The sequence below is a fragment of the Erythrolamprus reginae genome, chromosome 1 (assembly GCF_031021105.1).
Source record: "Erythrolamprus reginae isolate rEryReg1 chromosome 1, rEryReg1.hap1, whole genome shotgun sequence".
NCBI lineage: Eukaryota > Metazoa > Chordata > Lepidosauria > Squamata > Dipsadidae > Erythrolamprus > Erythrolamprus reginae.
Genome location: NC_091950.1, coordinates 103,470,517 through 103,614,695, shown reverse-complemented (window position 1 = coordinate 103,614,695; position 144,179 = coordinate 103,470,517). Strand labels below are relative to the sequence as shown.

Genomic DNA, 144,179 nt, shown 5'->3' with positions numbered 1-144,179 from the left:
ACTAGATAAGATATATCCAACAAAGATTTAACCTGTGTCCTTCTCCCAGCTACTAGCTATCTGGTTCTGGGAAGGGCACAAGCAGGCAAAGAACCAAGAAGATGACTCCGGAGAAATTATGCAACAGCAATTACAAAAAATGATTTAAATCCAGAGCAAGAACACTACATTAGAAACCAGCTTAAATTTAACTCTCTTGGGTATAAAGAGGGAAGGATATAAAATACTAATCCGATTTTCAAGACTCCCTTACTATAATCTATATTAATAAAGTTCCAATAATTCTCGAGGAATCTTTTTTCATGAAAAGGCTGACAAAGCAGAACATGAAAAAAATTAAGCTTTCTGTCATATTCTCACCCTCCCTCACATCAATAGCTGTATAGCTTTGTGGGAATACTTTCACACAGAAAAACACTTCTCCCAACTCCCATATAATCACATAGTGGCTGCTATTGATTTTTTTCAAAGAAAAAAGGATTGCCTTTCCTTATGGATTCTCTACATCTAGTTTCAGTCTTGGCCTTTTTTCTTCCTTTCTGAATCCTCTTCTCTGATTGACCAATGGCAAAACTCATTGCCTTTTTAAGATAGTGATAAAACTTTTCATTTTGGAAAATGGGAAGCGGCAATATGCTGATATCTGCCCTATGCTGAAACTACCTTTCAGGATAAATTATTTTATTTTTATTTATTGAATTTGTTTATTGTCCATCTCACTGCAAGGCAACTCTTTCTGTCTTTTCTAAAAACAGTATACCTGCACATCTTTTGCTTGCATCCTGATAAAGGACTTGAGTGCAAATCACAACAATTGGGAGTATTTTATAGAAACATCGTCTTGTTATTGTTCTGCACTCAGACCTCTGTAAATGGGACTGATATTCAGGAAAGAGGGAGCATTGTGTCATTCATTTTCTCAATTCCAGCATAACCACTACTTGTTCTAGGTCAGGGATAGGCAAAGTTGACTCTTCTATCACTTGTGGACTTCAACTCCCAGAATTCCTGAGCCAATCATGCTAGCTCAGGAATTCTGGGAATTGAAGTCCACAAGTCATAGAAGAGCCAACTTTACCTACCCCTGTTCTAGGTCAATGCTCTGAAGGGAGGACAACCTTTTCATAAGGGCAGCTTCAGACTATAATTATCTTGAATCTAGGAATAAGCAGAATTTTGATGTCACACAATATGCTCCGGTACTGATATTTTTCCTTAACATTTTTTTTAAAAAGATGATGGTTTTGAGAAAAAAAAAAGATAGATAGATAGATAGATAGATAGATAGATAGATAGCCAAAGGATTAATAAACATGTTTGCTAGCCTGATAGCATTCCACCCAAGACAATAGCCTCTTATAACTGATATCATAATATACAGCTTTGTATATCATAATATACAGCTTTGTATATCATAATATACAGCTTTGTATATCATAATATACAGCTTTTTCATGAAAAGGCTGACAAAGCAGAACATGAAAAAAATTAAGCTTTCTGTCATATTCTCACCCTCCCTCACATCAATAGCTGTATAGCTGTATAATGTATAGGTCAAAAGCTAACATGGGCATGTGAGGGGGATAAATTTTGCAGAGCTAGAGAATGTATTCTTTTACTTTTTTGACCTTAAAAATACCAGTTGAGTATTAATCCTTTTAAAATACCAATGTCCTATTAAAACAGGGATAGACAAAGTATGGCCCTCCAAAAGTGACTGCACTCCAATTCTTCTGCTGTCATCAACAAATCTAAAGTGAGGGATGATGGCAGCTATAACCCAGGAATCTCAGGAGGCCCATGTTGTCCACTTCTGTATTAGAAGACATATTCCCACATCCTGCAGGGGCATTTCTTGAAAGAAAAGACCATCATTCACGTCTGAATGAGCATTTCTGGAGTCAGGCCAATGCAGAGGTCATCCGAGGCAATGTTTCTCAACCTTGGCAACTTTACATTGCGTGGACTTCAACTCCCAGAATTCCCCAGCTGGCATGCTAGCTGGGGAATTCTGGGAGTTGCAGTCCTCACATCTTAAACTTCTCAAGCTTGAGAAACACTGCTCCAAGGGTTCACAGTGAGAGGTTTCTTGATTTTCCACCTGATTCACTGGAATAGAACTTCAGAGAAATCAAGTTAGCTTCCCCATTTGTATAGTTGGCTTAATAGTAGTTGAATAGATGCCATATAAACACCACATATTAGCATCATTAACCAACACTAAATTTGCCTCAAGATACAGAGAGCATATAAAGCAGCCACACGGCTTGGGGAGGAGTGGAATTTACCAGTCTGGTGGTCAGAATCTGCAACGTGGTGCTGGAAAGCTTCAAGCCGATTGGCAGCTGAATTATTAAACCTTAATCAAGTTACATTGAGTGGGAGACGGTTATTCAATAAAGCTTGAGCAATTCCAGCCTCAGAAGGCCTTGCAGAAAATAAATCAGCCAACCATTTTATATACAAAACTGCCCTCAACGAGAGAAGGATGCAGGAAAATTAGGGTAATTAATAGCATAGGATTAATGTCCTGAATGCCAATGGGAAGGATTTCAGCTGAAGGCAGCAAAATGTATGAATAATTTTTTAAAAAGCATCTCAGGCAAACGTATACTTGCTTTCCAACACTTAAGACTTAGCAACTCTGGCTTCCTATGAAGAAGTATACGGCTGAGTAAACATCAAAGAACAGGATCAGATCACTCTATTGGCTCATTTCTAGCAGAACAAATATCACACCAGTCAAGGCTATGCCCTGCAAGAAAACACTTGCACTTAGCCTCAACATCTTGAGAACTATTGCAGAGATGACTGAATTGGAAGGGCCCACGATTTAATGTTATATAAAACAGTTCACTATGGAGTATAAAATGATTTTTCTGCTAGACCCAACAAGATAAATCAAGAGCTGGGAACACATGCAAAAAAGAGAGAAAAGGTTCAGGTTTCAGATCTGCCACATAATTGTCCTCAGACATTATTTCTCAACACCGTCACTTATACAACAGTTATAAATATTTGAGAAGTATATATGTGATGTATTAGGAGGCTAGTGGAAAGTTATTACTAAATAATAAAATATTAGGATGATATCATGGTGTAAGGCAGTGTTTCTCAGTTATTTAATTATTTCTCAATATTAGATTTGTTTCATTGTAATATTGTTTTATTATTGTTGTGAACCACCCCGAGTCTTCGGAGAGGGGCAGCATACAAATCTAATAAATACAAATCTAATAAATTATTATTATTATTATTATTATTATTATTATTATTATTATGTCAGTACAACACAGCAAACGAGATCATTATGCTGGATTTCATATTTCATCACCAGTCGGGCGCTTCCCAAGCACCTAGGACTGCGTGATGTAGCGACGAATTATGTTTGCCGATCCCAGTAAAATGGCCTTTTGCAATTGACAGATGGAGATTTTGTCAATTCCAATGGTTTTCAAATGTTCGCTGAGATCCTTTGGTACTGCGCCCAGCGTGCCAAGTACCACTGGGACCACTTATTATTATTATTATTTTATTATTATTATTATTATTATTATTATTATTATGCTCCCCCCTAGGAAGAAGCAAACATTTCACACGGCTCCAATTCTCCACCGGGACCAATTGTTTGCAATATTAGGCACGTTTTCACTGAAAAAAATCAAGCGGCTTATCAGCTTGATTGGGGTATAATGTGTTTAAGTGACGCCTTAATCTATTTGGCTTCAATCTGTCCGCTGTCAACATTTTTAGACACAGTAAACATACCAGTCTTTCCTTGTCTCCCACTGTAGTCATGGTGAAACCAAGCGCTCCATACACTTCGTCATATTTCCTCATCTTAGCTTTTGGGAGACTTATGTTTGTCTCATTATCCCCGTCTCTCTCCCACTTTCTTTTCATCCCTGTTAAATATTTTTCCATAGTGTCTCTTAAGGGTTTGTTATCTGCACTTCATATCTCCTACTCTGTGCTGTCTGCTATTGTTCGGTGGAAATTCACTGCTCCATGCAGCAAAAAAAGCATGTTCTCCAGGGTCATGCGTCCGTCATGACATCGCTCCACGTCCCCCCAGGCATTACTGGTGTAATGCAAGGAGACATCTCATTCACGTTTAACTTCAGGATATCAGTTCACTATCTCTGGTTATGTTTACACTTTTTTTTTTCACTTTTCTATATTTAACAAAAATATAAATACCCTTTAAAAGCCAGGATTAATTAGTCATTAAAAATGAGAGACTAGTACACAACCCAGGAGAAAAAGAAGGAAATGCAAACAAAAAACCTTCCTGCTTTTTTTTTTTGGTAACATCTGATATGAACAGATAAGCGAGACATTATTTTTGTTTTGGGATGAGAGGTATGATGATCACTATGGTAACTGGACAGGGAGCAATTGCCTTTCCAGGTCTGAAAGAAATATTTTAGCATTTCAACAATGCCAGCTTAAGTGCTAGAAATCAGGGGATTCAGGATTATGTGATCAAAATGCACAAAACAGATATTTTTAGGGCTCAGTGGAAGTCAAGACAATGGACAATGTTACGGGCATTCTGATGGTTAAAAACAAAGGAGGAAACACATGGGAGACTATCCCAGTCAAGGTCACCCACCCCACAACAGCTGGGCAGCTGTGGTAATCAACGGTAAAGGAAGGTAAGTTCTACCTTACCTAATTCACTGCAAGGGAAGGATAATATTGGACAATGATTAATATCAATTGAGCTAAAAATGACTTTTATAGAACATAGTGCGAACAATGACTTTGGACAGGGATTGACATCCAACAGAGAAGGGGAAAAAAGCTACTGTTAGGATACAGTCTTTGTATCCTTTGTGGCCGGTTGTCCACTGACCCCTACAGCATCCGAAATAGAGGAGGAGGTATGGGAGTCAGGATCAGAATCAAGGCAATCTGAGAGCTCTGACAGGGAAGAGGGAATGGAGCTGGCAGAGAAAAGAGAGGTGGAGCCTGGGTCATCCATCAGCCCTCAGATGAAGAATCAACAGCTCCCAGGTCTAGAGGTGGTTGAAGAAGAGGAGGAACAGCTGGGTCCAGTGGCTGACTTGCAGCTACACAGAAGGCAGAGGAGAGCAGTGGAAAGCTGTGAGCCGATCCTGGGGAAGAACCACCTACACCAGCGAAGTCCCACCCTATCTCTGGGGATAAAAGGCAGGGGTGGAGATGAATAGATGTGGCAGGCAACTATTCATCTTCCAGCCAGAGGGACTTATTAGCCTGCGAGACAAACTTTTTGCAGGGGCTGTCAGCACTCCTAATAAAAGAATATTTTAAGTTCACTTCACAGGTTTTGTCGTGTTTGGGGAGCTGGGTCAGAACACTTTGATCAAATACCACTAACCAGAGATAGACATTTGTCTATACAGTAAATCCTCCCATAAACTCCTGGGAGACAACCTTAATTGTGTTTAATTGGGAGGATTTACTGTATGCTGCAATGACTGTCAATGTTCCAAGTAATAGCCCCATAGAAAGCAGAATTCTAAGACAGACAGGTTCCTCATAGAATAGTTTTATCAGAGAAGTCATATTGATTGGCCCATGCTGATGAAAACCCACTCTGAAAATTCCAATGGTTTTTACCTGATTAAAAATGAAAGTTTTCCCCTTTCCCCAAACTATCTGTAACATTGTCCAATCAAGGTGCTTGCCAGTTGCCTGGTTACTTCACCCCTTTCTTCTATCCACCTGTTGGAATGTCCTTGGTTCCCACAGGAAACTGTTTTGTTTTGGCTACAACCCCCCTCCCCAATCTAACTATGCTTCCACTCCTTGTCCTCTCTTCACATTGTGGCAACTCTGAAGCCTCAAAAATGGCCCCATTTGGGTCATTTTAGAGCTGACAATGACACTACAGTAGTCCCTCACCTATCGCTGGTGTTACGTTCAAGACCTGGCCGCGATAGGTGAAATCCGAGATGGGGAATTTATCGACTGATAGTACTTATTTAAGTATTTATATTGTAATTGTTTGGTAAGTTTTCATTGTTTTAAGTGTTTATAAACCCTTCCCACACGGTATTTATTTTAGATACAGTATTTAAATACAGTATTTACAATTTTAGATATACAGTGATCCCTCTATTATCGCGAGGGTTCCGTTCCAAGACCCCTCGCGATAATCGATTTTTCGCAATGTAGGGTTGCGGAAGTAAAAACACCATCTGTGCATGTGCGCCCTTTTTTCTATGGCCGCGCATGCGTAGATGGTGGAGTTTGCGTTCCCCGCCGCCCACGCAAAGGGGAAACCCCGATTCGGCTCCTCGCTGCTGCTGCGCTACCGAGCAGATCAGCTGCTGGGCGGCTGAAGGAACCTTCCCTGGGTCTTCCCCCTCTTGCTGGCGGGCGGGCGAGCGGCAGGCATCAGCGAGGAGCCGGGGTTTCCCCTTTGCGTGGGCGGCCGGGAAGACCCAGGTTGGGGGTTTGGGGGGGTGCTGGGAAGCCCCCCAGGCCGGCTGCGACCTTTTAAAACAGCCGCGCCACTTCCGAGCTGAGTCCTGAAGCCAAACGCCAAAGGCGAACTTCCGCATTTGGCTTCAGGACTCAGCTGGGAAGCGGCGCGGCTGTTTTAAAAGGTCGCAGCCGGCCTGGGGGGCTTCCCAGCACCCCCCCAAACCCCCAACCCAGGTTTGGGGGGGTGCTGGGAAGCCCCCCAGGCCGGCTGCGACCTTTTAAAACAGCCGCGCCGCTTCCCAGCTGAGTCCTGAAGCCAAACGCGGAAGTGGTTTTTTAAAAAATTAATATTGTTTTAAAAATCGCGATATAGCATTTCGCGAAGATCGAGATCGCGAAACTCGAGGGATCACTGTATATATATATTTTTTTAAACCTGCCGATCGAGTTCGGCGGGCTGTTTAAATCTGCCGATCGACTTCCTCAGAAACCCGCGATGAAGTGAAGCCGCAGTAGGTGAAGCGCGGTATAGCGAGGGACTACTGTATTGCTACAGGAACCTAGAATTGCTATTAGTAATCTTATTTAGTATAGCTAAATTGCAGTGACTCTTGTTTCCTATCAAAAGTCAGTATGAAGTGACACTTTTCTTTTCCTCCCTCCCTCCCTCCTGCTATTACAAAGTCTGGAGTTATTTGGCATAAAACAGCCTTATTGAAAAATGACATTCTACAATGACAAAAGGCACTGTGCCACAATTGTCCTATGTCAAAAATGATGCATCAGTGAAGATAAAATGTCTCTGGTGACATGCTCTCCAGCACAGCCTTTTCAAAAGTATGTGTGAATTGGAAGCTGGTCTATTAGCTGCATTTGTGTTTCTAGTGTTACAATTTTAGTCCAGGGAAATAATGTGCTTCACTGGATGGTCCTTTTTCTTGTTAAAATTTTCCTATTACCGCAGTATGAACTTCTGTAGCAATAGATGCAAAAAAGAAGGCTCGAGTGACATTATAAGCTTATCTTAGGCAGTACACCCAAAACACAATCTCCTTTGAGAATATCTAGATTATTAAAACTGTGTTTAGCCCTTGAGGGTGTGAAACAAAATAGAATAGCTAAATGAATTCTTATGAAATATCATATTCGAGTTAGAAAGAAAATACTGTTATGCATACAAATGGCTGTGGCAGGGTTTGTTTGTTTTTTACTTAAGACTATTATTTATTTGCAATTGTAGAAAGCTGATCCCGAATCCTCCCTAGACCATCCAACATAGTGTCCAATGTTTGTTTGTTCAGCTCTACTGTTAATGCAGAGGTTGCAAAGTCATCCCCACACAAACCAGCATCTTCTTGAATCTGAAAGAAAACCAGAGGTTTTTTAAAATCATCCTACGGGAAATATAAAAGGAATCTAACCTCAAAGCACATATCCCTTTCTATCTATTTATATTGTATTTTTTATTATTGTTTAAGGCCGCCCTGAGTCCTTTGGGATGGGGCGGCATAGAAGTCAAACAAACAAACAAACAAACAAACAAACAAACAAACAAACAAGACTTCCTCATTATTGCACATTCTTCAAAAACAGATAGGATACATACAGTAGTTCTAGGTTGTAGGCCAGCAAGCTCAAAGATTCCTTCTCTTTATTTATTTATTTATTTATTTATTTATTGGATTTGTATGCCGCCCCTCTCCAGAGACTCGGGGCGGCTAACAGCGACAATAATACAGTGTACAATAATAATTTGGTATTGATGATTAAAAATCAATTAATATAAAAACCAAACATACATACATACATACCATGCATAGAATTGTAAAGGCCTAGGGGGAAAGAGGATCTCAATTCCCCCATGCCTGGCGGCAGAGGTGGGTTTTAAGTTGTTTACGAAAGGCAAGGAGGGTGGGGGCAGTTCTAATCTCTGGGGGGAGTTGGTTCCAGAGGGCCGGGGCCGCCACAGAGAAGGCTCTTCCCCTGGGTCCCGCCAGGCGACATTGCTTAGTTGACGGGACCCGGAGAAGATCCACTCTGTGGGACCTAACTGGTCGCTGGGATTCGTGCAGCAGAAGGCGGTCCCTGAGGTAATCTGGTCCGGTGCCATGAAGGGCTTTATAGGTCATAACCAACACTTTGAATTGTGACCAGAAACTGATCGGCAACCAATGCAGATTGCGGAGTGTTGGTGTAACATGGGCATATTTGGGAAAGCCCATGATTGCTCTCGCAGCTGCATTCTGCACGATCTGAAGTTTCCGAACATTTTTCAAAGGTAGCCCCATGTAGAGAGCGTTACAGTAGTCAAGCCTCGAGGTGATGAGGGCATGAGTGACCGTGAGCAGTGACTCCCGGTCCAAGTAGGGTCGCAACTGGTGCACCAGGCGAACCTGGGCAAACGTCCCCCTCGCCACAGCTGAAAGATGTTTCTCTAATGTGAGCTGTGGATCGAGGAGGACGCCCAAGTTGCGAACCTTCTCTGAGGGGGCCAGTGATTCTCCCCCCAGGGTAATGGACGGACAGATGGAGTTGTCCTTGGGAGGTAAGATCCACAGCCACTCCATCTTGTCTGGGTTGAGTTTGAGCTTGTTGACACTCATCCAGGCCCTAACATCCTCCAGGCACCGGCCCATCACTTCCACTGCTTCGTTGGCTGGACATGGGGTGGAGATGTATAACTGGGTATCATCGGCGTATTGATGATACCTCACCCCATGCCCTTGGATGATCTCACCTAGCGGTTTCATGTAGATATTAAATAGCAGGGGGGAGAGGACCGACCCCTGAGGCACCCCACAAGGGAGAGACCTAGAGGTCGACCTCTGATCCCCTACTAACACCGACTGCGACCGACCAGAGTGGTATGAGGAGAACCACTGAAGAACAGTGCCTCCCACTCCCAACCCCTCTAGTCGGTGCAGAAGGATACCATGGTCGATGGTATCAAAAGCCGCTGAGAGGTCAAGAAGCACCAGGACAGAGGACAAGCCCCTTTCCTGGGCCCGCCAGAGATCATCCATCAACGCGACCAAAGCAGTTTCCGTGCTGTAGCCGGGCCTGAATCCAGACTGTTGAGGACCTAGATAATCGGCTTCTTCCAAGGACCGCTGGAGCTGAAGTGCCACCACTTTCTCAACAACCTTCCCCATAAAGGGAAGGTTGGAGACTGGACGGTAGTTATTGAGTATGGCTGGGTCCAGGGAAGGCTTCTTGAGGAAGCTTACTGCTCATTCTCCCTTCATATTATTATTATTATTATTATTATTATTATTATTATTATTAATTAATTAGATTTGTCGTCCTAATCTCCGGGGGGGGGGGAGGTTGATTCCAGAGGGTCGGGGCCACCACAGAGAAGGCTCTTCCCCTGGGTCCCATCAGACAACACTGTTTCATCGACGGGACCCGGAGAAGGCCAACTCTGTGGGACCTAACCAGTCGCTGGGATTTTGGTTTAATGTAATCCTGCTTCAAAAAAAACTAGACTTGAAAAAGCTAAAATTTATCAGGAAGGACTTAACAAATTCAAGCTATATAGTCTGGAGGACAGAAGGGAAAGGGGGGACATGATTGAAACATTTAAATATGTTAAAGGGTTAAAAAAGGTTCAGGAGGGAAGTGTTTTTAATAGGAAACTGAATAAAAGAAAAGGTGGCACAATGTAAGGTTAGTTGGGGGGAAAGATCAGTAGCAACGTGAGAAAATATTATTTTACTGAAAGAGTAGTAGATGCTTGGAACAAACTTCCAGCAGACGTGGTTGGTAAATCCACAGTGACTGAATTTAAACATGCCTGGGATAAATATATATCCATCCTAAGATAAAATACAGGAAATAGTGTAAGGGCAGACTAGATGGACGATGAGGTCTTTTTCTGCAGTCAATCTTCTATGCTTCTATGTTTCTAGACAAATTTCTTAGAAGAAGCCAAACTGCTGGTTTTTCTTTCCTTGTCAGGCTGCCATATATATCATATTCTGATTTTGTCTGAATGTGGTTTCATTATAATGCAAAACAGTGTGTGTATGTATGTATGTATGTATGTATGTATGTATGTGTGTATGTATGTATGTATGGATGGATGGATGCATGCATGCATGCATGCATGCATTTATTTATTTATTAGATTTGTATGCCGCCCCTCTCTGTAGACTCGGAGCCTTTGCAGTAGATGTTAATCATTGAGTAAGTGCTTCTTCGTATGCCATAGTCATAGAGATGATAATATGTAAACAGTATGATTGATCCTGCCTTGGTAAACATATTCCACGGAAATCAATGTGAAAAGTCCCATTCCTACCTAAAATCCTATTGATTTAAGCTAATAGTTAGGGCAATTAACTTAAACTTTGTTAAGACCTGAGTGATATAGTAACCACATTCAGAGATTTGCTGAGTATGCTTACAGTATTTTCAATTACCACAGTAAATAAGATCAGATGAAATCTGGCATGAATACAATTGCCCTTGAGAACTTCCAGATAAACAGGAAAGTTGGAGATAAAGCTAGAATATGGACTTTTTTTTTTACATTGTTACCATTTAGGAAACCTGAATGTAGCTTTTTGGTAGATCCATTTAAGTTTTAGAAACATAGAAACATAGAAGTCTGACGGCAGAAAAAGACCTCCTGGTCCCTCTAGCCTGCCCTTATACTATTTTCTGTATTTTATCTTAGGATGGATATATGTTTATCCCAGACATGTTTAAATTCAGTTACTGTGGATTTATCTACCACGTCTGCTGGAAGTTTGTTCCAAGGATCTACTACTCTTTCAGTAAAATAATATTTTCTCATGTTGCTTTTGATCTTTCCCCCAACTAACTTCAGATTGTGTCCCCTTGTTCTTGTGTTCACTTTCCTATTAAAAACACTTCCCTCCTGGACCTTATTTAACCCTTTAATATATTTGTTTTGATCATGTCCCCCCTTTTCCTTCTGTCCTCCAGACTATACAGATTGAGTTCATTAAGTCTTTCCTGATACGTTTTATGCTTAAGACCTTCCACCATTCTTGTAGCCCGTCTTTGGACCCGTTCAATTTTGTCAATATATTTTTGTAGGTGAGGTCTCCAGAACTGAACACAGTATTCCAAATGTGGTCTCACCAGCACTCTATATAAGGGGATCACAATCTCCCTCTTCCTGCTTGTTATACCTCTAGCTATGCAGCCAAGCATCCTACTTGCTTTCCCTACTGCCTGACTGCACTGTTCACCCATTTTGAGACTGTCAGAAATCACTACCCCTAAATCCTTTTCTTCTGAAGTATTGGATTTTCTGAAGATACTACAGGTAGTTCTTGTTTAACAAAGCAATCTTGCTTTGATTATTCAAAGTTATGATGGTACTTGAAAAAAGCAACTAATTATATGATTGTGATTTGGTGCCCTGATGACACAGTGGTTAGAATGTAGTATTGCATGCTAATTCTGCCCATGGCCTGGAATTTGATCCTGACAGGGTTCAAGATTAACTTAGCCTTCCATCCTTCTGAGGTTGTAATATGAGGAGCTAGACTGTTGGGGACAATATGACTTTATAAGCCTCTTAGAGAGGGCTGTAAAACATTATGGAATGGTATACAGTCCTCGGAGAGGGGCGGCATATAAATACAAACAAACAAATGCCTAAGTGCTGTTGCTATTACTTAGCATTTGTTGCTATGGTTACAGCATCCTGTGGTCATATGGCTGACATTTGTGATTTTCTCAGCCATTTTCCAACAAGCAAAGTCAGTGGGTAAGCCAGCTCATAAATCAAGATCACATGATGTCTCACTGAGTAACCACAGTGGATCACTTAATAACCATGGCAAAAAAAGGAAAATCATGTGTGGTTGAGTGCCTCACTTAATGACACATTTTCCAGTTCATATGTAGGGTTGCGAAGTCCAGGGACTACTTGTATGACAAAATCAGACGTGCTATTTTTTCACTTTTTGCCCCTTCCTCTGGTCTTGCATTTTTTTAAAGTGCCAACTGGAAACTAACCAGAGGAAATCAGCCCTGGGGAATTGTTATCACTGTCCTACACAGAATACAACTACCCAGAAAAACAGTTTTCCCATTAATGTACTATAGCTTGGCAGAGGCTTCACATTTCCACCCTCAGACCAGTTTTAGGACTTAGTCAGTTATTAAGGCATTTATGATTTAATAGGGGCCTGTATATATAATAGGTTCCTTTATAGCAGTGTTTCCCAACCTTGGCAACTTGAAGATATCTGGACTTCAACTCCCAGAAGTCCCCAGCCAGCATTCGCTGGCTGGGGAATTCTGGGAGTTGAAGTCCAAATATCTTCAAGTTGCCAAGGTTGGGAAACACTGCTTTATAGGACCTAACTTCACTTACAAACCTCTAGAAATGTTTATGCAATTTGCGCCTTCATGCGGCTTATGAAATCTCTCCATGCAACCTGCCTAAGAGGCCACCACTATCATATTTTCCCTGTTTGCTTAAGGAAGAATTTCAATGGGAAGAGCAGCATACAAATGCAGATTTGGCCTCATAAATATTCCACAAAATTTAAATTCCAGGCACTAGTTGACTGTCATTAGAACAGATTTTACTTATAGCAATCAACCAGTGGTTTAATGTCGGAATAATGAGATAAGGCGGTGGCAAGGCTGTTGATTGTGACACATCTTCAAGTTATGCAAGTCCTGATTTATATACACAGAATGTATGCACTGGCTGTAAAACTGATAGCCACATTTTGTAGATGCTTGTGGTGTGAGAATTGACACACAGGAAAATCAACTTACACAAGCAAGTCCACCTGCCTCACCCAGTACATCTTCTCCTTTCCTCCCTATTTTTTACTATAATTCTATTTTTGATTGTAGTTTCCATTTTTGTTTTATTATAAATATTTACCGGTTATGATTTTAATGCTTCTAATGCTGTAAGCCATCCAGAGTTATGATGAAATAAAATGGGCAGCAAATAAATTAAAGAAAGAAAGAAAAATTAAATAAATTCATATATACATAAAAACGTAACTTGGGGACCTCTTTATACACTGGATGCGAGGCACACAGTTATGGGCAGTACTCTGACGCTGGTTTAACTTGCGCTGTGTTATTTATTCATAAAATACTGTGATCTGAAATATACTGTGTGTCTATATGTGTGTGTGTGTGTACAGTGTATGTATGTATGTATGTATGTATGTATGTATGTATGTATTTATTCAACTTTTGTGCCGCCCAAACCCAAAGGACTCGTGTGTGTGTGTGTGTGTGTGTGTGTGTATGTATGTATATGTGCGTGTGTATATATATGTGTGTGTTTGTGTATGTATATGTATATATGTTTGCATAGAAAGGGAAAAACTGTCTCTCTTGTGAAAAACTAATAAATGCACGAAAATCCATCTGACAATACCTTAAGTTGTAGCAGGCAAGTTGGAATAGCCATTTTGCTGATATTGTCTGAAGATGTCTTGATGTCCACTCTCCAATCCATATCTACTAGTCTTGGGAGGGAAACTGAAATTGAAAGGACATGGAATGGAATCAGTGAACCAATACACTTAAGTCTGAACGGTACCTCTGTTCTTGGAAATCACCATCAAGTTTGTTAAACAATTCCAGAATTCTTTAAGTTAAGTTTACCCAGATAAAAACTGAAGTTCATCAACTTTCTTGTCGAAAAGTTGCATTAATATGCTTCCTGAAACTAAGCATATTAATCAATTTTTGCATAGAAGCATTTGCATTAATATGCTTCATGAAAATAAGCATATTTTCAGATTAGCTTGTTCAGATCAATAGCAGAACACAACTTTTCTCAATTTATCACTTATAAATATATTCATCTACAAAACCTATAATCTTTAGCCATACTGGAAGTCCAAAACAAGAAGAGGATACCATGTTTGGTAAGGTTGATCCCATTGATTTCTTGGTAGGCATAATTTTTCTACACATACAAGGTCAAGGTTTAATTGATACCTCCAGTTAAAATTATTACCAATGTGATTTGAAAAACATTTGCATTAAACCCTAGAAAAAAGTTTGTAAGTGGATAAAATTTCACCAATCAAACAATTTATTGGTAGCCATACGTATGGAGTTTCATATTCATTATTCCCTAAGTGGATTTTCAGTTAAAGATTTAGAAAAGATCCTTGCCAGAAATCTTGAAAGCTGCTAGATGTGACAGTGTATATTACAAAATAAAGAATGGCAGATCAATAGCTTTGTTCAATATAAGACAGATTCATTGTGCAATCATACTGCTCCAGATGTTTTTCTGCTATCGTATGTAGAGTGGCATACATTATTATGCATGGATGCAATCACTATATTTTAATGTCAGATATATGGAGAATTGTTATTTACAAAGTAGCACTTTGTAGGTTTTGTATTCTACTACTTGTAATAAGATATATTACTTTACAAGATCCTAGGCACTAAGATGCCTATTTGGGTTCCCATTAACCAATGACAAAAAACTGGGGAATGTATAGTCCAACAAAATTTAGAGTACACCAGGCTGCCCACTCATATTATTGACTATGTTCCAGGGGCAGATGAAAACTTGTTAAAACGGGGGGAGGGGGGTCCTTATGGCTCTGGAAAACAAATATAAGAGGGGAAATCTAGAATGAAGAAATGTAATTGCTATTTTTTTCTTTCGATTTCTGGAAAGTTATATTCTTCTTTTATGGCTCTGTATCTTATATATTGTGACTCTTTTGCCCTTTGTTCAACCCAGCCAAGCATTTTCTGAATGCATGTAAGAGAAAGAGAGGGGGGGGGGAAAGGGAGGGAGGGAGGGAGGGAGGGAGGGAGGAAGGAAGGAAGGAAGGAAGGAAGGAAGGAAGGAAGTTCTATGAAAACTATATTGGCTCAGTAATAATGGAATTCTGAATTTTTACTGTGAATAGGTCAAGGAATGGACTTTATATTGCAGATCCCATTTATGTTTATTTATTTTATTGAATCTAATTACATAATTCTTTCATAATTTGGATGGAAAATCTATATTCAGCCCTGAAACAATTTAACATTTTTATTTAGATTCTCAATATTATTTTTTAAAAAAATATTTATTTATTTATTTACTTACTTACTTACTCATTCATTCATTCATTCATTCATTCATTCATTTATGCCACCCCTCTCCAAGGACTCGGGGAGGCTTACAACATATAAAAATACAATGGAAACATCTTAAATCCAATTTTACTTTGAAATTACCTACTCTAAAACCTACGTTTATTACAAATCAATCAATCCCATTCACACAGCAAACATAGATTTCCTTTATCAGCCAAGGGGCAAGTAATTAATAACCCCAAGCCAAGGGGCAAGTAATTAATAACCCCAAGCCTGAAGACAAATGAGTCTTCAGACTTGGAAAAAAAGAGGATATATATTTGTATAGAGCTGATTTTTAAATATTTGTTATTGGTTTCAAAAACTTAAAACTGATTTTTTGTATACTGATCACTATACAGTATACCGGCTTGTTGCCTCAGAAATGATACCGCCTCATAATTCTGACAAGTTATTAAAAAAGGCTGAACTAAGGACAGTTCAATTTGTCACAAAAGGCTCAAATTTTAGATAAACCTTCCCTTTTGACATCTTTTTTTTAAAAAAACACCACCAAGAATTCAACTCATTACAGTTTGTCCCCAGAGGAATGGCAGAACCCAGATCGAGTCATCCATTTTGATTGGATCTTTACACGTCAGGAAAAAAATAATGGATTATAGTATGACCAGAAGCAAAGCATTTCAGATGCACAATAGAAGGCAGCTGTGGTCTAACTCCTAAGAAATAACGGTTAGATTGTGATAAACATTCTGTTTGTTAATTTCCTGTAAAGCCTTACCCTGATTTGTTTTAATTCAATTAAGATTCATTTAAGTCTAATTAGAAACCTAGCTTTCTAATAAGATAATTGCCATTCCAAATTCCGCAAGGATTACAAAACTCGGCACCTGCGCAGAACCTAGAAATAATCCTGATGGTAACATTTCTGACTGTTAGGAATGGCACATCAGAGAATCTTTATAAATAGACTATAAATACACAAGAGGATTGCATTCTTCATCCATCCATCTTCCTCCACCCACTCATCCATTTTCCTCCGCTCAAGTCTGGCTTAATTAACCTGTAATCTAGTTCACACATAGAAATTGCTTCTAGTTCTACTGATCTATAGCCTCAAGCTTCCTGAAAGAGGCAGCAACCATCAGCTCACTTGGCAGTCAAAGATCAAGACTGTTCCAAAAACCAATTAATGGTTTAGTTTTGGTGCCTGCAAACCAAAACCTGCTGATACATGGCATGTGTATAGGATAGCAACCTTCAGATGCCTCATCTATTTGTTGGAGCCCCAGAGACAATTCTATTTGATGGATGACTCTGGAAGATGCTCCTGACCTTATTTGTAGCAGACTAAAACTAATGAAGTCAAGATGGGGAGGGGGAAAAAAACCCCCAACAACCCAGCAATAGCATAGATGCTTACAGTGCAAGAAATTCCATATATTTCTTCAGAATAACACCCAATACTTACTTGCTGAATTCAATTCACCTCAATGTGAATTGCTTCCAAACAACTACACTTAAAATGACAGGTGTTTAAAGCAGTTCAAAATCAAAATGTTTCAGGCTCAAAATGTCCCAATTTAAGTTCAAAACAATTTCCTAACCATTTCAGAAGTATTCAGACCTTGCAATGACCTCATTTCAAGCTCAGAACTGAGGTGTTTTCGTGTGTCAAACACTTCCGTTCAGGTGAAAAGAGGCAAATCAAACAAATGTCATCTCCATCTCAAAGAATTTAGACTCTGAAACATTTTGCACAACTATATTTAAAACTGAATCTTCTAAAAATGGGGCTGGATCAATGTATATAGTATACAATGTTCATTTGCGAAATTGTTATTTACTACCATTAAAAAAAATCTAATCTCCATTTAAGGCTAATGACCATTGCCTAGTGCAGTGATTTTCAACCTTTTTTGAGCCGCGGCACATTTTTTACATTTGCGAAACCCTGGGGCACATTGAGTGGGGTGGGGGTGGGGGGCTAAAAAAAGTTTGGACAAAAAAATTCTCTCTCTCTCTCTTCCTCCCCTTCACTTTCTTTCTTTCTCCCTCCCTCTTTCTTTCCCTTCCTTCCTCTTTCTTTCTGTCTCTCTCCATTCCTCTTTCTTTCTCTTCCTTCCTCTCTTTTTTGCTCTCTCTCTCTCCCTCCCTCTATGTCTTTCTCTCTCTCTCCTTCCCTCCCCCTCTTTCTCTCTCTCTCTGGCTTTCTCTCTCTCTTGCTCTCTCTCTTTCTCTTGTTTTCTCTCTCTCCCTTGCTTTCTTTCTCTCTCTCTTGTTCTCCTCTCTCTCTCGCTCTTTCTCTCTCTTGCTTTCTTTCTCTCTCTCTCTCTTGCTTTCTCTCTCTCTTGCTTTCTTTCTCTCTGAGCTTCGCGGCACACCTGACCATGTCTCGCGGCACACTAGTGTGCCACGGCACACTGGTTGAAAAACACTGGCCTAGTGTAATCTTGTCATAAATATCTCATGCAATGGCTGGAGAAGCTATCAATTGTGCGCAAGATCTATATTTTCCTCAACACACGTAGAAAATGAATAGAAACCTTTCTCTTATCCATTAAGAATTCTCAAGGGGTAGGGTAAGGAGGAGAGGGGAGGAAAAATATTTTTTTCCTCCTTCATTCAAGTCTTTGCTTCTTGCTCACATTTAATACACACATACAGCTTTACATTAGAAAACCAGCTCAAAATAATTAATTCATCCTAGTGGTCACTTTGTCTTGTCTGCCCTCAGAACATTTTTTATTGTTTTGCACTAGTTATAATCATATTCCATTTATGTATTAATAAAAGTGAAGCATCTGAATTGTTGGTGTTTTTTTTTTACTAAAGAATGACTTCTCCTTTTTCTGTGAGAGTCCATTCGTCTGTTTGTTCATCTTAGTTTGGCAAATATTCATTGGGCAAATATTGTCTGAGTATTCTCAACGTATGTTCATGTAATGTGTATGTTTGTGTGCTTGCTAATAAAAATTGCAATCACATACATAAAAATAAAAGAATAAAAATAAAAAATAAAATGCAGAAAATGAAAACAAAGGAAAACTAAGAGGATACTAAATAAATAAAGAAAAGAAATATATTAATAAATTATATTCTTCTTAGGCAGGGGATATAATTCAGCGGATTCCTTAGAAAGATATAGCCTTTTCCTTGAATTTGTAGAGAAACTGGTCTCTGTTCCATGCATGTCCCAATTCAGGACTCGCTTGCTAATTTAAACTGCTTCCTCCAATCTATTTTTATGTCTTTCTTGAAAATGATTATTAGCACACCATGCCAGAGTTATATTCAGTGGTCAAAAAGTTTGATCAAAATACCATCACAACTTAGTATTTAATAACACATAAAAGGATCCTGGTAAGAAGGAAGAAAATAAGGCAAGTATGAAAGATGGGGAAGAAGCTTTTAGAAACACAACCTCTGAACAAAGGAGCCATCAGTCATTACATACTGGCAGTCAAATATATTTACATACTTTAAACCAGCAATGGTGAACCTTTTTTTCCTTGGGTGCCAAAAGAGTGTGCGCACACGCTATTCCATGTGCGTGAGTGCCCACACCCATAATTCAATGCCCGGGGAGGGCAAAAACAGCTTCCGCTGCCCCTGGAAGCCCTCTGGAGGCCGGAAACGGCCTATTTCCCAACTTCTGGTAGGCCCAGTAGGCTCGTATTTCACCCTCCCCAGGTTCCAAAGGCTTCCCTGGAGCCAGGGGAGGGTAAAAACGCCCTCCCCTCTCCCCCCCAGAGACCCTCCAGAAGCCAAAAATGCCCTTCCAGAGCCTCTATGTGAGCCAAAAATCAGCTAGCCGGCATACATATATACGTTGCAGCTGAGCTAGGGCAATGGCTCGCGTGCCAGCAGATATAGTTCCACGTGCCACCTCTGGCACGCGTGCCATAGGTTCGCCACGACTGCTTTAAACATTGGTTTTTCTAGGTAATGTTGAAAAAGATATACCACATTCCCATAAAAATAAGACCATGATATTGGTCTTATTTTCACATTATATTTTTTTGAATCCTGAAATAAGCACTTGGCCTTATTGTCATACACTCAAAAACCCAATTGGGCTTATTATCAGAGAATGTCTTATTTTGGGGAAAACAGGGTACCACCAACTGACTCTGTATAACCCTCTGCAATTTTCCTGGTTTTGGAAATGTGCAATACGAACCAAGAATCAAAATCTCTAATTCAAAAAACCTAGCAGCTCTCTATTAATACTGACATTCATAAAGCAGCACGTTTTTGTAAAAATAACTTCCTTGTAGGAAACAATGCATTTCATTTCTTGTTTAACAAAAGTGGGGTATTTAAAACCTATCCACTATTGCATTTTCCTGGGTTGTCAATGTATTGCCATCTACAAGAATTAGGCAGCTTAAAAGATACACAATAATGCAAGAAATTCAATGTCATTTTAATAGTAATGCCATTTTACTGCATACTGAAATACTTTTGATAAACCAACAATGACTTAGTAATGAGAGTTCTCACACCTAAATATAAAAAAGCCTTTATTAAGCTTTGGTTCATGGAGGAATGTTTCCAGCATATTTATCAATCCCATTTATTATTGAGAAGCGATGTTAGAAAAACCATTGGGAAATGCATCAGTAAGAGAAATATTTGGTCCAAGTGTATGATAATATGAATAAACTTGCATTATCCAATATTTGGCTGAAAATGAAACTGAAGGTTGATCACTATATGAAACCAGAGCAAAGCCTAATGGAAATAAAGCATGCATGAGAATAAATGGAATGCTTAAAAATGATTCAGGAATGAACAACGATTAAGATGAGGATATTTGATTCCCCTTGATTGCTTAATACATTTAGGGATAAATATACTGTATAAGGAATGCTTGTTTAATATCGGAGTGTGTTGGTTAGACATGAACATGAACATACTTTTGTATACTATCACTGCCTTGTATATTGAAACTAAAATGTTCTGTAGGAAACATCACACTATATCAGTGATGGCTAACCCTTTTCTTGTTGCGTGCTGAAAGCGTGCACGACAGCATGCATAAGGCAATGCATGCAATACCCCACCCATGCACTCCACCCGTTTATGCATGCATGGCCTCCATGTTCCCCCTGCCCCGCCTCCCCCTGCGACACCCCACCCAGTTTTGGGCCTAGGAGGCCTCCTTGCAGCCTCCTGGGATCAAACATGGGGCATGCAAGAGGGGGGGGGGGGCTGAACCTCCCCATGCCCTATTTTGGGCCTAGCAGGCCTTTCTGTAGCCTCCTGGGACCAAAAACAGTCCATGCAGGTTTTTGGGCCTAGCAGGCCTTCCTCAAGTCTCCTGGGACCAAAAATGCACGTGGGGCATACTGCACCCCGAAATGCTTGCCCCACCCTTGTACATGCACACATGATCCCCCAACTGCCCCTGTGCATGTGTGCACATCTCCTGCATGTGCCCTATCCTCTGCACATGTGTGGCAGATACCTGAAAATCAGCTAGTTGGCAGGAAGTGCGCACACATGCGTAATAGAGCTGAGTGGGTGATGCCTCACATGCCCGCAGAGAGGGCTCTGTATGTCATATGTGCCATAGGTTTGCCATCATGGGGCTATATGATGTAATTCCAAGAGTACATCTGAAAATTAATGCATCAAAAACCAAAAATGGTTGAATCTCACAGGGAAAAGGGAAGGAGTGATAGCAAATTATAAAAGATAAAAACTGAGCAACTTGATGAATCTGTAATCTTTGGTAGAGTATTTATTAAAGACAGGCAAGTGGACAGAAATAATTTAAGAAGAGGACGAAAAGTTGATAATGGGTAAAATATAGTTCAAGCAATGAATATTGCAATAAGCCAGAATGGCAGAGTATAAGAGCATGCTTCTGTCCACTTTGTTAGGTGAGAATTGGGCATTTCAGAAAAAATAAAAATTGGACGCAGTGGAAATTGGGACATTTAATAAGTGGGTACGGTAAAACAAGAATAGGATGAAAGGTGAACCGATCCTCAATGAATATATAAATAAATATACTGAGATGATCTATTTAATAGAATGAAATGGGATAAATAGCAGAATGGATGGAATGAAATCCTCAAAAAAAGAAGGGGTGTATTAATGTGATAAAAATAAAGATGAGTGGCAAGACAGATGTGGAGATGCATAGTGAACAGTGTTGGTGTGAAGTACTATACAGTAAATAGTGTTGATGTACACTTGCTTCATTTTCTTATTTTATGTCTTTCATTTATTAGATTTAATATTTCTTATTCATTTCTGTGTTAGACATAACAACATTGGAAGAAATACTACAAGAATCCATGACTCTTCCAATAACAAAAGAGGTTGATGCTTGCTTCAGACATAATCTAGGAAACAATGTCTATGCTCGACATGCTTTATGTGAAATAGCCCTAAACTCAAATCTGTGAAATTAAATGCAGACATGCTATATTACAGAAGTGATACATTATATATAGCAATTATCCCACAGATATCCTCCTACTCACTTTGACTGGCTTGTGCTTCATTTCTCCAGGTGGCACTAAAAAGAAGAAAGAATGAATTTTTAAAAATATAATTGTCTTTGCAAGGCAGAATAGTAGCAGAAAGCAGCAACAGATTTCACAAAACTTTTTTCACTCCACAGACTATTTTTTTTTTTGGCCAGGAAATCTGAAAGGATCTAATGCATATTGGACTTCAGTGTCACTTAAAGCTTCAACAGCTGACAGTCTGCAAGATTATTTCTTTTGCTCAGTAATTGCAAATATCGTTCATTGAGGGTGACAAGTTGCTTTTATCTGCCTTCATCTGGCAATATTGCAGCTGGGAAGTCAGAGTTATGCTGTGACAAACAATCACACAGAAAAGAAGGGCAATTTGACAAGGGCATGAAATCTAAATAACTATAGCCAATTTACTATAAAAATCATATCCAGTTGCTCAAGCATGGCTACATGACCTGGAATAGAGAAGTATAGAATCTTATAATAAACTCTAAAATGTCCAAATTGCTACACTGGCAGGAAATTCCAAAACCCAGAGAACCAACAAATCTTAAGGGCAACATTCTGAGAAAGACTGGCATAAGAAGCTATGGCCAGAAGTCAATGTTTCACCCCCAAATTATATCTTTGGCATACACATGATGGTGCATATAACTGGAATGATGGGGGAAAATTATTTCGGTTGATTAGGTTCCCTTTTTCTATTGGGGGGTGGGGAGTTAAGGGTATGTACTTTGATATGGAAATAGAAGCACTTCCCTTATGTGTCAAACAATACCTGTGTGTGTGTGCTTCAAAATAATGTGTAGTCGTGACAAACATTGGCAGATTCTTGACACCATGGGTCTAGATAGATGTGTAGCAGCTAGTCAGTTATAATTCAAAGTTACTATCATGAGATTTGCCTATAACTTAAGTTCAGACTGATATTGTATAAAAAACCATTCAGGGGTGCTTTTACTTGTTTTCATTTTCTAGAGATGATATATAGCCATAACAATTGCTTACCCTATCAAATTTCACGATAGACCATAACTTTCTTAAGTCATGGTCTATCATGAACCTCAAACTGAATCCCTTTGTCTGTGCCCAAAGTTAGAAACCTGAAACATACACATTTTCCAGGATTATCTTGGTTACAAGATTTTTAAGATTCTGGTGAAATCCTTCTGGAAAGAGAGAGAGAATTTCTTCTTGCGACGTTAGGCCATGGTAAATGATGTGTCTTGTAAAGTTATGCAAAGACTGGATTAACTACAAGAAAAATGACAGAGATAAAGGGTTTCACATTGCATTTAACAAAACATTTGTTCTTTTGCCTTCCATGTATTTTTTAAAGAAACAAAACACTTCAATTTATGTAATCTATGTCTATCCAATTCTCTATTAAGCTTTTATACTTAATCCTTGCTCTTTAATCATCATCATGTAACTTGGGTATTTCTCATTTGCTTCAGAAGTACTAAATTAAATGCTGCAAACAAATGATTTTGTTTTGTATAATACTGCGCATCCTTAAGTATTCATACAATCTTAAACATATTTCAGCAGCTTACCTGATTTGCTTCATTGGGAGTTACTGAGAGATTGGAACAGGTACTTTCAGTGAGCTTTCCAGAGATATTTCCTGAACAAGAAAAGCACTCTTGGCATAACTGCCGAACCACATTTTTTGAAGGAGCCTTGCAAGGAAAGAAACAAATAAATAAATAAATAATTATCCTTCACACACACAGAGACAAATATTGCAACAAGTACTAGAAACCCAAATGCCTGCATCATAGATATGTTAGTTTTCTCTTATGAAATAAAAGAAAAAAGAATGGAGCTTTTTTGGGTTTTGAATCTAGAGCTTTCTTTCTAAAAAGCTGTGATCAAGAATGGAAGATGAAAATAAGAGCAACAAGAAAAAGTCAAGGCAAAAAAGAATAAGACTAGAAATGATTCATCCAAGAAATAGCACAGGAAGAGCTGAACTGCAGCCAGTAAAATCCAGTTCTGGAGACCTCAGCTACAAAAAGATATTGACAAAATTGAACGGGTCCAAGGACGGGCTACAAGAATGGCGGAAGGTCTTAAGCATAAAGCGTATCAGGAAAGACTTAATGAACTCAATCTGTATAGTCTGGAGGACAGAAGGAAAAGGGGGGACATGATCGAAACATTTAAATATGTTAAAGGGTTAAATAAGGTTCAGGAGGGAAGTGTTTTTAATAGGAAAGTGAACACAAGAACAAGGGGACACAATCTGAGGTTAGTTGGGGGAAAGATTAGAAGTAATGTGAGAAAATATTATTTTACTGAAAGAGTAGTAGATCCTTGGGACAAACTTCCAGCAGACGTGGTTGGTAAATCCACAGTAACTGAATGTAAACATACCTGGGCTAAACATATATCCATCCTAAGATTAAAAATACAGGAAATAGTATAAGGGCAGACTAGATGGATCATGAGGTCTTTTTCTGTCGTCAGTCTTCTATGTTTCTATGTTAATCTACAAAGGGTAACGTGTGTAACATTGGTGCATCTGGAGGCATCTAGTAACTTCTATTTTGACATAATAAATATGTAGTTCTTGATTTTGAAGGGAGAGTAAAGTTGGATGTTGGAGAAGAAAAAGGGACCAAGTTTGTTTTTTGCCTTGTTCCCCATCATTATTTGTCTCATGACGTTTAGATAATAACCCTAATGAAAACCTGTTATTTATTTTTTCATTAATGCGTCATCGACGGAAGATTTTAGGTTTAGATTTATAAATGCCTAAAAGAAGGGGAAGTGCTTTCTTTTTTTTACCCACGTCCCTGCTTCACCTGGCAATTGTGAAAAGGGGATTAAAACTAGACATCACTTTGTTAATAAGAAGCTCGGATACAAATCATAAGCACAATCATTTCTGTGCTCTGTCAGTTAAATGTGGTTTAGAGCAAAACGACTGCCGCTGATCGCTGTTTCACGGCATCCGCCTTTCCCCAAATTAAAATAAGCACACCACTTACTTTCAGTAAGAACTGAAGCGAGGCAAACACTTCCCTATCCAATGCAGCCATATTTCTCTTCCCATGTGATTAGGTTCGAAATATCACTGGAAGGAGTGAAAATAATTTTAGTCACGTGGCAAAGTCCGAAGCTGCTTTGCAGTCTGGGAGTTGTAGTCTAATGCTAATCGGCTCAGAATGTGGCCACTGGATGATTGGATTGAGTTTGCAGTCGAATTCCAGGAAGGAGGCGAGGTGGTAGCGTCGTCTGGATGCAGTGACTGAACCGCCCCAAAACTTAGACGACTGTTTGTGGGGGCTTACGAAAACTGTAGGGCAAACTACTTCAAAGTTATTCTTTGGATGGTCGATTTATTTTAAATATGCATCCATTTACTGTATACGCTATGCTTTCATTCTGAGGGATGATACAAAAATCCGGATCAACCTTAAATGGCAGCAAAGTGTTCTGCATCGATTTGCTGCTATCGAAAGATGTCTGGATTTTTGCAGTCCCAGATCCAGTAGCCTTACTCTGTATTCTGTTTAATAAATACAGTGCTTGAATCAGAAATCAGAATAGTTTGGCTAGGCCGCAGTGATGGGCAAAGTTGGCTCTTCTATGACATGTGGACTTCAACTCCCAGAATTCCTGAGCTAGCATGATTGGCTCAGGAATTCTGGGAGTTGAAGTCCACAAGTCATAGAAGAGCCAACTTTGCCTACCCCTGGGCTAGGGAAATCAATACCACTTAGTTTAAAGATCACAGATCTCTGTGCCCTCTTGGGGTCTGTAAATAATGAAAAGGCAATTGCAAAAGCATTTAATGCTTCTGAGAAGACCACATGCACCTTGGCCATGATTATGATGTAATGTTTCAATCCTTATCAAGTCATATGAAAAAAGTGCTGTAGCACTATAGCATTCTGATTGGATTGTACCTATGTGTGTGTTTGTGCATGCATGCATATGCACAAGGCCAGTGCCTATTTTTGAAGGCTACCTAATGTTAATGCCATACAGTATTAGTCCTCAAAATTCAGAATAGGTATTGCTGCCATGATTACTATGGCTGCCATTCTCTGTACCTTATTGTGAATGAGAACCAATCTGAGAAGAAATGTTAAACTGTGTGTATTAAGGTGCTTTTCCATACTTGAAGAAGTGGAATTGTAAATGCCTTCAAGGCAGAGGTGAAGTCCAGCAGGTTCTGACAGGTTCTGGAGAATTGGCAGTGGAAATTTTTAGTAGTTCAGAGAACCAGCAAATACCACCTTTGACTGGTCGCAGCGTGGGGTAGGAATGGAGATTTTGCAATATCCTTCCCCCAGGAGTGGGGAGGGAATAGGGGTTTTGCAGTATCCTTCCCATGGAGTAGGGTGGTAATGGAGATTTTGCAGTATACTTCCCCTTTCCACGCTCACCAAGACATGCCCACCAAGCCAGACCACGCTCACCAAGATACAACCACAGAACCAGTAGTAAAAAAAATGGATTTCACCACTGCTCCAAGGGTATTTTGTATGTCCAACTCTTACAATGCAATTGCTTATGTGACCTCTTTCAACACTAGTTCTTTTAAAAAATTTCCTTAGCCCACGTTACATACAGCAGTATTATTTTCTTCTGAGGCATAATGAGAAATGTCAGGAAATATCTTCACAGCTCATTCTGTAATATGTGAAATGGCTTGGAGTCACTAAAAATTGGTGATAGTCACATTTTATGTTCTTTCTGATGTGCTAGTTTTATATTGAGGATTTATAAAATCCTCTTAAATGAGTAGAGGATTTTAATGTCAAAATGCCAAATGTTTTTCATTTATCTTTGGAAAGATACATTTTTAGGACACTTTTTCTTTTGTGCAAATTAAAATATTCTCCAATAAAAAGAGAAAAGCTAGCCCTTGAACTTTTCAAAAAGAGCAAGAATTAGAAAAGTGATATTGAAATGGTATAGATTTATACCACATATAAATATATGGCTTACTTTTATGCATAAAGTATGTCTGAAAAGAATAAGAGAACAGGCATTGAAAACTATGAAATTTTCTGATATTGATCGTATGTATGACATGGTATCGTAATGTGAACATTTTAATCTACAAATTCTAAGATACAGAATAGAAAGCTTCCAATGTAAGAGAAACATTGAAACTTATTTGCTTGAACAAAAATGTCCCATATTATACTTATTTCATCACCTCACTGTCTTGGCATCAGCATCTTATACATTTCAAAGATTTTTTTTAATCAGTGCTGGATGTATTTTTGAAATTAATCACATGCAAGTTTTATTTGTGCTTTCTCCTGAAATAAATCAAGAACGCAATTAGTTAAAAAAACAACTGGGTTTCCCTTCCTTAAATCACTGTTTTAAATTTAGTTCATTTGCAAAAAAAAAGAACACCCAGATTGTATTTTCCTTTTCTTTTTTCTTTTAAATGAGCTGTATAATATGGGAATATTTTTTTGGTAATTTTTGGCATCTTGAAATTCATTAAAATTGATCCACTGTGAAAGGCTACTTGTGTAGATTTTTTAAAATCTAACATGAGAAAGGGAAACATTTTTAGGAAGCTGCCCAACACTATATAATTGCTAGACATCCAATTAGGTTAAAATTGATTGGTGGTCTACAACCTTCTTCATTTAGAAATTAAAATAGCTTCGTTTGTATTCAATGGTGTCATTCTGTTGTTGTTGTTATTGTTGTTGTTGTTATTAATAGTATTACTATTATTACTATTATTATTATTATTATTATTATTATTATTATTATTATTATTTTCCCACCTAGGAAACCAATTGGTACTGATTCCCTAGAGAGAAATCCTCTAAAAATATATGGGTTCTATGTGACTGATTAAGAACGTGCACACAAGAAAAACGAACACCTCAACGAAGTCTGACAGCTCTTTTACATAAGCTGTCAGAATGAACAACCAATCCAGTCTCAGGAAACTCCCGTTTCCTGAGATGACCAATCGGGGAATCTTCGGTTGTTGCTACGGACGCAACACCCTTCCCCACCTCACATGGTACAGACATAGTCCTTGAGGAACTCCAGGCGCTTACGCAGTTGGGAAGTACTACGGAGGCCAGACTCGACTGCTGGAGCCTCTGGAAGGCTGATGTCCAGGTGAATGGTGTTCTGCAAGGGTTTCCCCATATCTGGTATTTCCTGAAGCTCAGCAGGCAGGATGGCTAATTCAACAGTAGATCAAACGAGTAGATAACCGAAACAGTAGATCAAACGAGTAGCAGACAGAATGTGTGGGTACGTATCCCATCCTCGTTGCCAGTATTAAATACGAGCCGAAATGCAAGAACACTCACTTTATTCAATGAAAATAACAGCAAGAAACAGTGAACAAACGGCAGAAGAAGAATGTGCACACAATAAAAAGAACGTCTCAACGAAGTCTAACAGCTCTTTTATATAAGCTGTCAGAACAAGCAACCAATCCGGTCTCAGGAAACTCTAGCTGACCAATTGGAGAATCTTCAGCTGTTGCTACAGACGCAACACCTGACATGACTAGTAGAAAGCCCCAATGTACTTGTTGAACATCACCCTTATATTACTAGATGGTAAGTTTTATGTGGTCTATTTTAATAGCTTAAATGCATGATTTATTAATTTTCTGAGCCAGAAGCTATACATTATCTTATTATTCCACATTGTTCCCTGTCTGGAAAAAAACACAATGCCCCAAACCCTTGGGCTAAAAGATAAATTCCTTGATTGTACTCAGGCAGAACAAGAAAATACATATTTAATGCTTATAGCTCATTTGTATTGGTTGTTCTGCCATGAAAGTTCAAAACATCCTTCAGGGACCTAATAGACATTCTGATTTCTTTTTTAAAACAGTTAACTAAAACAAATGTATCTAAAAATATGGTCCCCCTAGATATTTGTTGAATCTTTCGTGTTCATTATACTTGTGCAGATGTATCAATCATATTTCTATATCCACTCATACAAAAGAGTTGTCTTCTTTTCCACTCACATAAACTGTTCATTACTATGGTATCCTTATTTGGAAAACAGTGATTTTCAGCTCTATTTTTTGAGGGGGTGGGAACGAATGAAACCCATTAAATATTCTTTCTTCTCCTTTAAAGCTGGTTCTGGTAACAAACAGGATTTATGGGTGTGAAGGGCATGCAAAACTTCATAGTTGGCTTCCGCCTTGTTCTTGGAGTAATGGCTCAAATATCTGAACATGGTGTGACTATTCTGAGTTTATGGGTGAGTGATAAAGTGGACTCTGACTTTGAAGCAGGTCCCGTGCAGATAACTGAAGCTCAGTCTAGCTTGTCTATCTGGGAAGAATGTGACACTACCACTTCCAAAGTAGTGGAAAGGATTTTCAGAACTGCTAGCTTGTCATGTGAGATCCGTCTCTCCTGGCTAGCTAAAGTTTCATAAGAAGTGACATGTGGTTGTGTTGTAGCCAGAGGTGGTTTCACTAACTTTCTGTATTGGTTCACAAATGTGAGTGCGCCCCTAGCACACACGTGTGCACCTTCAAAATGTGTCTCAATAAGACAGCATAATGTTGCAGGTCACTACTACCGGTTCACCTCTGGTTGTGGCAGTGGTCAACCCTTTCTTAAGGGAAAAGGATTCTTCCTTTCAAAATATAACATTGTTGAAAAGGTAGGTGTACATCTACACTCACCTTTGGATTTCATACTAGAGCATTGCTGGAGAAGACTCCTGAGAGTCCCTTAGACTGCAAGATGATCAAACTGGTCAGCCCTACAAGAGATCAACCCTGACTGCTCTTTAGAAGGCCAGATCCTGAAGATGAAACTTAAATACGTTGGCCACCAAATGAGAAGGAAGGACTCACTGGAGAAGAGCCAACTGCTGGGAAAGCTTGAGAGCAAAAGAAGGAGATGACAGAGAATGAGGTTGCTGGATGAAATCACTGAAACAGTAAGCGCAAATTTAAATGGACTCCAGAGGATGGTATAGGATAGGAAGACCTAAAGGAATGTTGCCCATGGAATTGCGATGGATCAGATATGACTTCACAACTAACAACAACAACTAGAGCATGGGATTAAAAAGACATTTCTTACACTTGTAGATTACCTCTGGAAAGACCTCTGGAAGCAATGGTCCATCAATGCTTGCCCTCTTTCTCTCAGTGTACTAGCAGTTGTGTTATTGAATGAATTTGTTATTGAACTCTTTGAAACAGGTATATTAATAGAAGTTAATTGTGGAAACATTAGCTAGGACAGTGCATCTGTTTAGAAAATTGATCAAACAGAAAAGCTCTCTGTGGCAAAATTACTGAAGATTTTTCAAACTGATTTGAAATGAGCAATCTAAAATGTAGCTTTCAATGGATTGATCGTATTAATATCTATCATAGAATGAATGCCGCAGTCATTAAATGAACTCATTGTTTGCTATGGCATAGTTTGGCTAAAAACTAGAAATAAGTGATGTTTTTTGGCAAAACTGTGGCAAAACATGGTCACCTGACAATAGGATGCTGCAAGCAGCTGTCAATGCAACCATGTTACCAAGTGCCTGAACTGTGTCATGTGACCTCTGGTGGAGTCAGAGATGGGTTCCTACCAGTTTGGACCAGTTCTATAGAACCATTGGTAACTTGTGGGCTGGATCATTGGAACTGACAGCGACCCAGGTCTACCACGTCCCCAAGCCAGTTCTCTTCTTTTCATTATTTCATTTATTAGATTTGTATGCTGCCCCTCTCCATAGACTCTTGGTGGTGCCATAGGTGGCGCCATCTTATTTTGCTTCCGCAGATGCGCAGAAGCTTTTTTTATCACTATGCACGCGTGCGCTGCGCATCCCTGACCAAAACAGCAGTAGCAGAATCCGGGATCCATCCCTGGGTGGGCCACCTGTTGGAACTTTGGATTGGAATCATAAATTACCTTTGTCAGGTAGTTTGTAAATTGAAGACTACCTATACATGAAAACAACATATATTATCCCTTAATAGATGACCATAGTGACGATAATGATAATTTCAATAACAATATTAGTAAGAAATCTGATTCTGCATTGATTAGACTTTTATGCAACCAGGAAAGTTATATAAACTAGACTATTTCCCAAGCTAATTACTTATGCAAGGTTCTTAGAGAGGAAAATGATGTATGTCATCCTGGTCCTCTTTGAAGATGAAAAATGTCAGTTTTGAAAGTCATAGTCACATTAAAGCCTAAGAGTTAGTAAAGGGAAGTGAATGAATAATGCATCATACAGCCAGAACTGGACTGCGCAACATGCTGTAATCTTTTTAAAATGTGGTTCTGAAAGTTTACAAAGCCTGTAAATCTCATCACTCCCAGCCTTTGCCACTAGATGTCACTGTTTTCCTCCCACGTGGGTCTTATATTCCCCATTATTTTGCCGTATAATTAGCAAGAAAATAAAACATGATCACAATTGAACGATATTGCTAGGATGATAAAATCTGGAAATAAACAACCAGACTTATAAATGAATGTTGTTATTAAAGCCACCATTTCTTACTTGTTTTAATTCTCCTTTCTGGTAAAATGGTTTTAAAATAGTAAATTTAACAGATTAATAGAGTTGGAAGGGACCTTGCAGGTCATGTAGTCCAACCCCTTTCCCAAGCAGGAGATCCTACATCTGTCTCTACCTAGGATCAAACTCACAACCTCCTGATTTGTGAGGCAAGAGCTCCATCTCTAGGCCACAGCAGCTGTGTAAAAAGTGTTTTAGGGCCTCCTATGTTGGTAGGTAGCTATCCCTAATGGAAAATTAGCCATTATTTTATTTCTTACTATATTTTAAATTCTGAAAGGTGCAGAAATGTTGATTTGGCCTCAAATTGCCATAGACTATTTAGCTGCAGAACTAGAAAATAAAAATGCCCTCAGAGGATGTACTTTGCATTGTATATATTGGATGGAACTTAACTCATGCTCTTCAGAAATGCTTTTTACAGCCTGGCAATTTTATTGAGAAATCCATAACAGTGAATTAGATTCATATAACATCATGCTCTTTTCTAAAAGCATTGAGGAACATAGAAACAAGGAGAATGGGAAAGGAGCACAGCAGACAAGAACTGAATTATATCTGTAAAATCCCAGTTCACTTTTTTGAAGCCTTATTGGTTTAAATGTGATATCATTCATCACATGCTAAAGCTCTCCACTGAAACACAAGTGTATCTTTCAAGTGCTTAATTGTTTTGCAGGACTATTAAAACCAGTAAAATCTATTTGTCAGTCTCTCCCATGTTTTCTTCCCTTAAAAAAATGCTTTGCTTTCATCCATTCCTGGTTTGATTTAGAATTCCTAGGTTGGTGCTTTTGCAAATTTCTGATGATTTGCTTGCTTTACTTTATTTTTTCTTCTGATTGTATTTCCTTCATGCTGCAGTTCCCCTAGTTTTCCATTCTTTTTGATTGAAAATACAAATCAAAGGCCTATTGCAAGAATTCCCTCAGATGCCTGTCAGCTCCAAATGATTCGTTTACCACACCCGCTATGTTCTAGCTTTTCTTTCTACTGATTCTCTGGAACTTGACAATGCCCTCTTTTGTGTTTTAATTGAAGAGTAGGTACTCAAGAAGGCCATCTCCTACTGAAAGAAGTACTGGAATCCCTGACTCCAGTGATTGGAATGTCAGCATAATATTATTCTTTGTTGACTTCTATGGATGAACCAATGACCTGCAGATTTAGTCTCCTCCAGAGTTCTCAAGTAACTTTGTCCATTCAGTCTGGTCAGTTAATAAGAGACTTCCAGCTTAAACTAAGCTTTATTTGAGCAATAGGAACTTCCTTATATATGGAATATTATTATTGTTGTTGTTGTTATTATTATTATTATTATTATTTATTAGATTTGTATGCCGCCTCTCTCCGAAGACTCGGGGCGGCTCACAGAATAGATACAAACATAAGCATGTAGCACAAATCTAATAATTTTAAATACAACTAAAAACCCTATTGTAATACGTAATCATACAGTTCAATCACACTATACATTACATTTATTGGTCAGAGGGGCAAGGTCCAATTGCCCCAAGCCTGGTGACATAGATGGGTCTTGAAGCTCTTGCGGAAGGCGAGGAGGGTGCGGGCAGTACGAATCTCTGGGGGGAGCTGATTTCAGAGGGCCGGCGCCTCCACAGAGAAGGCTCTTCCCATAGGCCCCGCCAAACGACATTGTTTGGTTGATGGGACCGGGAGAAGGTAAACTCTGTGGGACCTAACCGGCCGCAGGGATTTATGTGGCAGAAGGCGGTCCCGTAAGTAATCTGTAATGAACTACAAAACCATGTAGGGCTTTGTAGGTCATCCCCAACATTTGAATTGTGTCCGGAAACCAATTGGCAAACAGTGCAGTCCGCAGAGTGATGGAGAGACATGGGAATATCTGGGTAGACCCATGACCGCTCATGCGGCTGCATTCTGCACGATTTGAAGTTTCCGAACACTCTTCAAAGGTAGCACCATGTAGAGAGCATTGTGGTAGTCGAACCTCGAGGTGATAAGGGCATGAGTGACCGTGAGCAAGGACTCCCTATCTAAATAGGGCCGAAACTGGTGCACCAGGCGAACCTGGGCAAATGCCCCCCTCGCCACAGCCGACAGATGATGTTCTAAAGTCAGCTGTGGATCAAGGAGGACACCCAAGTTGTGGACCTTCTCTGAGGGGGTCAGTGATCCCCCCCAGGGTAATGGAAAGACAGATGGAATTGTCCTTGGGAGGCAAAACCCAAAGCCATTCTGTCTTGTCAGGGTTGAGTTTGAGTTTGAGCACACTGTATAAAGTTTCATTTTAACTCTCTCGTGTTGGTCTTGGCCACACCCTAACTGAATCCATATTGTGAATAAGTAAAGCCTCAGGACAGCCATTCTTTCAGACTGTCCAAAACATATTCTAAACTTCCAAGTGTGCCTATTGGCGTGAAATATTTTCTATCCATAGATTACAATATTTTCTATGAAATACTGGAATGAACAGGAGACCTATTCATTGTACAAGTTAGTTAAAATTATGCAGTTATGGGATTTGTAATATTGAAATTAGGCTTAGCAGTAATAATAAAATTTAGGTTTAACCTGTCTTCTGTGAAAATTTAAGAAGAGCAGTGTTCCACAAATACTCTGGACTCTGACCAAATAAACATTTATAGAATGTGGCAGCAGATGAAACAATTGTCTCTTTTGCAAATGAGAATATGCCAGATGTTCAAATGGATGTTTTATTCTAACCATAGATCATTATGCAGTTAATGGGGCTTGCTTAGCACAAATTAATACAGGCATTTTATTTAGTGTGAAAAGCAGTAAATAATTTATTTAGTGTGAAAAGCAGTAACCACTATGTAGCAATTCATTATCTTAATCCCTGTCCCCGAATCAAGAATTTATTATAGTTAGTAATAGCTTTGTCTAAGCTTTCTAAGCTTTTAAAACCTTGTATTGATTTTAAGACTCGTTAGTGGCTCTGGGTAATATATATGAATTAGAAAAGTGTGATGATGCCAAATTTTATATAAAAATTAATTATCAGCTCTGACTAGAGATGAAGAGTCATTGGCTGGGCTTGTACCTTATGCTTGACTCAATTAAAATGGGCTGAGCTGTTTTGGGTTCTCTGTATGGCAAGAAACAAGTCTCTATCTTTGTAGGTTGTGTGAACTAGGCTCTGATGTGGCTTGTTTGGAATTAGCAAGTTAGAATTACTGCCATAGTAGGCATAAGGTAAAATTCCTGGTAGAATTCCTTGATTCCTTGTACACTGGAAAGCTGAAGGTGTTGATTCTGAATTGTGTGTTTGACTCAAATCTTGCATCCAGATTGTTCGGGGCAATATACTGACTCTGTAAACGGCTTAGAGAAGGCTGTAAAGTGGTATATAAGTCTAAATGATGTTGGTATTTATTTATTTGTGTGTTTACTTATTTATTTATGACTAAGGCAGGACTTGAACTCATGTTGTGATGAAGGATATATAAAAGGGATTACATGAGATTCAGGAATTGCTGTGTAGACCACTTTATTCCACAACCTGGAACATGGCCCTGTTGCCTGGGAGTTTTGAAAACTCCAATTCTTAGCTGGAAGAATCTCTAATTCCTTCAGTAGATACAGGTAAATAATAACAGAGAAAGCCCGTCCCATTAAGAACAGGGAAGTTTATTGTTGTTTTTCCTTTTTTACACTGGGTTCTTGTAGTTTACATAAGGGAGGATTGTTTTTTATGCAGGAACCAATTACACCATATAAAAGAAAGTTATTACATATACTGTACTTCCATTTTCTCTAAGACTGCCATTATCCCTTTACAACTTGGAAATTCCCTATGTAAAATGAGACTTTTGAAAAAAAATATCTTGCTTTTGGTTGTCCTCAATCTGAACCAGGCCATCTCCTTGGGATGTAACGTTTTTGTTTTTCTGTTGTTAGTACATTGAACAAAGAAGCTGATTTCATTTCTAGTTGTCACAATGAGTGTATTATACTCTGGATGTAATTAAAAACCTTATTCAATAAAAGGGATCTTGTCACACAGCCACCAGGGCTCACATCAGGGAAGATTTTAAAGCACAAGTTGTCCTAACATACACATTATGGTAAATACAAAATTGTTGCCTAACCGTCACATCCCACTTAGGACTTCATTGCTTCTGGTAAAATAATATGTTCCTCACCCAGGGGTTATATTAAAGGTACATGTGTATAACACACATATCCTGTAGGTTAATACAACCTGCATTTCACTTCAGTGCATTTATTTTGTGTATTAAATGAAATGAGAGATTTCTTTGTGAAGTCAATCTAATTTTACTTGATTGTTTATTTTTCAGACAGAGAAATCTGTCTGAAAATAGGCTGTGAAAATGAAACGTGCTTCAAGTTAAAAGCAAGTTATTTGTCTGTAGAAGAAATTAGTATAGTAATTTATGCAAAACAAATATTGCTTTTATACCTTTGGGGGAAAATATATTGCAGTGCTTATTGAAGAATGTGTACTCTGAAAATATATGCACCATTTTTTGCTGATATGAACATTTATGGAAACACAGTTCTTTATAAAACAACATTATGCGTTGTTTTGTTTCGCTCAGGAAAGAGGTCTCTGATCATTTTTCCTCTCTTTCTTCCTGCTAGGAAACATAAAAATAGCAGTCGTCTTGCTCTGCTGTCTGCAATGGAGATGAGAATATGGTCCATCACTACTATTATTTCCACTAAAAGATGCCAACATTGCTATACAGAAAAAAAGGTGAACTCATTACTTACAGGAAAGAATGCATTTAAATTATCAGCACTTCTGTGATTGAATTTCCCCTATCTCTAACTGGGAGTTATTTTAATGCTTCGGAAAAGCATTAAAACACCAAGCATTAAAACACCAAGGAAGTTGTTCTTAAATCAAGAAAGAGAAAAGGGAATCTTAATCTTTGTCTTTTATTTGATAAATAATATGGATGATCATTATAAAATATTGCAGATTCCTTCATCTGGATCAACATATGTTTTCTCATTTTAGTATAATATTTCTATGAGTACTGCTGAGGCTTTGAGATAAAAAGCTAAAGATTTCACACTTTCTCTCCCAGAAGTGTTTTGTATACTCACATGTCAGCTTGCTGTTTTCGAGTAGTGGTTTGCTAATTTCTGTTGGCACCACTTATTTTACAGGGCATCTCTTTGGCATCTACTTCCTGATCCTGATAAGAGAGAGGTGCTATACTTTGTGCTATCTAAAAAACAAAATTACAAAAAAGTTTAATAGTGTACTCCCTCTGGGAAAAGATACTCTTTTCTTGCTAATTAATATATCCTTGTTAGCTAACCACTGAAAAAGATCACTTTTTAAAAATATGGATTTAATTTAATTTGTTTTGGATTGGTTCATTTATTTCAATTTACATGGGTTCCCATCTCAACCTATTGATTCTGGGTGGGAAACAACAATTAAAAACATTAGATAACAAACAGTACTATAAATAGAAATTAGCAGTGAAATAAAAAAAATCATAACTATCACCACAAGTATCCCATGGAATCCATCATGTATTCTAGACCTGGTGGCATAACCATTAGATGGCTACCGGTATCAGGTCTATATATTTGTACATTATATTTATTTTATTTATTTATTTTATTTGTCAAACAAGTATAGGATAGTAGTATATATACAGGGTGCATTCCAAAAGTAATGCAATTATTTTTTTAAAGTAATTTATTGAACAGATTTGCACAAACACCTAAAATTCTTCAAAGTACTGTCCTTGGGTTTCTATATATTTTTTCCAGAGACTCTGCCATGACCGGTATGCGCCCAGTATGAAGGCATCTTCGGAGACCTCTTGCAAGGTCTTCGTCATGGCTGATTGGATCTCTTCTATGGACGAAAAATGGGTTCCTTTCAGGGCTGCCTTAATCCGAGGGAACAAAAAGAAATCTGCTGAGGCATCAGGACTATGGGGGTTGGGGCAGCGTTGGCACCTGGTGTTTGGCCAGGAACTCGCGGACTCGTAGCGCACTGTGGCAAGGCGTGTTTTTTGTCCATAAAAAAGATCCAATCAGCCGTGATGAAGACCTTGCAAGGGGTCCCTGAAGACGCCTTCCAGGGCGCGTACCGGTCATGGCAGAATCTCCGGAAAAAATGTGTAGAGGCCCAAGGACAGTACTTTGAAGAATTTTAAGTGTTTGTGCAAATCTGTTCAATACATTACTTATTAAAAAATTGCATTACTTTTGGAACACACCCTGTAAACATTACATAGGGAGTAATGATAAAAGAAGACAATAGGATAGTAGGACAGGGACCGTAGGCACAATAGTGCGCTTATGCAAGCCCCTTTCAGTCATCTTAGAAAAGGGGAGAGGTCAATTGTAGACAATCTAAGGTTGAAGACTTTGGGGTTTGGAGAAGAAACAACAGTCAGGTAGTGAATTCCAGGCATTGATCATTCTATTGCTGAAGTCATATTTAAAATAAATTAAATAAAAACATAGGAGTTACAATGTTTTGTGGCAAACTTTATCTCCAGAAAGGCTTTGTCTTGTCTTCTTGAAGAGCAATGCTTGACTTTGCTTTAACAATTTAAAAAAAATAGTCAATAGCACTGAATCACTGAATGAATATTATTGATAAAGTAAAACGATAAGCCAAAATCCCACACATGGTTATGGATTTAGCTCAGCAGACAAGAGTAAACATTTTATATGTCAAAGTGTTCAGATTACTAGAGAATCTGGAAAACCAGTGTTATTTTAGACAATAGATGAAACATTGGTCTCGTTTCCTATGAAGCATCTTAAATTGCCCATGCTGTCTTGTATTCCAAAAGTTCATCTTGGAGTTTTTCTTTCTTTTTCAAAACCATGTAAATGAGTCCTTGGTTAAAAAACGTTTCCTTTTGTAACTGTTTAGTGTCTATAACCCACAACATGTACAGGAAAGAATGGCCAGCATGATTAAATGGAACTGAATCAATGCTCTTAGATAGAGGACAGGATACAGGACAACAGTATTATGTCTTGGGTTTCCTGAATGGAAGTCTGGTCAAAAGGGGTAATGTGCATTCTTCTAAGGCTATTGTTCATTCTCAACCTCAAACTCTAGCCTTTCTTATTTATTTATCCAGGCTGGCCATCTGTTGTCACATTTGTTTTTGTTTGTTTCATAAACAATGGTATTATATGTACAACAATTATGCATTTCCTTATCTTTTTCAGTTTATTTAGTATGCTGTATGATTTGTGCCATTGCTTTATTTAGTTAACTAGTTTGTGATAACTAGATTATGAAATATTATAAAATGTAATCTGTTTTCTTTATATAACAGAACGTTTCATAATAGAAAAATCATTTAGTTGATGCATGAAATCCATTCAGTGCGGTGTTAAAATTGACTGTTGGATACATAGTTCAGTCAAGCCATGCATCACTTAATTTTCAGGGCAGAAACACGATGGTATAACATCAGATTGCAGATTAAAATCTTCATATTGAATGTGAAAAGTTTTAGTGTGATCCAAAGTCTCAAAAATATATTTCTATAGTAAACCCATAACAAGGAAATTATTGTTAATAATTAACTATTTCCAGTATTTAGCCAGTCATTTAAGGAACTTTCTCAATCTGTTCATATTTCTCCTTCCTCTCTTGGTCTTCCTACAATAAAGGAAAAAAAAGGAAGTGTGTGTGAGTTGGGGTGTGTTGGGATGTGTGTGTTTCTTTTTAACAGCAAAACTAGTGCCTAGAATAGATGAAGATTGTGATGGCTTGCATTTCTGAGGACATATGCTAGAAATATTCTTCTCCCATCAAACTTGTTCCCAGTATATTATATTGGCTAAAAAAAAAAAGGGGAAATCAATTTTTGATCAGCATTCTTAATTGTACAAGTTAAATTAAGCTATCTCTAATTTTCCACTGTTAGCAAAATTTATATATAATAACATATCTAGCATGCTCTTTAGTTCTTCTTTAAAATGAAAATGAGGTTTTTCATTTTCAAATATTCTAAGTCTTCTTTAGAGCCACTACATCAAGCAGTGTATTTTGAAAACAGATACAACCTAGCATATGATTTCTCTGTCCCTTACGCTAAGGTAATTTTATGACTAAACCTCTATTCGTTACATGCATAAATTGTTGTTCTGGTACTCTTTATGTGTTATTATGAGGGAAAATATAACCTGGTTATAAACAATTATAGGGTGCTCTCAAGACTGTTGCTCACATTCTGGTCATCTCATGATTTGACTAATGCACTGCACTCTACACAGGGTGACCCCTGAAGACCATTTGATAGCTGCAACTGGCAATAGTGGTGTGAAGATGATGTGCCTGCCTTGGCATATCTGTGTGAAACTGCTGCTTTTTGAAACAGCCGGGGGGCTTCTTGGCGGCCTCCCGAACGCCGAACCCGGAAGTTCGGGTTTGGCGTTTGGGTTCAGGAGGACGCTGGGAAGCCCCCCGGCTGTTTCAAAAAGCGACAGCTGGGCGGCGGGGGCGGGTTCGTAAGACGGGAAACATTCATAAGAAGAGGCAAAAAATATCCAAACCCTGGGTTCGTATCTTGGGTTGTTCGTATGGCGAGGGGTACGTATCATGAGGTACCACTGTATTGTTTTTGTATTGTGAACCTCTCAGTTGCTCTGGAATTGAGTAGTAACAGCATCTTTTTTAAAAATGGTAATCTATAAACAAATTTTCAAAGCCTTATCATTTCAGTCCTGATCAGTAAAAGTACATTTAGGACAGGGGGCATGGCTTATGCATTTTGTTTCAACATCTTTCAATGCAAATTGGGTGCTCTGGGGTGGAGCTCCAAATTTTACTACCGTTACTATGTTCCTGACCGTACCCGTAGGAGCCCATCACTGGTTTAGGATTACCACAGAGAACAATATACATTTTAACCTTGGTTTAGCCTTGAATAAACTTATATTTCTTTGGTTTATTTTTTAAAAAACTTGCTCTTTACTTTTTTCCAAATAATATTCTAAGAACTTGTTTTCTTTTCATTTTTTTTCTTTGTCCCTGTTCTGGTTTCTGGTAGAGCTTTAGCTATTACAAATAACTCTTACTAAATGCAGTATTTCATAAACAAAGAAACTCCATCTTTGTTTCTCTTCCCTTCCATATTCAAAATACAGTTCATACTAGCACGTTCCTCTTCCTCCCATTCTCTTTCTTAATTGCATTCCTCATACATTCCTCCCAGCCTTCTCCGTTTAACAAGATTTATGTACTCACAGCATGATTCAAAAATAGCAGAAATGACTGTAAAATAACACAGAATGCATTTGCTTGCTTGGGAGCTGAACGGAAATACCTTTCATTTTAGCCCTACAACATTGAAACTCCACCCTTCTTCCCCACTGACCTCCTGACATACCAAATACATCACTCCAGTATTTAACCCATTCCTCCCCTTAATATCTTCTTCCAAACACCTGTTCCTTACATTTTTGGACCCTTCTGAATTTAGGATTGACCAAGCGAATGTCTGATTCTTCCTCGCTAGATTCTGAACTCATAGCCACATCCTGTGGCTGGCCTCCCACCTGTTCTACTACCTGTAACCCCGGGCCCACCACTAATTCATAAACACTATCTGTATTAGAGTCCTCAATTTCTTCATCATCCTCCAACTGACCAGGAGTATGTACAACAGTCCCCTCTCACAAAATTCTTTAAAGGGTCTCTTTTGTAAATCTAATATAGGAAAATTACCCAGATCATCTTCTTGGTTTATAATTTGAACATTCCTTTTCATTATTAAGCTCTTCACTGGTTTCTTTTCTTTGTCCAGTGTAACATCTTTTGTCATGTCATTTTTGTAGCCTACTATTTTTAAATCCACTTTCAAATCAATTGCAAACTTGTCAAGTAAAACCTTTTCCTTTTCTACAACATATTTTAAATATTATCTATAGAGGCACACACTCTAAAAATAACTTCTGGGACTATTGTTTCAATATATCCAATGTTAAAATATTTTGCTTTGTTCTATATTATTAATGAAAGTTCAAAAGTTCTTCTCCTGTAATTGTAACCTGTAGTTCCTTCTAGTTCCCTCTAGTGATCAAACTCATATATTTTCCTGAAGGATCCAAAACTTTTTCCCATGGGGAGTGAGTGAGTGAGTGAGTGAGGGAGGGAGGGAGGGAGGAAGGAAGGAAGGAAGGAATTATAAAAAAGGCAACCATAGCATCAACTTCAGATACAATGAACCATGCTTCACTAAATTCAAGAATGAAAATGCAAAGCTAAAAGGAAAAATCCTATAGTAGTTCCAAACTCGCTGATATGCAAAGTCCTGAAAAACAGATAAGGCTACTTGTAGAGGCTATCAACTTATCAATAAGGTTCATTTGCTAAATAGTTTTACTACATATATTTTCCTGGTCATCTCCTGAATGTTATCCATAGAAGAAAGACTAACAAATGTTTTTAGACATTCAGTTCTGGAGAAAGATAAACAATTAGCCCCTTCTTACTTAAGGTGTACTAAAAAACTAATTTTCATTTGTTTAAATTACTACTGGTAAACCCATATTAGTTCCTCTGAAGAGGTTCATACTAACTTTCCCTTAATATTTTCGAATAAACAAAGAAATGAATTATAGGTTTTTTTTGAAGTTGATGTTGTGATTTACCTGTATATGTATGTGAGTGCACGTGCGCACACACACACACCATTTAGTTGCTTTTATGTTTATTGTTTCACTAATATTGTACATAGTCTGTATACAATTCAACCAAAATAACTGCTCAGGGAAATTTTCTTGGAATAAGTTTATTGAAACTTCATAACAATTTTCAGATATAGGATATATTATATATAGATGAAATATAATGTGTGCCAAATTGAATAAAAGCTGTGTGGGGTGTTTCGAGCAACATTGCTTTAAAATCTTTAAAGTGATAATTTCATTGCTTTGAGAGAAAATAATGCATTTTGCAACCAATAGTCCCTAAAGTAGAAAACAAACTTCTGATCAATAAGATAAATTGTTTTACTGCAGGGAGAATATACAAATTCTAAAAAAGTATATGATTTCTAACAACTAAAGCACTGTAGAATTTCTTAACACAGTTTAAATGTAATTTAAAGTGATGGTTAAGCTCTATGTGACCTGAGGCCTGGCTATCTAAAATGGTGTTTTCCCCACAATTCTGTATAGGATTTAAGATCTTAAGACAGCATTTCTTTAATCATACCATCCTCGGAGAACTTCTAGATGGCTCCTCCTAAACTTCGGAATTTCTAATGAAAGCAGCTCAGGCTTCCCCTTTTCTGTTATCCTTCTATTAACGGCCAGAAATATTTTATGTAGAGATGTCTTTGATACATGAGCAAGTTTTTAGTGCTAACTTGGCAATGGAGGATGCTGATTACTTTTGTTTTTATTCTTCACTGTGATTTAATAGCATTTTAATTGTACTTCCATTGCATTTTAATTAAATTCTTTTTATTGTTAATACGAAAGACAAGAATGTGGAACATAAATCCAGTCAATAAACAAATATCTGCTTGTTATATATACATAATCAGCCAAGTAGACATTTTTGTCCTTACATCTATAAGCACATCAATTCTTGCTGTCTTAAATCCTATCTCATTCTTCAGTAGCTTGCACAGATTGAAATTTATGTCTTACATTTACTTGGTAGATTGATTTTGCAGGCTGTGTCAGTTTCAATAATTTGATTAACTCCCACGCTTTTGACATCATCTCTTTTTGGGGTAAAGGTCATATGTTCATGCTTTCTTATCAAAAAATTCTGGCAGTTTTATTGCTTTTCTTTTCTATGTATAATGTTTATTATGTTGGCGTAATTGGGAAGATATTTTAGATGGTGGTGGTGGTGCCTAGGAATCATATTTCTAAATTTTGTCATGATAGGTGGCCATTGCCAAAAAAAGATAGGGCAAACCTAAACTTCAAATATGATGCTATTTAAATGTTGCTTGTCTCATTTTAGGTTGTCTTTTCACATTCTTATGAGTTTTATTTTTTATCAAAAATGGACGTGAAATTGAATCTATCAGCTAAAAATCAGAAATGTATCTGGAAATAATATTTTAAAATAAATGTTAATTTTTAAAGAAAAGGATTTTACTTCAAATAGGCTTCTTGATTTTTATTTCTATAAGATGATAAAAGTGAGTGTGAGATGGATAGTACCTAAATCTGACAAATAATTAAATTAGAGTCATAAATAAGGAAGGCATGGATCCTCTTGGTGCAGAACTGATAGTTTGTTTAATCAGACTCATTTGTTGGCAACAAGACATGTGTGCTATAAAATAATAAACAGTAAACCAGTTTAGAGAGAAAAATGAATTTCTCCAGGTTATTATTCATACCTTGTGTAGACATTACTGAATAACAATCCAGGTTGTGTTTTCCTAATATTTTCCAAGAAAATATGTGCAGTTATATAGTTTCTAGACCATTGGTGGAATTCAATTTTTTTTTTACTGTTGGTTCTGTGGGCGTGTCTTTCTGGATGTGGTGTGGCTTTGTGGGCGTGGAAGGGGAAGGATCTGTAAAATCTCCATTCCCACCCCACTCCAGGTGAAGGTTACAGCAAAATCCCCATTTCCTCCTGATCAGCTGGGACTCAGGAGACAGAAAATAGATGGGGCTGGGGCCAGTCAGAGATGATGTTTACCAGTTCTCCAAATATTCAAAATTTCTGTTACTGGTTGTCCATAATTGATCAGAACCTGCTGAAACCCACCTCTATTTTGGATGCATCAGTAGTTGAAATGATTGAATGAAAGAGGTGAATCAGTTCCACTACTGTATGCAGATCAATGCTGCAGTTTCCGTGCACAAAAAAAAATCCACAATTTGTCTTCTATTGATCTTCATAAATTGAAATGGAGGATACTGCAGGTAGAGACCTTCCATCCTGAGAAAAGAAATAATTTTATATCGAGACATTCATGTTATATCCATACGTATGACAAAGATCACAATATCTTGTCCAGAAGATAGCCAGAAGAATAAATGATTCAGATCCAAACTGAACATAAGTAAAGAAATTTCAAAGTACTGTATAATAATTTGTGTTTCAAATTTTTCTAATTGTATTTCATTCAGTTGTTCCATTTATGCTGACTGAATTATGACACGGCAATAAATACATGTAGATGTTTATATTGCTATGTCTACATGAGTGACATGACTTTGACATACTGTATTTTTCGGAGTATAAGACACACCTTTTTTCTCCTTAAGAGGCTGATAATTAGGGTGTGTCTTATACTCTGAATGTAGCTCCCCCTCCCCAGCCCTAACTAGCTGCTAACAATCTTCCCAGCTCTTACTTTGCAGGCTCTTTAATTGTTCCTTTTTGTGAAGAATGTTTTCCAAACCCTGTCTTTGTAGGATTTTTTTTTCATTCTCTATTTGTTCCAAATGTTTATTTCCAGTCCTAATCAGGTGTTAACAATGTTCCCAGCTCATACCCGATTGCAAACTCTTTCATTGTTACTCTCTGCAAAGAATGTTTTCCAAGCCCTAAGTCTTTCCAGGATTTTTTCATTGCTCTAACTTGCTCCAAATAAGTTTCTTTCCAGCCCTAAACAGCTGCTAACAATGTCGCCAGCTCTAACCAGCTTGCAAGCTCTTTCATTGTTACTCTCTGCAAAGAATGTTTTTCAAGCCTTAAATCTTGGAAGGTTTTTTTCCATTGGTCTAACTTGCTCCAAATGTTTCTTTCCAGCCCTAACCAGCTGCTAATGATGTTTCCAGCTCTTACCTGCTTGCAAGCTCTTTCATTATTACTTTCTCCGAATAAAGGTTTTTTAAAGCCCTAACCAGGGGATAAAATAACATTCTGGCTAAGGATGCTAGCCAGATGAACACCTGGTAAGCAGATTCTTTTCCCCATTTCTCTCCCCAAAAACTAAGGTGCGTCTTATACTCCAGTGCGTCTTATACTCCGAAAAATATGGTATATGTTAGATGCCAGATGGCCATACTGAACACAATGTATTCTGGTGGATCTAACAATCAAAAATTAAAATCTGTTCTGTTTACTTATACAATCTTTTAATAATAGTTGTCATTATAACTTTGTTTTCACATTGTAATGCTTATATGAAATAAGAAATGTGTATAATATATTATTAAACTACATTGTCAAAGAAATGCCAGTGAATTGAACCTAACATTTAGACTATAATGGATTATATCAGGCTGATTACAGCCCAAACATGCAATTTCCTTGTAGCAATTCCCTGCCTGACATACTACTGATAGACTTTTACTGAAAAGAATTTAATCATACTATAATAGTGTAATACTCCATTTCAGATATGTCCAGAATTACCCAAAAGGGCAGAACAAAATCCTTTTTCTAGAAAGGTATTAGATGGCATCACATGTGAAACTGAACTTCTTGTATCACCTTTGCTCCAAATATTCATTAGAAGACATGGATGGCCTTATCCCCCCCCCCCCCCCATTAGAGTGATTTTTGAACCACCTTCATAAACAATATGAACATCTATGGTTCCATGATCTTATATGCTACTCCAATCAAAGCAACTCTGGCTAATTTATGTGCTAGTTTTCCAAATTTTCATTGTAAAACAGGAGTGTCAAATTCAAGGCCTTCTGGCTGGATCCAGCCCTCAGGGTGCTTAAATCTGGCCTATGGGGCTAACCTGGAAATATCAAAGGACCGGTTTGCGGTGCCTCTGCTGGCCAAAACAAGCCATGGGAGGGCATATGTGTGGTCCCCACAGCCCATTTTTGGCCTCCACAGCCTCCTGCAGCACTCTGCTGGCCCCTTATGACCTGTTTTTGGCCTCCACAAGCACTTTGCCTGATGAAAATAGGCTGTGCAGGGTTTCCATGCATTCCATAATTGACAGCCATTTCTATTTACTATCTTGGAGATTTACCTCTGCTGTTAGATCTTGCATTATCATGTTATTTATGCTATTATATTTTTATTATTAGTTGAATAATAAAAATACAATAGCATAAACAGCTTTTCTGCCTGGAAAAGCAATTTACTATTAAACAATGGGTTATAAGTTTAGAAATAAAAAATAGTGCATTATGAAGAATAATAAATGTTTGTCAGTAATATTTGGCAGAAGAGATAGGAAAATGGTTATAGAACTGTGGAAAGAAAAAAGAAAAGGGAAAAAAATGCAACTTGAACCTGTGTCAAATGCCCACCTACTCTGGCCATACCTACCATGACCATACCTAACTCCTGCACACACACACACACACACACACACACACACACACACACACACAGCAGCCCTCCAAGGTCAAACACAACCCTGATGCAGCCCTCAATGAAATCGAGTTTTACACCCCTGGTTTAACTTCTGTCTTAAAATTCAAAAGCCTGTTTCCATGTATGCCTGCCTAAACTACTGATGCCACAGCTGTAAAACAATCATGTTTGATTGCTGTCTTTAACTTCAACTTGTTCTGCTATTTAATGGTTACATGTCCAAAACCTGAGATTAAGAAGGAAACGTTCAACAACTGTTATCAGGTATAAGTGCAATTTGTTATTTATAATCTTCCAGCTAAGTCATATGCAGGCAATTCCCATGGAGAAGTGAATTGGTTTTATATTTAAATCAGCCTGTATAAAGAACTATTATATGGAAAGCGGAATAATCTCCTTGCTACACTATATGGCGTGGAATAGCCACAGGAGGACATTACAGGGAGAAGGAGAAATGGTACCTCTAATGGCCATTACAGTACATGCAAAGTGACTGTCAAGGGAGGTGCAAACTTTTTTTTTAAAAAAAACACATTTTATTAAGTTATACAGTATTATAAAATACAAAGTACAAAAGTAAATAAAAGAGCAGTGATGGGGGTGGGAAAGGGGAAAAATTGAGGAAAAGTAGGGAAAAGAAAAGAAGCATCGACTTCCACCTCTGTTGCAGTAGGAGGCATTAGCATCAAATCAGTTTTTGCTTTGTATGAACAAGTCATTTCTATAAAGATCTAGCAGTCTAATCTGTTAAACCCAAAGTCAAAGTTTCATTCTTTTCCACATCAAGCATGAAGTTCAGAAGCAGTACTTGTGTTCTTTTCTTTAATCAATGTAAGGGAGATGCAAAATTAATTAGAATGCTGAATGGACAATTTGTAGTAGTGAACTGAAATCTTCTTCTTCCATGTCTAAATTTAAAATTTTAAAAATTTAAATTCAAAATTTAAAATGCCAGAATGTAGCCACCTTCTTGGCTTTGTCACTGACCAAAAATAAGCCATAATGTTTTTTACAGTAGTCAACATACCAGTAGATGTGCCAGGATGAAATAACAAAGCACCATTTTGGAAGTCATGTGCAAAAAGAAAACAGATTCCTATCATTGTTACTAGAGCTGCCACTAGAATTACAAATGACCTCGCAGTTTTAGAGTGCTTTACACCAGTTTTCACTCTACATGGACAGGGACAATTTTGTAACAGTGACTCAAAAATCTCACATTGGTCTTATTGCTATGCTGCGTTTTACAGGTTGCCTTTTTTAAAAATTCAGAATAATTAGTTTGATCCCGAGTACAATAGTTTAAACAGGAAGCTGCTGAGATTATCATATTATGCCAATCATTTGCAATTTACACAGGCTACCAGTTCACTGTCAAGCCAATTCAATGCGCCAGGATTGTTGTTGTTGTTGTGTGTGTGTGTGTGTGTGTGTTTATTTATTTTCTTGAAGTTTTCTTCCATTTTTAACTATCTATATCCTAACATTTTCCTTTAAGCACTTCTAAAGCAGCCTTTTACAAATGAGATGGAGGCCACAGTAAAGGCCAAGCCCTTCAAGTCATGCTCAGATTTTTGTTACTTCATGGACAGTTTTCTTGGCAACAACATGGAAGCAGGATACTTTTGCAGTCTTTCAGAAGGGTTTTTTTGTGTGTGTGTCAATTGCCAACCCAATTTACAGTTCTGGAATTAACTGGGCATGTCCTATCCAAGTAGCAGATAGACCCAATTCAGTTTAGACTTTTTTGAGATCAACCAAAGTTAACTAAATTACATCATTTGCTGCAATCACAACAGATGGTGTCACATTTATGAAATGTTCCCATAAACACTCTCCTATCCTTCTGGCCTCAGGTAAAAACCTTTATTCACCCAAATATTTAAGAGAAAACCCAAACATTTGTACCAATTTTAAAACCTAGCTCTTGCTATTTCTTGCTATTTGGAAGGAATTGTTTTACTGTGTAAGCTTCACATATTATCCTTGCTGATTATGGTTATTATGTTTTTTCTGTGGTGGCTTTATTACTTCTTTGTAGGAAAATGCTATAACTGAGATATTAAACTGATGTAGTTTAAAAGCATATCAACATGGATGGAAATTAAAAAAACAACTAGCAGACATAATGAATCTATATATGCTCAGTTCCAGAATCTTGTAACCTGTCACTCCATCTATTCAGCATCATCCTCTATAATTCTCATCTATAGATGGGGAAAGATGTGTAAATAAAACACTTTGGGTGTTTTATTGAGTACATTGAGGACCCAGATTGTTGGGGGCAATATGCTGACTGTAAACTGCTTAGAGAGGGCTAGAAAAGCACTACGAACCAGTATACTGTATACCATATTTTTCAGACTATAAGACACACTGGTATATGAGAGATTTCAAAGAGGTAAGTAAGGAAAAAGGTTTTTATTCTTCACGAACCCCAGAAGTACTCTGCAGGCCTTCCAAACCCTCTGCACTCCCCATTTTGTGCAAAAATGGACCTGTTTTCCCACCCATTCTTGCAAAAAACAGGGTACCCAGAGGATCTGAGAAGTCTTCAGACTGCTCTTGGTAGCTGGGGGAAGGCAAAAATGCCCACGTTTTTGTGAAAAATGGCCCATTTTTCACCAAAATGGGATGCAGGGGCAGAAGGCCAAAAATGGCTGTATTTGGTGTATAAGACGCACCGACATTTTCACCCTCTCTTAGGGGGGAAAAGGTGTTTCTTATATTCTGAAAAAATATGGAAAGTATTCCTATTGCTACATATTCATAGTACTGTTGTGCCAATTTTTGAATAAGCATAACTTGCTACTGTGTCAGGTATAAGAAAATTTTGGGAAAAAACCAAAGTATTAATACAGGTAGTCCTTGACTTATGACCAAAATTTATGTTGCTAAATGAAACATTTGTTAAGTGAGTTTTGCCCCATTTTACAATCTTTTTTGCCATCCTTGTTAAGTGAATCACTGCGCTTGTTTAATGAGTAGCACAGTTGTTAAGTGAATTCAGCTTCACCATTGTCTGGAGATCACAAAAGGGGATCTCATTAGAGATCCCCTGGAGAGGTTAAAGTGCATCACTGCAGGCTACTTCAGCTAACTGCTAGCTGTAGTTCAGTTCAAATCTCACCACTGGCTCAAGGTTGACTCAGCCTTCATCCTTCTGAGGTGGGTAAAATGAGGACCCAGATTGTTGGGGGCAATATGCCGATTTTGTAAACTGCTTATAGAGGGCTGTAAAAGCGCTATGAAGTGGTATATAAATGCTATTGATATCTGTCTGTCTGAATTTTGACCACATGACCACATGGAATGCTGCAATGGTCTTAAGCATTAAAAATGGTCATTAGTCACTTCAGTGTCATTTTAACTTTGAACGGCCACTGAATGGAACTACTGGAGACTGAGAATTGCCTGTAATTCAACTTACTTTCCTCTTATTAACATCTCCTTGGTTTTTCTTTCATTTTGGGTGGTCCAAGGCAGCTGACTCGATAAAATCCTGGAATCCGGGGCAGAAACCCCTCAACAAAAACGCAAAACGAAACTTTCTCTCGCCCGAACGGCATGTGCAGTAGCGAATCTGAAACCGGGAAAGACCTCCTAACTCCACCGTCTTATTAAACCTTCTATAATCATTTCTAATTTCCCACCCTTCCAAAAGTGGCGCTCTAAGCTCTTTTTAAATAAAAGGCGGAATGGCGGGGGAAGGGGGGGCGTTTGCGTAAACTTTCCTCGCGTCCGATTTCGACTGAGGGTATGGCGAAGTAAGGTGAGAACTTCCCCTAAAAGTGGGAGTAGGAGGAGTTGGGGTGTGTGAGGGGTGGGGGGCCGGGTGCGTTGTAAAATTTAGGAAAACCGCAGCAGTTTCCCCAGCAACGGCTGGAAGAGGGATTCTGAATCCAAGTCGTGAGGGAAGAGGCGCTTAACAATTTACAAGGAGCATCCCCCCCCCCCCGCTTTATACAACCACTTCTTGAGATTCGCTAACGAGCTTTATTACGAGGAAGGCTCCTAGTTACAAAAGAGAGAAGAAAAGAGAGAAGAAAAGAGAAGAGAAAGAAAAACAACAACATGGAAAGACCGATAGATTAGCGATATGTTTTGATTATGGCGGGGCGGGGTGGAGCGCGAGAGAGGAAAAAGACTTTTTCTTTCTTTCCCTCTCAGCGCCTTGTTTACGCTTTCTCGAGGCGCGAAACACGCGCTGGGACTTCGCCCGCCTAGAGCTGAGAGGCGGCTCCCGAGGGCTTTCTTTCTTTTTTGCACCCCGACCCCGAAGCCCGCCGCCTCCGGGGGTCTTTAGAAAAGGAGAGGGAAAGCAGGAGCTGGCCTCGCTCTCCAGGATCGGCGCGCAGGTTTGAGCTGCGGCCAGGACAGACCGGTGAGTGTCTGCTCGGGAAGTGGTGCCTCCCTGCGGAGGAGGATTCTTATTTCCACACTACGGCGCAGCGGAAGGCTTCTTTCCCTTGCTGGTCCTCCCCAAGTATTCTTGGGAGCGGTTCGCCGACTTCCACGCTCCTTTTGGGTTATGTATATTGTTTTTTATTTAGATTTTTATCCCGGGAGGCGCTGCTTGAGTTCCGAAACACGAGGGGGCGGAGACGGTCGGATAAACTCATCCCCTCGTTCTCCCTCCCCTCACTTTTTCTTTTTCATTATTGCTAAATGACTTTAAATTAAGAGCCAAGCCGGCTATTATGCAGAGACTGAAGGCGACCGGTTAGCATGGAGAAAATTAAAAAAAAAGAGAAAGATCTGGCAGGCTCTTCCCACTTGTTTCAAATCGTCGTCTCGGGGACTGGGTGAGTTTGGCTTTGAGCCATCCAGGAAAGAATGAAACGCCTTTTGTTATAACGAATGGACGAGGCATCTCCGGGCTGGGGAAGAATAGAATAGAATTTTATTGGCCAAGTATGATTGGATACACAAGGAATTTTTCTTGGTTCCCAATATGCTCTCAGTGCATATAAAAGAAAAGTTCGTCAAGAATCAAGGTACAACACAGATATAAATAAGCAATCAAATCATATTAGGAACCAATCAATATAAATTGTAAAGATACAAGCAACAAAGTTAGAGTCATACAATTATTTGTGGAAAGAGAGGGGTGATGGGAATGATGAGAAGATTAATAAATAAGATTAAAGTAAATAGTAAATAGATTAATAAATAAGATTAATAAATAATAGTAAATAGATTAATAAATAAGATTAAAGTAAATAGTTTCACAGTGTTAAAGGGTTAAGGAGAGAAGTGTTTTTAATAGGAAAGTGAACACAAGAACAAGGGGGCACAATCTGATGTTAGTTGGGGGAAACAGAAGTAATGTGAAAAAATATTTTATTGAAAGTAGTAGATGCTTGGGACAAACTTCTAGCAGATGTGGTAGATAAATCCACAGTAACTGAATTTAAACATGCCTGGGATAAACGTATATCCATCCTAAGATAAAATACAGGAAATAGTATAAGGGCAGACTAGATGAACCATGAGCTCTTTTTCTGCCGTCAATCTTCTATGTTTGTATGTGTTGAGAGAATTATTTGTTTAGCAGAGTGATGGCATTTGGGGAAGTATGCAGTGCTCTCTAGTGTCGTTTTGAGGGTAGGATTTGAGGCAGTTTGTGTCCAGGATGTAAGGCGTCAGTAAATATTTTCACAGCCCTCTTTTTGACTGGTGCAGTATACAGATTCTCAATGGAAGGCAGGTTGGCAGTACGGTAATTATTTTTTCTGCAGTTCTGATTATCCTCTGAAGTTTGTGTCTGTCTTGTTGGGTTGCAGAACCAAACCAGACAGTTATAGAGCTGCAGATGACAGACTCAATGATTCCTCTGTAGAACTTTGTCAGCAGCTCCTCAAATAACGCTTTTTGTTATAAATGAATGGACAAGGCATCTCCGGGGTGGGGAAGGCTTGGATAATTGAGCGTGTTTATTCTGTTAACAGAATGTTTACTTTTTTTTTTTTAGGAACAATTATTTTCCCTTCTGGATAATAGAGGGTCAGGTTTTGCCCTCCCTTCTCCAATTTCTTTCATTTCTGCCTTGTTTCGTGAAATTTCCGCTCCTGCCAATAACTCTCCCAGGGCCTGAAGGACCAAACTGACGCTTGAGCTGTATATTTCTCGTATATTTGTGTTTGTTGGTAACAACAACTGTGGAGTGTATTTATAGGCAGCGCTATAATTTTGTGGTGCAGAGAGTTTCAATTTTGTTCAGCCAGCCATTTACCACAGACCCAAACACCCTGTAATGTTCCGATGAGAATGTATACAGGTTACTGAGGGGGAGAGTCAAGTGCTGGGAGGTCCCTGCAGAGTTGGGTCAACAGCATTTTGGCACCCATGCAGAAGATGTTTTTTTTAAAAAAAAACTTGGCTGGATTCTTGCTCTGGGGCTGCAGAGAAACAGCTGTGCAACCAGAAAACGTATGCTTTTTAATCTGTCACGCAACTGCATGGGGAAGTGGGACAAATTGGAGGGATGATTTCTGGCAAGACGCAGCAAGTAGAATGCGAGTTGGCTTGCTAGTAGTGGCTTGCACTCCCCAATAACTTCTGCAGTAGGAATGCCAGCAGTTGTCAGATGTTCTGGCATGATCCTTCTGTAGTGCCCTGGATGGATTTGTAGAAATTGGCAGATAAAGCTTTTCCAGCACGTAGGCAAGCATTAGTGCATCTTGGAGTAGTGCTCAGCTCTACTGATCTCTCTTGGGGAGATCTAGACTCAAAGCACTTTTGGACATGGAGCTTCTTAATAACTCCAGGCCAGTCCCTTTTCCTCTGACTTCTTTGAGGATGAAAATGATGAGTGTTCTCATGAAACTACTCAGAGAAAAGGGAACCATAAAGTTGAAATTTGTGGTTAAAAACTAACCAGTTGTCTGCTAAAAAATGAGCAAAGCTATTAGTTCATCTACTGCCTTCATATTGGTTCTATGTTCTAGATAGTTTACACAGTAATTACTATGTGGAAGCAGGTCTTTATTCCTCCTGGTTTGGTCGGGTTCACTTGAACCGGTAGCGACCCGCTGGTGATGTCATGATGACATCACTGACGTTCTGTTTGTGCTGGTCTGTGGGTGCTCCCATCTTTTTTGAATTTTTTTATCCCACCCACACCCCCTTTTGAGCATGCGCAGAAGCAATTTTCCCGCACTCTGCATGTGGTCGCCATCTGTTAAACCCCCCCCCCCCAGATTTTTGGCACCCAGTGTGGGAGGAAGCGAACTGAGGTAAGTTAGAACCCATCCCTGGGTGGAAGGTAGCTAGGTTTCCCCATTGCCCTGTGCAGCAGTAGACACCCGTTTACACAAGTCTACCGTGGAAGCTAAGTGTATTAGAAAACAACATTTGATCCTTTGTAACAGCCCTTTGGTGACCTTTCCCTTCTGTTATATGCTCCTAATTAACCAGTGTTATAGATTAGGCAGGGCAAGTTTATCTTTATTAAATATGTTCCTTTAGAACATGGGGGTCAGACTCACCATGTAACGTTGCCATCACATGATGTTTCACGATGTTTTCCCATTCGCAGACCTGGGGTGGGTGTGGCCTGGGGGGTGCTGGCCCACGGGTAGCCAGTTTGACACCCCTGCTTTAGAAGTTGCACTAAACCCCACCTATTTTCTTTTAGGAAAGGTATCAGGGCTGTCCTCTTTAACAAGGCCTTTTTGGGTTGAAGGAGGGTTGGTTGATCTGTTTGACAAACCTGGTCTAGTTGTGAGTAGGGCTGCTCATTTTTATTTAGTTGTTCTGTGCCCCCAAATCAATAGGTGCCAAACCATGGGCATTTACAAAACAGGCATAACAATTAAAATATCCACATTAAGTGCCAGTAAATGAAACCACCAGTAGCTAGAATTAAAATAATGCAAGTATAAAAATTAATGGTGGTAATGATAAAACAAATCATGCAAAAATTGATTAAGTGCCCATATTTAAACTAATGCAAGTAATTAAAGTCTTGAGGGCAGGGATGTCTGATGGTTTTCTCTACGTATACTAAACTCATTGGAAAGCCAACTTTAGACCTCTTTGTTTGGAAGGGGGATGCATCAAAAGTAGTATTTTTTGACGTATCTGCTATGCTTTATGTCAGGTCGAAGCCAGACCACATTATGCTATGTTCTTTTGAAATGTTTCTTGCTGTGGGAAGGGGGGAGAGGCGGTTGCAAGAGGAGTTAGAGGTAGACAAAATAAATTCCTTTTAAAGTTTCAAGGTCATCTTTTGTCAGCACCAGGTTGGAGGAAGATGGGGAAATCGAATCGGTATTTCCCCAGAGACGTGCCAAGATGGTGCTATGAATAAATTGGAACTTTGAGGAAGTATTTGCCTTGGACTGTGATTTAAACTTAGATATTAGTTGGAACGCTTACACTTTATTTCATTATAGATAAATAGTGTGTTGTGGACAAAAAAAGTACTGTATCTCTGCTCTATATCAGGAATATCCCTCTCCTTCAGCCACTAGTTGCTGCCTTGCTCATTTTTTGAATAAAAACTTTGAGGAAACTGAAACATTATAGAATTAACTGGTTCAACCACCTGTGTTGTACGTTTAAGAATTTGATTTTATTTTCCATGTTTTTCAACATCTAGAATCTGTCTAGCTCTGCAGGCTAAAATATGATGATTTTATACAACAAATGTAATAAATTATTATAAGGACCTCAACTCATTCCTTTTCTTTAATTAAATCGAGAGGGTTTTTTTCGTACATAGAGAATATTACTCTCTCAAAAACATCCTCTTTCAGCCAATGTTACTTCTGAATATTCTACATGCTTGCTATTTGGAATGAGGTTTTTTCATGCTCAAAAATTCTTATTTGCCCTTGAGTAGGGGTATCAAACTCCATTTCATTGAAGGCCGCATTAGGGTTATTTTTGACCTTCGGGGGGCCGTGGGGGTCATTGCCAGGGTGGGCATGACCATCTCAACATCACTCTGTCAGGGGTGCCTGTGGTGGTCTGAGCCTTCTGCCAATAAAAACTAGCTCCCAAGCTGTTTTTGGTTGCCACGGCCTTGGAAAATGGAGCTTGGTTTTCACTAGTAGAAGGTTGCACAAGGCCCTGGCAGCTGAAAACGGAGCTTGGGAGTCTGTTTTCATTGGCAGCAGCACAGCGAGCTGGTCCTTCACTGTTTCCAGGCTGGTCCTGTGGGCCAGAGCTAAGTATCCACGGACTAGATAAAGCCCCAGGGTTTTAATTTTGATAGGCCTGCCTTAGAGTCCCAGAAAGTTTGAATGTTAACAAAGCTCTTTAATGCAACAGGTGTACTAAGCAGTTTCCTTGATAAGAAACCTGGCCTTTTTTTTCTTTCAAAACAAACTAATCTAGAAATATCAACTTTTACATCTTACTAGCTTTGGGTTACTTATAGGCATGATGAGGGGAAAAATACATTGAGAGTACTGACAAAAGCATGATCTGTTCCTGGTTTTTCTATGGCTGATTTGCTGAAGCTATTGAAAATGTTTCACTGTGACTACAATGCCTACTTACACTGAAATTAATCAAGAGGCATATGGCAAGTTAATCAATTATACCGAAGTTCTACAGTAATTGTTTTTATCTTAATAACATCCAGGGATTTGATATAATCCTTCTTCTAATCTATCACTGCTGAATTAATTTCATGAACTTCTTTGCATCAGTTAATATCATTTTGAAACCGAGCTTACTAATTAAACAATATTAGAAACATGCAATAGTAGGAAAATATTGATAAGTTAGGAACAGGACTATTGGTAGACTGCAGTCGTCGCCCTGTATTCTATTGGATTTCTTCCCCCCTTAGGGTTTTTTTCACAGCAAATAATGTGATGAAAATGGAGCTGTGTAAATACTAACTGTGCAATTTCTATTTTCTGGACTTTTGAACAATGGATTTTACATGCAACAGACAATATTTTTGTAGTCTCATTTGCATAATGTCACATGCAAATTATGTTTTTTTGTGTGATGACATAATTATGCAAAGGTAAAATCGACACAAATAACAGTTGGCATCATTTGCATTACTTTCATGCTTTCCCCTACAACTACTTTAAAAAAAAACAGGGTTTGCTGTACTTACCCCCTTTTTCTATCAACTAAATCCTGTTGAACAAATAGGAAGAGTAAGAGATTTCAGTTTTCATTGTGTCAGCTTCATAACTTATTCCTGTTCTATATCTCTAACAGATATTTTATGTAGAAAAGTTAGCTATGGTGATATCTTTTCTTATATATGTATATTTGATTTGTATTTGGTCCATCAAATGGTTCTTGGAAGGCTTACAAAAAAAATAATGGTTATTTTTGTAGTACACCGATTTTTTTTTTTACTGAAAATGCTGTTAATGGTAAAAGAGCCAGTTAGATTATGCCCCTTTTCCTTCCCTCCCTCCCATTAATATCTGGCAGAGCAGATATTAATCTTGAAAATCCATTTTAAAAAAAAGACTGATTCCTTATGTGCAAATTTTACTTGATTTTAAGTGTAATTCTATAATACCACAAAACACATTGATTACCTATTGGGATTAGAAATTTTGGAAATTGTAACCCCTGAAAAAGACTCAGCGAGCAAAAGATAGCTTTAGTTCTCTCTAATCTGCAAGTTGGGTTTCACAGCTTCAAAATAAGTGAAGATACTAAAGTAACTTGTAACGGATTGTGGGGGCAATATGCTGGCTCTGTTAAAAAGTGCTATTGTTAACATGTTGTAAGTTGCCCCGAGTCTAAGGAGAAGGGTGGCATAAAAATCGAACAAACAAACAAACAAACAAACAAACAAACAAACAAACAAACATTAAAACAGCCTTTCTTGATTAAATTAGAAACTTCAGCTAATTAAAGATCTTCCGGTTTGTTGTACCATATGCACAACTATGTTTATGGGACTTACAATCCAAATGAAGCCTTATGGAATCAAAATAATACAGCTAACATTCATATTACATTTTGTACATATATTATATTTTCTATGTGTGCTAAAGACAGTTTCTTGAATTTCACACAGAAAAAGAGATGACAGAGGTGAGTTTGAGTTAGTGGATTTTCATTTAAATAAAAAATGTAATTTTAAATCATACATATTGTAAGTTAACCCTGGATATATATTTCAGATCTATTTGATGAAATATGAGCAGTCAGGAAAATGGCTTTGGGATTGTAATGAAAGCATCAATCTGGAATCTGATCTGTGAAAACAGCAAAATTACTACTGGATTTTCTTTTTAAATAAACCAGTTTATTTTATAACAACTATAAATGCTGTATGGTAGTCATGTCTCGAATACCATATTGCTGCCTGCACTTGAAAAATATACGGAAAAAAATTGCAAATGACCAGAATAATTAATGCTATTAAACCATGGATGTGGTGGTGTTGGTATTGGTACTAAATATACAATACACAATATTTAAATCAAATTAAAAGCAACATGAGAAAATATTATTTTCTGAAAGAGTAGTAGATCCTTGGAACAAACTTCCAGCAGACGTGGTAGATAAATCCACAGTAACTGAATTTAAACATGCCTGGGATAAACATATATCCATCCTAAGATAAAATACAGAAAATAGTATAACGGCAGACTAGACGGACCATGAGGTCTTTTTCTGCCGTCAGACTTCTATGTTTCTATGTTTCTATTAACTAATTAAAAATCTTTCTTGCCTCTTTTATGGGGTGGATGGTGGAGAAATTCTGCTTGGAGTGGAACACTCAAAGAGTAACTTTGTTTTTATTGGTCAGTTTGGAGACTTAATTGATGTAAGTCAGGGGTGTCTAACTCAATGCCTAGGAGCCGCATCCAGCTGGTGCTTACATATGGCCCATGGGGCTGCCCAAAAATAGCAAAAGTCTGATCCGAGGTTTCTTTGTCAGTGAAAATGGCACACGGCTCTCCCAGGCTCCCTTTTTGGCTGGGACATGTTATGCTGCCCTCTGCCAGCAAAAATAAAGCTCGGGGGGAGTAGTGCATGTGGTAGGAGGATATCACAAATGGGTTTTTCACCCATTTTCGCAAAAAGCGGGGTGTGCAGAAGGTTTGAGAGGCCTGCAAAGTGCTTCTGGGGAGGGGAGGAGAGAGGACAAAAACTTTTTTCTTACTTTCCTCTTCACAATCTTGGTGTGTCTTATAGTCTGAAAAATACGGTAAATTGCCTTATTGGCACTCGGAGATAAATACGTGGGGTTTGGGTTGTGGTTTGGGCATTCGGTCTCAAAAAGGTTCACCGTCACTGCTCTAAAACAATATAAATCTATATCTCTTATTTACTTAGGTACAAAAAGTTATCACAGAGCAGTTAGGTATTAACTTAATCAATGGAAGAAATATAATTTTTAGCATTTTACATTTCATGTGGGAATTGACAGTGTGAAAATTTAAAATACACAGAAGTATATGAACCTCAAAATTGGTTACATCAGTGATGGTGAACCTTTTTTCCCATGGGTGCTGAAAGTGTTCACACACATGCTATCGCACATGCGTGAGTGCCCATACCCATAATTCAATGCCTGCAGAGGGTGAGAATGGCCTCCCCCTCCTCCTGGAGGCCAGAAATGGCCTGTTTCCCAACTTCTGGTGGGCCCTTTAGGCCCGTTTTCACTTCCCAGGCTCTAGAGGCTTCCCTGGAGAGGGCAAAAATGCCTTCCTCCATTCCTCTGGAGGACCTCTGTAAGCTGAAAATGCCCTCCCATAGTCTCTGTGTGAGCCAAAAATCAACTGGCTGGCATGCACATGCACTTTGGAGCTGAGCTAAGGCAGTGGCTTGTGTACCAGCAGATATAGCTCCGCATGCCACCTGTGGCACCCTGCTATAGGTTCGCCATCACTGGGTTACCTGGTAAGCAATGAAGTGAAAATAGATGGCATAAGTGCATGATTTAAATAGATTCAGAATTAAAATCAAATTACCTTAGGAAGACTGAAAAGCCTCTTGGAAAACAAACCTTTTGAGATAAACAGATAGATTCGTCTAGTTTCATTTTGTATCGACCTTTTTTCTTTCTTTCTTTGACTCAGTCTAAGCAACTATGCACCAAGACAAATTCCTTGTGTTCCAATCACATTTGGCAAAAAAGAATTCTATTCTAAAAGTAAACCTTTAATACCAATGAAATTTTGTCCTTGTCATATTCACGGGTACTTGTGAGCAATAGAAGATTTAGTTGGGGAATGACCAGACTTGGGTTCAGTCCTGCTTGTGGAGAAAATTGAACTTCCCTTATCTCTTACCACTTCCCTTACCTCTTACCACTGTTCCAACTCATCTGTCAGCCTCCACACTGCCTGCTTTGGCTGCCATAGTAACCGGGGGAGGGATGGTTAGCTATTTGGGTGGGGAATGGGGAAGCTGCTGGGGATGTCTTCTTGTGTTTTATTAGGAAGTTAGGGAGGAGAGTTCTAATCACAATCCACCAGAGGGACATGTTAATAGCCTGCTCAAGGTCAATGGCTTTGACGGATCAGATGTAGAAGTCCAAATGGTCTGACATCTTGGCAGATGGGGATTGAAGGAATTGCCCGTATGTGTGTGTATGAGGAAGGGATTTGGGATTCTTTGTACAGTGATACCTCATCTTACGAACCCCTCGTCATACGAACTTTTTGAGATACAAACCTGGGGTTTAAGATTTTTTTGCATCTTCTTTCGAACTATTTTCACCTTACAAACCTGCCACCATCGCTGGGATGCCCCGCCTCCGGACTTCCATTGCCAGCCGAAGCATCCGTTTTCGCGCTGGTGGGATTCCCCTGCTGGGATTACCCTGCAGCAATGCAAAAACGCGGAAGTCCGGAGGTGGAGTTTCCCATGGAGGGGAGCCTCAGGGGAATCCCACCAGCGTGAAAACGGGCGCTTCGGCTGGCAAAAGGGGTGAATTTTAGGCTTGCACGCATTAATCGCTTTTCCATTGATTCCTATGGGAAACATTGTTTCGTCTTACAAACTTTTCACCTTACGAACCTCGTCCTGGAACCAATTAGGTTTGTAAGACAAGGTATCACTGTATATGAATTTTACACACATTTTGCCTCAGAACTTGGTTTCCTTTTGTCGGTATCAGTTCTAGTAAAAGTAATCATCTCTATCAATATGGAGTTGGGGTTTTCCTTTCCTGGACTTTGAATGGAAGCGCATCTGACATCATCACTGTACTGGTCTTGGCTTCCTCTGGAGGAAGGAACTTCTGTTTATTAGCAACAAGTGACGTTACAGAAGTTTGTAGAACCATTTGAGAGAACATTTGTCTTACTTTTCCCCACAATTCCAGTTATCTTCTTGTCGCAAGAAAGTGATATTTCTTCAAAAAAACATCCCAAAAGTTGTTCTGTCTTGACAGGGCAACGATCAGAAATAAAGAGCCACACACGCTGTTCAAAATGTGATCATAGACAAAATATGTTGGTAAAACAAGTCATGCAATCCATTGGTTAATTCTAAGGAATTTCATGCTGGCAGCATTTTTATCTAATCAGCTGGGGATAAGAAAACCGGCCTGCAAGCCAGAGTTGAGACCTCTCAGCTTTCATTCTCCAGCAGCCATGATGAAGAATGTTGTTCACCCTGCCCACTTTTCCTTTGGCTGTCCCTGATATACTAGCAAGGTGTGGCCAAGTGTCCTATAGATCTACTAATGCCAAGAACCCCTTTTTTCAGATATTCATGCCTAGGCCACATTCTTCTGACCCTTGCATCTAACAGGGTTCCTCCTCCTTTAATTCCCCATCATCCTCTGACTCATTACTGGGGGTTCTACAGTCTGGTTGACCCTCAGTCCCTAACTCTGCCTTACTCTCACTCTCAGACTCGGGTGACAAGAACACTGGCCTGCGATGCCAGTACTCATCTGTCTCTTGATCCTCAAAATCCGTGACCATCTTAGCCGGACCTGGACCACTCACAACAAAAGACAGCTGGAATCTTCAAATATTAAAGATGTGAAAGTGGGGAGGGGGAGGAGGTTGTCCTATGAACAGTCCATACTTGCGGAAAGATGAACTCTGATTGTTCTTTTATTGTACAGGAAGGAAAATCAGTAGGTTCTCTGTCACTCCAAATGTCTTTTACAGTCTATCAAATTAAGCAGGGCTCGATCCCTGTAGCTTTATCTAGCTTATGTGGATAACATAATTTTAAATATGCTTAACATTGTCATTTAAAAATATTCCTGATTTTTAAAGTAAAAAATAAATTATAAGAATGTGCTAATTAGAACAAAATAAAATCTGTAACTCGCTAGGAAAATAAATTATGGTTCTAACTATGTAAGTAGAGCTAAACTGGGAACTGAGCTTTATCTTAACATTTGTTTTTACAGAGGTGTCAAACTGGTAGCCCATGGCCAGATGCATCATGCACAGGCCACACCCACCCCAGCTCTGTGAAGGGAAAAAAAAAGTCATGATGCATCATGTGACGGCAATGTGACACGGTGAGTTTGACAACCATGTTTTAGAATAATGATTTGAGTAATAGCAACTTGGCCCTGGCCTATGATGAAAGCCAGCCAAAATACTGGAGATGATACTTACAACGATTTTACCTACCAGTATACCATAAGTCTTCCACAAACTTACATAATTCCTGATATAAATATCAGGCCATATTTCTTCACAGGTTCTTCATAAATGATTTAGATGAGGGAATAGAAGGAGAACTCATTAAATTTGAGGGCACCAAGGTGGCAGGAATAGCTAACACCTCAGGAGGATCTCAACAGACTTAACCCTGGGCCCTATCTAACAATGGAGTAAGGTTTTACACTTAGACAATAAAACCAAATGCAAAGGTAGATAATAATTGAAATTTAGCTGAGGTAAAACCTACTAGAGCAGAGGTGTCCAACTCACGCCGTCACATGACTTATCACATTGTGTGGGCGTGGTCTGCACATGACACATCCGTCCCAAGGTCACTGCTCTTTGTGTAGAGTAGTGGTTCCCAACCTTTTTTTGGCCATGCCCCACCTAAGCATCTCTAAAATCCTGAGGCCTCCCCCCCCTTTCTTATTATTCAAAAAGTGAACTATTCACATGGAGGAAGCCTAAAAGGCCATTAACTATGTTTAAACAAGGTTCCAATTGCCCCCCATTAAAAATGAAATTGCCCCCCTGTGGGGCCTGGGCCCCACATTGGGAACCACTGGGGTAGAGAAATCTAGTAGACAATCACTTAAATGTTCTGGAAAGTGTGCAGAGAAGACAAACAAAGATGATTAAGGGGCTAAAAGTTAAACCATGAAGAATGGCTGCAGGAATTAGGTATGTCTGTGTTTAATTAAAAGAAGGACTAGGGCAATATTTCAATATCTTGATGGTCTGCAACAAAGAAGAAAGGCTCAACCAATTTTCCAAAGCAAAAAAGGCAAGACAAGAAGCAACAGATGGAAACTAATCCATAGATCTGAGAACCCAGATCTAAGGAGAAATTTCCTGACAGAACAATTAACCAGTGGAACAGCTTGCTTTCAGAAGATGTAAATGGCTTATTATTATTATTATTATTATTATTATTATTATTATTATTTATTGGATTTGTATGCCGCCCCTCTCCGCAGACTCAGGGCGGCTAACAACAGCAGTAAAACAGTACAACAAAATCCAATACTGAAAAGCAGTTAAAAAACCCATTATATAAAGACCAATCATACAGACAAACATACCATACATAAAATTGTGAAGGCCTAGGGGGAAAGTGTATCTTAGTTCCCCCATGCCTGGTGGCAGAGGTGGGTTTTAAGCAGCTTACGAAAGGCAAGGAGGGTGGGGGCAATTCTAATCTCTGGATTTATCACTGGATATTTTTAAGAAGAGATTGGACCACCATTTGTTTGAAATGGTATAGTGTCTCCCACTTGAGCAGGAGGGGTTGGATTAGATCACCTCAAACTACACTCAGAACTTCCAAGAGTTAACTTTCATGAACTTTTTAATAGAATGTCTTGATTGGCAGCAATAGAGACCAGGTTTCCTTAGTTATTTCTGAGTGCACCTTTTATACATTTGAACAGGTGAAACTCCTTGCTGTGCAAACGATGTATCACAATGTGTGGTGGAAAAACTTTACCTGTTGCCTGGTTGCCTCACCCGTCGTGGGAGGGAAGAAACCCATTTGCGTTCAAACAATGATTGTTAAGTTTAGCTTTTGCCCTTTCCAATGCAACTTCCTTTTCTGTTGCTATAATTTATTCCCTGAATATCATAAACCTATCCAGGGTTACAGAATGCTGAGTTTATGGGTGCTTCTTGTAGCATGCTTCTTGTTTGAAAGATTAGCCAATTGAAATGTTCTCCTGGTGACTGCTATCAGGCATCTTGCTTCTGATGGGTTACTGACGTGGGAGGAGCTTCCTCCTTCTGCCTCTTCCCTCTTGCAGCTGAGTATCTTGCTACAATTGGCTCAGATTCCTTAAAGGGCAGAGGTTTGCTTCTCAGTATACCAGGAAAGAATGGAGCAGCATCCCCATTAGTTTAAAGGTGGGTGTTGAGAATATCTTGATTGGGGGCATTTTTGTGTAACTGAGTTAATCTTTTTTTAAAACAAAGTTTTCTAGCTTAATATGCAGATGAAATATCTTTTTTTACATTCAACTTGTCTTTTAAAAAATTAGGTTATTTTAGCAGTAGTAAATATTTTTAAAGCCAACTTGCAGGTTTGAATTTTCTCTCTGAAGTGTAGATTGCAGTATTGTATCTACTTATCCAGAATGAGACACATTGGATTCAGTGGGATGTCTGGGGGCAGAATATGTTTTATAGGATAGGAGATACGATAAGTTCAATGTGGGTTCATAACTAAGCACTATTAAAATATTATGTATCTAGTTTTGAATATGATAATTATTTAGGCAATTATTGAAAGTATAGTCTCCAGAGCAGCCTTTCCCACGTGGATGCTTCTAAATGAATTGAAATTACTGAAGTTAATTAACCAAAAATCATATTTAGGTTATTGGACTCCCCAAATAATATATTTGAAAGAGTGAACATCAGATTTTTTTAAATGCTGGGATTGTAAAAAAAATTGAAGACTCATTGATCACATTTGTGGAATTGTGCATTAATGTATATTTTTAGATTTATGGCAAAATCTTTTAAATATTAAAAATGTGAATGTAATGTTGAATTTTATATCAAAGCTTTGGAATTTGATTTTTCTGTAAGGAATTTAATTGTATCAATTATTGTATTAAATTGGAAAAGTGATATTATTACAGATTTTAAAGAATGATTACTGGAAATATATGATTTATCTGTTTTGGAAAAGGTAATAATATTTTCTAATCAAAGAATGCAGCAATATGTGCCATGGTGGAGATTTTGTGATATCTCACAATAATCTTATTTTGCAATAATCTTATTTAAGCAATAATCTTATTTTGCTTATAGCATTCAACTCATTGGTAAACCAGTGACTTTTATCCTTTTTGTTTGTATTTTTAATTTCATTTTCATGTAAAATTATAGATTTTTAGGTAAGAAAACCAGAGAGGGGCGGCATAGAAATCCAATAAATACATAAATATAAGTAAAGATATGAAACATTTTAAAAAGTTATGTGACTTTTGGCTACTCCAGATAAAGTAATTGATGTGGAAATACTGAATGACCACTTTAGCAGTTGCTTTTTAAAAATTTAGTTGCAATTATCCAAGTTAAGCACATATAGAAAACAGCAAATTGAAGGACACAATTTTGGGAAGCATTTTCTGTTGGGTATACAGTACTGTAACAATGCTTACTGTTGTGTTTTAAGAGTTTGAATTAGAGCACTACAATTTACCACTGCACCCTGTTTAGTTAATAAAATAACATTTAAAATGTTAAAGATTTTTTAAAAATGTTAAAAAAGGAACATGCTAAGAAGAAAAACAATTTAAGACAGGGTTTGAAGAAAAGGTTTGCTGGAAAATTAGAAAAAAAGTGATAGAGCTGTATTAGTGATTGTTCCTCTAACATATATTGCAAACTGTTATTTAGCACAGTTCATTGGTACTATGCAGTAAGACAAGGTTTAGCTGTGGCTATTAATCTAAAACTGCACAGGTTCTCTTAGTGCTAAATAGTGAGTGAACCCTGATGTATAAGCAGTGGCTAAGCCAAATCAAAATTAATTTTGTATGCTCTGTAAATGCCTCCCTGTTTACATATCATGGGGTAAAATAGTAATACATTGGTAGAAATTATACTTATATTTGATGGCTGGCTTGTTACTAATCAAATGGGCTGTTGCTTAAAGAATGCAATAGTGGATTGCAGTGGTGGATTGCAGTAGTGGTGGAATGCATTGCAGTGCATTTGAAAATAACATGGGATAGATTATAACAAACATCCATGTTTCTGCATTTCCTAAACCAGCCTATACTTAAAAAGTTTAATCATCCTTTATAGAGAATGTATAAATCAACTGAAATTTAACATAATCTTTGTTTTTTTTAATATCCTTACTATAGCTGACTATGATGTCTTTATATGGCCTATTAAAAGCTGCACTTTTGCTGCACAGGATAACTTTGGCTATTATTATTTAGACGGTCTATGTAATCCATTTTATTAAGACTCCTAATAAAATGTTACAGTGGTTTACGAGGACATTCTAGAACATTTTGTGAGACTGACTGGTAATGGGATTGGGATGAACAACAACAAAAAAAAAACATTTGATGACTTTTGATACTACAAACGCAATGCAATAGTGAATTGCAGTGCATTTGAAAATGGGATAGATTATAACAAACATCAATGTTTCTGCACTTCCTAAACCAGCCTGTACTTAAAAAGCTTAATCATCCTTTATAAATAGAGAATGTGTAAATCAACTGAAATTTAACATAATCTTTGTTTTTTTTAATATCCTTACTATAGATGAAGACTGACTATGATATCTTTACATGGCCTATTAAAAGCTGCACTTTTGCTACACAAGATAACTTTGGCTATTATTATTTAGACAGTCTGTGTAATCCATTTTATTAAGGCTCCTAATAAAATGTTGCAGTGGTTTACGAGCACATTCCAGAACATTTTGCGAGACTGACTGATAATGGGATTGGGATGAACAACAACAACAAAAAATTTGATGACTTGCGCATGCTCAGGAAGCCAAATCTTGTGCGAGGACACACACAAGGGTGAGATTTCACTAAATTTGCAGAAGGGAAAAATTGGTGAAAATCTCCGAAATCTCATGCGTCTGTATGTCCTAGCATGAGATTTGGCTTCCTGCTCATGCACAGGAAGCGAATCTTGCTCCAATGCGCGTGCCCGCCAGCCGGTCAGCTGGAGCTGTGCGTGCAGCTCCATTTTCGCTACCAGAACATTGTTCCCCCATACACGTAGCAACCCAATACTGATAGTACTCCATCCTTCCTGTGCACATTTTTATCCTTCTCTTTCTACCCTCTTTAGTTTTATTTTAATTCATTTTTAAATTTAAGATTTTTACTTATTGTTTTAATGTTTTATAGTTCATTTTGTTCAATGTCTGTAACTTCCTGGAGTTGATTTTTGTGATAATATACAAATTTGATGAATGAATGAATGCATTTGTAAGCCACTCTTAGTTATTGAGTCAAGTGGCCTCAATATTGGATTAAATAAATAAAGTCTCCTGACCTGCTGAGTCCAGAATTTTTTCCCCTTGTCATTTATGCACTGCCCAAATCAGGATGCAATGCTGAACCTGGATCCAATTTTAAAGGAAGTTTGGCATTTGTTAGACCAGGTGACCTGTAAGGGCAGCATATCATTAATTATGTAATATACTATTGCATTTTTATTGTGGAAGATGAAGATTATCTTGTTTGTAGAATATTCTGTCTCACAAGGCAAAAATTAATGCAAATGGTTTGGATGCATTAAAATTTCTACTACATATTGTTTCATAAAATCAGTTCCAAAATGGTTAAAGTTATGTGTCTTTATATAAATGTACTCCTCAGGTGTTGTCATATATACTGCTCAAAAAAATAAAGAGAACACTCAAATAACACATCCTAGATCTAAATGAATGAAATATTCTCATTGAATATTTCATTTGCACAACTATTCCATTTGCACAACAGCATGTGAAATTGACTGTCATCAGTGTTGCTTCCTAAGTGGACAATTTGATTTCACAGAAGTTTGATTTACTTGAAGTTATATTCTGTTTTTTAAGTGTTCCCTTTATTTTTTTTGAGCAGTATATTATGAATCCTTTAATAGGAAACAAGGCTGCTTTTTAGGGATTTCACAGTTGAGTAGAGTCAGGTCTGGTTGATATTTGGAAAAAGCAAAAGCTGCAAATTAGATTAATGATAAATTAAAAGATGAAGACAACACAAAACATTTCTATAAGCAAGAATTTTGACATGGATCAGTTTTTAGATATCCTATACAGTATAAGTATAAAAATCAGGAGTTGAGTTTGTGCCTATTTTTAAAAAAATAGATATGGTGAAACTCATTTAAAAAACACATCATTCTGTTTTTGAAGTAGCAGTCATTTAGAAAGTAAGCTAGTTCATTTTTGAATTCTATGTAAACTATGGGACATTTTGAGTCTTTTTCAGAATTCAGTCGGTGAGTGTAATGCTCAATACAGATTTCTTTGCTATTTTGCTTTCCTTTTTTGTAACTATAGAGAATTTGACCAGAAATATCCTTGCACAGGAGGAGAAAATAAAAACAAAGCTTGGCAATATGCCCATTATTCTTGGAACAGATGGAAATGACTTCATGTACATAGTGATGTAGAGAAGTGTAATGGTATGTGGGAATGACCTTGAGGGACAAAGATAAAATATGCTGCCTGGGAGACAATAAGACCAGAGGGAAGAACCCCCTGTTCTTAATGAAGAAAGAAATTTAGGAAGGACTTATATTAATTGATTAGTCTGTTAAAAGTCATGGCAGGATTCTTTCAGATTTACAATACTCTGTTAAATAGTCTTATGATACAGCATAGTAATGATCACTTGGTCATGCTTATTGCCAAGCTTAACAGCAGGGGTCCCCAAACTTTTTACACCGGGGGCCAGTTCACTGTCCCTCAGACTGTTGGAGGGCCGGACTATAAAAAAAACTATGAACAAATCCCTATGCACACTGCACATACCTTATTTTAACATTAAAAAACAAAATGGGAATGTACTATTTAGAGGGGGGGGGGGGGAAGAAGCCTGAAATTCATACATGTTTATGTTTTGTTTTTAATTTTCTTTTGTTAACATCTGATTGGCTAAACAAGGTTTTCTTGGTTTATAGAAAAATGTATAAAATATTTATAGAAAAATATATAAAGAAGGAAGCACTTTGGCATAATGATTAATAAGTTAGAAATATAATTGGTGTTGTACTTCTTGAAGGAACATTAAGGAGGGAATTTAATTAAAAGAAAAGTATGTACCTGGATGACAACATTAGAAAAAAAACTTTTGCAACTTTTTTGATGATTGATATTAGTTACTGACAAAATACCGCATTTTATTCAGGGAAAATTAGATGGTACATTGTATTGGTTGAATGTATGTTGAGAAAATTTTAAAAAAATTTACACCCCCCCCGCCCAAAAAAGTCCTTCCTTCCTCCGCCCCCTCCATTTCATTCTTCCTTCCTTCTTTGTTCCCTCCATTTCTTCTTCCTTCCTTCCTCCTTTCCTTCCTTCCTCCTTTCCTTCCTTCCTTTTCCTGCCATTTCTCCTTCTTTCCCTCCCTCCTTCCCACTTCTCTCTTCCCTCTCCCTTTTTTCCATTCTTTCTCATTTGTTTTTTTTCCTCTCACTCGTTCTTTCCCTCCATCATTTTCTCATTTTTCTCTCTCACATTCCCTCCCCCCTCACTTGTTTTCTCTCCTTCTCTCTCTTGCTTTCTTTCTCTCTCTCTCTCCTTTTCTTCTCTCTTCCTTCCTCTCTTCTTTCTTTTTCTGCCCTGCAACACGCCGCGGGGCAGTCGGCTGCAAGCAGAAGCTCCCAAGACGGTGGCACCGACGTCTGGTCGCAGTACATTGCTGGCGCTGCCACTGGCCCAGGACGGAGGTGCCAGCCCCATGCCCAGCGCAGCGCCAGCAATGTACGGCGTCCTGCAACACATCAAGCCGCCGCCGGTGCCTTGCAGCCAACCGCCCCACCGCCGCCTTACGACTACTGCTGTGCCCTCCCGCTTGACCCACGCTGCGCCACCTTCGTGGCTTGCCCTGCTGCCCCGCGCCCACCAGAGCTCCCGGTGCAGCCGAAGCGCGGGGCGGAGTAGGCGGCGGCGGCGGCTGCTTCAGGCCCGCCCCCGAGCTGAGCTTCCTTCGAGGCAAAACTGCAAAGCTCACCTGCCGCCTCGAAGGAAGGCGAAGGAAGCTCAACTCAACGAGGACCGGCTGTTGGTCCCTTGAAGCTGCCGCTGCCCACTGCAGAGATCCCTTCGCCCGAACGGAGGCGGCGGGCTCAAGGGACCAAGAGCCGGTCTTTCTCGGCGCTGAATTGTTGCAGCCTCTGAGTCCGCCTCCGGGTGAAGGGATCTCCTCGGGGAGAAAGAAAGGAAGCCAAAGGAAGCTCAGCTCAAGGAGGACCAGCTGTTGGTCCCTTGAAGCTGCCACCGCCACCAACGCCCACTTCGGAGATCCCTTCGCCCGAACGGAGGCGGCGGTGGCGGCGGGTTCAAGGGACCAACAGCTGGTCCTCGTTGAGCTGAGCTTCATTTGGCTTCCTTCCTTTCTCCCCGAGGAGATCCCTTCGCCCGGAGGCGGAGGCGGCCTCAGAGGTTGCAACAATTCAGCGCCATGAAAGACCGGCTCTTGGTCCCTTGAGCCCGCCGTCGCCGCCTCCGTTCGGGCGAAGGGATCTCTGCAGTGGGCAGTGGCAGCTTCAAGGGACCAACAGCCGGTCCTCGTTGAGCTGAGCTTCCTTTGGCTTCCTTCGAGGCGGCAGGTGAGCTTTGCAGCTTTGGAAGCCAAAGGAAGCTCAGCTCAGGGGCGGGCCTGAAGCAGCTGCCGCCGCCTACTCCGCCCCGCGCTTCGGCCGCGCCGGGGCCAAGTAACCCGAGGCTAGGCCCGTCGCCCCCGGCTCCAAGCGCGGGGCCTGGGCGGCGGGCAAGCATTGGGAGGGCCTCCCCGTCGCCTGGCCGGGACGGTGTGGCCGTTAACAAGTTAGTGCGCGGGGGGTGCTGATAAATTGTTTACTGCCCCCTCCAGACGCTCTTGCAGGGCTTCCAGGCTCCCTGCGGGGCAGCGAAGAAGCAAAAAAGCAGCACTCTCCCGCTCTCTCTCTCTCCCTCTCTTTCTTGCTTTATTTTTCTCTCTCACTCCCTTTCTATGTCTCCCTCTTTCTCTCTCTCTCTCTCCCTCTCCGCAGCAGACCCCCCCAACACCAAAAGTGCCCAAACGCGCACAAACTTCACCGATGAAAAAAAAAATAAGCAAAAAAGCGGCACTGGAGGGACCAAGACGGTCTGCAGCTGAGTGTCTGGAGAGGAGGCGGAAAGCCAGGGGGCGGGGAGGAAAGCAATTGGCCAATTTCTTTCTCGCCTTTAGGGAGAGGAACTGTTGCTGCTCTGCCATAGGGTGCTTTCCTCCCCGCCCCCTGGCTTTCCTCTTCCTTGCTGCCGCCAGACGCTCAGCAGCAGAGTGGAGGGGAGATTCGGGAACTTAGTATATTATATGGTAAAATCTTGCACGCTGCTGCGAGCCGGGTAAATAGCCTCAGCGGGCCGCATCCGGCCCGCGGGCCGTAGTTTGGGGACCGCTGCTTAACAGAGATGGCTGATGAGTAATGACTGACAATAAATGTTTAAACCTCCTCATATATGCTCCATAAACTCACATGAAAAAGTAAATATTTATTTTAACTTACCTGTTTATCAACATGTAATTGGATACTGGAAATTATCACCTGTACCTACAGTCAAGAATTTTTGTAATCATATAAGTTAGGGGTGTCAAACTGATGTTGTCACCCCACATGTTGGAACTTTCCCCCCTTTGCTAAACCAGGATGGGATTCATCCTGTCCACATGCCTTGAGTTTGACACCCCTGATATAAGCAGTAAAAAAATGGACTAGATTTGAAAAGGAAGCAAACAGGTGATTGGAGCTTCTTGACTGCTAAATGGATAGAATCTATCTTTAATTTTACAACCTACAGTGTTGATTAATTTTTTAGCATTGTTTTAAAAAGTCTTCTAATACCTTTCAAACCTTTTAAAATATTATTTGGCAGAAGGGCAATCCACAGGCAGAAGAAAAGTGAAATGATTACCTGTAGGCCATTAAAAATCAAGAGCAGGTGGCCAGAAGATTAAAGAAAAGTGCTTAAAAAGAAGAGGATTTACAATATATACTCAGCCTCTCATAAGTAAATTACATCGACATAATAGGGATTAACTCCTTAGCATTTGAAGCCTGAATTAATGAAATCTTGATAAAAATAATAAGGTCCAGGCGTATCATTAAAATATTCAGGAGCATATTTTTTTAGAATTATTTGTAGGCCAATACTTCTCAAGCCTTTGTTAGCAAAAGTTGTTCTAGCACATGGGTATCAAACCTGTTGTATCACGTGACGTTCATGCCATTTGTCTAGCTGGGATGGGCATGGCCTGCGTTTGATGCATTTGGCCCATGGGCCGCCAGTTTGACACTCCTGTTCTAGCAATTTTAGTCGGTACAAGAAGAATCCACAGCCATACTGACAAAAGCGATGTAGCAATGTATGCCCACTATTTTCCTAAAGGTGTTGTAACTTGCCTTCATGGAAAGGACAGAGCATACCGTGTGATGTTGCAATTCTTCTATCTTTTTGAGGAAAGCTTGAGGTCCTATCGACACTGCTAGTCAGCCATCCTTCTACTAAAGGATTTCATATATGATATATTTAAAGGTTAAAAACACTTCATGGATTGGAAGTGCTTCATTGCCTTTTTTAGGATTTTTTAAAAAAACTTCCTAGCCTAATTTACGGCTCTGAGTTTTTTGGATGTTACTCATCCAACGACTGACTGGGCCTGACTGCATTGTTTGGGGGTCCATAAAAGATCAGTTTAGTATTGTGAACTTCTGAAATGGCAAATACTTGGCTTGAATAAATATGCTAAAAGTTTATATATTTGAGCAACATTTGAAACATGTCTGCTTTCCATTAAGTATGGCCAAGAATTTTTAAATTGATTATTTATTCATTAATTCATTAATTAATTCATTTATTTATTGTATTTATATGCCGCTCATTCCAAAGTGGACTCAGAGTGGCTAACAAATGCGATAAATAAAATAATATTAAAATACAGTCACAAATACATAATAAAATCAGTAATAACAATAAATAATAACTTTAAAAGAACCATACACAGCAGTCAATCTAATTCCAGGCCTGCTGGAAAAGCCAGGTCTTAACGGCTTTCTGGAAGATCGGTAGGAGATAGTGCAAATCTCTGAGGGCAGTTAATCCATAGGGTTGGAGCCACCACAGAGAAGGCTCTTCCCCGAGGTCCCGCCAACTGACTCTGTTTGGCAGACAGGACCTGGAGAAGGCTGACTCTGTGGGCTCTTACTGGCCGCAATGAGGTTTGAGGGAGGAAGTGGTCCCGTAAATAGACTGGCCCTGAGCCATTTAGGGCTTTAAAGGTGATAACCAATATGACTTACTTCCCCGATTTAATCATACCAAATTATATTGCAATATTGCAAGTGTATTTCATTGGTGTATTTTGGGATGATATTGGAAAACAAAGTTGCTGTGTGAGGGAAACTAATATTTCTTTGGTTGCTATGAATGGTTGCTATGAACCCTTTATCTCTAGATCTCTGTTGATAATATAGGTTGTAACTGCTGACTCTCAGCTGGGATACTAGCTAGTGATCAGATCTAACAGGGACAATAGTTGGCTTTTTTAAAATTGTAATTGAAAATTGTAAAATTGTAGATCATTATTATGATCTAGTTTAATGTAGATTACATCTGAGCTTAACAAGATTACATCTTAATCTAGATTGCATGTAAGATTAACTAGCACAGTGACACTAATATACAGTATATTTCTAAATTTGAAATATAGGTGATAAAGTCTTGGCAATTTGTTAAGAGAAGGAGAATTTCTTATGAGGATTAGATAGGAAACAATATGTCAGGGGGAAAAAGATTTTTTTCCTTTCTCAGCATCTGGTCTAGCCTTGGGAAGTTCCTTGTCTCTGCAGCAAATGTTGTAAAGCTCTGTGAAATTTGATTTAGTTCTGCCTCTAATCTTCAATTCAGTTTTCATTTTATAATTCTACCCCTTTGGGTTTCTTACCTTAGAGATAACTGCACTGTTAGGCAGCATGTTCTACATACATATGGTTAGCTGTAAAAAAAATATGTTTTATTTTATCTTTGTAAATTACTTTTATGATCAATCTGATTTAACATTATTTACTGAATAAACTAATTGCTGTTTTATTGTTGTAATGACAGAGTAAAGTAGATGTTCTTTAAGGAGAAGAAAATGTAATTTCTAGATTTGAACAAATTATTCAAAAGCTTGCAATAAAACCAGCTGCTTGGTTTAAGTAAAAATGTCCATTTTCAGTGGCTGGTTTATACCTGTTCCAAATGTAAGGAGATGAGCTATCCAAAAAATAGCAGTGAAAAGTATGTCGTTTGATAGTTTATTTTCTGATTTACTATGATCAGATATAAATTATACGTTTTGCTTCTGAAGCTTTTTTTAATATAAAATATAGCGCCATGACTGAATTATTCATTAGGCATAATAGGCCTAAGGCGCATGAAAATGTTTACTCACTTTTAAAATCAGAAATAAATGAAAAAGAAGTTATTTTCATGCCTTTTAATAATTTATTCCCATGCCTTTTAATTAAAAAAAACCTGCCAACAAAAACACAAACACTTAGATCAAACCAATTATTTTCTTTGTAACCTATAGGCACATTGTGAAAGCTAAAATTTAGTAACTTTGATGATTTGGGACAAACATAATCACTTCTTGTGGGTTAAATTGTTATTACAAAAACGTATATATTATTTACTATTTCTCTGTAAAAAAAATAAAGAGGTATTGAATAGCATGCAAAATATTTTTAATATTATTGTTTCCACTGAAGGAAGATCTACAATAGCAAAGTGCCTAAGAACAAAATCATAATGTGGTCTTGATTAGTGCTATAGGCATGTCAGTGAAAAAAGATAAGCCTTCCTGTAAAAGGATCTGTATTAATGAAAAACATCAAAACCACTAACAGGCTATCCACCCCAAATCAAAGCCTTCCACCCAGGAAACCATGTGGTTTATAATTCTAGCATTCCGGGTGAGAAATAAGAATTTCATCATCCATCCAGTTCTTCTGAACTTACTTGAACTTTCTGGTCCTATTTCCTTTGCATTTCAGGATAACACAGATTTGTGAGTGATTTGGAATTTCCTTGTTTTGAACATCAATACACAACGATTTGTTCTAGAGATGGGGAACCTGTGACCTGAAGGTTGAACTTGGTTTTCCAGACTTTCTATGAAAGCCTTACTTGGGCAGTTGCTGTGTCAACAAGCTAAAATAAATAGTGCTTCCCTGGGTCTTCACTCACATTTCTCTAGGAAAAGGGAACAGGCAATCAAAGCCTGAGAGGGAGGGAGTATGAATGTGATGTATGTATAGGAAGAAAACCTACACAATGGTGGTGATTTTCCATCCAACTCTAAATCCACCTTCATCTCTTTCTCTTCTTCTTTGTCTTTGTTTTATATCTATTATGTCTAACCTTTTTCTCGTCACATATCGAATGCACATGTATGATGGCATGCACGTGTGTGTGTCAGCACCCATAATGCCAGGTACACATGAGCCCCCCAGATGATGATGATGATGGTAATAATAATAATAATAATAATAATAATAATAATAATAATTTATTATAATAATTTATTAGATTTGTATGCCGCCCATCTCAGAACTCGGGGCGACTCACAACAGCAATAACAATACAATACAATACAAATCTAATATTAAGAACAAGAAGTTAAAACCCATTATTATTAAAAAAAAATGAATGCTACACAATCACACCACACTCAAATGCTACAAGTCAGAAGGGAGGGTACCCCATGCATGCACATATGACCCCCCGCACATTCATTAATTCATTAATTCATTAATTCATTAATTCATTAATTCATTAATTCATTAATTCATTAATTCATTAATTCATTAATTCATTAATTCATTAATTAGATTGGTATGCCGCCCCTCTCCGGAGACTTGTAGCATATGTGAACCTCTGTGCTCCCCTAGCCCACTCTGGAGGGCTTCTGGAGCCAGGGGGAGGGTGAAAAATGGGTCTCCTAGAAGTTCTGGAAGTCTGGAAACAGGCCTGTTTTCGGCCTCTGGAGGGTCCCTGGAGCCGAGGGCAGGCTATTCTCACCCTCCAAGAGGCTCAAGGGAAGTCTCCAGAGCCTAGGGATGCTCCCCACCCTTCGTGCATGTGAGGCAGATACCCAAAAATCAGTTGGCCAGCAGGAGGCATGCATGCATGCAGAGTGGAGCTGAGCTGGGTGCTGGCATGCATGCCCACAGAGAGGGCTCTGCATAGCACAGATTTACCACCACTGTTTTATACCATTATCTGTAAGTAAAAATTGTGGGAATTGATACAACTGATACAAATAAGTTTGGAAAGACTGCATTGAAGGATCTTTATACTTTGTTTTTGCATATAGTAAAATATTTCATGACATATAAATAACCTTAATTTTTTTCTTTCTGCAGTGCTTAGTCATAGGGAAAAAGAAAACCTAGCATCAGGGGAGATTTTTCCTGAACTGATGTGCTGAGGGAGAATTTGATTGCAATTGTGCTTTAAGAACCAAGACCTAATTGTGTACCGCTGTGCCAATGACCACTCAAGTTCTATATTGCTGTTTTTAAAGGAAGCTGGGGTGGAATTTAATATTTTTATACAATGGTGAGATTCATAGATGAGCAACCTTGTGTTGCTTGTATAGATGTAACCAGAATTGTTTGTTTTTTAATTTTTTTTTTCTATTTTTGATGGAGAGAGAATGTAGGAATTTTATTTTTAAAATTAAAAAAAGCTGTAAGTTATTGCTAATGGATTATGAATTAATTTTCCTAAATTGTGGAAAACCATGTGTGAAAGGGATCTGGGGAGGACATAAAATAGATCCGAGAGCTGAATTAACACAAGACTGATGCCTAGTTTGCCTTTAAGATAGATATCACTGAGTTCATTTCAAATTTCAGTTGTAATTTAACAAGTCTATAGGAACACTTGTAATTTTTACTTTGTCAATTATTTACTTTTATAGTACTAAACATGCTATACAGTTACCGTATGTGCTTCTATCAGGATGCAGTTGACTATCTAAGGAAAGGACATTTTCTATCCAATGAAAGTAGAATTTATTGAAGAGAATTTAAGCAGATTAAAGACAAAGGATTAGCCTTTTTGATTTAAGAATCTTTTGCTGTTTTTCTAGAGAAGAAAAAATTATCTAATATAGTTTTGAAAAAGGAATTTATCTAGCATAACCCCCTTAGGTTTGAGGGACCATCTCTTGCCGGTCACATCCACTTGACTCCACCAGAGCAGGAAGGCAAGGAATGTTGCAGATACCATACCTTACGTAGGTAAATCTGTTGGACCCAGAACAAGAGCCTTCTCCATAGTGGCTCCCTCCTCCTGGAATATCATCGCTCTAGAACAGTGGTCTCCAACCATGGCGACTTTAAGACTTGTGGACTTCAACTCCCAGAATTCCTCAGCCTAACGAACTCGGGAAGTTGAAGTCCACAAGTCTTTTTTTAAAAGTTTCTTTTATTTACACAAACATTAAACAAACATTAGAAACATTGGACACTTTGTGACCATCCTGTTTTGTCATTCCATTATATTTACATAATTTATTATTATTATTAAGTCCACAAGTCTTAAAGTCGCCAAGGTTGGAGACCCCTTTTCTAGAAATTAGATTATCCCCCACTCCAACATTTTTCCAGAAGGGTCTGAAGATGTGATTTTACCAGTGGAAGCCAGATGGGATGGAGCTCATTCAGTTGATTTGTGTGTGTGTTGTTGAGGGATGTGTGTTTTTATTTTGTTGTTATGTTATTTTTACTTTTTATTATTAATTTTTCTACCTTTTAAAAATTATCTGTAAGCCACCTACGGCCACTGTGAGTGAATAGGCAACTATATAAAATATCTAAATAAAATAAATAAAATAGAAATGTAACCTGATTATTACACCAATATTTTGATTTACACTCTTTTGTAAAGACTGAAGAAAGCTAGAAACTACAGAAATCATTGAACAGATACAACAAATTCAGAAATACTCTAAACAAGTGGGACTCTGTTAGCTTTTTCCCTTTATGATTGTGGTGACATGCAGACAACAACACATATGTACATCTTCTCTTTATATCTTGATCAGGACTTCAGGGCAACAGAACATAATGTAATTAATGTTCCTAGTTTCTGGGCGAGATCTGTTTAACTTGCACATACTGTATTTTAATCTTGTATTTTATATTTTAAGTTTTATATCATATGCTATGCTTTATATTAATCTTAAGGCTTCTGGTTTGAATAAACAAGCATTGCACTTCTTTGGATTAGACCCACGTTTAGTCATATTTAGAAGAAGAAATGGATTTCAGGTTGATCATCAGTCTCTTTCATTTGCAATTCCTCTCAACCTGATTCTGGAATATAAATTGCATGTTTGTCAAGATGAAGATTCTATAAAAATGTAAGGTTCTATAGAAATGTAATACCTTCCAATTGTACTCATTATTATTATGCTTGATTATCATGACTTTGAAGTAATCTGCAGTATTATCCATATATTGCAAAGTGAGGTTATTGGATAGAAACTGTGGTCGAAACAAGCTGCTTATAAGCTTAAGTAAGACATGAATCAGAAATTTCAGGCCGTGATCTTTACTATACTATGTTGTTTTATAGGACCACACAGGCAATTTTGGAGCTGCCTTCTAAGACCCTACAACCACTGATGATTAAAAAATATATACAGATCTAAAATTCCTATTGTCTAACTTTGACCCAAGAACTACATTTAGACTCAAAACAAAACCAGCTTGGGTGACCCAAATCCCCTTTGGCATGGTGACAGTCCTAACAAGTGGGAGTGGCATTGTCTAAACTGTAAAGGAAATTTCCACTGGTAATGATCCAAAAGCTTGGTATAGTATTACCAATCTCAGCCTTGCTCATTGGTATGTAGTGATTTCATAAGGAATGGATTGCAGCATTGCTTTACAGTGGAAAGGGAAAAACTCCGAGCCTTTGACAATTTTCCGCAATTCTCCATTAGATCCAGAGGGGTCTTAACGAAAGGCCTGGGCCTGCTTTTCTCAGTGCTTTTTTCAATAATGTGGGATCCTTCCTAACAGCCCTGGTGGTGGTGACAGTATGTAGGTGGGACAGTATGCCTGCTGTACTTGAGTTAGGCATGTTGCAATGTAAAAAAATCCTTGAGTAGTTACATTCAATCTGGATAAAACCTTCTGAACAAATTAAATGGCATAACGGATGGATGGATGGATGGAGCAGTGGGCTACTAGCTAGAACATTAAATTGGGCTCGCTTCCATGGCTCGTGACTACTTGCGCAACCAGCAAAATTTTGCTTCTGCAATTGTGGAGGTAGCAAAATCGCGCACGGAGCCAGAGGTGCACCCATATTTCGGCATGCACAGAAGCAAAAAAACCCTCGCTGAAGTGCACCTGTGTCTCTGTGCATGATTTTGCTACTTCCACAGGTGCAGAAGCAAAATCGCGCTAGCCCCTCAAGCACTTACGAGCTGCGGTGGCATTCTGGCTAGTAACCCACCACTGCATGGATAGATGGATGGACGGTAGGTAGATAGGTATGTAGGTAGAGCTTCCCTCTTCCTTACTCTTTTCTTTTTTATGTGTCCTGCTTTCTAGACAATTATTATAAACACGGGTTTCTAAGCCAGACTTCTTTCTGTATTTTCCAAAGCATTCTAAATGCTGGCATATTAACATTTTAGAAAACAGAACATCTCTTAAGGATGAACTTAAAATTAAATGTATTTTTTTTTATTATAATGAGTTAAACCATCTCAGTGTAGTAGTCATGGGAAGAGGAAATTGGCTTCTGTTCATTAGAAGCTCACTTGGCTTCTGATGCAACAGAAGCCAAGTGAGTTTGCATTATGATCCTTCTGTCATATGCTATAGTTTATATAACATGCTCAGTTTTTCTCTGTTTCCACTTTTGACAGGTTGAATTTTGATTCCCGAGGAAACAGAAGTATCTTCCCTGCCTGTTAACCTCAATATCCTCATGCAAATCTGTTCCCTCGCTCCCTCCCGTCTAGACTGATGACGTGGATTCCATCATAGCTTGAGCTTTTGATTTCCAATTTCAGAAGATGGGCTCATTCCGAAAGCCCCGGCCACGTTTCATGAGCTCCCCGGTGCTGAGCGATTTGCCACGATTCCTGGCAGCTCGGCAATCTCTGCAGTTCAGATCAAACTCTGCCTGGAACAGGTGAGAAACATCCTATGACAGTATATCTGAAGTCTTGAGACTTGGATTTATAGTCTAAAAAGTTGCCTCATAGTAGGCAAGGGTTCTCACATGGTAATTCCTTAAAACAGAGAGGTATCTTTCTGGGATGATGTAGTTGTACATTGTAGCCACAGCCTATATTGGGAAAGAATAGAATAGAATACAATAGAATAGAATTCTTTATTGTCCAAGTGTGATTGGACACACAAGGAATTTTTCTTTGGTGCATATGCTCACATTGTACATAAAAGACAAGATACATTTGTGAAGAATTATGAGGTACAGCACTTAATGATTGTCATACGGCACAAATAAGCAATCATGAAACAATATTAATATAGATAGTAAGGATACAAGCAACAAGTTACAGTCATACAGTCATTTGTGGGAGGAGATTTTATTTTTTATTTTTATTTTATTTATTCATTTGTCCAATACAAGATGGGTGATAGGAACAATGAGAAGACTAATAGTAATGCAGACTTAGAGAATAGTTTGACAGCATTGAGGGAATTATTTGTTTAGCAGAGTGATGGCGTTTGGGAAAAAACTGTTCTTGTGTCTAGTTGTCTTTGTGTGGAGTGCTCTATACCAGAGGTCCCCAACCTTTTTTGCACCAGGGACCGGCTTTCAGCTAGACCAGTTTTCCATGGCCCGGTGGGGGGGTGGGAGCTAGCTGTCAGCGGCGCCGTAAAAGGGGCGATCAAGAGAGGAATGGGTGAATGAATGGACGGAGGGTGGGAAGGAAGGAAGGAAAGAGGGAAGGTACAGGAACAGAAGAAGGGTGCAAAGAAGCAAAGAAAGGTGTGAAAGGGGAGAGTAAGAGAGGAAGGAGTGAAAGAAGGGAATGAGGGAGGAAAGAAGGGAGGAAGGAAAAGGAAAGCAAGAAATGGAGGGAGGAAAGGAAGGGAGGAAAGGAAGGAAGGAAGGAAGAAAGAAGGAAAGAGGGAAGGGACAGGAACAGAGGAAGGAAGCAAGGAAACTTATGAAAGGGGAGAGTAAGAGAGGAAGGACTGGAGGGAGGGAGGGAAGAAGGTAGGAAGGAGAAAGAAAAGAAATAGAGGAAGGAAAGGTAAAAGAGAGAAAGAAAAAGAGCAAGAAAGAAAGAAAGAGAAAGAAAGAAAGAAAGAAAGGCAACTTCAAAGAAAGGCTCACTGAGCATCTCTCACTCTCTCTTTCTATCCCTCTTTCTTTCTTTCTCTTCCTTTCTCTCCTCTTCCTTTATCTCCTCTTTCTCTCCCCCCTCTCTCCCCCTTTCCCTCTCTCTTTCTCTCTCCCTCTCTTGCTATCTCTCCCCCCTTTCCCTCTCTTTCTCCCTCTCTTTCTCTCTCTCCCCCCTCTCTCTTTCTCTCTCTCTCCCCCTCTTTCTCTCTCTTCTTCTCACTTTCTCTCTCTTGTTTTCTTTCTGTCTCTTTTGCTTTCTCTCTCTCTCACTCTTTCTCTCTTGTTTTGTTTCTCACACTCTTTCTCTCTCTTGTTCTCTCTCTCTTGCTATCTCTTTCTCTCCCCCCCTTTCTCTCACTCTCTCTTTCTCACTTTCTCTCTATCTTGCTGTCTGTTGCTTTCACTCACTCTCGTTCTCTCTCCGTTCTTCTCAGCGGTGACGCGCGCACGCCCTGCCCGCCTCACATTTGCCGAGAGGACTTTCGCCCCGGGCTCTCAGCAAGGGGGTTTGCATGAGAGGCGGGGCCGGCGGAAGGTGATATTCAATGTCGGGGGCGCACGGGCGGTTTTGCGCGCGCTCCCTATCTCCCTGCTAGCCCACTCGGAATACGTATTCAAAATAAGAAAAGCCTTTGCCGGCGAAGGGTTTTCTTATTTTGAATACAGTATTCCGAGTGGGCTAGCAGGGAGATAGGGAGCGCGCGCAAAACCGCCCGTGCGCCCCCGACATTGAATATCACCTTCCGCCGGCCCCGCCTCTCATGCAGCCCCCTTGCTGAGAGCCCGGGGCGAAAGTCCTCTCGGCAAATGTGAGGCGGGCAGGGCGTGCGTTCCGGGTGCGGGAGGAGCTGCGGTGAAAGGCAGGAGGTGGCAGAGGAGCAGAGGGGGCAAATCGGGCGGGCGGTGGGCAGCGCGGAAATGCCGAGGGGGCCCTGGCGCCGCGGACCGGCTGAAAACCCCCAACGGCCCGGTCCCGGTCCGCGGACCGGCGGTTGGAGACCCCTGCTCTATACCGTCATTTTTAGAGTAGGAATTGAAACAATTTATGTCCAGGATGTGAGAGTTCAGTAAATATTTTCACAGCCTTCTTTTTGGCTTGTGCAGTATACAGATCCTCAATGGAAGGCTGGTTGGCAGTAATTGTTTTTTTCTGCAGTTCTGATTATCCTCTGAAGTCTGTGTCTGTCTTGTTGGGTTGCAGAACTGAACCAGACAGTTATAGAGGTGCAGATGACAGACTTAATAATTTATTTTATAATATTCATTAACTATAAAGAATTGTCCACAGGGTTGATGTGTGCACTCAATAAAAAATTTTTCCTCTTGTACCAAAATATTTCAGAACCATTTTATGCCTTATAATACTCTTCTTCCAGCATTACTGGATCTCTCTGTGTGTTTGAATTCAAAAACTTTCGCGCAATTCTATGGATATCTCACCAATTGTATGTTATCAGTGTAGTGGGTTAGAGAGAAAAAAGTGAGCTCCCTCAAGGGCCTTTCTCATAGTATCAAACTCTGATTCTATGCTATATGAATAGTCCTCCACTTATGGCCACAATTGGTCCCAGAAACTTAATTATTTAATGAAATGGTCATTAAGCAAGATGTCATTTCACTCAATTATGCAATCCCAGTTCTTCCAGTTGTGATTGTTAAGCATCTTTGCAGGTTGTTAAGTAGAATGCTGGGGGAGAGGATATGGGCCTTCCACTACACTGGGAAACCCAGGCCCTCTTGTCCAGGTCCATTTACTTTTGCATTCTGCAGCTGCTGATTACTAAGGCCACTTGCTCCATCCTACAAGCAGACCCCATTCTTGAGATGGTTCTGAAGGCTCCTTTTCCAAAGTCCCTTAGTTGGAGAAAGGGCCTTCCAAAGGATCGTGAGGACAAGGACATTTGCTGGCTTTTTAAACAGATATCAGATTTGTTCCTCCCGTACATGCATGGATTTTCCCTCATTGTATGGAGAGAAGGGGAAATTCCTTGGCGCACTGGGGAAATGAACCTAAAATCCTTTATCTCCCTTCTCCCCCAACACACACACATGTCCTTCCCTGCTGGCTTTCCCATTGACTTATTGATTTTCTGGGAAGACAACAGAGAAAATTGTAAATTGCAATAATGACAAGACAATTGACATGCTTGTAAATGTGAATGTCTTAATGGTTATCCATCGTATTTGAAGAGGACCTTGACATCTAATGGTTTGTGGGCTGTACGTGATGTGTCCACAGGTGGCTGGTAAGGCCTATACAGGTACGAAATATTCTGTCACAGGAATATGTGGGCATCATTGTCAAAGCATTTGCAGCTCTGGCTTTGTGGAGTTCTCGCTTTTCTTCTGTTATGAATGTTCTTCTGGCCTCAGATGTCTGGCAGCTTTGGTGGCTCAGCATGCACCATGTTGGTTGGTCTTGTGCCAGGGCTTCCCAGGAGGTGGTGTCGATATTGAGGGACTTGAAGGAGGCTTTCAACATGTCTTTGTATCACTTCCTTTGTCCCCCATGCAATCTCTTTCCTTTAGGCAGCTCACCATAGAGGAGCTATTTAGGGATGCAATGGTTTAGCATCCTAGCAACATGGCCTGCCCAGCATGTCTGGGCTTTCATCAGCAGGGTGGGAATTAATGGCAGGCTTGCTCTTAGTGTCTGGCACCTTGTCCTGCCCTCAGATCCTCAGGATTCTACGGAGGCAGGTCATGTGGAAGTGGTTCAATTGCCTAGCACGTCTCCTGTATACAGTCCAAGTCTCACTGGCATATAACAAGGTAGTTAGCATTACTGCTCGGTAGACTTTGAGCTTTGTAGCAAGTTTTATTCCATGTCGATCCCACACATTAGTTGTTAGTCTGCCAAATGCAGAGCTTGCCATGGCAATTCTGCAGTTGACATCAATGTCAATTGTCACTGCACAGGAGAGGGTGCTGCAAAGGTATGTAAATAGGGCCGTTCCCTTCACTGTGATGGTGGGCTCTTGGTATTTGGCTTTCGGAGCTGGCTGATGCATCACTTTGGTCTTCTTTATGCTGATAAGGAGACCAAAGTTTTTGCATGCTGCTGCAAAATTATCCACACTGGCTTGCATTTCCTGCTCTGATCCAGCATTTAGGGCACAGTCATCAGCAAAGATGAGGTCACGTAGCACAGTATCCTTTATCTTGGTGACAGCATGGAGTCTTTGCAGGTTGAACCAGTTCCCCATTGGTCCTGTATCTGTGTATATGTGTAGTCACATAATGACAAGACAGTTGACATGTTGTAAATGCGAATGTCTTGCCAAAAGCCTGAAATGCAATCGTGATTGCAGGGAAGGAGGGACAGCATGACCATTTACCAAGCATTGTAAATGCAGTTATTAAGCTACTACTTAAGTTGAGGACTACTTCTATGTGAATTATCATGAGATCGGTAACTAGAAGCACAACCCTATTTAAATGCCTGCAGTTAATGGTGCAGAGAGCATTTACAAATTGTTGCAGACAGCAATGATTGATTCTGCTTTCACCTCCCCCTCAATTCCACATGCTGCTAGCTCAGAACAGTGATTGGCTTGAAAGTGGATAGTTTATACAAATATATTTATAGATAACTTGATTAGTGAAGGAATTAGCAAAAATGTCCTTATTTTCTTGAACTTAGTAAACCTCCCCCCCCCCCCCCATGTTTTATGGAAGGGAAACCTTGGGTTAATTCAGAGATTGTTCCACAATGATTTGTCCATGGAGTCCTACAGAGATAAGTTTTTGCATCTTGTGAAACATACACAACACACTGTCTCTTCTTTCTTTTATAAGAAAGTATTCTTTTGTGGTATACAGTGAAGCAAACTCTGTTTAATCACTGGCCTTTTTGTGTGCCTGGAGTAGTCAGAATACACAGCGGCCAAAATTTCCAGAATTGATTTTTGTTTCCAAAGAAGATGGTGCAATAGTCATGGTAGTGCTCTAAATTAGAGCTGCATAAGAGCAGAAAGAAACAGCAGTGCACTTAATTTTGACTACCACCTGCCTGTATTAGTCTCTTGATATCTGAATAATTATATTTCTCTGCACAGCCGTGGGCAAAGGAGCCTAATGATTCCATGGGGGTTGTGGAGGAATGTAGAAGTCATTTAAGGGCAATTAATCTCCAATTCTACTCTGCAATATATTTACACTGTTCTTGACTGCAGTTTCATTGCTTTGTGTAAATCAGGTGATGACATTCATTATTTATGACTGCCCTAACCTTCTCCTTCTGTTTGGCAGTGTTCAAACAGCAGTGATCAATGTCTTCAAAGGGGGAGGCTTGCAAAACAATGAACTCTACATCCTCAATGAAAATGTCAGGTATGTGGATTTAACTGAACTGGATTCAGCAACCTTCCCAGATTGGGGCAAAAGTAACGCTGAGAGCTTTGTGCTGTGGCAGTAGCTTATGCCTTGGATTCCTGATATGCTTCTTTTATTGGCACAGGAAAGGGGACTGAACTAGGGACTCTTTTTAATGATGTTTTTAAGAGACGATTGAACTGCCACTTGACTGGTGTACTATAGGGTTCCTGCTTAGGCAGGGGGTTGAACTCGATGGCCTTCATGGTCCCTTTCAACTCTGACAATCAATCAATCAATCAATCAATCAATCAATCAATAAATCATGTTAGAGCAGTGCAGAAATTCACAACAGAAAATAATAATAATATATCAATGATTTTCCACGGGTAGCAGGAGAATGAATTTAGGCCCTTCTTTCTCTTCTTACCAGGTGGTTTCTTGTAGTAGCAATGGCAGTAATGAATGGTTGAAATCAGCATTTGGTCTGGCTCCTCTTCCAGCAAATTATTTACATCTCAGTATTCTCAGCATCACGGCCCCACAGGGTGAGGAGGGCATGCTGGGCAAGAGCTACACGGTTGCTGGAACTTCTCCTGCTTCCTGTGCCTCTCTAGGACCAGACTGGGTGTGGTAGGCACTAGCTTCAGATGTGCTTTCCACAGAGGGAGTGATTCTTGCCCAGGTCCGAGGAGCTGTCAGGCTTGCTGTCCTCAGTCCCTGGCTGGGTACCCCTCTACTATATATTCCACAATTATAGTTAAGAAGTGGCTAAATGAAATAAACTGTATATATTTGAAACAGATACAAATCTGGTATAAAACTTTTCTTTTTTTCAAATAGCTGCAAGAGATATTAGATATTTAAATATGGATATTTTTAATATTTATTTTCAAAATCTCTATACTGTGATTATTCAACGTTTGCTTTTACCTATTCATACTACCAATTTTGATGTAAGGAAATGAGCTGCTGAATTTAAAACTAGTTCATATTCTTAACACAGCTCCACCGCACACTCGCCCACCTTTTTCTTCCTTCCTTTCTTTTCTTCTTCTCCTTTTTTCTTTCTTACCTTCTTTCTTTTCTTTCTTTGTAAGTGTATATGTTTATTGATTGTTGTGTTTTTATATTTTGGCCTATCGTATAAACACACGATGTAATGTGCTAGGTCTTAATTGTCAATTGTCATTAATGTTTTTTTATGTATTTATTGCATACTTGTAAATAAAAACTTTAAAAAATAAACAAGTGGCTATCACAAAGGATATCTTTTCAGCTTCCTTCTGCCATCATAATATTAAAGGAACTTCAGGATGGGAAACTTATCACCTGTAATAATGGTAACTGGCTGGGATGTTGTTGATGTGGTAGTTACACATGCTTTGTATTTTTAGCGAACAGAGCAATGATGCTATGTAATGGAGCCATTTGCATATAAGCAGGGCTGGGATTGTTTTCTCTTGAATTTTTGCAAAGAGTTTGAGGGGATTTCCAGATCACTGTTATTCTGCAATAATGTATGTGGCACTGTTATTCTGCAATAATGTATGTGGAAATGAGCAGATTTGCATTTTCTGGGGAAAAGATTTAAAAGGTTCTGTTTGACTTTCTCTGTGTTGGTTGAGTTGAGCGAGGTGCTGTGTAAATGCTGCTGCTTTTTAAGGGGATGCTCTAAGAAGTTGCATCCTAGAAAAGAACTAGCCTTGAACTGGAGGGTGTCCTTCTCAGACATGTTTATGTTTCTATAGCCCTGCTTTTTCTTTTCTTTTTTCTTTTTTTAAAAAGTAAGGTATTACTGATGCCTCTGCTTTGATGGTTGGTGTTTTTAGAAGTGGGATGCAGTAGGTTTGCTCTTCGAAATCTGAATGGAGTCATATTTAGGTACTGAATTTGTGTTTATGAAAGAGAGGAGATGAAATAGCATGTGTGTCAGAGAGATCACTGTGCTGTAGGTATAGAATATTGCAGATTTCAATGTTCCATTGGGAATATCTTTGTGAGTCACAGAAGTTTGGATAATGATGAAAATAGACACTGATCATACAGTGAGTTTATTTGAACAGTCTGGTTAGATGTATGAGCACAAAAAGGATCCATATCTTGATGAAGCTTGTTTGGTGCAGTGGTTAAGGGTGCCAGATTGGAAAGCAGGAAACCACGAGTTCTTCATGCTTTAGCACAAAGCCTGGCGACCTTGAGCCACTCATTCTCTCTTAGCCCTAAGAAGGAGGTAATGGCAAACCATTTTCAAAAACTTTGCCAAGAATACCGCAGGGACTTGTCCAAGTAGTCATCAAGAGTCAACAATGACTTTAAGGCACCAAAAAACCAAAAACAAAAGCCTGGCAATAGGTAAGAATTTTTTCTAGGAAATGGAAACAAACGTTAGTTTGATTAAAGCTTCAAATTTGGTAAACATGTAAAATGGTTTCCTTCCATACCCCTACACCCCCCATGGCCTTTCTTCCTTCAACTCCATGAACTTGTTTAAACATTGTCAATGCCAAGAAAGCTGAAATGTTTCGACAAAAGGTTATCAGTATCCTCCATGCTTCTGATTGATATGTACTCAGTGAGTTAATTAAAAACAGCTGACATTTTCTCCAGTAGCACAGATTTATGTGACTGATTTAAAAACATCTGTTTTAAAGCATGCAGTTTTGGTCATAAGATCTTGCTTTGAAAACAAAAATGAAGCCTCCATAAAGGGGGTATTTTTTTGTGTGCTTTTTGTATCGTCTCAGTAAGATATAGTTCTTCATACTCTGATAAATGGCTTTGCAAGTTTATTCTGAAATCAATCCCCCATCCCCCTTCATGCTTATGGATAACAATCTTACTGTTTTAATGCATACTTTAAATAAAAGGCTTGGGAAGGAAGGTTGCTGTTAACTGCAGTACATTCATTTTCTTTTTTTTTTAAAGGCAACATTTGTTTCTCAAGCTATGCAACTGCCTTCCATGTACAGTATATAAGCAAATGCATATAACTAGCTTGCTTGTGTTTAACAAGAAGAGGCAGAAATTTCAATTGGATCAATCAACTGTCAACAAAACCACCAATTACACCTCTTTTATCATAATTTCCAGAAGGATAAATGTATTGGAACATCACAGCAAATTTGTGTGTTTCATTTTGAAGACAAATTAATTTTGTTATGTGGATTAAAGTTCACTTGATGCATTAACTAAATTGGGCTGCAGATCACAAAATCCTTCATTTAATAAAGCTTACTTTGCAAGGATGCCTGATTAGGTTTGTTCACTGGATTGGTTAATTGCTGGAGTGAGAAAATGAATAGCAAACGTATTGGGTGAATGCCTGGAAGGTTTTGATCATACAGGATTAGGGAAGGAATTGGTGGTTTTAGTTTACATAAGCTCAGAAAGCAAATTTGTTAGTCCAGTGAATGGGATAATTTAAAAAGGAGGAAAGAAATAACATTGGTGAAGAATGGCTGCCCATAATTTGAAAAGCACTATGGGGTGGAAATTGAGAACAGGAATTCAGAATTCTTACAAATCTTATGTATTGAATTAATGTTGGAACTATAAATTACTGGGTGCAGCAAGGAGAAAAGTCATGTCTTAGAGTCTCAACTTCTTGACAAACGGTAACAGGGAGGTTGTGTCATAGTAGTAACATACTACTGCAAAATGCTTTTTAAATTATTATTTTGAAGTCATAGATGGGGTTTGATTGCAAGTTCCATGGGTTCATCCTCTCCATTATTTTCAGGTATTCAAAATTCAAAATCAGCTATACCTCAATTCTGCTTGAAAAGATTCAAATTTAAAAAGCAATATTATTTACCGGTACTTGAGGATAAACGTTTGAAATTGGAATTATATAATGTTTGTCATTGATCAGAAAATGACAAGGCTTTTCTGTATTGGAATGTTGCTGAAAATGTTTCTCTTCTAGCATAGTGACTGGATTTTGTCTTACAGATTTTTGTAAGGTTTGAAATGGTATCTTAATGATTATTAGGCATTAAATGCACGTGGGATAGGACATCAAAGCATTATAAGTTAACAGGACTGGGAAAGTAGAAACTTTGGTTTTGCATTGCTTTCCAGCCCACTCAAAGTATATAGGAATGTAGGAGATTGCCAAATCAGATCTCACCTTCTTTAAAAATTGAACTTGTTCTTCCTTGACAGGAGTTAAGTATGAAGACTAAGGTCTTTTGATTAAATTCTTCTATAAAGTTTGTATCATACAAATAGATATTTCTAATCCAGGTAGTTAACATGCTACAAGGAATGCATTATCAGAATGTGATTCTAAATGATTCATGCAAATGTGGGATAAATCAGATTAAAAACAAATGAAACTGGCTTTGCTTAAACATAATGTTATACCAGCTAACAGTTTGATGTTCCACCAACTTAGGACTTCTTGTCAAGTACCAGATATGTCATGGGAAAGCATGAAAGAAATAAAATTAAGCAATACATAAAAGTCTCAAAGTAACTTATTAGTCACCTATACATTGTAGAGTTTAGTAAATATCTATTTTTAATTACTATTTTCTGGAAGTGTTTTCATGATAAATGATCCATTTCTTTCCAGGCAGTTGTTGAAGAGTGAGCTGGGATCCTTCATCACAGACTATTTTCAGGTAACATTTAATCCTTAAGTGGTTGGAGGAAATAATGAAATTGAACTATCTTTTGGTTAAATGTTTATTCTGGCTTTTCTTTTTCTTCTCCTTTTTAAGAAGCTGCACATTCTTGGATTTTGAATAGAAAATTAGAAAGTGTTTTGAGCAACATAGCATGATAGTCAAGGTTAAAACAGTGATCGCAAACCTTTTTTTCCTTGAATGCTGAAAGCACGTGGGCGCCTGCGATCACACACACGCACACACATAATTCAGTGCTCTCCATGCACCCCATCCCATTCATGTGTGCACGACACACACACACACACACACACCGCTGCCCCCATTCATGCATGCACAATCTACTCCCCTGTCCCTCATTTCTGGTAGGCCTCATTTCTGGTAGACCCGTTTTTCGCACTCCCCAGGCTCCAGAGGCTTTCTTGGAGCATGGGGAGGGTGAAAACTCTCTCTCTGCCTGTCCCCCAGAAGCCATCAAGAGGCCAAAAACTTCCTCCCAGAGCCTCTGCACAAGCCCCAAATCAGCTGGACAGCTGCACATGTGTGCTGGATCTGAACTAAGGCAATGGCTCACATACGAGAAGATAAAGCTCCCAGTACATGGTTGTATGCATTGCTAAGTTAAAATGCTCATAACTAATGTTGCTCTTTTCCACATTCCCTTCATCATTCTCAATGCAAAACGTATAAGTGGAAATGTACTTCAATGCCTTATAAACATTTGGGATAAATAATATACCCAAGATCTTTTAAGATAATAGCTGAGTAGTTAGTCAAAGATTAACAGGTTCCCCCAGAGCAGTGGCTCCCAACCTTTTGAGCACTAGGGACCAGTTCCGCGGTGAGAGGCTTTCCCACAGATCAGAGAGGGCGTGGTTTGTGTGGTACCTGCATTCAGCACATGGGTCTTTGCTTTATTGTACGGCCTGGTTTCTTGCATGCTGCTGACTGGTGCCGGTCTATGGACCTGAGGATGGGGATCTCTGCACTAGAAAACTCTGGAGCACCTTTGAACATTATAAAATCAAACAGAATAAGGAGATTTGATAATAAGGTATCATATAGAAGTTTCCACAATAACAGTCTTTGAAGATATTCCACCTTGCAATAAATATACAACTGACGGTTTAATATTCCCTAATCAGAAATACTTTATGTGGTCTCTTGTACCATAGGATTAATGCATTTCTCTATATGGATTTAAGATGGCATCAGTAGTCACTGAGACCATTCTTGAGAACAGCTTCCTTGGATGAGTTTTCCTCCCCAGGAATTCATGCTATGATGCTTAGCCCTTCTTCACCTTTTGAAAAAAAGCTACTTAAGCAGTGACATAAGGTGTGCAGTATAAATACCCGTTCTTAGCACTTAAATGTGGCATGCATGTTAGATAAGCTGTCTACCCACATAGTTCCACCGGGCACTAAAATATGTTGTGGTTGTGGCTTTGAAACACATGAAGAGAAATCTCATTTAATAAGACTTTCAGGGAATGTAGCATTGCTTTTTGAAGTTTGAATAGTCTGCAGAGCAACAATAATTCAAACAGTGGAGGTGAGGAAATGTATGAGTCAGAGTGAAATTATTATCATGTATCTCTTGACTAATAAATAGCCCTCAAAGATCTTGAATTTAACCACAGAAAAAGTTTGGGTCCTGTTATCTACAAGAGTGCAAAAAATATGTATACAAATTCATGGCTATTGTTGCTGAAAAAAACCAGCCTCATTAGTGAAAATGAAACCTCTGAAATCAAATTATGAATAGGATGTTTCTTTCGTCCACCTCTATATTGGGGACGGATATAAATGTTAGATTTCCCAGAAGTAGCCACAAGAATTTCCAAAAAGGCAGACTAACTTGAAACACATATATAAACACATATAAACACCAACATACACACACACACACACACACACGCACGCATGCACACACACTACATACACACACATACACACGTATACATACATACATACATACATACATACATACATACATACATACAACACACAGAGATAGTAAATTTCACTGTATTTTATTCTTTCTTGTTCCAGAAACAAACAAACAAAACCCCAATAAAATTTATAAACTTACCAAGCGTACTGCGTGCTAAGTAATGAAATAAAAATAACTGAAGATTGTAATTCCAGGCAGTATTTTATAGTGCAGTGATGGTGAACCTATTTTTCCTCAGGTGCCAAAAGAGTGTGGGTTCCCACTATTGTGCATGTATGATTGCTCACACGCATAATTCAGTGCTTGGGGAGGGCAAAAACAGCTTCCCCGTCCCTTGGAGGCCCTCTGGAGGCTGGAAACAGTCTGTTTGCCAACTTCTGCTAGGCCCAGTAGGCTTGTGTTTTGCCCTCCCCAGACTTCAAAGGCTTCTCTGAAGTTGTGAGAGGATAAAAACATCCTCCCCATCCCCCCAGGGCTCTCTGGAAGCCAGACCCTCTCAGAGCCTCTATGTGAGCCAAAAATCAGGTGGCTGGCACACACATGCACATTGAAGCTGAGCTAGGGCAACAGCTCATGTGCCAGCAGATATGGTTCCACGTGCCATCTGTGGCACCTGTGCCATAGGTTTGCCATCAGTGTTATAGTGTGTCATTTTATAGCACAAATTTAAACCAGCCCCCATTCAGGTCAGATGAATGTCATGACACAAAATTAATAAGTGAATGTTTTAGTAGATTGATTAGTGAGAACCAACTTTAACTGGTAAGATTTGTAGGTTACAAACATTTAGTACTTGTTTCTAGTGCATGTAATGGCATTTAAGTGATAAGGGGGAAAAAACTCAAAATGTTATTTTCCCCAATGACTTGTTGCTGTAATTTAGGGTCTGCTTATGTCTATTTTTTAAATAAGTCACCTAAAACAATAATAGAATAAACACAATAAATCGGCAGTATTGAAATCATGACTGGCATGCTGGTGAATTTCAACTTATTCACTACTCCTGATAGCTTCAATTGTTAAGTAAATCTGTAATGATTGATTGGACCATCAATTGAACTAGAGATATTTGGCTATTGGTCTCCATACAAGACAGAATTTGTAAATTAGTAAGGAACCATGGTTTACAATTCTGGCTTGTAAGCAGTGATTTAAAGCCAGCATTTCTGGCTATTATGTGAGAATAACATAAGTAATTGTTTATTCTAGCATTTTGAGAAATTTCAGAAGATGATTGCTTACTTTTGCCCAAAGATATATTTATTGAATCTAAAGTAATTGCTAAACTTCTAGGTAACACAGAGAAAGGCTTTCTACTAAAAAGGAACTTAGACTTCTCCGTACTGAAGGAGCGGGTCCAGCAGTCACATGGGTTGCTCATGTCCAATCCGGTGGAACTGAGCCTAGTGTTAAAAAAGCTTGCTGGATCCGCCCCTTCCCCAGAATTCGCTCAGTTCGCATATCCTGCGGTTGTATTGTGATAGCTCGTTCAACATTCTAACACCTTCCCTTCGATCTTTCCTTCAAAAGTAGTAAGAATTGTTTATCCTTATTTGTTTACTTGCACTAATAGCGCCAGCCGTTTGTGGCTCGGCTTTTTTCCTTGGGAGAAGTTGCGGTTTCGTTTTCCCCCGGCTGTTTTGCCGTTTACGATCCCCGCTGCCGCTTGTGGATTCCTTTAATCCTTTGGCCTGGAGGTCTTGGTGCAAGTATTGCTTCATTGATTTATTATAGTATTATTGTTAAAGGGCTTAAGAAATACCTCCTGCGGAGTGAGACGCTTGTTTCTAGTCTCCTGGACTTAGTCGATCGCTTCCCCTTTAAGAATTCTATTACGGAGCGATTTTTCGGCGCGAAGGCCTTCGCGCCCTTTTTTAAATTTAGTCCTCTCGTGTTGGCCTTCTGCCAGCCGCGTAGGCCTCAGTCCACCGCTTGGATCCCGGAGTGGGCTTTGGGACGCTCAGGCTTAATTCTCCACCGGCTAAGCCTCCAACCAGAGTGCCTTGGTTACTTTAATTAAAGTTTAGGGAGGCTGGCCACGCTGTATTTGGGGACACGAACTCTGGGTTTGCCCAGATTGCCCTCAAGTCTCAGCAGCTCCGAGGCCTAGGAGCAGGATCCATTCCTCTTGGGAAGTCTTTGAAATTCTTCTCCCTAATTATTCAGTTATTTGGCTCAGCCTTGTCTTCTGTTAATTGTCAGACTATGGCTACTTTTCCCAAGAGAGGCACCACTCAAGGTCCCAGAGAGGCCAGGCCTACAGGCGATGAGATTACCAGTATCCCCCAGGCCTCGGCCTCCTCTTCTTCAGGGGCCCGCCCCTCGACCAAAGTCACCAGGGCTGAGAAGAGAAGGGACCTAGCCCTACAAAAACTCCATGACAAATCAGCAAAGCGTTTGAAAGTACAGGCCCAAGTACTCAGTAGTCATGACCCCCCAGAGGCTTCTAATCTGCCTTCTTCTGGGGTCACTGTGTTATCTCTGGATGAGCCAAACCTAGACAGACCCCAACCTAACCTATGGGGAGTAGGTCCAGAGGAACCAGATATTATTGAAGATTCCCCCCAGCCAGGATCCTCCCAGGCCTTCAGGGATTCTTCTGCCATTCCTGCTGATATTTCTAGTTTACCTCCTGAATTCCAATCTATTTTTTCTGTGTTATCCAAGGCCATTGATGCTAAACTCTCTACCATCAATGCGCTTCCTTTACCTCCTCCTCCTCCTCGTCCCTCCCGCCCCTTGGGTTCTTCCCCAACGGTTAGAGCTCCTATTCAGGATGAATCAGATTCCTCTCAGGACGAATATGAGGATATGGAGGAGGATGAGGATCCCTTTCAAGGCCTCTCAGATGATGAGGAATCCCAAATAAAGGTTCCTTCTCCAATTACTATTTTTCCCTCTCAATTGTTCAAATCTCTCCTCCTCAAAGCTAGAATTTCTACGGGATTGGCGGCCCAGGAGAAACAGGCCTCCACATCCACTGATCCCCCGGAGGAGAATTTACCTTACTTCACAGAGGAACAGGAGGATAACGAGGTAATTCCTATGCCTAAATTGTTTAAAGATGCCTTACTTAAACAGTGGGATTTCCCAGCCTCTGGGCTTAATCCCACAACCAAGGACAAAAAGTTGTACAAACTCTCCTCTTCCTATGAGGAGCTCCTATCCTTTCCTAAACCGGATGAACCTGTCAAGATCCTTCACTCGGCGGCTGCTGTGCCAGGCGAAGCAGAGGAAGTCCTCCGCCCAGAGGACAAGCGGATTGAACAGATGCTCAAAAGAGGTTTCACCGCAGATTCCTGGGCCATTAAAAGTTCTGCAGCGGCTTCCTTTTTCTCCAGAGCCATGCTTCTGTGGCTTCGCCAACTTCAACAGCATATTCCTCCCGATGACTTGAGAGGTCAACAAGACTTCAACAAGGTCTTTGCAGCTGCTCAGTACGTGGCTGATGCCACTTTACAATCTACCAGATTTTCTGCTAAGTCTATTGCAGCTTCTACAACGGCAAGAAGACTCCTATGGCTTCGCCCTTGGCAAGCAGGAGTACGTCAGAAGTGGCAGTTATCTCTGGGACCCTTAAAGCGCGACCTTCTTTTCGGGGATCTTCTGGATCCACTCCTCACGGAAACCACGGACAAGAAGAAAGTATTGGGTCCAACCACCAAAAAGGCTACCAAAACGCAGTCCTTTCGTCGCCCAGGGCGTCAGCAAGATCAAGCGGCTTCCTATCAGAGATCTCCAGGTCAGTATTCCCCCCGCTTTCGTTCCCAAGGTAGGAACTCCAGGGGCAGAGGTTTTCGCTTCCAAAGGGGAGCGTCCTCTAACAGGGCTTCAAAAAAACCTAGATGGTAGTTTTTCCTCGATTCCCATAGGTGGTCGCCTAGCCCATTTCGCCTCTAATTGGCGTCTCACCTCCAAGGACCCCTGGGTCATTGACACTGTTCAAACAGGCCTTCTTTTAGAATTTACTTCTCCCCCCCCGAAACGTTTTATTTCCTGCCCTTCTCCCAGGTCCTCCTCAGATTGTAACCGTATGGAGGAGGCCATTTCCCACTTATTGTCCATCAGAGCCATTCAACCGGTTCCCCCCGGTCAGAAGGGTCTAGGTTTTTATTCCATCCTATTTATGGTTCCAAAATCCTCCGGAGGTTGGAGAGCTATTTTGGATTTAAAGAAGCTGAACCTATTCATTAAATATAGGAAGTTTAAGATGCACTCCTTATCATCCATTTTGGCCGCCATCCACCCGGGAGATTTCATGGTCTCTTTAGACCTCACTGAGGCCTACCTCCATATTCCTATAGCCAAATGCCACAGAAAATTTTTACGTTTCTCCTTTCAGGGCAGGCATTTCCAGTATAGGGCGATGCCATTTGGCCTTTCCTCGGCCCCTCGGGTCTTTACAAAGCTCTTGGGGTCCCTGGCGGCCTATATCCGGGCGTCTCCCATCCACATTTTATGTTACCTTGATGATATTTTGATTCATGGGAACTCCCTAGAGAAAGTGAAAACAGACCTTTCTGTCACCATGTCAGTTCTTCAGGACCATGGATTTTCCATCAACTTTGACAAAAGTCATCTCCAACCTTCCACATCCATTTTACACCTGGGATCCGTTATTAATTCAGAATCCTCCCAGGTCTTTCTCTCTCCTGAGAGAAAAATCAGTATAGGGGAGTTAATTTCTTGCATTTTATCTCAACCTTCAGTTTCCATAGTAACCCTGTCTTCCCTTTTGGGGAAGATGGTGTCATGCATAGGCATCACTCCCTGGGCTCGCCTTCATGCTAGGGAACTACAGTGGCTCCTATTACCCTTTCAGAGATCGGGGCACAGCAACTCAAGTCGTCGCATTGTCATCCCACCAATTGTTCGCAGATCCTTCAAGTGGTGGAAGTCTCCGGCCATGGACAAAGGATCCCCGTTCAGGTGCCCGGATCAATTTGTCATCACCACAGATGCCAGTCTATCGGGATGGGGCGCCCACGCCCAGGGGATGATAGCCCAGGGCACGTGGTCCCCGGAGGAAGCTTCCAAGCCAATCAATTGGCTAGAGTTAAGAGCCGTATCCCTGGCTCTGAAGCATTTCTCTCCTCGCATTCCCAACCGGCACGTTCTCATTCTCACCGACAACATTGCCACAAAAAGCCATATCTGCAGACAGGGGGGCACGAGATCCAAGGCCCTCATGAGGGAGGCCCTCAAGTTAGGCCTTTGGGCGGAAAAACATCTTCGGTCGCTACTAGCCGACCACATCTCGGGGAGCCTCAACATCCAGGCGGATTGGCTATCTCGAGCAACGATAGACCCAGGAGAGTGGAATCTCCATCAAGACCTGTTTCATCAAATCAGCCTCAGATTCGGCCTACCAGTTCTGGATCTCTTCGCGACCAATGCGAACGCCCAACTCCCTCGCTTTTTTTCCAGATTTCCATCCCCGGGAGCGGAAGCAATCAATGCCCTCCGGAGCCCATGGCCTCCAGGCCTACTTTACGCATTCCCTCCAATTCCAATTCTCCCGGACGTGATTCACAAGGTCCTCACCGAGAGGGCCCGAGTAATCCTAATCGCCCCTCATTGGCCCCGCCGGCCCTGGTTCGCGGATCTCCAACAGTTGTCCGTCCAGGACCCTTGGCGACTCCCCGTTTCGGGGGATATGCTGCGGCAGGGGGCCTCATTCCATCCAGACCCGGAGTGGTTCTACCTCACCGCCTGGCTGTTATCAGGAGAGACTTAGAACTGCGTGGCCACGACCCCGATACAGTGGAGGTCATTTTAAAGGCCAGAAGGGGTTCGACCAATCGAATCTACGACCATACGTGGTCCAAGTTTCACCAGTGGTGTCTACAGGAAGGCTTCTCTCCCCTGTGCATCCCCATACACAGAATCATTTCCTTCCTTATGCAAGGTTTCCATCAGGGACTTTCCACCAGCACCCTCCGGCGTCATCTGGCGGCCATTTCCTCTGTCCTAGCGGGGCCCCGCAGACAGCCTCTCCGTTCCCTTCCAGAAGTTCAGGAATTCCTCAAGGGTATAGCCAACCTCAGACCTTCCAAGGTCCACAGGTATCCATCTTGGGATTTGCCACGGGTTCTCCATTCCCTCACGCAGGCACCATACGAACCCCTAAAATCGGCGTCCCTCAGGTTCCTATCCTTTAAAGTAGCATTCCTGGTGGCTATTACCTCTGCCCGACGCATTTCGGAGCTGGCTGCCCTCTCAATCAGGCAGGACCTCTGCCAATTTCATCAGGACAAGGTAGTCTTGCGACTGGACCCCACCTTCTTACCCAAGGTCAGTTCCATGTTCCACAGAACCCAGGATATTGTCCTACCTTCCTTCTGTCTCCAACGGGACCACCCCTTGGCAATTAGATGGCACACCCTGGATCTCATCAGAGCGCTGAGGATCTATATCCAACGCACAGGACCCTTTCGGAGGTCAGAAGCACTTTTTATAGCCTATCACCCCAGAGTCATGGGTACCAAAGTGTCTTCAACAGTGATTGGCCGTTGGATCAGAGGGACTATATCTAAGGCCTACGAGTCGGCCTCCCTTTCAGTTCCTAAGAACATTACAGCGCATTCCACCAGGAGCGCAGCCACCTCGGCCGCTTGGGCGACTCAAGCCCCGTTGGAGGAGGTCTGCAAAGCAGCCACTTGGGCCTCGCCAAATTCCTTCATCAGGCACTACAAGATTGACTCTTACGCTTCAGCGGACGCTGCCTTCGGCAGAAGGGTACTCCAATCCGTTATCTCTCACGATAGCAATTTAATCCCACCCTAGGGACCATCTATTGGGTATGTCCCATGTGACTGCTGGACCCGCTCCTTCAGTACGGAGAATAGGCGTTGATTGCTTACCTGAACGCCTCTTCTCGTACGGTGAGCGGGTACAGCAGTCACTTCCCGCCCTTGTATGTGTCTTCTTTACTTTCCTATAACCTTTCTTCCTCTAACAATGAGAGTTGAACACTACAGAGCTTCACAGCTGAGCCTAGTCTATGGATTCGCGAATTCTGGGGAAGGGGCGGATCCAGCAAGCTTTTTTAACACTAGGCTCAGTTCCACCGGATTGGACATGAGCAACCCATGTGACTGCTGTACCCGCTCACCGTACGAGAAGAGGCGTTCAGGTAAGCAATCAACGCCTATTCTATGCACCATATAAAAACAAACCATGGATTATTTTAAGCATAGTCTTTACTGAGTAATTTTAAGTGGGTTGGCATAGTATTTCAAAACTTCTTGGGAAGGAAGCACTGCAAGGGCATTGATGCATTTCTCAAAATGAAAATAGCTTCTTCCCCATGATTGCTATATATTTGGACCATTTGTGTATTTATTTATTTTTTTGCCTGCATTCTTATTTTGGCTTTTTCTGAATTTGCAGGAAAATAGTTGCTTTAGCAATTGAACATAATACTGCTGACCAATTTTCTGCTTTGTTCACTGTTCCTCTGTGTGCTAGTTTGCATAAAGATCCCTGGTCAGGCAATTATTTCCCATCAGATAAGGAATTCACAACTATTCTGGATAGTTGGGAATTATTCCCTGTTCATACAGTATAGGTACACTCTAGGCATCTCTTGAAACCACAAACACTTCCCATGAATGTTAGAGGAATAGTTGCTTATAAAAATTACTCATATGATTCATCTGCCTCTTTTTCACAGTGGAAGGATTGCTCAAAACCATGGGCATGTTTTATTACATAAAATCCTGTTTGCATGCATAACCTCCAGGCTTTTTCAAACTGGCGTATCCAGATGGATGTAGGATTTTAATTCCTTGAATTCTTATGACCACTTTGTCTGGGAATTCTGATAGTCCAGAGGGCACCTTGGACATGATTACTATACAAAAGGCTGCTATTATATATATCATCCCAGGGGGGAGAAATATTCCAGTTGAATGTGAGGGGGAAAAAACCAGCAGCAAGAGTAATTTGAAATTAGATTTCAGAAGTAGAGTGGTACCTCGACTTACGAACTTAATTCGTTCCATGACCAGATTCTTAAGTAGAAAAGTTTGTAAGAAGAAGCAATTTTTCCCATAGGAATCAATGTAAAAGCAAATAATGTGTGATTGGGAAAAACACAGGGAGGGTGTTTCCTCCCAGGAGATTCCTAGAGAAGCCCCACAGAGGCTTCTTCCCACCTTTCCCAGCCCTGTTTCCTCCCAGGAGATTCCTAGAGGGCCCCCACGGAGGCTTTTCCCTGCTTTTTCCAGTTACAGTGTCAGAGGCTTGGGTTTGTAAGTGGAAAATGGTTCTTGAGAAGAGGCAAAAAAATCTTGAACACCCAGTTCTTATCTAGAAAAGTTCTTAAGTAGAGGCGTTCTTAGATAGAGTTATCACTGTACTTAGAGAGGTGTCTTTCTTATTAAACATTTTTTATTTAAGGATAAGAAAAAACTGAGTAAGTCTCTGTCAGGGATGGTTTAATGTGGATTTTTTTGCACTGAGTAGAGTATTAGACTTCATTGCACGAGCAGTTTCCCAATTCCATGATTATAAATATTATAAGTAGACTGGCAGATTACGCTAACTACCGGTCTCCTTTTGAGTGCAGTTCAAGGTGCTAGTTGTGACCTTTAAAGCCTTTAATGGCATAGGTCCAGGCTACCTGATGAACCTTAATCCTACTAAGACCTTCCACTCCTACTCAAGTGAGACCCTACTGCAGATCCTGTCAATCAAAGAACTCTGACCATTAGAATCCAGAAAAAAGAGCCTTCACTGCCATAGCATCTGTCCTTTGGAACATCTTGCCCTGCAAGGTAAGATCTGTCTCGAACCTCCTATTTTTCTGTAAGGACCTAAAGACTTGGCTCTGAGAATTGCCCTGGGGATCTAATATGGAATTCTGAGGTGGCTGATAGATTGACAGCAGACTCCACCTGTCTTCACCTCTTTGCTCCGCATGCATCTTTTTTTTTCTAGACATATCAGTATATTTTTTCTTTTGTTTTATTTCTCCATGCTTGTTTTATTTTATTAGTTATATTTTTTATTATTTATTTAAGAATATTTTCATGGCCGTCCACTCACTCTTAGTGACTCTGCCCAACTCTCTTTGGGAGATCTCTGCGAATATTCTTAAACCATATTCTGCAGAATAACAATATTAACTATTGAAGATGTTATTTGTGTTGGTGTATGATTGTAAAAAAAATTAATGGGTTTTAGATCTATTTAGTTTCTAGGGAAAGTGAACAGGAAATGTTGGTAGATCTCGCCATAACCATATATTAAAATAACTAAAAACATCCACAAATTTCAGTGAAAGTTCACAGGGAATATTGTCTTTGAAGTGAGAAAAAACTGATGGTATGGCTTCTTTTTTCTTGAGCACAACTTTGTGAAAGTGGATTTTCAGCAAATTCTTCTATGACAACTAAATATTGAAATATGTTTAATGATCATAAATCTTATTGTAAATAAAATTTTATTTTATATTGCAGGCACAGCCACACATCCTATTAAACCTATTATTAAAACTGCTGCATTAAAAATCAAGAAAGCAAGATTGTTATATAAAGAGCTTTTTTATTTGTTTCCCTTTTTTAAAAAGAAAAACAAAAGATCTGAGGTGTTCCTCTTTTTTTAAAAAAGAAAGTACAGTTTTGCAAAATGTGGCTTGGACTGATGATGTGAAATAGAGAGTCAACATTGACTCATTTCTTCTATTTTTTGGAGTTCAGAAATGAGTATCAGTTCTTATATTGATACAAGAAGGAGTTGTGTCTGGGGACAGCCCCACGCTTTTTAATTGTACGAAGCATTTTTAGGAAACTCCCTACTTTAAGGGGAGATTCCAAAGTACAGGCAGATTCAATGGGCAGATATACAATTGAATTGAAGCTATCACCTGAAAAATGGTAAAAGGATGGAATAAAATAAAATAATAAAATAAAATAAAAAGGCTAATAGCAGATAGGAACATTCCTTCATACAGTGTATTGTTACAAGTCTTGGTTGTGCTCTAATTTTAAGCACACTGGAAAACTGGTATAAGTATTTGTAATATTGTGTTGTACAGTGCAGATCCAGACAGAACAGTGTCTGCACTAATTCCATAGGAATTTACTTCAGTTGTTTTCTTCCACAAGTGAATGTTTTACAACATTGGATCATCAAGGTATTTGCAACTCAGATATGCCACGTAATCGAACATCTGCAGAGTGGAGGCTGTTTTTAGCTGATCATATGCAGGAATGCCTTTCTTTACATGTATTTTACACATTTATTTGGCAACCCAGACATCTATGGTCTTTGAGACTTTCCAGAGCTAAAAATAAAATATAAATATAATATTAAAATGCAGTACAATGATTAAGGCACAATAATAGCAATAAAATCCAACCTAAAAACCATTGAGCAGAAAAGAAATGAGTCTGATTCGGAATTGAAATATTACAGCTAGAGCATGTAAAACTTTCATTGGCCATGTGTGTTTCGACATACTTACTTGATCTAAAATTAAGATATGTTGCTGATTCAGTAGATTGGATAAATCTATTTGAAATAAAAATTGAAAACATCATTTGTATCTTTGAATATTGAAAATCCATCTTTTTTTTCTTTTTGGCAGAACCAGCTTCTTGCAAAAGGTTTGCTATACATAGAAGAAAAAGTTAAGTTTTGTGAAGGCAAGTATAGAAATTAATAACTTTGGTAAGGGCTCTTGACTCCCAGAAAGCTTTGTGAATCATCTTCTGAAGTTGCTAAGACGAATTTGTGGAAAAACCAACACATAAGAATCACATGGCTAAATATCCCCAGGTCCTAATATGTGTAAGCAACACAATGAAGTCATAACAATAGCATTGAATAGAGGTGATTTAGAACAGAGAAGAAAATATCTTTCTAATTGAAAAGCTTGCTTTAAATATCTATTTTTAAATACCATTTGAGGGGAAAAGAGAAGAAATGTGTAGTACGTACCTCATGTAAGTTATCACATGGCACCATTTATCTCTATATATGTACAATCGATGACCAATTGGTGGCGAAAGATGTCTAGCAAATGGCTATAACCATCTTCACCATAAAATCAACATTGTTACGAAAGACTATTAATCATTGTTCATATTTCCTCAGGGAAAGCATGGCTTATGTTTGAACATTATAGACTGGGATCAGTTATGCCTATAATTGTCAATCTTGATCACAAATATTTTATTGTATTCCACATGTTTTTTTTTCCCAATTGGTCTTGATGGATTCAACTAAAACATTGTGTATACATTGTGGTGACCAGTCCAAAAGTTTGGAAACTCTTGCAGCATTGAGGAGTTGGGCTAGAACAGGGGTCCCCAACATTTGCAGCTTAGTGTCCCTGCAAGATGAGGGGAGAAGGAACTGGGCTGTACCAGTGGCGGACCGATACCTGTGTGCAGCTCAACTTGTGTGAGTGGCAAGCCCTTGGACATGCAGCTCAACTTGCGCATGTTGAACTGTGTGTACAGTGCCCACTTGCCAGCCGGCTGCTTGTGCAAGATGAGCTACATATGCACAGCCTGCCGCTTGCATGCCCCACCTGTAAATACATCATGGCCCAGTGGTTAGAAACTGGTGGACTAGACGACCTACAAGTTTTCTTCCAACTCTGTTTTTCTGATAGCCATTTGAAAGTTAACCCCAAAATTATTGAGGCACAATCTTGGTTTTCATAAAATATACTGCATCTTAGATTGACATACAGTACATGAAAGAATGTTACCAGGCCATAATAGTTTTCAGTTGCCAGTCTGCCAGGAAGTTATATGGTATCTAATAGTTCAAAAGGAAGTAGGAACCTATGGAGAATTAAATCTATCCTAGTTCCTTAACCACAAAACCATTTAGACTTCTGACCAGATAAACTTCAATTGATGCACCTGTTTCTTCATTAGTTTAAGCTTTCTGGTCTATTTTTCTGTTACTTGGATTCGAAAGAAAAGAAAAGACAGTTTTCTTTTCTTTTGATGTATGTAATATCTTTATAACTTTTATTTAAATACAGATGTATGTAATATCTTTATAACTTTTATTTAAATACCAGAGATACTTTTAACTAGACATTAAAAATCAGATGTGATGTGATGGCTCTAGAACCTGTAAACTATATTGTTAAATTCCAACTCTGAAACTGATTTCTAATTGAAGTCAAATAATTAGAGTTCCCTTAAAGAAAGACCTTTACAATCTTACTTTAAAAAAAATATTATGATTCAGTGGGACATAGGCTGCTAAGACTGCAATTCCGCGAGTCCTTATTTGGAAGCAAGTCTAATAGCAATGAATAACATCTGCCTATAATGTTGCAATGTGAGCTCACACAGTAATTTGGAGTGTCTGCTCATCTGGATCTTAGGCCACGACAATACAGCAGCCAGAAATGTGTGCTTCTAGATGGAAATAAAATCTGAGTTTGGCAAATCTTCAATGGCAAATTTCTGAATCACTCAATGTTATATGGAAAATTCAGTTGGTGCCATTTATGGCTGCTGAAAGTTAGTTTTGGAGAAAATGAGTGATTCTTCAGTTCCACAATTACTGAAAAAATGTAATGGCTAGTTTCATTGGCATGGGGCCTGAAAAATATTTGTAAAATATTTTAGACCAAAGGGATTATATTTGTAGTGATGGTGCATCACACTTAAAAATAGTTAGTATTTCTTTTTTTTACCACAATGACCCTGAAAATCCTGATATAAATCACTTCAACATGCAGTGTATGTTAAAGACCTTGGGTTATAATGACAATTGGGGTGAAATTTCCACTGTAAGTGATGGCAGTTGCAAAGCATGATATCACATGAATAAATCATGCAGCAGTGGCAATTCTTCAGTTCCAATTGTTATTGACCACGAAGTTAGGACCACATGAGTCTATAAGTAGGAAGAGTACCAGGCTGGCGGATGAGGTGGTGGGATTCTGTGAGCAATGGCACTGGAGCATAGACAGGTGTGCAGATGTTGCAGGGGACTGAAGGATATCTTAGGTCGGTGATGGCGAATCTATGGCGAGCCATATCTGATGGCACACAAGGTGCTGCCCTATGTCAGCTGCAATGTGTGTGCTTGCCAACTGATTTTTAGCTTTCAGGAGGGTGGGGGCAAGGCCATTTTCACCCTCCCCAGGCTTCAGGAAAGTCTCCAGAGCCTGTAGATGGTGAAAAATGGGGCCAACGGGCCTACCAGAAGTTCCAGTAGGCCCATTGAGCCCATTTTTTCCACCATCCACAGGCTCTGGGGGCTTTCCAGAAACCTGGGGAAGGCATAAAATGGCCCAACGGGCCTACCAGAAGTTCCAGTAGGCCCATTGGGCCCATTTTTTTCCACCATGCAGAATGCAGCTGTGAGAGCAATCATGGGCTTCCCAAGGCATGCCCATGTTACACCAACACTCCACAGTCTGCATTGGTTGCCGATCAGTTTCCGGTCACAATTCAAAGTGTTGGTTATGACCTATAAAGCCCTTCATGGCACCAGACCAGAATATCTCCGGGACCGCCTTCTGCCGCACGAATCCCAGCGACCGGTTAGGTCCCACAGAGTTGGCCTTCCCCGGGTCCCGTCGACTAAACAATGTCATTTGGCGGGACCCAGGAGAAGAGCCTTCTCTGTGGTGGCCCCGACCCTCTGGAACCAGCTCCCTCCAGATATCAGAGTTGCCCCCACCCTCCTTGCCTTTCGCAAGCTCCTTAAAACCCACCTCTGTCATCAGGCATGGGGGAATTGAAAATGTTTTCTCCCTTCCCCCTAGGCTTATAGAATTTATACATGGTGTGTTTGTTGGTATGATTGGTCTCTTAAATTGGGGTTTTTTTAGATTACTTTTTAATATTAGATTTGTTACATTGTTTTTTATTGTTGTTAGCCGCCCCGAGTCTTCAGAGAGGGGCAGCATACAAATCTAAATAAACTAAACTAAACTAAACTAAACCATCCACAGGCTCTGGGGGCTTTCCTGAAACCTGGGGAAGGCATAAAATGGCCCAAAGGCCTATCAGAAGTCTGGAGGCTTCAGTGAGGCCTGTATGTATGCATGAGGGATAACATGGGGGGTTGTGCATACATGCGTGGGGGAGAAGAGCATTGCATTATGGATATGGGCACGTGCGCCCTTTTGGCACCCAAGCCAGAAAAAGGCTCGACAGAAAAAGGCCTTAGACAGATGCTCTGGAGTGTGGGTGAGTGCCATGGGCAGCCCTATGGAGTGTAGATGTGTGCTGTGGTATAGAGTGTGAGTGGGCAAAAAACCAGCAGGAATTACTTCTGATTTCCTGCTTCCCCCATTGACTTTGCTTGTAGAAAGCTATTAGGGAATGTTGGAAATTACAATCCTTTTACCACAGTCACTGCAATAACTAGAACTCCGAGGAGTGGTTGCAACTTTAAATAGCTGAATTAATTGTTTGACCCAAGTAGTACTGTATTATGATTTCAGAAATGAATATAAAGGCACAATTAACATGCTACGATCTGACTTCTTTGGAAGAGGATCTGACCAGACTCCAAAAGGTTTTAATTGATGTTTTACTTTATAACCAGCTCTGAGAGGTAGAGTGAGCAGGCAGAGACATATTCTTAACCGTATGCATGGGGATAAGATGGTAACAAGGTTTAAAGAGAAACCATAACTGCATTTATCTGGATGGAATTATAGTGCTCCAGATTATGCATGCCAAATGCTGACCACAAATTTACTCCTCACTTCAGTTAAGAGTTGCTGAAAAAGGTTAGAGGAAATCCTGTTTAATGGGTTTTGAAATATTAATGCACACTTGCTAACGGATATTTTATTTCCTGGTAAAGAAAAGGTTTTGAGAAGCAATAACTTTATGGATGGATTCAGTATAGTGGTTTTTGATGCCATGTAGAATTATATTAGTAAAAATGTAAGGATGCATTATATTTGACTTACTTTTTCCAATCTGCAGTCTTAATTTAGCATTAAACTACTGGTTTGTTAAAACCTGAGCGTACATTCAGCAGCTCATGTTGGGGCTACTGTACAGTCAGCATCTCTGCCCTTGATCTTTCTGCATTGGGAATTGAATAAAGGTTCTATTCATATTCAGTCACACATAAATAAAAGCCACTGTATGCAGAGAACCATGATAACCTAGGATTCCTAACCATTTTGAAATTTATGGTTGTGTGTTCAAGAAACAGCTAGTAGAAAGCCCCTTGAAAATTTACTCTCAAGTTCAGGATGTAGATGAGGACTATAGGAATAGGTCTTCTCTTCATAAACCCAACTTCATTTTTAGCCTGAAGGTGACCCTATTGTAATAGGATTATATAAAATATAGGCTTGATTCATAGGTTGTAATGTTGGACTCACAGTCTCACTAGTTCCAATGAAATTGGACTTTCGGGTTTTTCTGACCACTGTCCCTGTTATACCTTCACATAAGTATGTGCCTCATTAATTGATATATTTGTACAACTGGGAATAGAATATTAAAATTCCTTGTACTGAACCCTTTTGACATTTTGTGGATACTGAAATGTTCTTTAAATAGAAAGGATTGGGGATAGCTTATAGATTTTTTCCATGAAATGAACGATTTAAAAAAAAGGTCTGAATGTTGAAGCCTGCTAAATTATTACTGTTATTTCTGCTCTCCCCTCTCTCTCTCAGAATGCTTACTTTTTTAGTTAAAGGTTAATGAACTCTAAACAATGGGCTTATTTTTCCCCTTTTTAAATAAATCATTTTTTATAATTTTCATATGATGTTAGCCTGAGGCACTATGGAATGCTGATTATCTCTCAGAAAAAGTCAGCTCATTGTTTTATTTTGGAAGGAAGACAAATAGAAAGTTGAAATAACTGCCATGTGTTATAATTTATGTATTTGCAGCATTTTTATATTATTGGTTTCATGCAATTTTTGTCAAGGTACATTTTCAAGTGCATAAAAACCCAAAGAACAATGGTTCTCAGCTTTTTCTTCATCATGGAGTCCCCTTTAAATACCTTTTATGGCCAGGGACCATCAATACTTCACTCAAGATTTAAATCATAACATTCATTTCATATCTTTCGTACACCCCTCCCCTCCACAGACCAGAGTTTATGAACCACTACTTTATAAAGATAACTATAAAACCTATTCTATCCCAAAAGATAGCTGGAAATATATAGTTTCCTAAACAATTTCCAGCATTTCTACATAATTAAATATTAAGTCGATTAGAGTCTTCTGGAAAACTGTCAGGGATGATCCTGTTCAGATTTCCATAGGTTACTTCTATAATACAGGGATGTATCACAAAAACCATAATGCTCTTCCTCTTCTGTTCTTTCATGGAAATTAGGTACTTTCAGCATCCTCATTTGCAGCAAACAAATTTAACTAGTTTTTCAGACTGTTAAAACCAGCATTTTGAATTCTACTCGTGAATCTATTGGAAACCAGTGAAAGATCAGCAAAGCAAGTATTGGGTGGCCCTGGTGGTTCTTATTCACCATAAGTGGCAGCTAAATTCAGGAAGTCCTTAAGGCCAACCTAATATTGAGGTCATAGTTACAGTTAGAATAGAAGAATATAATTCTTTATTGGCCAAGTGTGATTGGACACACAAGGAATTTGTCTTTGGTGCATATGCTCTCACTGTACATAAAATAAAAGATACATTTGTCAAAAATGATGATGTACAACACTTAATGATTGTCATAGGTTACAAATAAGCAATCAGGAAACAATATTAATATAAATCATAAGGATACAAGCAACAGTCATACAGTCATAAGTGGGAGGAGATGGGTGATAGGAATGATGAGAAGATTAATAGTAGTGCAGACTTAGTAAATAGTTTGACAGTGTTGAGGGAAATATTTGTTTAGCAGAGTGATGGCATTCGGGAAAAAACTGTTCTTGTGTCTTGGTGTGCAGTGCTCTATAGCATCGTTTTGAGGATAGGAGTTGAATCAATTTATGTTGTTGCAGCAGAGTCTCCCTTTGTGACAATTAGTCAGTATTTGGAACTTTTCTGAGTTCAGCTTCTTTGATGGCTATGTGAGCAGGTCCATGTGGGTTTCTTGGCCATAAGATGGAAGTGGTTTGTCCTTGCTTACTTCCTGGATTTCCCAGTCTAATCTATGGGCGGGTTGCTTACCATTTCCTATTGGTGCTCTGCGTGCACATTGTGACATTTCACAATGTCACATTGTGTCATTGCCCCCGTTACGCAGGGATGCATGTCCCCAGCGTGATTTTGCTTCTGCGCATGTGCAGAGGGACAGTTTTCCTTCTGTACATGCTCAGAGAGCTAAAAAAACATGAAAAAATATATTAAAAAGATGGCGACCGGCAAAGACAGAATGGAGCTATCGTGGCAAATTGCTCAATTGGAGGACCACTTCAGGAACGGTGCACCAGACCGCACCGGTAGGAACCCACCACTGGTCTAATCCATAAAGTAGTATTCCTGGAAGTCTCCCATCCATGTATTAACCAGGTCCAAACCTAATAACCTTTTCACGATCACCCATGGTTGGCTAGATGCTTAGCAACCTCCAGTAATGTCAAGCAATGTGTGGATTTTAGTTGGAAATGAGAGTTGTATACCTAATAACATGTTTTTTGAAAGTTCCTTAATGTTCGTTGTATTTTTTTTAGGAGAAGATCGTATCTATGTATTATCTGAAACTTGGGATCACTTCTTCACAGAAACTCTTCCTATACTACAGGCTATATTTTACCCTGTTCAGGTAAATCTAGTTAAATATAAGCTCAACAGGGTGGAGAAAAAACATTTCAAACTTACCATATAATAGAAGGGAGACACTAACCTTAATCTGCAAAGGAAATCAATTTTAAACTTTTAAGAATCACACATTTCACCAGAATTGCTGTTAAGCTTGTTTGTCCTGTTGTCGGTATGGTTATAAAACTCTTGACTAATTTAAACCACAAACCCCATTACCCAATAACTATAAATCTACACTCTGTTAAAGGATAAGTTATTCCGGATCAATATTTTGTGTTACTGTTAATTTACAGATCAATATCCATTGTTAATGGTGCATTCTAGTTTTAACCACCCGGAAGACTTTGCAATTGAACAATACACTAATGATAAAAGTCTTTGTCTCCAACATGGCACCTTCCAGGTATATTAGAATAACAAAATTCCCAACCAACCCAGGCCTGAGATTTCCTCAGCGACAAGATTTTGTGCTTTCTTCATCTACTTTTCTCTGAATTCCTCAATCATCTTTGTTATAGCTTTTTTTTCTTACCATTGTACCTAAGTAGAAGAATTGGAAAGAAATCTAATTTCCACAGTTGACTCTTGAATTTTAAATGATGATTTGTAAAGAGGAGGCCAAATATCGTGTAAGGTTCTATGGGGTATATTGCATATAGAGGCACGATATTGCAAGGTAAAATCCCCCCTCACATTTACTGATTTTAGAACTGTCTGTTCCGCTAGAAGCAGAGAATCATGAAATGTATTTATATTGACCTCTGACTAAATTGGCTCAACCCACTGTCCAATAAGCCCAATAATTTGTGTGCCATAGTTAACAAATCTCACTGTTACACCACCTTTAACATAAACCATTTTAACATTTGAGACAAATGGAATGCTAATAACTTCTCTGTGTTCATTATCCCTGTAATTATACTTGGCACTCTGAGATAAAAAAGGTAATATTTTTCTTTTCCAAGGAACTGAATAAGCACAGTAACGGGGATGAATTAGAATACCAAGAAAATAATGTTATCTAAGCAAGAGAAGTTACTGATGGGACAGATTTATTATAGAATGAAAGTCTTAGGAAAGTTACATAGTATGCTTTTCAACTGCATAGTGACATACTATGCTTTTCCAGAGCTCCCTTTAACAATCCAACCCTTAGTGGTGCTATTTTCCCCCCTCTAGACCAAAAATATCAACAAGTAAGCATCACTATCTTATGTGGTGCTTTCCACATTATTAGAGAGAATGTAAATATTTGCTTCTTGCTATAAGAATCTTGATTTCCCATGCTCTCTCTCTCTTTTCTTTTTCCTTTATTTCCTTCCCCTATCCCTCTTTTATACTTGCAGCAGATGATAAAAGGTATGTCTGGCTTTACGGGCAGATAAACTGCGCACATTTGAAAAATAAGTCCTAGGATCCCAACAATATGTCCATGGACGTCGGTGTCAGCATATCTTGCAATTCCTTTTTGACTTACCAGAGTCCCTGCCCCATCTGATTTTACTTTTCGTTTTAAATTTTTATTTAAATAAATATCAAATATTTATTTTTGAATGGGAAGCTGCAATATAAAGCATGATCTCCAAGTATAAGTGACAGAGAATATATTAGGAAGTCAGAAGAGGTTATTAGGACAAATGAGATGAAAATCAGTTTAGCTTCTGGTGGTTGGTGTCACTATTCCAAATATATATCCACAACCCCAGTAAGGCTAGGAGCTTAAATCAATCATTTTTCCATCTATTACAATTGTAGGCATATTAAATCTTAAAGTTCAATGCTGCATCATCTTTAGCCTAGGGCAAGATGTTTGAATTAAGAAGGTCCACCAAGCATCTTTATGATTTTGGATTTGAAGTGCTATTCTACTCTACCACATACTAAACAGATTACAACACGGTTATTCTTTGAATTTCTTTCAATTTTGCCATCTCTCAACACAATAGATTTTACTATGTATATAGGAAATGATTCACTCAAAATTGTTGTACTTTGATGGATGTGATCTGAAATTACATCCTTTTTCCCCCCAACTCATAATATTGCTGTTGTTTTGTTGATTGAAATGCTGTCCTGGATTATTTTTTATCTGCACTACTGCACTATTGTGTCGTTCAGACAAGTGCTTTCCATTATAAATAAAGAAAAATAAGCATATTGAAGCATACCAGTTCCAAAGACAGAGCTCAGTAGCATGCCATTTGAAAGCTTCCTCCAGTTTGACAGAGAAATAATTGAGGTCTCTCTGGCTTTTCAACCAACTGTGACTCCATTTGATTGAGCTTAGCTGATTGTCTAGCCAAAATATTATGGAAAATGGAAAGTTGATTCTTGAAGTACAGATAAATGGATGAAAGCTTCATATTATAAGAGATGTTTTCATGCAGTGTGCTCTCTGTCTCACACTTTTCCTTCATAAATGCACAGTATACTAGCATAAATAGCACAAAAGAAATTTGCTGTTCTAAAATTCTGTTGTAGCTTGAGCACAGCAATCAAAAAGATGCTGCAATGAGTGTTATAATGATATGAAATTCAATGATTATGAATAACACATGTGTACCACACTATAATATTTCCCAGAGTAGTTATCTGAGGACTCTTGAGAGAAAAGGTGCTTGAAAAAATATAATTGTAATGTAATATAAAAGATCAGTGACAGAAAAAAAATATGCTTTGCTTTTCATCTACGAGTCTGCAGAGAGGGGCGGCATACAAATCCAATAAATAAATAAATAGATTGCTGCTGCACAACTATAGGCTGGCAGAGGAATTGAATTTAAATTATAAAAGTGAAGCAGCATGTATAGGTTAAATCATGGATTCTCAAACTACGGCCTGTGGGCTGCATGTGGCCCACTGAAGCCATTAATGTGGCCTGGGGAAAGTTAAAAATGAGGCACACAGATGCCCCAGGAAGCCAAAAAACCTGGTGAAAATGGCCTATTTTTCATCTCCCCCACCTCCAGAAGATAGACAGAGAGAGAGAAAGAGACAAATAGACAGACAGACAGATAGAAAGAGAGGGAGAGAGGTGTGTGTGTGACGGGAGAGATTTGTCAAGCTTCTTGGGGCTGAGAAGAATTACTTGCAAAACTGAGTTTCCTGAAGTGGACCACTAAACTTCTATACAACTGAAAAAAATGATCTAGTAAAAAGAAAAGTTAACAAAAGCAAATAAAACACCCCCACGAGCAAAACAAATTAAAGTTTAATTTATGTGCATTGTTTAGTGGACTGTTAAATTGGCCATGCCCACCCAGTCACATGCCCACCTAGCCAAGCTCACCCAGCTGGTCCACTCCCCCAACAGTCTGAGGGACCGAGAATTGGCACCCGGTTTAAAAAGTTTGAGTACCCCTGGGTTAAATGAACAATTCCATAGAAATTACTTGGGCCAAACGCGGAAAGCAAAACCAATTAATTGTAACAGAATATCCCCCCCCCCAAAAAAAAAAAAAATATCAGGAAAGGCTTCATATCATTAAAAGTGAAGATTCAGGAAAACAAAATTTGTTATCCTTTTACCATGAATTGATAGGTATGGGTAATTCTAACAATTCATAGCCTCCCCTTTTGCCAATGTTCTCCTGTAGACGAAGACGTATCTGTATTCTTAATGTCGCTGGATTGTGGATACTTACTTGTTGCTGGATACTTATTTGCTGAGATGTTCCTTCTTAGTTATTTTTTAAAGTTACACAGTAGGTTGGTTGTAATACAACAAAGATTAGATCAAGCTGAGAAGCTCGCATATCTGTTTCTGCAGAAATTTCACTCCCTTCTTTTTTTTCAAGTTCTGCTCCATTTATTTGTCCATAACCACACCCTTTGAATCTTAAGGAGAACAGCCCTTTTTAAAAACGGGAAGTTTCTGGCTTCAGAGCCTTTGGCTTGTGTTCTTGTTTTTCATTTTAATGAACTTGTTAGTTGTATGATTAACCCTATTATGAATTGATGATTAACATACATTTTATTTCCTCCAGCTAGAGTTCTGGTTCATTAGTTGGGGATATCTAAACAATTTCATGGAGAGCCTACAGAATGGCTGATTTTAGCTATTAAAATAGGAGTTTTAAACACAGTGCTTAAACAAAGGTTAAAGGGTAGCTTCATAGGCTTGGCATTCGCTTTTTAAAGATGGTAGCAGATAACAAAAACACATCTTTTTGAAAATAACACATACATTTTTTAAAATAAAAACTTTATTCAAGGGCTATATATTGCATCTCTTGGCGTGCTATTAAATATCTGAAATTGGTTCAGCAAAGCCAAAATAATAACTTAAATCTTGTGCTTGAAAAAGTTCAACGTACATAGTGACGTTTTGGTGGAACCCTTTGATAAGGGTGTTGCTTCTAATATACTTTTCCTGTCTAGCTACAAAGGAATACCACTTCCTCATTCTTAACCAACAGTTACAAACTGATTATCCAGGGGCAGCATAATCATTTTATTTCTTTTAATTTACAATAATTTCTCAGCTTATGTTCATATTACCATCTTGTTCTCCAACTATTTTTATGATATTGTGTGGCATTATTGTCCTAAAATATAGGGTTCAGTTTGCAAATAGGATTGAACATTATTCCAATGCCAATGGATGCCGTTTCTCTCTATCTGTGTGTACAGGGTCAAGAACTGACCATTCGTCAGATTTCCTTGCTTGGCTTCCGAGACTTAGTCTTATTAAGAGTAAAGTTGGATGAAATTCTTCCTCTGGTCCAAAGTAATCTTCCACCCTCCATTATCCAGATGCTGCTGATTTTACAGGTGGGAAATGGTCTTATTTTCACCTCTCATTTATAATGTTTGGGGGGGTGGGCAAACATTTGAAGACTGAAATATTGTGTCTGAAAACATCCTGTTCCAAGCTCTTACCAGAAGCATAGTGATGTTGGAACAGCCTGTTTTAAACATTAGATAAATGTTTTAGCCTGTTTTAACATTAGCAACCTTGAAATGTATTGTACTGATTGCCAAATGTATTGCACATCACTGTTAATGAGCATTAGACATACTGTTTTTGAAGCAAAGAATTGCCTTTGGCTGGACCTGCAAATATTGGCTCACTATATCACTGGGGTCTGTCTCAGAGAAAGACATTGATGTCTGCCTGCCCAAATATCTCTATTCTCATGCTGTAAAAAATGACTCTTATTTGTTTATTTTGTCAAGTATGTATTGGTAGTATACAAAGATATAACACTGTTTATATACATGATAGTGGTACTAATAAGAGGGAAACATTAAGACAGGGACGGTAGGCACGCTGGTGTACTTATGCACGCTCCTTACTGATCCCTTAGGAATCGGGTAAGGTCAACAGTGGATAGTCTAAGGGTAAAGTTTTGGGGGTTTGGTAATGAAACTACAGAGTAGTGAGTTGTGGAGAAAGTCAACATGATGCAGCCTTAATCATGTGTGTTGGGCAAGGTATTTTTAATTAAGAGGGCTGGATTTTTGACATCTGTCTTTCATTGATAAAGCTAGAGCTATCTAAAATCTGGTTTTCTAAATAATGAAATTAAATTTAATGTTGCAGTGTAAGGGTTTTAATGACTGTTTCAATGATAATAGTTTTGTTTGTTTAAAATTGTCATGTTTGAACTCTGAATTTTTGCCTTATTTTCATTTCGGTGAGATCATCCAAGGGCACGGGGTGAGTTGTCATCAGTATGCTGATGATACTCAGCTATACATCTCCACCCCGTGTCCACTCAGTGAAGCAGTGGAAGTGATGTGCCGGTGTCTGGAGGCCGTTAGTGTATGGATGAGTGCTAACAGGCTCAAACTCAATCCCGAGAAGACGGAGTGGCTGTGGGTTCTGCCTTCCAAGGACACCTCCATCTGTCCATCCATTACCCTGGGGGAGGGGGACTTTTGACCCCCTCAGAGAGGGTCAGCAACTTGGGCATCCTCTTCGATCCACAGCTGATGTTGGCCCATCATCTTTCGGCTGTGGTGAGGGGGGCGTTCAGCCAGGTTTGCCTGGTGCTGCCCTATCTAGACAGGGAGTCTCTACTCACAGTCACTCATGCCCTTATCACCTTGAGGTTCGACTACTGCAATGCTCTCTGCATGGGGTTACCTTTGAAGAGTGTTTGGAAACTTCAAATCATCCAGAATGCAGCCGTGCAAGCGGTTATGGGGCTTTCCAAGGCATACCCACATTTCTGTAGCACTCTGCAGAATGCATTGGCTGCCGTTTGTTTTCTGGATGCAATTCAAAGTGTTGGTTATGATCTATAAAGCCCTACATGGCATCGGACCAGATTACCTCCGGGACCGCCTTCTGCCACATGAGTCCCAGTGACCAGTTAGGTCCCACAGAGTCGGCCTTCTCCAGGTCCCATCAACTAGACAATGTCGCTTGGCGGGACCTAGGGGAAGAGCCTTTTCTGTGGGGGCCTGGCCCTCTGGAATCAGGTCCCCCTGGAGATTCGCACTGTCCCCAACCTCCTCGCCTTCCGTAAAAGTTTAAAGACCTATCTGTGCTGCCAGGCTTGGGGCCATTAGACCCTAGCTCCTTGGCTGATTATATGTCTTGCTGTGTGAATGGGAATGAATTCTTTTAAATGTTATTGGAGTTTTTAAATTTTTTTAGCTATATTAATTGGATTTTTAAGATACTGTACATATATTGTATACTGTTTTGATATGTTGTGAGCCGTCCTGGGTCCTTGGAGAAGGGTGGCATACAAATCCAATAAATAAATAAATAAATAATTCCCCCCCAATTATGACTCTTGATAGTTCTAACCAGCTTCCCCCCTTGCCAATGTTCCCTAGTTACAACGCTGACCTTGGAAGAAAGAAAAAAGGGAAAACGTTAGGAGTGTTGTCTTAAGTTGCTGGAATTATTTGGATCTAGAGAATTAAAACATTAATCACTTCCCAATTGGGTCACAAGTCCTGGGGAGAAAATTAATTTGCTTATATTCTTTGACTTGTTGGAATGGCCTGCTTTAACTACTGTATCTGTTGAGAGCATTCAGTAGGGTGTTGCAGAACAGTGTTTCTCAACCTTCAACATTCTCACTTGAAGATAGGTAGACTTCAATTCCCAGAATTCCCCAGTCAACATATTGGTTGAATAATGTTTTTTTTGCAAAAATGGGGTGGACAGAGAGTCTGGAAGCCTGCAGAGACTTCCTGGGTGCTGGAAGATGGCAAAAATGCCCCAGTTGTTGTGAAAAATGGGCCATTTTTTGCCCATCTTCTTCGCACAAATGGGATGGGCAAAGGATCTGGGAAGCCTGCAGAGAGCTCCCGGGAACCGGGAGAAGGCAAAAATACCCCCACTTTTGTGAAAAAATGGGCAAAAAGTGGCCTGTTTTCACAAAAATGGGGACATTTTTGCCAGCACCCATGAATCCTCTGCATGCTTCCCAGGCCCTTGGCCCACCCATTTTTACAAAAAAGAAAAGGGTGAAAAACGGCCCATTTTTCACAAAAAATTGCACTTTTTGCCATCCCCCAGCACCCAGGAGCTCCACAAATCCACAAGTCTTAAAACTGTCAAGTTTGAAGTTTGTAAAAAGTGTACGTGTTTGTAAAAAGTATTCTGCTACACTGGTATTTTATTAAATAATATATTACTAGAATATTTGGTTCACAAAGAGCCTCGGTGGTGCAGTGGTTAGAGTGCAGTACTGCAAGCTACTTTTGCTGATCACCGTCTGCCAGCAATTTGGCACATCAAATCTCAGTAGGCTCAGGGTTAACTCAGCCTTCCATCCTTCCAGGGTTGGTAAAATGAAGACCCAGATTGTTGGGGGCAATATGCTTACTCTCTATAAACTGCTTAGAGAAGGTTGTAAAGCACTGTGAAGTGGTATATAAGTCTAAATGCTATTGCTATAGAATACTTTCTTCCTTGTTTTCCACCTCCCAAATCTAGGTGTGTCTTATACTCCAGTGCATCTTATACTCTGAAAAATACAGTAACTTATAACTCCTACATCATAATCTAATACATAATTAAGTTTCTTTTTTTCAGTCAATTAGAAAAATAAAAATGGATGGATGAAATGTATTGATTTGCATACCCCGGGTATTTGACAATAGGTATATTTTGTTTATGTTTCAGGGAGTCCATGAACCTACAGGTCCCACTAAGGCCTTTCTACAACTAGAAGAACTTGTAAAACTGGTAGTTTCCCCATACCTTGGTTTGTGTGAAGAACATTGCTTCCCTGGCAGTACCTGTGCCCTGGGTAAGATGTAAAGTATTGCAGTTCCTGATATTTGGGTCAAAGGTATCTGGAGAATCCATGGAATCAGTAGAGAATTTTTTTTGTCTGCACAGAAAGAGTTCACAAAAACACAGTTTCCAAAATTTTTGCTCACATTTGAATATTGCTTCATTTGATTATGTTATAAACCCCTGCAAAACATGTTTAGCCAGAGGCAATACAATAGGGTAAAGAAAAAGTGTGTGTATGAGATACCTGCCATTTACAAATTGGCTATAAACCATCCATAGTCAAGGATGTGTAATCAATACTCAACGCTGGATGAGACACAGAAAATGAGAGTGACAGCTTAAATTATCCTTGTGCAGATACTAATCAATACAAACTTGCATTTAATTTGTGTAATTGTGCAAAAACCCACCCAACCTTTATTTTCCTTTTCTGTGTCTAACTGAATAATAACAAGACAGTCATTAACAAATGTTTAATAGCTATTTAAAATCTGATTTTCCAAAATAAATACCGTTTTAGCTGTGTTGTTTCCCTTTGGCTATTTAATGAAGTTACCTAATCATTAAGTGTTTTTTTCTGTTTTGTATGCCTATCCCTTGTTCCCACAGATCCCTTTCCTTCTTCTCAGAATAACTTATCTGATTGTTAGAAAAAAAATTATCTTGTGGCTACATTAAATCATGATTGCTGTGGACCTCTCCTCCCAGTGTACTGTGGGCAAGGAAATGACTGTAAATTCAATAAAGTCAGATTAATACTGTGCTCAGTACGATTTTGGGCACAGATTGTTCCTGTCTTGCTGACTGAGATCATTTCAATGAAAATAGCTAAAATTGGGAACTAGTCACAAAGCATGTGACACAATTAGGGGAGCATAGTCTTCAGATTTATTTTAATATGATTTGATATGTAGTTTGTTCAGTGGAGAGAATGGAAGTTGCTTCCAACCTATCCAAGGTTAACCATTTCTCCCAGACCATTCTATTTCTTTGTCAATCTTTTAAGTTCGATTTGAAACCAAAGTTTCCTATCTTACACAAGAGTATAGGTTTCTACTTGTGGATTCTTAGCTCCTGGTATTGGGGTGTTGCTCTTGTACGCATATATCCTTCGTGTCTTTAGCCAAGCAGAGCTCTGTGCTTCCTACTAGCTCTTGGCATTAACACTACACCAGATTAGTTTATAAAACTGAACAACTGTAAATTCATGACTTCAATAAACGAGATGTTCCTGTCACAGTACAAATATAATCAGTGCACTGTTTACAGCTAATAAAATTGTGACCCTTCGCGTTCAGAAGAAAAATAATACAAAGTGTATGGGAACTTGAGTGATAGTTGAAATTGTTTATTTGAGGTGGCCATGTGACTTTTGTGAAAGCACACTGCTATCTTCCGATCTACCAATAAAACCAGGGTTTATTATCATAAAACACATTTTATATACTCCATGACCTTCAAAGAATTATACATTCAGAATACTTACACTTGGTCCTCCATTTAGAGAACATGTGGGCCCCACTACTGTGCTTTGTATGTGTATATTCTGAACATCCTTGGTACTTTGCCAACTGTAGTCCTGCATATGGAGTTGACAGCTCTATAGAAATACTGAAATTACGCCTTTAGGGATAGAGCAGAAGTAGGCAATTTTTGAATCTCATATGAGATTTACACAATGGCTGATATGGAGGGCTGCTTGTTCTCATTACAGCTACTGTAGTGAAAAATGGCAAATCAGAAATCACCCTTTTATCATAAGATGAACTAGTGCCCGAGCACACACTCATCCCAGTACAACCCTCACGAAAGTCAAGGCTAGCCCTGTAAATGAATAGGATCATAGAAACTTATGCTTTTAGTTGCTAACTTTCCATTCTTCCTTCACTTCCAATGAGAGTGAGGCGTACAAGAATTACATAAACCATCATTCCTGACTTGTTTTGATAATTGCCCTCTCATACACTATCTAGCCTGATATTTTACAGTTTCATAAAGACCTTCCAGCTTGTTAAGTTTCAAGATGAAGGGAAAACAGAACATACCTATTTTTGGATTGGTCTGAATTTAGCAGCAACTAAAAATGCTTCCCTGAACTCAATTAGTAGCTGATTCCCTTTATTTAATGAGATTAATAAATGATGAGAAAAATGACTAAAATGATTTTGGTGTTTTAAAGGGAAGCTGTGATTTTGAAGATTTGGATGTTGGGATCAATATTTATTGACCTTGAAAAAAATTAAGCATCTTATAGATCTTGTGAGCAATGGTTACTAGGTTTTTTAAATTGTTGGATGTATATTTTTAACAAGTGTCCAAAGGTCTCTCTTAGCAGAATCTCTTGCATTTTTCTTGCAATCTAAGTAGCAATTAAATATGTGAACGGGAAACAGAAGACGCGAAACTTGATCCCTTGAATAATGCTGTGATGTATGAAATAGCAGTGACATGTCAATACTTACTTCAGAGTTAAAAGTGAAATTGTAACTAGAAAATGTTATCATTTCTGTGGATTTTAGGACCTAATTAGACACTTGAATGGAGCGCATTATGCATCACGGCTTCCAGATAGTATTTCCTAAAATAAATATATTATATGAAGTTCATCATCTTCTCTTCATATAAACTTTAGCCACTGAACCGGAATGGGTGGGCAGAAATGCTGAATATTATATCAAGAAACATGTTTTTCTAATCCTAAATGCTACTGGAATAGATTAATGGTTGAGACATCTTTTAGGCCCTTAAAGTTAACGTACACAGTCTCTGTTCAGCATAATTGTTGACAGTTGAACAATATCTCCACCTATTGGATATTGAAGAAAAATATCCAGTACTTTTAATTTTGAAATAGTTCCGTGAATTTTGGATGAAAGTGTCAGACTTATAAGGATGTTCTCATAAGGCCACTGTTCTCATAAGGCCAGACCATAAAAATTCTATGGGTCATGTTTACTTGAGTCTCAACATAAGGAAGGATGTGCCTGACATCTAAGGTGTATTCATTATTTCCAACAATTGATGATTAGGGAGCAATAGTTAAAATAGAAAAGGGGAAACTAAATGGTTCAAAATAGGGAAAGGAGTGCATCATATAAATAATGTGCCAGTGAACGTTACATTTATATGCAGAACATATCATTAAAAATGCTGGAGTAAAAGGAAATAAAATCAAAATTGCTGGGAGAAGCAATAACTAATTTTAGTATGCTCATGATACCATACTGCTCAGTGGAAACCTTAAATTCAAACCTTAAAAAACTTTAGTGGAACTAAAATTTAAATTTAAATATTTAAAATTTAAATATTACCTAACCCAAAAACAAGGTATCTGGAAAAGACTTTAAGTCTGAAAAGAGGTTGACAGAGGATAATGGTGACTAGATGATAATGTAAACATATTTATTTATTTATTTATTTATTTAGTTAGTTAGTTAGTTAGTTAGTTAGTTAGTTAGTTAGTTAGTTAGTTAGTTAGTTAGTTCATTATGTCACAAAACCGCAGATGCAAATGAATGACTACACAGCAACAACTAAAAAGTTATATGGCAGGAATCTGTGGCATAGCATTCAGTTTGGCTTGTATACCAACTGTTGTGAGATTACTTAGGCGAGATGGGCAGCCATACAAATTGAATAAATAAATAATAAAGTATCTGGACTGTGGAAAACCTACCCATTTCTCTTGGGTATTTTAGGAGAAATTCCTACATTTTTGGCAGAAAACCCTTTCCTCTTTCATGTAACATCTCATCTATGTTTCATGGACTTCCCAATTTTCCGGTTCCATTAATTTCCATTTCAGTCGCTCAGCAATTTTTTTATTTTTATATTTTCTCTGGTCTCTGGTCAGATTTATTCCTGACTCCTGCTTTTCAGATGTGTTTTTAAATTCAGATGTGTTTTTAAATTCTTGCTATTGTAGTTTTATACTGCATTTATTTATTTATTTGACTTCTGAAATGGTGAACAATAGCATAATTGTATACAATACATAGACATTATATATCTGCTCTGTAATAGCAAATGTAGTACAAAACTTTAAACCAGCAAACTAATCGGAGCAATATAATTATTGGCTTGCTTTCTTCTCATTAATGTAAAATAAATCAGTGTTAATCTCATGTCCATGGGAAGTTTGTTCCATATGGGAGGCATTATATAGATGCACCTCCTCCTCGCTTTCCCCCAAAATGTTATTATCAGGCAGATTGGTTTTAGCTTAAGGAGATGGCCATGAATATATCTCAGTGCCAAGCCATGCAAAAAGGACTATAGGTTTCTTATGGTTCTCTTTCCATGATTATGTAGGTTTATGGAAAGAAATCTATGAAGGGAATAACCGAGTAGCTGAAAGTAGAGGCCCACACTGCATTCATATGTACTTCCTTATCATCTTTGTTTGGCTCATATACATTTAGGTAATTTGCTTCCCTTCCTGCCATTCCATCTTTTTTTCAATAATGGCTTGGATCACTTAAAACCAGGGGTTGGCTACTCCCCGGACAGGGGGGATGGGACGGGGTAGTGAAAATGGGGTAGTGAAAATGGAGCTCCACCCCAGAGCACCCACTTTGCACTGAAAGATGTTGAAAGAAAATGCAGGTTATCCTGTATAAGCTACACCCATAGTGTGATAGTAAAAAATTTTGTAGCCCTTCACTGCTTAAAACTAATGCACTTCTTGAAATACAATATAGATACAGGTAATTTTTCATTGCTTCGAGGCCTGGAAAGGCAGTATGTGCAAAGGGTATGGTATCTGCACACATTGATGACCATTAGAATTTTCTCCTAATTTTTTTCCATTAAAAAAAGATTTATCTGCAGACTAGAATGATGCAAAATTAAATACAAACTTGTATCATTCTTCTTAGCAAAAATGCTACTTAAATGATTTTTTAAAAAACCATCAGGTGAGGAATAATTTACTTTCTATTAAGGAGGCATTTTGGGACAGACCAAATCAGAAAATACTGCCCACCTGAGCTCTGGGTATTTTCTTTTCACACACACTAACACTTTCATAGATGCTGATCTCCAAATGACCAATTAAGTATATTATAGTTTCTGGTGAAGAATTTAAAAACAGGATAGCTCTCTACCGCAGCAGTACAAGAGAGTAGTGAGGAGAGCTAAATTATATTGGCTCTAGCTGAGCATAAGATCTAAGGAATGGTTTGTCCTTCTTCAGCTTGTATAATAGTAATTGTGCAACACATTTATATTTCTCCGTTCTTTTAGATTGGAATATGACCATAGTATTTCTATTGGGGAGATTAAAAAAAACAATAATAGGTATTTGTTGCTAACTAACATATCAGCTGATATGAACTGAATTCATTTTTTTCTTTCAATTTGCTATAGACGCTTGAAGATAGCAGTTTGTAGTGTTCATTGCAGAAAATATTCATGGTGGCTAGCTGCAGTAAACATGACTGTGGAACAAAGCCTGCAGTGTTTGTTGTCTCCTGACTATTCCTGTCTGGACACCATTGCACTTTTAAATGCATTTTAACACACACACACCCAAACTGCTTTTTATAGTTATCGCTCCAGATTGGAATGACATTTTGGAGACAATGACTGGACAAAAGGCAAATGATTGCTAAATATAACTGTTAATAGTGAAATCACAAGCTGCCTAGGGAATCTATTTATTAGAGCTTATGATTCATTTGATTTGAGATAAATATTTGCAGCTATTTAAAGCAATCTGAGTAGAAAACCTGCAAAGCATAAGAGCCTACATTTCTAAATTAGATTTCCCTTTTCTCTCTTAGTATTTCTACCGTTTCTTTTATACTTTCTGCATTCTTTTGTAGTAAACCTCAGTATCCACCCAGTGTCCACAAGATATCAGTAAACCAGTCTTTTCAACCAGGCAGCCAAACAGCTGTACTCTTGGCAATTCTGGTTCACCTGATCTCTAACTTATCAGTCAACTGGAGAATGCAATTCTGCAGTATGTACCCAAAGCATGGGTGTCAAATTTGAATGTGTCACATGACATCTCACAAAACCTTGCAACATTTTTGCCTTTGTGGAGCTGGGGGGGAGGGGGGGCGTGGCCTGCATGTAACTCATCTGGCCCACAGGATGCCACTTTGACAGTATGATTAGTGGTATTCTGAGGGAAAGGAGTCCTGATATGGATTCAAACCACTGTCGTCCTCTAGTTCTTTCTCCATTTAGAAACATAGAAACATAGAAGTCTGACGGCAAAAAAAGACCTCATGGTCCATCTAGTCTGCCCTTATACTATTGTCTGTATTTTATCTCAGGATGGATATATGTTTATCCCAGGCATGTTTAAATTCAGTTACTGTGGATTTATCTACCACGTCTGCTGGAAGTTTGTTCCAAGGATCTACTACTCTTTCAGTAAAATAATATTTTCTCATGTTGCTTTTGATCTTTCCCCCAACTAACTTCAGATTGTGTCCCCTTGTTCTTGTGTTCACTTTCCTATTAAAAACACTTCCCTCCTGGACCTTATTTAACCCTTTAACATATTTAAATGTTTCGTTTGCTACTGAAGGTGCTGTTTCTAGTGAATAGAATAGCACATTCAGAGTCTAAGCTTAAGTAGAAAATTTATTCCTAATTTAAAACAAGAATTTACATTATACAGTATTAAGGATCCATGCTGTTCTTTATAGAATAAAAGAGGCAAATTTAAAGGACAGAGAGGAAAGTTAAGATTGAACAAAGATTATACCTTAACATCCTGTGTAGCACTGGGTCTCAGGTTGTGCACTCCGCTTTTGTACCACAGAAATGGGATCCGTGATAACTTGGAGATTAACCATCAAGATGGCAGGTGCCATCCTGTGATAAAAGCCCTATCGTCTTGGTTTGCTACATCCCCTGCCCTCTAGTGCAGTGTTTCCCAATTGTGGCAACTTGAAGAGATCTGGACTTCAACTCCCAGAATTCCCCAGCCAGCATTCACTGGCTGGGAAATTCTGGGAGTTGAAGTCCAGATCTCTTCAAGTTGCCAAGGTTGGGAAACACTGCTCTAGTGAATAGCCGTTGATGTAAGTAGCTGCTCTCCAGACAGAATGACCTTAGGAAGCATTGCTCAAGTTGATTGACTCATCAATAATTTTTTGCTTCTTCTGGGGCAGTGCAGGCTCTGAGGAGTGCATTACTCAGACTTTCCTAATCCAGTTAAAACAGCTCATTGCAATTCCTCTTCCACCTTTTGCCCATTATTTCAGTAATAGGTTAGGACTGAAAGACCATGATAATTTCAGTGAAAGAATATAAAAACTGATGCAAAGATTCTTAGCATAACAGTGTAGATGGTTGAATTTTCAGCTGAAATTTCTGGAAGAAGAATGTTGTGTATGCCTGGTAAGAATCTCATACACATACACATACACAGGGAGGTAGGGAGAGAGAGCGCGCGAGAGAGAGAGAGCACCATATCCTCTGGCAAGAAAGTATTTATCAGCCTCATTGGAGGCAGCCTTTAAAATATCCCAAGGAGATGGATGGTGCTCATTACAACTGTTTTGTATTAAGACACAATAGAGAGACTTCAGGATTTGTTTAAAGCTTTGAAAAGAAGTTTTAGTTACGAGTTTCACTTCACAATTAACAGTGTGGTCAGGCGGTAGGGAAAGCAAGTCAAATGCTTGGCTGCATAGTTAGAGGTATAACAAGCAGGAAGAGGGAGATTGTGATAGTATAGAGCGCTGGTGAATATCTCCGAGACCGCCTTCTGCCGCACGAATCCCAGCGGCCAGTTAGGTCCCACAGAGTGGGTCTTCTCCGGGTCCTGTCAACGAAGCAATGCCACTTACCGGGACCCAGGAGAAGAGCCTTCTCTGTGGTGGCCCCGGCCCTCTGGAACCAACTCCCCCCAGAGATTAGAACTGCCCCTACCCTCCTTGCCTTTCGTAAGCTACTCAAAACCCACCTCTGCTGCCAGGCATGGGGGAATTAAGACTTCTTCTCCCCCTAGGCTGATACAACTGTATGTATGGTATGTGTGTACGTATGCTGGTTTTATACATTAAGGGGTCTTAAGTTAGTTTTTAGTATTGGATTTTTTACTGTATATTATTCATGTATATTGTTCATGACTGTTGTTAGCCGCCCCGAGTTTTCGGAGAGGGGCGGCATATAAATCCAATAAATTGAATTGAATTGAATTGGTGAGTATAGAGCGGTATAGTGGTATAGAGCGCTGGTGAGACCACATTTGGAATACTATGTTCAGTTTTGGAGACCTCACCTACAAAAAGATATTGATAAAATTGAACGGGTCCAAAGATGGGCTACAAAAACGGTGGAAGGTCTTAAGCATAAAACTTATCAGGAAAGACTTGATGAACTCAAACTGTATAGACTGGATGACAGAAGGGAAAATGGGGACATGGTCAAAACATTTAAATATGTTAAAGAGTTACATAAGGTTCAGGAGGGAAGTGTTTTTAATAGGAAAGTGAACATAAGAACAAGGAGGCACAATCTGAGGTTAATTGGGGGAAAGATCAGAAGCAACGTGAAAAAATATTATTTTACTGAAAGATGCTTGGAACAAACTTCCAGCAGACGTGGTTGGTAAATCCACAGTAACTGAATTTAAATATGCCTGGGATAAACATATATGCATCCTAAAATAAAATATAGGAAATAGTATAAGGGCAGACTAGATGGACTATAAGGTCTTCTTCTGCCATCAATCTTCTATGTTTCTATGTTTCTACAATGTAGATTGGGATCCTCAGTTATAAAAAGTAACAGAGAAAAGTATTATTTCCTTCAAACTTTACAATGATGAGTCAATCATTGGCCAAGAGGTCTCATGTCCTCTTATTCTTAACTATCTGCCTCTGGTCTATAATGAAAAGGTTCCCTCTCACTTTGGCTATTTTTCTTTTAAGAGAAAGTTTTAGTTATCCTGGAATAGCTGCCACTGTTTGGATACCTTAGACACTAGTTAAAGGGAAAAAGAGACCTCTCCTTCACCCTGTGATACTGAAGAAATAAATAACTATAAATGTTACCCAAGCAGAAATTCATTGTCCTATAAAAGACTTAAAAGAACTTGCTGTGGCACTATCCATATCATTTAAGACAGGTGTTCTCTCTGTGTTGACCCTTGCAAATTGAAAGAAAGAATGTACAGGGTTGAGTTTCCAGCACAAATGAAAGTAGGAATGGAATTCACAAAGTACTGTTTCACAGCAGCCTCCAATTTGTGGTCAAATTGAAATGGGCTTTCTGACTATATAATTCTTGGTTGTCAGATAAAGGGTGGCTACCCCTCAGCACCTATCTTTTCTCTTTAAGGGACTTGTTTCCATGTTTCGTTCCTGACTTGTATTATGAGTTGGGATAAAAAGAAGAAAGCTTTAAATGGTGAAAGTTTAACTGCAAATATTTGCTCCCAGTTATAGGTTTGGATAATATTGAGAGAGTGTTCTTTAATAACCATTACCAATGGAAGAATAAGCTATTAATTTAAGCCGAGTTCAGTTCAGATATAAATTGGTTGAAAGAAAACCATTGCAATTTGCATCTATGAAAACTAAGGAAAAGCTATTTAATAATAATAATAATTTATTAGATTTGTATGCCGCCCCTCTCCGGAGACTCGGGGCGGCTCACAACAACAATAATAACAATGTGACAATGTAAACAGATCTAATATTAAAAAAGCAGGCATATTTAGATAGACTAGATTTTTTAAAAAATAACTCAAAGTAGTGAATATATCTAATATTCCTTCCACTTCCTATATTTCTCACAACAATAATCTTGTAGGTTGAATTCGGGTAAGAGAGATTGACTGGCCCAAAGCCACCCAGATGTCTTTCATGCCTAAGGCAGGACTAGAATTCATGGTATTAGCCTGGTGTATTAACTAATAGCTAGCTAACTCGATAGAAGCTTTAAAATGAAATATCACTCTATCTCTGAAATTTGGGGTGTTACTTATGCTTATTTGATACTTTTTTCTTGGTAACACAGCAAGCTAGCTATGATTTCTTTCCCCATAGATGATTTTTTTTAATGCTTGTGAAAGTGTACTGTGCCGTAAAATGTGGTGAGCTATTTCTGAACTCTTCCCTTGTTGAAATAATAAATGTTGCAGCAGCTATTTTGGATGTAGTGTTTCTGTTGAGCAGAACTATCGGGAGATGTCTGCTGGAGAAAAAAAAAACCAAGTTGAGTTTTATTGATGTTATACTCTTTTCCCTGGTGTATAGGTATATTGGAAATACTTTCAGAATACTATGAAGTAGTGTGAGGATACCACATATACAGTGCCTCTCTATTTTCCTTTCTTCTACAATCCTATGAGACAGGTTAGGTTGATGGTGAATGACTGATCCAAATTCCTCTAGTGAAATTAAAATGCTGAGTGTGGACTGGAAGTTGAATCTCCCCAAAGCCAGTCCAACACCTGCACTGCTATATTAGGGGTGAAACGCTATTGCTTCGGCCTGGTTCGGGCATACTCTTCCGAACCGATAGAGAAGGTACCCTGCACTATAGTATAGGAACACTTTGACTTATGACCATAATTGAGCCAAATATTTATACTGCTAAGTGAAACAGTTGTTAAGAGTGTTTTGCCCTGTTTTACGATCTTTTTTTGCCACGGTTGCTAAAATGAGAATCACTGCAGTTGTTAAGTTGGTAACACAACTGTAAAGTGAATATAGCTTCCCCATTGACTCTGTTTGTCAGAAGCTCACAAAAGTTGGTCACATGATTCCAGGACACAACTATCATAAATATGAATTCTTTTCATCTGAATTTTGATCACATGTCCAAGGGGCGGCTGCAGTGGGCATGTGAAAAATGGTTATAAGTTACTTTTTTCCATGCCGTTGTAACTTTCAACGTTCACTAAATGAATTGTAAGATAAGGATTACCTGTACACTGTCTCTATGAACCTAGAAGAGGTACTTTAGTACATATGGGTCTATGAATGTAGTACAAGTCCATGATTTATTAAAACAGCTGTATTTTAGAAAAATTCCTGTTTCTTTTATAACTTTTATTAAGAATTTTAAATACAATAATATTTGTATTTATTATTATTTGTATTTATTAGATTTGTATGCTGCCCCTCTCCAAAGACTTGGGGCGGCTAAACTAATGTAAATGAAACTTAGAGAAAGAGAATAGAAATAACAAAACATCCAAAAACAAAGGAAATGACTTTCAAACTTCATTATAATATAAACACATTTAATAACTCTTCAGCTTCTGTAATTTTCACCCCTTATCCCATCCTCATGTATAAATCATAAAATGTCAACCTTTCAGTCCTGGTGTCAACAAAAAGTAAATGGTTTGCCAGAACATTACAAACCACCAACAACAACAGATGCCTATTTTATCCTTGATCAAACAAGTTAACTTTGTTTCTTTCTTTTATTCCTAAATCTTAATCTTTAATTCAATCAAATATAGTTTTAGGATTTAATTTGTCTTCAATTCTTCTTTATCATATTATACATGTTTATTCAAGGCTTTATAAGCAAGACTCTTTTGTAAATCCAATAAGAAAACATTTTCCAGGTAATTTTCTTGGTTTACAGCTAAACTAAACTAGACACAAGAATAGTTTTCCCCAAACGTCATAACTCTGCTAAACAAATAATTTTCAATACAAACATTTTACTAAGTTTGCACTACTATTAATCTTCTCATCATTACTATCACTCATCTCCTCCCACTTATTACTGCATGACTGTAACTTTGTTGTTTATATCCTTACAATTTTCATTGGCTGTTTCCTAATGTGATTTGATTGTTTATTTATACCCTATGCTTATCATTAATTGTTGTACCTTATGATTCCAGACGAATGTATCTTGATTTTTCATGTACACTGAGAGCATATGCGCCAAGACAAATTCCTCGTGTGTCCAATAACACTTGACCAATAAATAATTCTATTCTATTCTAGTCTAGTCTAGCCTAGTCTAGACCATTCTTATCATTTTAACTTTTAAAATTTCAGTCCATCTTTCCTCCCGTTTGCTCACTTCGCCTCCACATCTCTCCTCCCCTCCCATCAAATTTCACCAAATCTCATCAAAAGCAACTTTGGGCAGCACCAAGCAATCAAAGATTTCTTTATAAAAAGTGTTCTTTTCCAAATCACTCTGTTGATCTGTTATTTGTAGTTTCACTTTCAGTACCTTCTCTGTCTTGTCAAATAAAATTTGTTCCATACACTATCTGTCATAACTTCATTAATTTACGTTCTTTGAATAACTCATTTAATGTTTCCAATGTTATAATATTTTATTGTTTTGGAAGTCCCAGTATTAATTGACATCAAAAATGAATTTGTATTGTTTTCTTCTGCTTGGAATCTTTAGTCCTTTTTGTTGTCCAGTTTCTAAAATCATTACTTATCTTTATTCTGGCTTGCAATAAACAGGATAACCCAAACAAGAAACTTTTTATTGAAAAAAAAATCAAAATCGTATAGTGAAAATAAATATTCCATATTAGTCTGAATCTTTGAACCATTTATAAACTTCTTAGGTAAAATTTTTATTTAGTATTTTGCTATTTGTTTCAAATTCCGTTAAGTTCTTAACGCTATAATTGATTTCTTTTTTGTTCAGAGCTGAAGATGAATCCACTGATAAAAACTTTTAAAACTTGTCGTAAAGGTCTCTAATGGTTTATTATGGTATGCCAATTTTGGTAATTTCCCAAAAAATATTAGAAAATGATCAGAAAGTGAGTTACAAATTTAGTGTCCTTTAAAAGGCTTCACTTGTGAACAAGATGACTGATCTCTTTGTCTCACAGCACACAAACCTGATGAAAGCTCTTGTTCTGAAGCATAGGGGGGTGGGATCTCCTATTCTCCATAGTGGTTGGAGCTAGCCTTCCGAGTAGGTTGTCCTCATTCAATTAGATTGAGAACTGAGTCTGTCAATCAAATCTGGAGCTCCATCCGCCATTTTGGGCCCAGCTTAGACTCACTCCTCAGAGAGGAGAGATGTGGGTTTTTGCTTCTTTGATTGCTAGCTTCAACTCCTTAGATTTCTTCTCAAAACAACTATCTGCTAGTTTGATTCTGGAGAGGTTCCAAAGAACTGGTTTAGTGACCAGTTCTTTGGTGTCTACTAAGGTTATCAGCTGCACTTTGCAGTACAGTCTATGCAGTTTGCCATATCTTTCCCAGAAGCAGAAGGATTCCTGTTTCTTAATGCAGTATACACTTTGATATAAGGAAGCGGAAGAAAAAGGAAGTGATACAGCTTTGGAGCAGGTAGAAGCTAGAGGAGAAACTATCAACAGAATTCCAAATTATAACACAAGGATTTTCAGTTCCCAATAATAACAACAGTAACTATAAAATGACTCCTTATCTAAAATGACTCCTTACAGTAAATGAAAAAAGCTTGAGGTGAGCAGACATTGAAAAATGCATCTTCAGGGATTCAAAACAAATTCCTGAGTTCATAATTCTTTTAAGAGTTTGGAATGTGCACATGTTTTTCCTTGGGGCACTTAGGGTTTGAGAGCTCCCTCCCCTAAAATAAAATTGAATCTGTCTGCGCTTGTACTGTAAGTTTAGAATATGTGACCTGTAATTCTATCCCCATCATTCTTATAAATGAATGTTGCTAGTTAGATCCATGTGAATTCCTCCCATAGAGGGAATACCGTCGGCCAGTGGAACAGCTAGAAAGCAGTATCTACTACTTTCATCCATGATGTCCATTACTTATATCAGGAATACAGGATCTGTTGTCATCTACTTGTTGTTGAATACAGTCACTACTTTCTCTTAGCACTGCCTGTGCTAGCTGGAGATGCTGAAAATTGAAATTCAGTCATATCTAAAGCCTTACTGGTTTTCTCCATTTTTTTCTATCTTGTAACAATCCTTTTGCTAGAAATGGCAATGAATTCAAACTGGGAAGCTCACTAGATCAATGATTACGAAAGCTTTCTCTAAAGTAGTATCCACCAAAAGCATAGAACTGCAGTGGACGCTGTAGGGTATCAAGTTGAAAAAAAAAGAAGGTTCATAGAAGAGGCATGCAAAATGACTGGAAAAAATGTATGTGCCCTGGGCTTTAATAATCAAAATTTTAAATGTTGTATCATCGAAAAAAAACCTTAAAATAGACAGTTCTTGTCTCAAAACGATCCACTATAGGGTGCTAGGAAGTTGAAAATGAAGATATGCATGTTCTAACACTTCTACTTAGTTCTAACAGAAATCACATTGTTGTTTTAATAAAATGTTTCAAGTGGAGTTGTTTTGTTAGATCTGCATGTAGAATGGGCAGTAAATTTTTCACAGATAAGTTTGTTTGGCTTTGCCACCAGTTGTTATGCTTTGCCCATAATATAATCATTCTGAACTGTACAGTTACATCAGGAAAGAAAGGATACTTCTATATCAGATTCTGGGCAATACCCAGAAGGCTAATTAGTCACACACAATGCAGGTACAGCATATGTTATAAACTTATACAGCATTTATTATACACCTCTTTAAAGGCAGTGGACTTACGGATAGGAATTTAGCTTACACACTTACCCTTTTAAATGTAAGACAACTTGAGAAGCGGGATTATTTTACAATAATGCCAAGTACAGGAAATAAAATACAGGAAATAGCATAAGGGAAGACTAGATGGACCATGAGGTCTTTTTCTGCCGTCAATCTTCTATGTTTCTAAGTTCTTCAGGGTCATAAGTTCCTCTCTGTCATAACTTGGACTTCTAACATAGGATCAAACCAGTGCAGGAGATTAAAATAATCAATTGTATAACTTGTATTTAATGTATTCCTAAATATCCTTACTCTCTATTTGTTGCAACTTGTTGACAAAACTAAAGATGAAGAAATATCTAATGTGCCTTTCCCAGAAACAGAATCTGGAGAAACCAATTCTTGCAGTGATAAACAATTAACAAAAATGTCTCTTTCCCCTTGTTTTACAGAGAAACGGTATTACAGATCCCGTTACAAACCCAATGGGCTAAGCATCTCTTCTCACACAGTGGCAACCCGACAGGTCAGTGAGACCGCCTTGACACCTCTGACTGAACAGGAAGGCGAGGCTTACCTTGAGAAGTGTGGGAGCATCCGCCGACATACTGTTGCCAATGCACATTCCGATATCCAGCTGTTGGCCATGGCTAACATCATGCATTCAGGCATGCTAGCAGAAGAACCAGACAATGGCGACCAATGTCTCCTCTTACAACCCAGTTTGAACCACAGACAGTTTTCTAGTGAGCCCAGCATAGCGGATGGGCCAGAACTGGCCACCCCAGCCATGGAGGAGTCTGCAGAACTGAATTGCACATCTGTCTGTTGAAACAGGAAAAGAACACTCCTACACAGCAGAGGAAGCCGACGTTACTTTTCATGCTGCTTAGATCAAGAATTAGATCTACAGGGCACATCCTGAAGCTGATTGTGTTCTTAGGCTCTAATATTATGAGGGTCCTTTCTGTGGACTACAAAGGTACAAAGTTGTTTCAGCTGAAACATTCTAATATTGTCCCAGAGCAATGGCTTCTCAGAGTTTGTTTTTCCAGTTAGGTTTTTGTACCCTCACTGCATTCAGATTTTGTCTTATCCGGAGGGTGAACTCTGTAATCCTAGTTTTACTCTGCTTTGCAGATTGGGAAGATGAAGTCCAGTGTCAGGGCAAGCAATTATTTCTTCTCAATTGCGATATCTTGTGAAAAATACAAGGAAACCAGTTATAAAATCTTCAAGGTTGTTGCAATGGTACATCCCTTTGCAGGACAATGAACATATTCATTATAATATGATATACAACTAAACTATAAAAATAGGAAGAATAAAATTTCTTCCACTCTATGATCAGAACTGGTCAGAGTAACAAATTATATTCTGGGTGAATAAAGTGAGAGTAGTGGCCTAAAACAAAACTAGCTAGCATATTGTTCTGGTTGCAGTACATATCAGGAATTACTCAAATTATTTTCAGAAAACTACTAAAAACATTTTTAGGGAAGGCATATGACTGCTTACAAATACATAACACCAGTGCTAAGCTAGTGCTAAGCATGCAATAATGATTTTGAGCTACTACTAGCTTCTGTAAATTAGGGGTTACTGGGTTTAAGACTGAAAATTCTGGAAATAATGGGACGTGGTGCCTCAATGGCTAAGACGCTGAGTTTGTTGATCAGAAAGAGTGGTAGGTCAGCAATTCGAATCCCTAGCACCGCGTAACAGACTGAGCTCCCATTATTTGTCCCAGCTTCTGCCAACCTAGCAAAAGCATGTAAAAATTCAAGTAAAAAAATAGGGACCAACTTGGTGAGAAGGTAACAGCATTCTGTGCACCTTTGGCATTTAGTCATGCTGGCCACGTGACCATAGAATTGTCATCAGACAATGCTGGCTCTTCAGCTTAGAAACAGAGATGAGCATTGCCCCCTAGAGTCAGGAACGTCTAGCACGTATGTGTGAGGGGAACCTTTACCTTTATTCTGGAAATAGATAACAACAATGAAGGTTGCATTTGCATTAGTGTGTTAATAGAAGACAACTCCCTTTGGCTGGTGGGAATAGCCTTTATTCCATACAGAACAAGCAGTGCCCACAACTGTTGTAATGATTGACTGCTGGAAAATATCAGGATCAAGTTAGATGAGGTCTTTTGGAACTGGTATAGTGATTTCTGGAAATATTTCCATCTTTGGTAGCCAACCCATTCTTTAACAAACAGAACAGAGAAACAATGTTTTAAGTTTTATGTCTACTTGCTTTTTTCCTGCATTGATGGGGGAATTGATAGAGAGTTTGTTTTTGTTTTGTTTTAAATATGGTTTCCTAATATAATTTTCATACATATAATGCTAATTTGGTAGTGGTTCCAATTGATGGAAGTCGCTCATAATCCAAGAAGGCAAATTTCTTCATATGGCTGCAGATAAAAAAGTGCTATTGGGTGTCTTAGCACAATCCAACCATAACTTATTTAGTTGTTTAATTGGTAAAAATAATTGCATTATGCAAAAAACAAAAACAAAAAAACAAACAGTGGAATAAAATCTGTGTCAAGAATGTGGGATGTGTGCTTTTCCTGCCAGTTAAAAATAAAAATTTAACAAATACTACCCAGGTTCTATTGTGTGTCACAAAAAGTACAGCTAATTAGGAAAGCAAGAACATTTTTCCATGTAGACTGATCTGGAGCGCAACATGTTTGGAAGACGCAATCTTAGAAAAAACTCTTGTGCTTGAAAACAATAATTCATTATTCCAAATATGTGGTGGAAGTAGACATAAAGCATCACACACTTTTTTGAGACAATGAAAAATCAACCCTGAATTTTAAGAAGGTATCACAATCAAGCTCACAAGAAGGCTGCCATAAGGCGTATGGTCTGTCACAAAAGCTCATTTTTAAGAAAATAAAACACTAGGAAGTGTTCTGCCAGGCTCTCTGGTATGAGCCTCCCGAAAATTCAAGGGTACAAATTTCAGACACACGTTTGAAAATTCAAAACAATGTTCTTTATCACAAATTTCAAAAGAAACAAAGCACCCTTTTTGTATTGCAAAGAGCACTCGTCCCAAAACAAACTTGTAAGCTGTACAATTCCCTTAATCAGTCCTTGAGTACTTAGCTAGCAGCTGTGAAGAAACGTCACAGCCCTCCTTCTTCCAACAAAGTGAGACAGACACACTTTGCTCTGCTTTGGTTTCAAAGGCGTGAAAAATCAACAAAGAAAGTTCGGAAAAACAGTAAGGCACGGTCCTGAAGAATTGCGATCAGATAATCTTCCACAACGGCCAAACCAACACGCTGCTATTTGTATCTGCAGCTCTAATTGCTAGAGCCCCACCCAAACACAGGTGGCCTATCTTATCTCCTGTAATATGTCCTCAATTGGTCTCTTCTACGCATAACTCTGCGCCTGCATGGGTCCAAGACTTCTGCATCCGAATCGACCTAAGATAATGGAGATTGGCTTCCTGGGCTGTGTGCCAAGCCCCCCTCTTCCAAATCACTCCCACCTTCTTCGTCCAAGGAAACTGCACTACCTGCCTCTGTCGGCAATAAAACAGGCCTATGACATGTTGATGTTTCCCCTGCATCCACCTCCACATTCCTTGGGGCAGGAGCTGGGCCAGAGCCAACCACAACAGGAAGGAACTTCCAACAATTACAATGCAGTGTAGAACTAGATCCAAATTCAAAAACAATTTCAGCTCACTATTCTGATTCAACATTTAACTTATAGGTGGTTAAACTGAAGAATTAAATGTATGGGAGATGAATGTGCAGAGCCCTAATGTGAAATCATTTATTCATCAAAAACATAACAGAATTTAAACTTTACAGATGATCAAAAAATATACACACCACAGCAAAGTATTTTCTTCCATGAAATAAACCGCAGGCAAGACATACATATTTTTAAAACAAATCATAAGAATTGCCTACTTAATTAAAAAAAAGCAAGCAAGAGAGATATAAAGTCCTTTCAGACATATTGACTGTTAAACAAAGCTTTGTTATCTTTATTTGACATTTTCATGTGAGACAGCTTTGAGGCTTATTCACATATTTTCTCTCTTTTTTTGCATATAACCAAGATGGAAATGTAGCCCTGCCTCACAAGCAGTTCTCACTTTATCAGTCTTTCTTATTGCCTTAATTCTCTTTAAAATCCATCTTGTGGTTCCTTTGTGCTATAGCCTGAAACCCAAACAGGCAACTACCATTTCCACTGCTAAATTTGCATGCTTAAAAATCTTGGCTCCCTTCTGGGAAATGGTGATATGGGGAGGGGGGGGGATCAACAGGGATGGGCATGTAAGATATCAAGGGAACAGGATCCACTAGTAAAATAGTTGTTTACTATGAAGCAAGGGAGCAGGATCCACTAGTAAAAGAGTTGTTTACTATGAGGCAAGGGAGCAGGATCTACTAGTAAAATAGCTGGTATCTTCTTCATGATAACAACTTTCCCATCTGATTCCAGATAGGTGCTACCTGGCAAATTGGCAATACTAAGCCAAATGTGACACTACTTTATACCAGATACTGAAAAAGACCAATAGATTTGAATTAGTACTCAACATAGCTTTTAGGGTCTATGAAGGAGTGTTATTTCTTTGAGGACTGGATCAGCATTGTAGTTCTTTGTGAGCTGGTGAAGGGCCTGGAAGGATGCCTCCTCCAGCCCCCTGCTGGCCAAAATAGGGCACAGGGGATCCATATATGCCAGTGGTGGGTTCCTATCATTGCGGTCCAATGCGCCGCTGTGGCAGCAGCCCACCTATTGCGCAATTCTGGTGCGATGGCCCTGGTCTGTCTTTGCCGGTCCTTGCACGCTGCCATCTTTTTTAATATAATTTTTTGCGATATTCAGCGCAGAAAGAAAATTGTCCTTCTGCCCATGCACAGAAGCAAAATTGTGCTGGGGATGCACGCATGCAACATTACAATGTGCGTACAGTGCACTGGTAGGAAACGGTAAGCAACCTGTCTCTGATATGGCTCCCCTGCACCTCATTTTCATCATCCATGGCCTCCTGCAGCACTCTGTTGGCTGTTTTCGGCTGGCAGAGGGCTGGATGAGGCCATGGAGCATGAAAAGGAAGCAGACCCTCTCCCAGCATGCAGCCCATTTTAACTGGCAGAGGCACTAGGCCCCGCAGGCCGAATCTGGCCTACAGACCTTGAGTTTGACACCCCTGGTCTATGGAGCTTCATAGAAATGGCTTTTACCTTTACCAAAAGTATAAGAAATATGGAAAAAGTTGTATCTGAAGATACAACTTTGGGGGTAAGCATAGCAATCAGCAAGGTTGTGAACTTACAAAGACTCTTCAATCACACACTCCATCATTGCTGAAAGTCTGCTGACACTTGTCATTTTTGATTTGGCCGAATAAAATACCAATGAAAATAAAAATTGTGGAGAAAGGGAGAAAAGTGTAGGATAAAGAGAAAAAACACACAAATAATTAACTGCCAATTGTTCAGTGTAATAGAATGAAGGAATGAAAGAAAGAAAAAATCAGATAGGATAAGGACATCATTGCTGGAGTGAAGCCAAGATTTTCAGACTGATTCCCCCCTCCCCATTTTGAGTTTGTGTGTGTGTTTTTGTATGAGGACAATTTTATGGCTGTGTTAAGAGCAATGCTTCTGTTGTGTATGATTTTCTATCCAGGTTACATAGAATCAGGTTACAGTGTCAACTTCTTACTTTGCATATTTTATATATACTAGCATTTCTATAGCAAAAAAACCCCTATCAAATCAATAAATTCCAAAGTCAACATTCCATTTTTTTTCTACCTCAAGCACAAAATCCAGAAGTGGTTTCCAGACACAAAGTTAGATGTATTTTCCCCTTTGATCAAAGCAGTTGATTTGGACATCGCCACTACTTCTATCACTTCCAACCATTCTTTTATTGTGGGAATTAAGAAAGCTTTCCATTTTTTGTTCATCACAAATTCTCGCTGCTGTCAATACTATAAAGTTCCAATTTTTAAAAAAGTCCTTTGACCATTAAACAGTTTAAGAATTACGTTCGACTCCCATAATCCAAATGCATGATATTTAATGCAGAAGCATTGCCTGCTTTCAGTAAAACTGTTTCTGCTTCGGCTTTCTAAATGAAGTGCTGCGGCTTTTTAAAATGCAGTCATTGGCTCTATTGATTTTTAATGTGTGTGTGTGTGTGTGTGTCTTCAACTCAGTCTTGACTCTTGGAAACTGCAGGAACAAGTCCCTGCACTTTTCTTGGTAAGATTTTAGAGGTGTAGTCTTTGTGTCCTTCTAGAAATGAGAATCACTAGCTCAAGGTCATTGCCTGTTGAAAGCAGGATTAGAACACAGTCTTCAGCCAAGAGTCTTTTGATTTCTAGCTTGATGCTACATAACCAGCAGGGCTGAGTTCCACTTACCTTCGTCACTGGTTCGCATTGCAACGTTGCGTGTGATTTTTTTATTAGTTTTACTGTTTTTAAACGTGGTTTTTATATTGTGTAAACTGCCTTGAGTCCCCATGGGCGAATATAAATTTAATAAATAAATAAATAAATAAATAAATAATAACTAACCTCATAGATGCTGGCAGTGAAGGGCTACCAAACTTTTTGCTACCACATGGTGGGCACGGCTTATGCAGGACGCCCTGCATTTTCTTTCAACATCTTTCAGTGCAAATTGGGTGCTCTGGGATGGAGCTCCATTTTTGCTACCCCACTGCGTTCCCCCCTGGTCTGGGCAGGATCCTGGATTTCCAAAACTATCCCCCACCAATCGACATGCTGGGGAAAGATGACTAGTATAATGCACAGATGAAATAGCTTAGTAGACCATTTTCTAAATCTTTTCAGTTTGTTTTTGTTCCTCCTAATCTACAGCAGCTTTACTTTTTTGTTACATAAAATCATAGCCTATATTATGGGTCACCAACTTATGGGCCAAGGCCCAGACTGTGACTATATGCAACTGGGCCATGTGAGTGTCCAGCTGACACAGCCCAACGAATGTTGTGGGGGCTCATAGCTCGACTCGCATGAGCATTGCTGGGGTTTCAGGTCTATTCATGTTGAACATCATGGGTGCTTGGGGCCCCACATGCATGTGTTGTAAGAGCTCACAGCCTCGTGCACTTGGGGCTCACTTGTGTGAGCATTACTTGGGCCCCATTTATTCATTCATTCATTCATTCATTCATTCATTCATTTATTTATTTATTTATTTATTTATTTATTTATTTATATGTATTTATTTATTGATTGATTGATTAAATTTGTATGCCGCCCCTCTCCGCAGACTCGGGGCGGCTAACAACAGTAATAAAACAGTACATGACAATAATCCAATACTATAAACAGTTAAAAACTGAACATTGCGAGTGCTTAGGCCCTCATTGGTTACAAACAGTGATGGGCTACCAAAAGTTTTACTACCACGCTGTGGGAGTGGCTTGTACATTTTCTTTCAATATCTTTCAGTGCAAATTGGGTGCTCTGGGGCGGAGCTCCATTTTCGCTACCCCACTGCATCCCCCCCCCCCCATTCAGGCAGTAGCTCACCCCTGGTTGCAAGCATTGTAGGTGCTCATAGCCCCACTCGTGCTAGTGATGGGTGTTCATGCATGTGCCTTTCCCTCCCACAAAACCATCCCTCCCCCCCCCTGTCCAGGCCACCAAGCCAGAAAGATTAGGAAACTCTGACCTATACACTAGCTAAATCTAAAAACCATTTAATATGTTGTTTACAAAAGGTCTAGCTGGGTGGCAGTACTTTAGTCACTTTGGTCAATCTCAGCAAGCTAAACAGGATCAGACATGATTACTACTTGGATGGGAGACTAGCCAGAAAATCACAGTGCTGTAGGCCAGTTTAGGAAGCTGGAAAATCCCTTCAGAATAAACATTATTTCAAACCGTTCTAATTGAGGTACCGTAACTGAAATGTTCATGGGCTTGCTCAGACTTGGGGGGGAAAAAACAGATGAGATGAGTTTGGGCTCAGAGGAAGATGCTTCTTCCCAGAGTTTGGCTCAAAGGCATTAGAAATAGAATCTAACCTGGCAACATCTGCACTCTTTATCCTTTATACTTTTAGTGACTTTCTTTAAAATACCATCTGCCCTAGATTTAAGTCTCTCTTAACAAGGTGATGAGGAGTTGCTACTGATGGTTTCCCTGAAGCGCTCACAATTTATTTAAAAGATTGTTTCCTTGTGGCTGTGATGTTTACTTATAGCCTCGATAGCCGGATTTCCATTTAGTATTTATCATTCGTTTAGATGGTAAATGTAAAAAGAAAGCACTAAAATCTAACTACTTGGTAAGTGCTGCAAGGGAACATTTCATGATACAGAACGTGTGTTTAGTTAAACTGGTCTGCAGTTGGGCCAGTGAGCAGAATTTTAAAATCCTCATCTTACCAATGACTAAAAGCATCTTTCAAAGTTTTGTTTTGAAACAGCAGTGTTGAACTCAATACAATAGAGTAACACTGCCCCTTTGTGGCCACTTTAAACAAAGACATGCACATGAAAAAGGTTGGCTCAAGCTTAGAATTTAGAATACAGTGGTACCTCTACTTAAGAACTTAATTCATTCTGTGACCAGGTTCTTAAGTAGAAAAGTTTGTAAGTAGAAGCAATTTTTCCCGTAGGAATCAATGTAAAAGCAAATAATACATGCAAAACCATTAGGAAAGAAATAAAAGCTCGGAATTTGTGTGGGAGGAGGAGGAAGAGGAGGACAGTCGCTGCTGAAGGAAGGTGAGATGAGGGGAATCAAAAAAATCCAAAACTTTAAGGCTTAAAAAAAAAAAGGGATTCTATTTATTTATTTATTTGTCTAACAATTATAGGGTGATAATTTGGACATATAAAACATTAGATAAGTAATGATAAAAAATAGACAATAGGACAGGGACGGTAGGCACCATGGTGCGCTTATGCACGCCTCTGTGGCGGCGAGGAGCACACACCTCCCATACACCCGGCGCGAGGCTGCCTCCCATAAACTGCACCAGAGAGAAACCCAGGCGGACAAGAGGGGGGAACCTCCCACTTCTTTGACCGAAAGGCGGCTGCTGCTGCTGCTGCTGCTACCTGCTTCCTCTTCCTTCCCATGCTGAAGGGCTCCCCTCTCCTCTCGCTCGCTAGCTTTGTAGCCGGCGCCTTTCCTTCACTGTGGTGACTCCTTGGTTTGGCTGAAGCCAAGTTGATCCAGCCGGGTCAAAGCACCCGCTTTCTGTGCCCAGATGCTCCAGGAGGCAACCTCGTGCCGGATATATGGGAGGCAGCATGAGGGAGTCACCAGAGCGAAGTGGTTTATTCTCTCTTCAAGCGTCCAGAGAAAAGAAAATGCTTCACTTGTTCTGGACTGCCAAAGCCTCATTAAGCGCCACCGAAAGGCTCCTCTGGCAGCCCAGAAAAGCCTAAGATGGCCGGGATTAAAGGGGGAATGACAAGAAAATGGCTGGGCTTTCGTGCTGCTCTCCAATTTCCTGGGAAATTTTTCCAGGCTCAGGATCTTAAGTAGAAAATGGTTCTTAAGAAGAGGCAAAAAATCTTGAACACCCGGTTCTTATCTAGAAAAGTTCTTAAGCAGAGGCGTTCTTAGGTAGAGGTATCGCTGTACTCATTTACTCTATATTCAGAAGCTTAAGTTAAATTAGGCACTAGTAATAACTTACTATAGGAAATTAGCTAATTATACTTAAGCATATCAACAAATGTGAAAAATGCTCATAGCAGAAATATCTGAATTGTATGGCATATAAATGCTACACTTAATATAGACATACATAAGCCATGAAATCATGCACAGATTTGTTGAACGTCATCTTATATCTTGAAACAAGGAGGACTTTTCATAATGATTTTTATTTTGAGAAACCCAATATTTTTGACCAGTTACAAATTTTATCAAATGGAGATATGATGCCTAAGCAACATTTTCAGAAGCCACTGGGCCTTAAAAAGATTTGTAACCATACAAGTTAGAATTAAGCATTTAGAAACACTACAGCAGATGGCTCTCCTGTTAAACTACAGCTGACTTCACAATTCCCATTAATGGAAGCCATTATGGACTACAATTGGGGAAGGAGTTGCAATCCACATCACTGAAAATTTATGCTCATCCCTATAATTCAGTACTGAAACACTGCCCATTCCACTCACCAGGATAAAACAGCTTTTACTGCCAGTATATTGTTTTTACTCAAAATAGACTCAAATGCACTTTATCATATGCAAGCAAGAAATGCCAGTTTCTCCAGGACTTCCTCTTGTGTTCAAAACAGGAAGAGGAAAATCATGAACACATGTGCATTAAAGAAATCAAATTGAGCAGCTATGCAAATGAGAAACTAATGGCTAAAGTTAATGTGTTTTACCCATTCAACTACTTTTTGAAAACTTTGTTCCATCTGTTATTGACAGCCAAGTTGTAAGAAACACATTGACAATTCAAGTACAGTGATACCTCATCTTACAAACGCCTAATCATACAAACTTTTTGAGATACAAACCCAGGGTTTAAGATTTTTTTGCCTCTTCTTACAAACTATTTTCACCTTACAAACCTACCGCCGCCGCTGGGATGCCTCCAGACTCCTGTTGCCAGCGAAGCACCCGTTTTTGCGCTGCTGGGATTCCATTGAGGCTCCCCTCCATGGGAAACCCCACCTCCGGACTTCCATTGCCAGTGAAGCGCTCGTTTTTGCGATGCTGGGATTCCCCTGCTGGGATTCCCCTGCAGCATTGCAAAAACACAGAAGTCCGGAGGTGGGGTTTCCTATGGAGGGGAACCTCAGGGGAATCCCAGCAGCGCAAAAATGGGCGCTTCGGCTGGCAAACGGGGTGAATTTTGGGCTTGCACGCATTAATCGCTTTTCCATTGATTCCTATGGGAAACATTGTTTCATCTTACAAACTTTTCACCTTAAGAACCTCGTCCCAGAACCAATTAAGTTTGTAACACAAGGTATCACTGTACAGTATATATAAATCACTGATTGACAAACATTTATGGGAAAGTTGGATGAAAAAATAAAGCAAAACATTATACATTTTAAAAAACAGCTTGCTGACTGGAGACATTACATAAAATTATGATTCAGAAGACTTTCTTGCAGTCTAGGTTTGTCCAGGTTTTATTACGTCTGAAATTTTTGCCCATGAATGTTACAAAAACAGTTTTCAATGAGTTGTATTTGGATCTTACATTATTGCATTTAAACATTGTTCAGAGGCATAAGCGTGTATGTTTGCAATGGAAACCTAGTTCAACATATTTTACAATCTGACATTTCAATGAAATAGAAAACCAAATTGCAATAGCTTATTTAAAAAATATAGGAGGCCATATATGGTATCCTAACAAT

The 144,179-nt window shown here is 39.1% G+C and overlaps 2 protein-coding genes across 5 annotated transcripts; one reads left to right on the top strand and one right to left on the bottom strand.

Moving 5' to 3' along the window:
* Positions 1 to 7,598: 7,598 nt before the first annotated feature.
* On the bottom strand, positions 7,599 to 25,092 carry COMMD9 (COMM domain containing 9). Its single transcript, XM_070734983.1, has 6 exons — positions 24,986 to 25,092; positions 23,546 to 23,671; positions 23,104 to 23,243; positions 21,990 to 22,024; positions 13,811 to 13,914; positions 7,599 to 7,778 (listed from the first exon to the last, which is right to left on the bottom strand). The coding sequence occupies exons 1-6, from the start codon at positions 25,034 to 25,036 to the stop codon at positions 7,638 to 7,640; spliced, it is 597 nt and encodes a 198-aa protein (XP_070591084.1). The 5' UTR covers positions 25,037 to 25,092; the 3' UTR covers positions 7,599 to 7,637.
* A 25,387-nt stretch (positions 25,093 to 50,479) lies between these two features.
* Positions 50,480 to 135,409, top strand: PRR5L (proline rich 5 like). 4 transcript variants are annotated; one of them, XM_070760804.1, is made up of 10 exons: positions 50,480 to 50,533; positions 62,084 to 62,197; positions 80,012 to 80,280; positions 85,717 to 85,797; positions 90,359 to 90,407; positions 102,961 to 103,018; positions 109,987 to 110,078; positions 114,710 to 114,850; positions 118,170 to 118,296; positions 133,246 to 135,409. In XM_070760804.1, the coding sequence occupies exons 3-10, from the start codon at positions 80,162 to 80,164 to the stop codon at positions 133,623 to 133,625; spliced, it is 1,047 nt and encodes a 348-aa protein (XP_070616905.1). In that variant the 5' UTR covers positions 50,480 to 50,533; positions 62,084 to 62,197; positions 80,012 to 80,161; the 3' UTR covers positions 133,626 to 135,409. The 4 variants fall into 4 exon arrangements, with proteins under 4 accessions (XP_070616905.1, XP_070616895.1, XP_070616913.1 ...); XM_070760794.1 differs by lacking the exon at positions 50,480 to 50,533 and adding an exon at positions 50,751 to 51,145; XM_070760812.1 differs by lacking the exon at positions 50,480 to 50,533 and adding an exon at positions 51,484 to 51,566.
* The last annotated feature ends 8,770 nt before the right edge of the window (positions 135,410 to 144,179 follow it).

Excerpts from the sequence above, each read along its gene's own strand:
- COMMD9 (XM_070734983.1), bottom strand. The coding sequence starts at position 25,036 with ATGGCTGCATTGGATAGGGAAGTGTTTGCCTCGCTTCAGTTCTTACTG. Across the intron at positions 23,244-23,545 it reads CTCCCAATGAAGCAAATCAG|TTAATCCAGTCTTTGCATAA; the intron begins GTAAGCTGCTGA and ends TTTTTCTTGTAG. Across the intron at positions 22,025-23,103 it reads AAGATAATCCTGGAAAATGT|TGCCACCTGGAGAAATGAAG; the intron begins GTATGTTTCAGG and ends TCTTCTTTTTAG.
- PRR5L (XM_070760804.1), top strand. The coding sequence starts at position 80,162 with ATGGGCTCATTCCGAAAGCCCCGGCCACGTTTCATGAGCTCCCCGGTG. Across the intron at positions 85,798-90,358 it reads ATCCTCAATGAAAATGTCAG|GCAGTTGTTGAAGAGTGAGC; the intron begins GTATGTGGATTT and ends ATTTCTTTCCAG. Across the intron at positions 114,851-118,169 it reads AGATGCTGCTGATTTTACAG|GGAGTCCATGAACCTACAGG; the intron begins GTGGGAAATGGT and ends TTTATGTTTCAG.